A 144,179-nucleotide genomic window follows, 5' to 3' on the forward strand; every position below is an offset into this window, starting at 1 on the left:
ATTTCCTACTGTTACGCTGCCTAACATGGAATCAAAGTAAAGCAGGGATCATTGAATCTGCGTTGAATGCTGAGTGGCAGATACGCCACCATCGATGAAGGTCCGAAGTTTTCCAGCTCCTGGTATGCGATATTGAATCATATTAACGTTGTGTTATTGAATGGTATTAACGCTGTGGGTTTATACATATGCCTGTATTGCTTTATTGAGAAGCAACTCAACCGTCCCGTGGGCTTATACATATGCCCTTCCAAAATCTGTATATGCGTTGAACTATACAGCGCTCTGCGGTTTTTTAAAAATCATTTAAAATCATTTGAATGGTAAGCTTTGGCGGTTTTCAGGCGCTCATTGGTATTCTTTTGATTTGGCTGAGAAGAGTTTTTTGTGAATACAAAAGTGGTGTATGTGTTGAACTGATTTGGTGTATACAGCGCTTTGGTATACAGAGCTTGCATTCACTTGGTATATGCGCTGTTCAAATTTTATATGTCATGTTGAATGTGTTTGAATAATAACATTTGAATGGTATTTGTGTGGGAGAGAGCTCCTGGTATCGACATTTATATGGTTTCCATTTGAATGTGTTATTGAATGGTATTTGAATGCGGTATTGAATGGTATTAACGCTGTTGGTATTTCGGAGAAGTTAAAGTGTTTCATCGATGCTAGCACTTCTATTCGGCAACCGTAGTACTAAAAACACCATGGAAGGAAGTGCCAGTTTAGTTGTGTCCACGGTCGTGTAGAGGCTTTGCAGTCACAGTGGTATTACACCACTGAAACTCCATCCCTCCACATGCGCACCTGGGGTTCAAGCCATATAATTATCATGGTATAGGAAATCGTGAATTGAAGTAATAGGAAATTGCAGAAATCTGTGGGTGTTTTCATGAATTGTCTTGCAGAGTAGAACTGCTCTGGAATGCAGATGGAATGACATTTCCAGCGTTGGTAAGAATAATCGTACTTGACAGAGAGTCTGGAAATGGAGTACATGACATACAATGTTTGTAGGATTGATAAAATATTGTCGGTTGATGTAATAAATCTGAATTCGATAGCGTAGATTGAGAAGTGTTAACCAGCGACACTGAAAGTCGATGTATTTCGGTCATAGGCATCAAATATTTCATCTTTGATGCAAGCAGTGGTATATATTTGTTGGAAAGTCTGTTGAACTTTTGAGGGTTGTATTGATAATGTGTTGTAGTGATTCTCGGTCCCTGGAATGTTGCCTCTGATGTAAAATTTGCAGTGAAAAAGTGGCATATATGCAATAGTATGGTGAATACAGCGTCTTAACAATTTCTCTTGGATTGTGGTACTAGACAGTGTATGCTCTGCGTTTGTTAGAAGACTTCTTGGTATTATATGAAAAATAATATACGTTGCAGGCCGATATATTATTAAAATCAAATGTTTTAAAAGCATCTTCAAATCAAGTTCTATCAGTTTGTGTTCAAGTTGTCCTTTGTGGGCAGATTTTATCACTGTCAAAGAGTCAAATCTCCTTAATAATTGGCTGCATATAAATCTGAAGCAGGGGCGAGTATTCTCTAATCTCCTGGAGGTTTTCTTGAAACTGTGCATAGTTGGAAGGCTTTTGAAAGGTCATGGTAAAATGCTATGGTATATATAACCAGCACTATACAGTTTGCTAAGTATTTGGACATGTAAGGAGGTCTATCACTGCTATTTCAGCATGCTAGAGATTCATTCCAATGCCCATGACATGGTGTTATAATTATTGAAGTTTTGATAGCCATCATTTCTGATTTGAAAGTGAAGGAGTACTTGAAGGATCCAAGCGAGTTTGCAGTTGCTGCTGCCCCAATTGTGGCATTGTATTTAAAACCCATTAGAGTTTTTGTCTACATATATATGCATTGATTCCCTGATTCATTTGCTGCACATTTATACAAGATATTGCTGTGTACTGTGAGTGGATATTACTTTTCTGCATTAAGTAATAATTGTGATCAGTTTTTAAGGTGTAAATCTGACATTGAAGAAAAATGGCCAGAACCAGTGAAGTATTAGAGTTCATGAAAACTCTTATACAATCTACTGTTGATGACACATTACAGATCAGCATAGGGTCTCTCTCAGAAATTCAGACATGTCTACAAAATGCACAGGAAAAGATTGATTTTTTGCAGCTTGAATCTCAGCTACAACAAGAAGAATTACAGCAGTGGAGTCATCATTCTGAATCTGTTTCTGTTCAGAAGATTGAAACAGACTCCCATAAATAGCAAGTCAATATTGTTCAAGTTCATTCAGATCCAGTGCCCAATAAAGCAGCAGTTGTACATGCAGAGGCAGAAACTCAGTCTGCACCTCCCAAGCCCATCATCAGACCTTGGGAACAGCTTGTCCACAACAAACACAGAACTGGTCTTGGATATGACAAGGACTTGTCCTTTCATATTCCAAACTACGCCAAGCCCATTCAGTTTCAGAGCGCTGGATTCATTCATGACAGTTCACCTGCTCCTTATGACAGTTCAGCTTCAGTTGTTCCAGACTCTGCCCCTCTTCCACAGCAACAACAACAACAGATTGTGAAATGCCAACACTGTGACCGAGTTGGCCATTTGAAAGATCATTGTTTTGATCTTCATCCATGTAAGCACTGTCATAAAACCAACCATTCTTCACACAGATGCTTTAGAAACAAACGTCTTGCAAGAACAAAGATTCATCTTGGATGGATCGCTTCTTGGCAATGGGCATCAACAGCCAAGAAGATATTCCAAACACATGTCAGAACTTGTTCCAGAATATTGAACAGTCTTGCAGTTGAGTTTTCTCCATCATATCACCTTGTATCTGACAGGGGGGAAATGATGGTCATCTACAAGCTTCAAAGCCACATCAAGCGAGCCTGAGCCATAACCTACCACACCAGTTTCAAAGTTGTAGCCAGAAACAAAGATGCCTGTAAACATGCCTTCAGTTGGCAATCTGGGACACTTCCTCTAGCAGAAGACTTGAGCTTCTTACCAGCTTTGGAAGAATTCCATGAACAAAATTGGGGACACTTCCTCTAGCAGAAGACTCCAGCTTCTTGCCAGTTTTGGAAGAGTTCCAGGAATTGCATTAAGCATTCCAGAGTTGTTGGTCATCCTTAAACCATCACAGGTTGAGATTTCCCTTTTCAGGTTGAAGTTTTCCCTTTTATGCGGGGTGAGACCTCCCTTTATTGGTTGCAGGTTTCCCTCTTCAAAACAATAGGAGCACTTCCTCTAGCAGAAGACTTCAACTTCTTGCCAGTTTTGGAAGAGTTCCGGGAACTGCACTAAGTGTTCCAGTGTTGGTGGTCATCCTTAAACCACTGCCCTTTATACCAACATTTCATAGAGCACATTCAGCCTAGTGCTGCCATGCATTTTTTGCACATTTTGTATTATAGCTCTCTTCTTAGACTCATACATAACCCTTCGGATTAAGAGGGGGGATGTTGGACACCTAATCCTAAATGGGTTAGTGTGGAAGCTGAATAGACTAAGTAGTCCAAGAGACCTTGGGATGTGGAACCCAAAGGTCACATGTACTATAAATGTATATCTCTTGTTAATAAAAATGGTACTCTCATGTTTGATCTTTCATATTCTTTCTGCCATGTGTGTGTTTAACAAAGACATCAAAGAGGATATCGAATTATCAAGAAGGGATACGTAAAGGCTAAACAATCTAAGGAGCATCAAGAAGGACTACCCATTTCAAGGATCACACCATCTAGAAGCAACAACAACAAGACCTCAAGGACCCCACCTTCGCTCAAAGAAAGAAGGTATACACATTGAAGCATCTTGAAGTCTCTGCATCAAAAAAACAAGCATCAAGGGAATCAATGTATTCTCCCTCTATTTGAATTAAGAACCTCATCGCAAGCATATTCGAAGAAGGAAGTCTCTACATCAAAAAACAAACATCAAAGGAATCAATGTATTCTCCCTCTATTTGAATCAAGAACCTCATCACAGGCATATTCGAAGAAGGACATCTCTAGAAGAAGCATTGTCATATTCAAGAAAACAAACATCATCATCAAAATCAAGAAGGCATCAAGTTGAAGATATCACCATCAAAGGAGAATCTTCACTTGACAAGTAAGTATCCTTATATCTATAACTGAATCTACTATCAAAATGACTTCATTTTGCAAGGAGAGCAATAAGTTGGTTGGGTCATCAAATTTCCTTGCATGGAAGAAGAGGACAAATTTGATCCTCATAGAAAATGAAGTCATTGGACATATTAAGGGTTCAATTGTCGAACCACCAAAAAAAGAAGTTGAAGCTCTAGCAAAGTATATGAAGGGGGAAATAAGGGCTCAAATTCCCTTATGTGGGAAAATTAGAGAAGTCAAACGACAACTATAACAAACTAGTAGAATTATTCTCTGTAAGCACTACAGGAGAAGTGATATCATTGAGAACCGAGCTCTATAAGATGAAGATATCAAAGGAAGAAGGAATAGCCTCATACTTTATGAGGGTGTCACAAATAAGAGACCAACTGCAAGAGTTGGGGGAAATAATGTATGAAAAAGAGATGACCATTGTTGTGCTTAATGCACTACCAAAGGAATGGGGCAACTTTGTATCAAACATCTACGGAAAGAAGGAAGCCACCCCGTTCAGTGAACATTGGTCATTATGTAAGATTGAGAAAACAAGATTGAAGGCAGAGCAAGTTCAAGCATTTGTTCTCATGGCTAGAAGAAAAGGAAGTTTAAAAAGTTTGGTCCTCAAAAAAAGAAGAAGATCGATATGCCAAAGATCCAATGCTATGGTTGTTAGGAATATGGGCATTTCAAAAGAGAGTTTGAAACTCAAGAAGGACAAGAAAAGGAAAGAAAGAATTGAAGCCCATATCACCGAAGAATTAGAAGAACCTAATAAGAAGAAATCCAAGGAGGCAGGAATAGATCTTCACTATTAAGGTCTCTCAGATACATAGCAAGGAAATGTAGAAGGTGAAAAGACCTCTACTATGATTAAGAGATTATTGTCAAGATGAGAAGCATTGTAAGTATGATAGGATGCATCATATTAGGAGATGGCATCATATTAGAAGCATATGATTGAAGAAAGAGCTCATGACATTATTATAGAAGCTTGAAAGGATAGTTGAAGTAAAAATTTACATGGTTGTAGCAATCATAATGATAGTAGCTCATACCGGACTAGTAATATGATTGGAAGAAAGTCTTCAAGCATAGAAAGCAATCATCATACATCATCTATAGTAAGGAGCATTTGCAGGATGACGATAATCAAGATCCTCCATTGAAACCTTCATTGGAATCTTCATTAGAATGTTCACCTCTACTTGGAAGAAGTGTCTCGTTGATGGTCTACATTCCACCTTGTGTGGGATCTTTTGTTTAGAAGGATGATGATATGACGACAAAGGAGTGCAACATGTCAAGTGCTTTCGAGCAAGGAAAGGAAACTACCAAAGGATGTCTAGTGACAAAAAGGGGGAAAGAGGTATGTATGCATGTATTTGATAGATTAAGTCACGTCATATATAGTTGCAGATAGCATGGATAAACGCTCTATCTCATGAGCATGATCGAAAAAGAAGGATCTCTTCCTTTAGAAAGATGCATGAAGGCATATACATTGAACTAGTTCACATGTTGATAAAATGAAATCAACATAATATGTCCTCATATGGAATATGAGGTAGTTGACGATATGAAGGAGCTATGTATGGAAGTTCTTGGGAAACAATATGTGAAGAAAGTTAAGAGAGCTCGTGAAAGATGCAACTATGGTCACATACGATAAGATAAGTGATCAACACCCAATGACTAAAAGAATTGGCTATGATATCTTCATAGAAAGGATATGAAGACTTTGATAAAAAATTGCAAAGAAAATAGACCCTTGACATTGAAAGTCTTGGAGATATAGTTACGAATGTGCAGAATGTTGATGTTGCGAGACGCAGATATCATGATGAAAGGCCATCACAAAAGATAATTTTGATTTGATGTTCATTTTTTGTTTTTGAACATCTAGATGAGTTGATACAAGGCTACCGAAAGAGAGTTGTAGATGTCACCTACAACTAGCACTCGTGACGTTGGATGGAAGATCCTGAAGTAAACATGATTTGGAAGAGGTAGTTATATGAAGAGAAGCCAGATGTGGACTGGAAGATCACTTTCTGATGAAAAGAAGGCTGACATGACTATTGGTTCATCCTATGGTTCATTGAAGGAAAGTGATGGATAGTCGATGCCCTACGAAGAAGAACTAGAAGATGACAACTCCATAATGAAGAAGATGAAGTTCATGAAATCAAAAAGAGGAGCTCTACTAGTAGCTCTGATAGTACCGTGATCTCCACCAAAGAGATGTTGTTTAACAAGTCCCTAGTTAAGATGGAGCTTGGGTATATTCCTTTTATAGGAATGAGTTGGTACTCCTTGGTTAAGATGGAGTGACATATGTGGTTCTCTACTTCATGTGTCATGAACTAAAGAGCTTGGGTATATTCCTTTTATAGGAATGAGTTGGTACTCCTTGGTTAAGAGGGAGTGACATATGTGGTTCTCTACTTCATGTGTCATGAACTAAACCAAAACTAATAGTCGTAAATCTTAGTGAAGGCCATTAGGAGAGATAGACATATCATTCTTGTCTTCATATTGTGAAGAAAGAAAGGGGGTTGGGTAAGCATCTGAGATTCATTCTGATACTCGTAGGATGTGGTAGGGCATCTAAGATGTAAGAGTAGTTGAAAAGGAAATTCCTTGAGGATGTGTTATACCAAGATAGGAATTGTCCTAAAAGGACATACCCTTTGAACACCTGGGTGGGGTATGTGCCTTAAGAGAGTATGGTGATGGTGTGTTGGACTCGCCATCATTATGCTCTAAGCTTGAGCAGAAATAGAGTTGTTAATCAAGGCCTTGCTATGTGACAATGTTGGTTGGTATGATAAGATACTCAGATATAAGCTAATAAGAAAGCTTATGAGATGGCTTACTGAGACTCTTCGTATGAGAATTCTTCAATTTGAGAATGTACAAGTACATTCTATGGATTATGAATACCTCCCTAGTTAAGAGGGAGTGTTGAAATATGTAACTAGGTTCGGTCTTCATAATGACATATGTAAAAATGATTTTATTTAGTTATTGTAAAGAGAAAAATAAATTTATTATTGTCATTCTTGAGGCATGGGTTTGATGCTCGTCAGAAATTTATTTTTAGTTCAAGCACCCATTGAACACTTCTAGGGCTTGTCTTTAAGTTAACAAGTCATAAGAGTCATTGCCAAGTATGAAAGACCCTTTTGGGCATGTTACATATTGTAAAGACAAAATTATTTGAGTCAAATTAGAGTCGAAGACCCTACAAGACCTTGCCATGGTGCCTCAAGCAAGTCAGCCTCAAGGAAGCAATTCGTACCCCTAGAAAGCCTATATATAAGAAGGAACTCGACCTCATTTAGACACACCTCAAGCAAGTTCGATATCCTCAAGAAAGAAGCTGGAAAAGGACAAAAATCAAGGATAAGAAGAAAAAAAGCAAGATCAAAGTTTTTGGATCTCTCTCTCTCTCTCGTGTTAGGGTTTCTAAAGTTGTTGGGCGAAGTCAAGTCGCTAGAAATTTGTTGGGCAACTCGAGTTATTGGAAAGTTGTTGGCCAAGTCGAAGACTAAAAAGTTGTTGGGTAAGTCAAGTTGCTAAGTTGTTGGGCAAATCGAAGTACTAGAAAGTTGTCGAGCAATTTGAATTGCCAAAAAGTTGTTGGGGTCAAAGTTGCAGAAGAAATTGTTGGGGTCGAAGTTGTTGAAGAAACTATTGGAATTGAAATTGCGAAAGAAATTGTTGGGGTCGAAATTGCTAGAAAGAAAGTTCATTAAGGAGAAAGGTTGACTTGGTCTTGGAGGGGATTTTGTCAAGCGTCTGAGGTCTTGGAATTCATCATTTGAAGATTCTATAAGAGAATAATTCTTGTGAGTTTTCCTGCATCTTGTGTCATTTTGTCTCATTGTTCTTTATGATTTGGTAGTTATTTGATGATAAGAACATTAAATATAATCAAGAGAAAGAAAAAGCTAATTAAGTAAAAATACATCACAAACAGTTATCAAAGTAAGAGAAATCACCTAATCTAGTTTCCCTAGATGTCTTAACAATTCCAAGGGATGTGCTTTTCCTTGAATAATAGTTATCAAAGTAAGAACCTAATCTAGTTGCCCTAGATTTCGCAACAATTCCAAGGGATGTGCTTTTCCTTGAATAATAGTTATCAGAGTAAGAGAAATCGCCTAATCTAGTTGCCCTATATTTCTCAACAATTCCAATGGATGTGCTTTTCCTTGAATAATAGTTATGAGTCAACAACATTTGCAAATAGCAACAAGTTATGGTTGTCCTCATTGTAAACTGACAACTGAATTATAAAAGTCTTTTCCACCTTCAAAATAGAAAATTATGCCTAATTCATGGCATTATCATGACAGACATATAGGTATATTCTAATTCATTAATATTATATTTTCTTGATGATAATAGGGGCACATAAATAACGAAACAAGTCATGAAAATGGAAGTCGGGTATTCTTTACCCATGTGTATTCTTTACCCATGTTTTTCTCATTTTCTTTGTATTTTGTATAGTGTGTCCATTTATCCGTAGACAAAGTGCTTTGCCTAATCATCTTTGTGTGCATGTTCATCTACATTAGCATGTAATGGGGGTGATGTTGCTACTAGCATTGATGGAAACAAAATATTTTGGATGAATGAATTATTTGTCATTTGTAACCAAATATGGAGCTCACGAAAGCATTGAGGATTTAGATATGACATAATCACATTTCATACATCGTTTGTTATAGTGATCAACTAGCATAAATACTCCAAAAAAAAAACAATTAAGTAAAGAATGAAAACCATGACCTTCAAATTGTAAAACATCATAATTTTGAGTGGTCGAAGAGATACCACATTTATAGTCGAAAAGAAAAGCATAGTCTCATAGTAGACTTTCTATGGAGTTTTGACATTTACATACTAGAGAAATATGTCATTCTTAATGTCTTTGATGAAATGAGAACCGAAGATGGAAAAGTTACCGAAAGATGGAATGAGGTCATCGACGAATCCTCAACTTCATTTGATGGTTGAAAATAAACAGAATTTTATATAGCTATGTGGTTATGATGGACCTCTTTCAAAGCATTTAGTATTTTAAAAACTACCTCAATGCTAGATTGTATTTATTGTTCAGTCATCTTGTAACGTCCGATCCATGTATTTTGTATTACGTGTCCATTTCTTTCTAGACAATGTGCTTTGCCTGAGCTTCTTCTATGTGCATCTACATTGGCATGCACGGAGTAATGTTGCTACTTGCATTGATGGACAGAAAGATATGGAGGATAAGAAAGAGCAGGGATTTAGCTAAGACATATTCAAATTTCATACATGGCTTCATGGCTTGTTGCTGTGGTCAAGTACTCAACAAAGAAAGGGAGAGAATGAAAACTCCGACACTGAAATTAAAAAATTTATATTTTTGAGTCGTTAAAGAAATACACACAATTTATAGTTGAAAAGAAAAGTATAGTTTCATGATAGGTTTTCTATGGAGTTTTGACATTGATAGAAATAAGCATACTATAGAAATGGTGCCATGCTTAATGCATTTCATGAGATGAGAACGGAAGATGGAAAGGAGTCAATAATGGAAGAATCCTCAACTTCTTTTGATAATTGAAAATAAACAGAATTCTATACACCTATCTGGTTATGATGGAAATTGTTCAATGCATTTAACTATTTTAAAAACTACCTCAACGCTGGAATATACTTACTGTTCAGTCATCTTGTGACCTCTGATCCCAAGTAAAGTTGGCATGGAGACTGGTAATGTTTCTCATTTGATAACACAATCTTATTAGGTTTGTTAGGTATCGGATTTCAAAAATTAAAACAGAACAGTGTCTTAGACCAGGCCCCATTGACAGTGATTTGGATTGGCCAATATTTATACAGCATATTGAAGTTCGAAATCAGAAAATTCAACCAATTACATTAAAAAATTCCTTTACATACAATTATACATTATTGGAAAAAAAAAAAATCAAGGTTGTTAGGAAGCAGGGCGTTTACTAAAGTAGAATGAACAAAGGACACAAGGTATTTTCATTATTTGTCCCCTGTTCATAATCTCCCCATCACCCGACTAAAATAAAATCAATATATAGGCATTAGAAATATATAGGTAAAGGATCTGACGATGACAAGGACGACTCACGTCCACTTTATCAATCAGATGAGTCTTATTGTTTAAGAAACATAGATAGGTGTTGGAGCGACCTTCCTTTGTAGCCTGCAGAATTGTAGCTTGAATTAGGACTCGCCACTTGAAAATGTGCACTTTGCTCTAAGTCTTACTTTGATTGAAACAAGCATCTCGGAAATGTTATCTCACATGCTTATAATTCCATTGCACACGCAAATGATATTAACGTCAGTATAGAGATTTCAAATTCAATTATACAATACATACCAGTTGTCTTTTGACCAAGTGCACCTATCAGTATCAATAACATGAATGCTATAGGCGTGCCTTGATTTGGATGACTCGTTCACAAAACTGAATCAATGGATATACGAAAGGGAACAACACATTAATTAGAAGATTGTTTGTTTCGCATTTTCTCTATGAAATGTGATGGCTATAGAATGGATGTAGTAGTGTGGGACAAGTGGTCACCCAACTTACCTCTGGTGCACAAGGTCACCATGAATCAGCACTAAAGTTCCTGCCTTTACTTCAAGAGGCACAAAATCTTCATAACTGTATGAAGGAGACGGATTATCGAAATGGACTCCATCACCATCCCTTATAAACCTTCTCGCAAGCCCACCTGAAAATAATACAACCCATTCAACCTTAGAATAAGATCTACAAATTATAATGAGACTTAAAACTGCCATTAAAGAAACAAAAGCGTTTCTGTTACCCTTCTGAGATTTTGGAAGAGCCCAAAGGCAGCCATTCTCAATGGTAGCATCTTCTAATGCCAACCACAAGGCCGTGCATGAAGGTGGGTCTGTGTATAGAAAACAATTATCTTGGTGTGGTACGACCTCCCCGCCTATTCCTGGTTGCTGCACAATCATGCATGCAGACAATCAGAATTATGAAAGAGCATCAAGAACCTTTGTTATGTATTATAAAATTTATGTCAGGCAAATTCCAAATAGAAAAATTGACATTTTAGACTTCCATAATACAAATGGTAGGAAAAAAAAAAAAAAAAAATCAAAACTGCAAAATGACACAATTTTCTTGAAGATGTATAGGTGTTCGCGATAGTCAAAAATTACAACACATGACCCCAATCATACAAACATATATGTATTATGCATGAATCATAGACAGGATCATCAAAGGAAAACACGAGGACAGGGACAGAAACAAAGTTATCTTGGGTTTCTTAAGTCTCTAGATCATCAAACGTCTGCAACATGTGAGGAAAATGAGATTTGTTTTTTGGATAATAATTTATAATTTAGGTGTGGGTCATAGCCCATTGACTTTGGAACCATCCTTCTCTACAAGTTCCAAGAAAATAATGATGTAAATTAAACAAAGTTGAGCGTAATTTTTCCTCACTTAGCTACTGATTTCCATCAAATAAGAATATGAAACATTTTAGCTAACTTTCTTCATAGCAAGATAGCTAATGCAGAATCCACTGCCTCACAATATCAACTACTCTGCAAATAAATTATTATGCAATTGGATTCAAAATGTTGGAAATATGATTATGTTGATGGGGAACCCCAGATATACATGGAAACTCTTACGGTAAAAAACCAGAAAACTTATTTATATGAATGTTCTTGTAGGCCTCAACCTACCATTACAATGATTTACTGGCACCAACCACAAGAAGACACCAGTCCCCCCTTAAATAAGTTTAATGGCACCAACCAGAAGGAGACACCAATCCCCCCTTAAATAAGTTTTTTGGCACCAACCAGAGCTGCATATCAGATTCCTTTTTCATACATTTTCAAACTTAGATCTATAGGCTTTTCCAATTATACAGGTTGATTGATTTCTAGTTAAAATTGTCTTTCCTCAAAGTCTCTTCTACTTCTGCATATCACTCCTTGCTTTGTATCTTCAGCTCTGTTTTATCCAAGACCTTATATAATGCTCTTCTATTTTGCACACCATTCTCTGCTCTGTACCTGCATACAGTATCAACTTATCTGTTTAGACTTCATTCTCAGATCTTGATCACACATATTCCATACATTTCATTCTTAGACTTCTTCTCCTGTTTGGTGACACAGAACTTCATTCGACTTTTCAGTCTTTCTTGCTCTTCACGTACCAAAACCACAATTGTCTCCACAAAAACACAGTACAATCTCTTGCTCTACTTTCAAATTTCTCTATCTTATTTATACTACATTAGCACAATGAAATCCTGGCAGGGCCTACATGACATTGAACATAGTCCAAAAAGCCTGGATTATTATTTTGTTACATGACTTGATACCCAGCCCCTATGTCCCAGATAAGACTTATTTCAATGGCTACTTGGCTCTTCGAGGGCTTAACTTTAGTTACATGAAACCATATGATAGGACCAATTCAAACAAGTGTTTCGTAAATCTAGATCTGGGTCCACTTAGAGCTTTAACACACTAGCTCACTCCACACTCTGAAGCCTGGATAGCTAGATGAGCCTTTAAGTTCAAGATTCTTTGGCCCCTGTTGTGAATTCCAATTTGCCCATAGAACTAGGTGATGTGACCCAGCGCAACTCATACAACACTTTATTTCACCGAGCCCTCAGTTTTGGGCCTTTTTCTTCTTTCAAGACCAACTGTTGGGACCACAGCCTTAAAGCTTTGATCCAGATATCCGGGAATTCAGGTCTTTCTTAAGCCGCACACTAGTTTGAGGTCTGGATGAGCCAAAGGCTGGATGTAGTTCAGTTTCTTCTACACAGAACCACAACCATGGAACTTTGACCAGACTTCCTTTTATTGTATCAAGATCTGACATTTGTTGGTGACAATGTTGTGTACATCCTCGGATGTCAAATGCCTAGATAGCTTTGCAGAACCCCAGGACGTCCGATAGTAAGGGTTTTCACTTCACCCATTAATCTTTGAAGCCTCCGGAGTCCGGACACGAAAATGTTTTAACACAGTCAAGCCTTACTAAACCGTCCCCTAGCACGAAACCTGACACCTCTAGGTCTGCCACATCAATCCACAGTGGACCAACCACAAGCCACCACATGTTCCTTTTGCCACCTCATCACTGCCACATGTACATTGTCGCATGATACCAGTCAGATCTTAGCTTTTAGAACTTAGCTTTTAAAATAGCACTACAATCCGATGCCCGGCGGCCCGTTATAGAAAGAAAGAAAGAAATTATTTTAACGTCCACGAGGCTAAAGATAGCCTATGGGACAGATTGCTTCTTCGTCCGCTTGATGTATTCGGCCCTTTTCTGTGAAGCTTCACAATAAATGCTTCCAGCTTCTCGACAAACCCCTCGCTAAATAGATTATCCCAAGAGCTAGCTGCCAGCATATCTACATAAATTTTCCTGTTGTCTTTGAAGGCCTCACATTCTAAAATGAAATGTTTTTCTGTTTCCACTTTTCTGGAAGAACAAAAAAATGCATACCCTTTCCTCCCACACTTCCTTTGGGCTTTTCCAAGGCCCTGTTTCACAACGGAGTTGATGAGAATTAGTCCTTAACTGAGCAATAATAATTTTGGCTCTCCAAGAGATATTGGCCTCTATGTATGCTTTTGGTTGATGATTATGAGTGGGATTAAACACTTCAATATAGTAATTTTTCTTTCTTCCTAGCTTCTTATCCCATGTACATTTGTGGAACTTTTCCATAACAAAAGCTTTTATCTCTTTGTTGTTTATGGGACACGCGTTCAAACAAATACCCCATTTACTAAACCATTTGTTATTTTGCTGCATCCAAGTTTTTTTGCTCTTGCACAATCTATCATTAAAGACAACCTTAGGCCATCTACCCTCTTCCATTTGCTCGATTATTTTTAAATACCTTATGACTCGCACCATAGCAATTGCTTCAATAGGAGCAATCCCTGTTTCACTTAACAAGATATCATAAGGAACTGCACTTTTAATCTTAAATTTGTTTGTAATCAAACGCTTCTGAATTTTCTCAATTTGTCTCCACTGCATGTCGGAGGTACTGCTAGCCCACAGTTCACAACCATAGAGAATCACCAAAATCACTAGAAGCCCAAAAAGAGTTTGAGTGGTCTTCCAGTGCCATAACTCTACCTCTCTACACCTATTTTGAAAAGCATAAAATGCTTTCCAACCCCCCAAAGTTCTTTTCTTTCTACAACCATTCCAGCTTAGATTTTTGTTGAAATCAATTCCGAGGTACTTGTAATCCGCAACTTCTTCCAGAATGTTGTCTTCAAAGTAGAACTTATGTTGGTTATGTTTTCTTTTCTTAGAGAAGACCACTACTTTTGTTTTGCTGATATTGACTTGCATCCCCACACTTCTACAAAAATGCTCAAGGGATAGTAAGTGCTCTTGCAAACCAAGAGCCGATTTAGCAATTAGAATAAGGTCATCTGCATACAAAAGAAACCTTATAACAAACTTGCACAAATAGATACCATCACCCCCTTGCGAATTTAACCACTCCTCAAGCTTGTCTATATATAAACCAAAAAGGGTAGGAGACAGTGGGCAACCTTACTTGACCCCGATATCGCTTCTAAAACTTTCAGAAACGCCTGCTAAAGTTCTAATTTTGACTTTCACCTCTTCATACAGCCTATGCACAGCTGCTCTCAAATGCTTAGGAACCCCAAGTTCCTCCATCCTCTGCCAAAGTTTATCCCTAGGAACCGAGTCAAATGCTTTTCTGAAATCAACAAAGCAACAAAAGACTTCTTCCTTTTTCTCCCAAACTTTTTCAATGATATGCCTTAAAGTTATGTAATGATCAACTATGGTCTAAAACATACTTGCCCTTTAGCACGCTTATCTCTTTCTTCTGCCTACTTGCTAATTTTGTTTTCTAACATGCTTCCAAATAGCTTTGCAAACAAAGGGTTTATCATGATGGTCCTATAATTGGAGGGATTATTGATGTCACCTCTCTTGAAAAGAAGTATTGCCAGACTAGTTGTCCAATCTGTAGGGAGCCCTTGTTGTATGATGTTGTTGAAGATTTTTGTAATGTGAGGTGCAAGAATCTTTGAACCCCACTTTAGATACTCTACTTGGAGTTCAACTAAGTCTTTTGCTTTTCCAACACCCAACTTCTTGATACCCATCTCTACCTCTTGTACCGTGAAGAGTTCAATATCAGTGTTGACCAAGGGGGGAGGGTCAACCTTGGGAACCTGTCTCGCATGCTCAAACCATTTAGAAGCTGTAGTATTATTTCCAATTTCTATCTTTTTCGGTTGGAGCTCCTTCCAAAATAATTTGGGATTATTTTTCCCAAGGAAGATTAGTTCTTCCCTCCTTAAAACCATGAAATCAGTGTTTGTATTGCTTAAAAACTGCTTGTAAGATTTGAACTTTATATTATGATTTATCCTTGTTTGACTCTTTCCACATTCTCCTTGCCTTTTTGCATTCCTCGTCAAACCAAGCACTACCCGGAAAGCAATTTGTTTCAGACTTCTTAATTTTTGTTCTTTTGCACTTTGCAAGTACGCATTGAATTAAATGTGTTAATTCATGACTATGAAGGTTGTGAATTGTAATTTTATCCTTCTCAAAGAGCCTCTCTAGCGTCATTTTGAAGGTATTACAATTTTCTGGGGTCAAAAGAATTTTGCCCTATGGGAGATTTTGTTGGACATGCTGACTTTTTTACTCTAATTGTTTCTTTCCAATCCAAGAGAAACATAAATAAATTGGCTTGTGATCTGATTTCAAATCCCACAACTGATCTCCAACCAAAACTTATTCCATTTTCTCACACAAGCCATGTGAGCAAATTACATAATCTACCACACTTGCTCCATTGTAAGTATTGCAAGTGAAATTACCGGACTTTGCCCATCTATTCAAGCCATTACAAATGACTAAATCAAAGGCCCCACATAGAGCAAGCAATTGTTCACCAAAGAGATTGCAGCCCTTGTCCTCTGAAATTCTTTCCCACTGATGATTACTTTCTTCTGTAAGCCAAATAGGGTCACAATTATCTTTACAACAAAGAATGTTAGTTTGCTCACTTGCAGTCCTAGCATTGAAATCACCCACTATAAGGACTTCACCTAGCTGTGAATATGTTGCAATATCCGCTTTTAAAGCTGCATATGGATCTTTGTGGTCAAGCCCTCTACCTTTGTAGATTTTTGAAACCTGTGGCGCAAAATAGCATGCTGCAATTCTGATGTGGTTTCCATTTTTTGATATTTTAAACCAAATGAATTGCTTATTTGAGTATTTTTTTTCTAACTGAATGAGACGACCTTCTTTCTCCCTTACTAAAACCATGATACCCCCGTGCCCTTTGCCATTCCCTACTGCCTTGTTCCACACTGCCATCTTCCAATATCCTTCAAACAAAGGTGCCTTACACCCTTCATGCTTATGTGTTTCTATGAGGCAAACTATGTCTCTATTTTCCGCAATAGGCCCTAACCTAGGTCCTCGTCTCCATGGGTAATCTCTACATTTCCAACAAACTAATCTTAAGGAAACCTGGGTATGACTTGATTGCTATTTATTTTGATATGCAAAACTCACATTTGAGTCTTTGTCACTGTTTTCCCATACCGACCTTGCTTTCTGATTTTCTATTGAAGAGTTTGTTGCCTCTTCTTTATTACCATCTTGCTGCTCTGTTCTGGAACGAGATCCAAATTGCGCTATTACAGCTTTGCCTTTAGAAATCCATGCTCTCTTTTCTTCATCTCTTGCTGCCCTAACCTTTAAAATTTCCTCCCTTCTTTCCTCCTATTGTTTTACAGTTAAATCTTCTTCTAGTAAAAAACGAGAACCCTTCAAGAGATGTTTCTTGCTTAGAATAATATATTTATCACGCAAGCTAAGCATAATGACTTTTATGGGCCTGGCTCCCACCCTCCATGCTTGGCATATTTGTCCTTGCCATAGCAACTTGTCTTTCAAGAAGTCTCTTGCAAGGTCAAGAGTACATTCGTTTTTCTCATAGTCTTTCACCCCTTTAATAATTATGTTTGCTGCCCTATTTTGTCTTTCCTTGCCTTCACTATCTTGCATGTTGTCAACCTGAATATTTGTTTCTCCTTCCTTATTAGCAGAATTGATAATAACTTGGGCCCAAGTTTTGGAAACTTTGGTAGAATCTCCTTTCATTTCTTCTCTTGCGTTCTCTTCGTGGTTGTTTATTTGGACAATCATTTCCCCTTTATCCTGGGATGATTTCACATTCACCACCTCTGTACTTTCCACTACGGATTTCTTTATGTTTTGCACATCCGCCTTCATGCGTTGTCATTCTATCTTCCCTATCAGGAGAGCTTCCTGTAGCAATGCCACTAGTTCTTTTAAAATTTTATTACTTTCTGCTAACGCCTTGTTCTCAGCAGTTATTATATAAATTTTGGGCCTTGTTCAATGTGCGCACACACACACCACATATGGTAACAGTGTAAAAATAACTTTACTCGACTAATTAGCTGTGTTGAATTTTCTACTTAACCCAAATCTTGATTTCAACCCTCAATAACTTACTTAACACAAATTAATGCAACTAAACTAACTAGCGTTAAAATCTGAAATTAATGAGCAGAAATACATTAAGCTAACAAATCTGAAAATGCACAGCGGAAATGAACAATAGACACACATTTCTCATGTATATTTGACACATGAGATTTTGGGCAAAGCCCCTGGAAAAACCCTAAAGGGAAAACCAATCAAGAAAGATAAATTTTATTAATGAGCTCACAGGAAAAATTATAGGTTTACAGCAGCAATTAAAACTAGCAATAAATGCACAGTATTTTCCTCATTTTTCGTGCCCAGCATTGACTTTCATGCCCAGCACTATGTATGGCCCTATACCTTGTTGTTCCAGCACCTTGAAAAACATACCAAGAATTGTTATATGGTAATGTACAGCATTCAAAGCCGCTGCACTGCCTGTCGAAAAATCATTGTACAATCCGCCATTAATGTTGTCCTCTCCTTGAAATGTGTGCCCCTTTCTTGCCTTGGGAAATGTGCCCTCTTTCTCACTGCCACTCTTCTCCTTCAACTCTCCAAAATCTCTTTATCTCAAAATGTGCCTCTTCACTCTCCAAAATCTCCTTTTATGTCTTCATTAAAATAGTTATAACTAACCCTAAGATCTTCAATGGTCAAGATTAGATCTTGGTCACGAGATCAAGAGACATGATTTAATCTCTCGTTGAGATCACTTAAATCACTTAAGTGACCCAACTTTATAATATAAAGTTACTTTCACTTTATAATCATTATTATAAAAAGCACTTTCTAAAATCACTTTATAAAGTCATTAATATAAAAAACACTTTATAAAATCATTTTATAAAGTCACCATCTAGAGAGTGTCACTTGGACACTTCCACATGCTAGGCACTGCCAATGCAAAAGTACTTGTCCAAGCTACCCCAAAAATATAGCACTCCCTCTTAGCGAGGAAGGTACTTCTAGAACCTCCATTTGGAGTTGTTTACAAACCCAACAAACCATCCGCTGCTATTGTAGATGCTCCCTCGGAATCAAAAAGCATCCCTGCTACTTGCCCTAGAATTTGTGTTGAAGACTTGTTCTGTAAACCCATGCTCCAATGAGTCTCCTCACACTCTTGAGCACATGTCAATGTCATCTCATACCAATTGAATACTTTGACAGTACTGGAAGAAGCCTCACTACCACCTGTCCCTGAAGCTAACACTGAATCCAAGATCCCCTTGGATCCATCCATAGGCTATCCTAGCAACTTATATGATTGCCCTTGTCTAATGCTAAGCACCACTGTTGCATCCAAGGCCATTCCCTCTGAACATAGAAGCACCTATCCATCCTTGAACAAAAATCTATATCCAATATCCTCCAAAGTTGATACTGAGAGCAAGTTTATGATCAGCCTTGGAACAAATGACATCCCCACCACCTCCAGACAACTCTCGACTCTAGCTGGAATCTCACACATCCAACCCCCTTTACCGCATGCATGGTACTAGTCCCACAAGTCACATTGCAATTTGAGTCTGTCTCTGAAACACTGCAGAACATTAACCTCATCCCGTCATGTGATTGGATGCTCCATTGTCCACTAGCAATAACCCATTGTCCTCATACACCGCAGGACCATTGTTTGAAATACAGGTGAAAAGAGAAGACTCTTAAATCTCATAGCAAAGTCATCAATCTTAATTGACATTGCTACTGCTGCACGAGTCTCTTTCTTCTTCTTCTTGTATAGACACTGGCTTGCATAGTGACCAATCTTGTGACATGCAAAGCATTTCACTTTTCTCATGTTCTTCTCAGAAGCAAATCCCCTACTTCCCTTCACCTTACACTTTCCCAATACAATAAAAGCAACATTCTCCTCATCATCTCCATCATGTTGGCCTACATTTTTGGAACCTTTCCTTGTCTCTTCTTGTATGAAATCATCCCACAATCTTTCACAACTGGGAAGATTTTCCCATGCAACAATCCCATCAACAAAGACATCTCATTTCTTAGGAAAACCACTCAAGGCTAATCTCACCAACTATGAACTCTCAATGGTTTCCCCCATTGTTGTCAACTCATCTCTAATATGTGTGCTCTTCGTGAGGTATGATGCAACTATGTCAGTTTCAGACATCTTGGCACTTCTTAGTTTTTCCCGTAATACCATCTTGATGTTTTCATTGGAATTTTGGTATAACTCAGTGAAGGCCCCCATGTTGACCTAGATTGTCATTGATGTCAATATGGCAATATTCTGGATGAGTAAACAATGATGTGAGGCCAAGGAGAAGTAGAGTAGATTCGTGAAGAAACAGGAGCAAGAAGCCATGAGGAGAAACCAAAGGAAAGCCAAGACAGTCAAGCCATTGGAGAGAATATCGTAAGTCATAGGAGCTATCATAGCAGAGCTATCAAAGCAGAGAAGAGGTATTGGAGCAGTATCGGAAGCCACAGGAAAGCCAAGTAAGTGTAAGAGCGGGAGATTGAGGAGGAGCCATATTGGTAGTATCGCATGTAATATATGCCAAAGAAGTTAACAGAGGAGCCAAAAGAGCTGAGGAGTATATAATATCGACAGAAATTAGGAAGATGGATGAAGAGTGAATGCACGTGGTTATATTCCAAAAGGCGAGTTTGTAATAGTGGCAGTGGTTTTCGGGCAGACGCTAGGTGGTAAGTGGTATTTAGAGGAGAGCATCTGATTCCATTAACCGAGCAACACGTAGCACGAGGTTGGAGAGAGAAAACCACTTTTTCGGGTGGTTATTTCCCTTGCAAATTGCTCACCCGAAATTCATGCAGGCCGTTGGATCCAGCGCGGGTTGATCGACGACGAAGGATCAACGGACGGTTTTGGGTTGATCGGGTTAAGTGTTGACCATCAGATCGTGAGCAGATCAACGGTGGAGGATCGCTAAGGAATACCGCTTAATATCATATCATAAGTTATAAAGGGATGGCACATTAAATATGCGATTGCGATATATATATATATGCGATAATACACAGACCTGTTGCAACATTATAATACGACCTATTGAAATATTGCATCCGTTGAATCACAATGTTCAAAAGAATTGACATTGCCAGACTGCCGATTGCGATATATATTATGGACCCGACTGGACCATTGCAATATGATTTAATATATTATCGCATCCATCGCATATCGCAAGCCTCTTGTAAAGCCTTGCCACATTGAAAGCGTCAATTGCGATATATATATATATATATATATATATGGACTCGACGGAGTTATTAAAAACAGATTATAACAATATCGCGTCCGGGTATCGGGGAATTGGCTATGTTATGTGCAAATCCGCTGATTGCGATAAAGTTGTAGAGTTAATATGATATCGCATCCAGAAGGGGAATCGGCCATCGGCTATGTTTTAGGCACGACTTATAAAAGACCTCCAGAACTTGTGATTGCGATTGAGATTGTGACGTGGCATGTGGGACCTCTATATGACTATAATCTCTCTTATATAGTTTCCGTGAACAATTAATGTATATTGTATGAATATTAAAAAGGGCCTCTCTGATATTTTTTAATATGCAACACTATTGTAATTCGGCCCCTCTTCCACATTAACGTGTCCTGTGTGTATTGATGGATTTGAAGAGATAGAGGAAGCCGAAGAGTGAGCGCAGAGGAAACTGAAAGATCAAGCGAGCATTGAGGTAGCCGAAAAGCCAGCGGAGAAAGGAAGCCAAAGGTCAGGGGTATCAGGAATATAAAACAGAGAACAAGGAAAGTTTAAGGTCGACTGGCAAACTGTAAGAAATAAAGGACGTTGAAGCTCTAGCAGAAATGGAAGGAACAAGAGGATAGAAGTAAGTCATAGGCCTAGCAAGGTTGGGAGCAGAGAATTACAACCAAATAGATCCAGACAGTTTACAGTAGATGGTTGGAGCCCTTGAGGTTGGTGCCTCAGAACTGAAAAGATTGGTGTCCTAGGAGTTGGTGCTCCTAAATTCAAGCTTGGTGCCTTGACAAGACAGAGTTGGTGCTCTTGAGGTTGGAGCCTCACAAAGAGTCCAAGTTTGTGCTTGGCAACTGATTGAAATCATATATATATATATATATATATAGATATTGTACTTGATTTATTGCAAAGATCACATTAATAAAAGCATCTATTCCTGTTATCTATTTATGTGTTCCAATTATAAATGTTTTAACTAATAAAAATAATAATTGAAAAGAAATATTGATTCACACCCCCCCCTCAGTATTTCCAACTCCCCACATATCAAAAGCATTAGCCTTAACTGTAACATGAGAAATGGCATGGTCTTTAATGGAATCAAGAAGAATCCTCTTAGCTTTAACATTCTTTTGGACAAAGCCCTTGGAAGAACCCCGAAAGGGAAAACCAATCAAGAGAGAAATTTTATTAATAAGCTCACGAGCAAAATTTTAAGTTTACAATAGCAATTAAAACCAGCAATAAATGCATTGTACTTTCCTCATTTTTGTGCCCAACATTGATTTTTGTTCCTAGCACTGTGTATGGCCTGTACAACCCTATACCTTGTTCTAGCACCTCAAAAAACGTACCCAAAATTATTATATAGTATTGTACGACCTTTAAAACTATTGCACAACCTGTGGAAAACTCATTGTATTGTCTGCCATTAATGTTGCCCTCTCCTTGGAATGTGTGCCCCTTTCTTTCCTTAGGAAATTCACCCTCCCTCTTGTTGCTCCTCTTCTCCTTTAACTCTCCAAAATCTCTCTCTTAAAATGTGCCTCTTCACTCTCCAAAATCTCCTTTTATGTCTCATTAAAACATTTATAACTAACCCTAATATTTTCAATGGTCAAGATGAGATCTTGGTCCAGGACATCAACAGACGCGACTTAACCCCTTGGTGAGATCATTTAAATCACTTAAGTTACCCAACTTTATAATATAAAGTCACTTCACTTTATAGTCATTAATTATAAAAAGCACTTTATAACATCACTTTCTTAAGTGCGTAGAAATTCCACGAAATTCTGATATACTAGTATGAACAATGTTAAAATCACTTTCTTTCATATAAACAAAGAATTTATCTACTCAAATTGCAGCGGAATAGAACAGAAATAAATGCATAATTCACACAATAGAACACAATTTTTCTAGCGAACCCAATTGGGAAAACCCTCTGTTGCTTGAGAATTTTATTGAAGAAATTTGAGCAATAGATCTCTTACAAATACACTTGCTTCAATAGAGAATACAATGATCTCTCAGCCTTAGACTAGGCTTGAAACAATCTGCAAGAATGTTGATCCTCTCCTCCTAAGTCTGTGCGCACTAGAAGCCTGAATTCCTCGTGCAAATTCACCTCCTATTTAATAAGGAACCTCCTATTTCTATGTGCACTTCCTTGGGAAATTACCTTTCTCTCCAATAATTCGCACAAGGTCTCTTGGCACCTTTCTCTCACAAGCTCAAACAAATTATGATGCAAATTGTGCCTTCGTTCCTCCTTTTAATGCAATTCGTATGGCTAAGTTTAGCAAATTTCTAATTAAGGAAAGTTGATTTTGTGATTGATTGAGTTAACTAAGTGAAAACTCACATGCAACTCATCTTGTCTCAAATCTAAGACTTGAAACTCAACCACTTGTCCTTTTCCTCAATCAACTTGCACTAGAAGACAAGTAACTCGTCCTTCCACTTGAGCACATTATTTAACTGCATCATAGCTCGTCCTAATTTTTAGGGAATCTCCTAAATTTTAGGAACTCGAGCATGCACAAGAAGGCAATGTCACATGGTTCGGGTTTTACTTCAGTTTCAACAATGATTAGCTTCAGTTTGAGTTCGAATTTTTTGACGAGGTTTGGATGAGGTTCGCCATTGGGTCCATCTATATATATATAATGAATTATAGGATAAAATAGTAAGAAATCATCAAAAATGCTATTACAGACATGGAAACTGCAAGGATAAATTACAAGCTTGAGTTGTGACATGAAGTTATGAGTTTTGATCTATGGACTTGGTTAATGACTATGAGGTTCGATGAAGTTCGCCGAACCTAAAAAAAAAATTAAGTTTTGCCTAAATTTGAACCTCAAGGTTAAATTTCGACGAACCTTGTGACATAGCAAGAAGGAACTCGAATTTGACTCCTTGAATTAAGGCACGAATCAAGGAACCTATTTCTCGCCACCTTTTCAACACTCCCTCTTAGCAAGGAATGGATTATGTACAACTCCCAACTTATCCCTGTGATGAACAAAACTGCTTCTTGCCAATGCCTTGGTCAAGATGTTTGTTGTATACTCCTCCGTTGGAATGTACAATAGCTTCACTATCCTTTGTTTCACACTATCTCTAAGATGGTGATAGAGGATCTCAATATGCTTCGAGTGATCATGAAACATTGGGTTCTCAGAGAGTTGTATATACAACTCTGATTATCATAGTGAATCATAATAGGCTCCAACCTCTGCCTGAAAAATACCATTGTTGAAATGTGTAACTAGGTTCGTTCTTCATAAATATGAAATGTACTTTTCATTCTTGTATATTGTAAAAGGAAAGAAAAATGTATTATTGTATTTTTGTAGCATGGGTTTCATGCTGAAGGTCTTTTATTTAGAGGTCAAACACCCTTTAAGTGCTTCTAGGGTTTGTCTTAGGATCAAGAAGTTAAAAGAGTCATTACCATATGAAGAAGACCCCATCGGGCACATTGTAACATGTAAAAAGAATTATTTTTGTATTTAAAAGTGTCAAAATACCCTCCAAGACCAAGTCGGCCTCATTAGGGCATGTCATCCTCCTTGGAAGCCTATATATAAGAGGGAAATCGACCTCCTATGTACACTCACTCATATTTTCATCATCTAAGCGAAGGAGAAGCAAAAGAAGGCTAGCGAAGAAACAAGAAGAACAAAGGACAAATGTTTGGGTTATTTCTCCCTTTCTCTCTCACGTGTGAAAGACGGCTAGGGTTTTGACATTGCAAGGTCAAAGTTGAGGAAATTGCAAAAAGAAAGTCGAAGGAAGGTCTATTAGGTCACCTACAAACCCTAAAAAAAGGAGGAACCCAAGCGAAGGTCAAAGGAAGCCTTGGAATCCCTAAAATTGCTGACACGTGTGTAAGCGGTAACTATTGCAGGGGTCGAAAATTTCAAACCTGCGGTGAAGGCCGAAATTTTGTAGTTGGGGGTCGAAATTGTGCAACTAGAAGAGATTTGATTGGATTTGACTTGGACAAAGGAAGCACATCATCAAGGAGGTCAGACTTGGTCTTGGAAGGGTATTGGTCTTGGTCTAAAGGTCTTGGAATTTGTCATTTGAAGAATCTATAAAAAGAGAAGAGATTTATGAGTTTTCCTCTCAAGTGGAGAGGTTTTTGCGATGGCTTGCAGCCTACATCCCATGTTCTTGTGTATTGTTGATCTTCTTGTTTTTGGTAGTTGTTTGATGTTAAGAACAACATAATAATAAGAGAAGAAGCTAATAATCAAGAAAATTAAAAAATACATCACAAGCAGATATCAAGTTGAAGAGAAATCATCTTAGTGTTGAAATTTCTAAGTCTGAAACGTTAGAAATCCCTACTGCATTATCTAGTTTAATTTCTCCTACTTGTTTATTCCATTAACAAGTTATTTATAAATATAAATACTGAAATAAACACAAATGCAGCCTTAACTCATATACAAATCAGCAACTGAAACACTGAGATAAACACGCAAGGGACAGTTATTTTTGGACAATCGTCCCCGGAAAAACCCAATGTGGGAAAACCGGTGTAGCAGTTCTAAGGGTTTTATTATTATGCAAATTCTTGAGTACAACTAAGGGGCTATAAATGGCTCACCCAACAAAGATTGTTACACAACAGTAATACCTCTTCTCGGAGATAGATATTCAGCCTCTCAGCTCTAGTCTGCCCCACGAAAATCCTTTTGGCGCTTCCTCTTGGCCCTGCGTCAGCCCTGCTAGCTTCAGCTCAGCTCTTGAAGCCTTTGCATCGGCCTCCTAGCTCTCTGCGTCAGCTCTCCGGCCCTCTGCGTCACCCAGCAGGCCCATCAGCCTCCGCGTAGCTCTAGCTGCCTCTGCGTCAGCCTCTTCGGTCACTGCGCTAACCCTCTAGCACTATCCCTGCCTCTCTGCTATGTACTCACTACCCCTCGCTGCAATAGATCACTTGTTCGAATTTTCTCAGCAAGCCCCGCTCCAGAAAATTGAACTGACTGATCAACTTGGTGTATCTCCAACTGACCCTCAAGCCTCCTCTTATACTTTTCTTGTTGAGTCTTCAATGGCTAAGATTAGATTTGGCTTGAACCATGTCATTTAGAACATTCTCACCCAGTTTTATATTAATACCCATTAATATTTTAATTTTCCTAAGTTTAGACTTAGGAACCCCATTAAAAATATTAATTATTTTAATATCTCTCTAACTGGGTGGAATTTCCCCAAACCATTTATGGGTCTTGGAGATCTTATGTGCCTTAGCCTCTCCACCAATTTTCATGGCTAGAGCACATTTGATGCTACCACAAATCAACACTCCCTCTTAGCAAGGAATGTGCTCTAATAATGCTCCACCACTGAAACATCACATTGATCCTTCCACACCGGTACCTGTGCTGATGCTTGGCCTGTTGCCTCACATCATCTACACTATTGCTTTTTGTATTGTTGCCCATGACACTGCCACTGCCACTGCTACATCTGTACTGCAGCTCCCTCTCAATATGTTGCCCCTAGCACTGCCATTGCTAATTGTCGCACTGCAACTCAGATACCGAGAAGTAAGTAATTGATCTACCCAAATACTGACATCCCGGTCAGTGCAGTAGCCTCATGAAACTAAAGTTGCCTCTGTTGCTATCTTGTGCTCCCTTTGTTGCCACTACGTTGTTGCATACACCTTTGTGTCTCTCACACTGCTGCAACCTCCACTGCGTTGCCTGATATTTCTGCACCCAAGCATGACCTTGCTGCTCCGCTACACATTGCTCCACTCGATCTCTGTCATCATGCTACTGTCATTAAGGGCTCCCGTAGCCGGATATGATCCAAGAGTTTGGGCACCTCAAGGATCCTGCCCCTAGTATGTAGTCCTCCTGACTACAACTTGATGTCTCCCCACCTCTTCTCTAAAGGTGCATGAGCACTCATGGCACAGTCGTCATCAGTCTCGACTTCTTTCTTCGCCTTAGCCGAAGCTGCCTTGGAGTCGGAAGCCTCTCCCTTGTTCTTCTTCCTAGGACATTGGGATGCATAATGTCCCAGCTCCCCACAATGGAAGCACTTCACCTTGGAGATATCCTTCTTCCTCTTCCCTTGTTGTCCCGCAGATGCTAGAGTCGCATCCTCCTCCTCCTCTTTCTTGATTCGACCTCCTTTGCCACTACTCCCCGCATTGGTCAACCATCTAATCTCTTCTTGGCAAAGAGTTGCCAACATCTCTTCCCATCCTAGAAGAATAACTCTGCCAAAAATGCCTTGGACAAATGTCTCCCACTCCTCAGAGACTGCATTCAGGGTGGTCCTCACCATGAACTCCAGATCTAGTGTAGACCCTATGGAAGTAAGTTGGTCATGAATCTCCTGCAATTTGAGGAGGAATAGATCTATCTACTCCCCCTTTTGCATCTGATATGACCGCAGCTGATTCTCTAATAGCATCTTCCGCTGCACGAAAGTGCCCTGATACAAAGTCATCAAAGTATCCCACATCTCCTTTGTTGTGTTCTTTTCAACAATATGTGGTACAACATGATCTTTGACCCCATCAAGGATTATGCACTTTTCCCTTACCATTGCATCCTCATATTTCTCATTATCAGCGGGGTTGACTGGGATAGCCACGGTTCTCAAGGCAAAGCCCTTGATATGATATTGAACCAGGACTGCCAGGATCATGGCCTTCCAGATGACAAAGTTGGAAGCCCTGTCCAACCTGTCCTGATCCTTCAGTCCATTCACTGCCATTTCCGCTCCTTTTATAGACTCCCTCTGAGTTTCGAATTCCCTCCCAGAAATCTCTCTCTAAGTCCTGATTTCCCTACTGGAAATCCTCCCGCCAAATGTTGAATCGCTCCTCTCCATCCTCCTTGCAACTACAACTCGGATCTGAGTTTCTTGGCTAGAAATCTGTCACAGTAACGACTCCCTCTACCTTGGTTCTATCCTATTAGGTATTGTTATGCTTCGATAGAACCAACACCCCACTAGCTTCCCAACCATAATCTACCCACAGCTCCCTAGTCCCAGCAACTAAAGCAACTAAGCCTTCCAACTTTGCGCAATCCCAGCAAAGGCTGAATCACTCATCTGGCCAACTGTGTCAATCCTACCTGGCTAAGTAGGATGACGTGGCTCTTCGTGAGCCTCTTCTGCCTCTGCGTTGGCCCTCTCCTTGGCTCAAAATGAGATGCAGGCCCTTTGTGTCACTTCTCTGCTGCCTTCTGCTTAGGAGCAGCTCTGTTTCTCGGAACAGCTGCTACTGCTACAAATTTCCGATATCGTTGATGCCTTCAGTCCTCCTATGATCTGCAGCCCTCTAATACCATGTTGAAATTTCTAAGTATGACACGTTAGAAATCCCTACTGCATTATCTGATTTAATTTCTCCTATTTGTTTATTCCATTAACAAGTTATTTATAAATATAAATACTGAAATAAACACAAATGTCGCCTTAATAAATATACAGATCAGCAACTGAAACACTGAGACAAACACACAAGGGACACCGTTATTTTTGGACAATCATCCGCGAAAAAAGCCAATGCGGGAAAACTGGTGCAGCAGTTCTGAGGGTTTTGTTATTATGCAGATTCTTGAGTACACCTAGGGTGCCAGAAATGGTTCACCCAACAGAGATTGTTACACGGCAGTAATACCTCTTCTCGGAGACAGATATTCAACCTCTCAGCTCTAGACTGCCCCATGAAAATCCTTCTAACGCTTCCTCTTGGCCATGCGTCAGCCCTACTAGCTTCAGCTCAACTCCTGAAGCCTCTGCGTCAGCCTCCTGGCTCTCTGCGTCACCTACGCAGGCCCCTCAGCTTCTGCGTATCTCTAGTTGCCTCTACGTTAGCCTCTTCGATCACTGGGCTGACCCTCTAGCACTATCCCTACCTCTCTGCTATGTACTCACTGCCCCTCGCTACAACAGATCACTAGTTCCAATTTTCTCAGCAAGCCCCACTCCTGAAAATCGAACTGACTGATCAACTTGGTGTATCTCCAACTGACCCTCAAACCTCCTCTTATATTTTTCTTGTTGAGTCTTCAACGGCCGAGATTAAGTCTCTTATCAACAGCTAAGATTAGATTTGGCTTGATCCATGTCATTTAGAACATTCTCACCCACTTTTATATTAATACCCATTAATATTTTAATTTTCCTAAGTTTTGACTTAGGAACCCCATTAAAAAAATTAATTATTTTAATATCTCTCTAACTGGATGGAATTTCCCAAACCATTTCTAGGTCTTGGAGATGTTATGTGCCTTAACCTCTCCACCAATTTTCATGGCTAGAGCACATCCGATACTACCACAAATCAACACTTAGTTGTAGCCCTTTAGATTTCTAAGGGCATGATGAAGATCACTACATCCTTGAAATCATTGAAACAATGTTCTATGGTGGCAAGTCATCTCAAGCAAGGTATCAAGGTATTATGGAATCTCCTATTATCCATCAAGAATAGTATGACCAAGACTTCTACAAAGGACAAAGGGTTATTCTCAGCACTTACAGGTGCGTTTGAAGATAAAAATATTTGGGTAATCAACAATAGAGCATCAAGACATATGACAGGTGAGCACAAATAGTGAAAGACCTTATCAAGAGGAAAATCTTCTTACTCTGTTGAACTTGACGATAAGAAGAGCTATCTTGTAAGAGCAATTGGATCAACTTCATTGGAGTTGGAAAATGGAGAAAACATTCATCTCAATAACATTTTGTTTGTGTCAGGTTTGCAAAAGAACTTACATGTCTAGAAGATAAAGGAGATAGAGTCGCTTTTATAGATGGAAAGGTTGTGGGATGGGATAAAAACTCTAGCATCGACAATGCAAAAATCATTGAGATTCATGAAGGAAAACTCTACAGATTGTCGACCCCTCTCTCACAAGCTTTGGTTCACATTGAGGTAAGTCCATGTGAACTTTGGCATAGAAGGTTTGGACACCTCCACTATAAAATCTTACCAACTCTAAATTCAATTGTTAATGGCATCCCTAAACTCGAGGATCATGAAGGAGTGTGCAAGGCATGTGCATTAGGTAAAAATGTTAAGAGACCATTTGGAAGCAGTGCCTCAAGGTCAAAAGAAATTATAGATCTCATTCATTCTGATATTTTTGGTCATATGTCTACGAATTCTCTTGGAGGTCATCTATATTATGTAACATTCATTGATGACCACTCAAGGAAAACTTGGATCTATTCGCTGAAGTCCAAGGATGAAGGACAAATTTCAATAATTCAACGCTGAAGTAGAGAACCTTACAAAAAGGAGGATAAAGGTACTAAGATCTGACAATAGAGGAGAATACACATCAAAGGAACTCATAGTTTTCTGCAAGGAAGCAGGGATTAAGGAGTCGATAGTCCCATATAATCTTGAACAAAATGGAGTTGTTGAATGAAAGAATCAATCGATTGAGGAAAGTGTTAGAGCCATGTTACATGATCAAGACTTGCCTAAATTTCTAAGGGGTGAAGCAACAAAAATTGTCGTGTATGTTCAAAATCTAACTCTTCACAGATCACTAGACAACATGACTCCTGAAGAAGCATTCACTGGGAAGAAACCAAGTGTAGACCATCTCTGAATATTTGGTTGTCATGTCTATATTCACATTCTGAAAGATAAGAGAAAGAAGTTGGATCCTACAAGCATGAAGGGAATATTTGTTGGTTATAGTAACACTTCAAAGGCATATAGGATCTACATAAAGGAAGGGCACTGAATAGAAGTAAGCCAAGATGTGATCTTTGATGAAAGTATTGCATTCAAGAAATCAAAGGACATCCCGATTGACTTTGATGATGAAGAACTTCCAATATTCGAAGAAGAATGCACTAGGGAGGAAGAAAATTCAAATCATGAAGAAGAAGGTCCTAGTGAACCTGTGCAACAAGTGATCATCCCTAAAAGCAGAAAGAGACCTAATTGGTTGAAGTCTACTCTTCTAGATGTAGAAGGACATGGAGCAGCCAAAGGTACGTTCAGGGAAAGCAAGAAGCCCAAAATATATTCAAGTTATGCAGCGTATATGACAAAGTTAATAGAAGCAGAACCATCCACTTTTGAAGAGGTTGTCAAACATCAAGAATGGAAAGATGCCATGAATGAAGAATATCAATCAATAATGAAGAATGGAGTTTGGGAGATCATTCCTAGGCCTGAAGACAAATCTATGGTAACTTCCAAGTGGCTCTACAAGATTAAACATGCAGCAGATGGAAGTATTGATAAATATAAGGCAAGATTTGTGGCTAGGGGTTTCTCCCAACAAGAAGGCATTGATTATGAAGAGACATTTGCACCTACAACAAGGTATACAACTATACATTCATTGGTCTCTTTGGCAGCATCGATGGGATGGAACATCCATCAAATGGATGTCAAGACAACATTCCTGAATGGTACTATCAATGAAGAAGTCTATATAGAACAACCCTTGGGATTTGAAGTAAAAGATAGAGAGACTCATGTTTGCAAGCTAAAGAAGGCACTTTATGGCCTTAAGCAAGCACCAAGGGCTTGGTATGCAAGGATGGACACATACCTACAAAGATTGGGCTTCTCAAAGAGTTTTGTTGATCTGAATCTCTATATCAAGGTTATGAAGGATGAGCCCGTAATCATTCTTCTATATGTGGATGATCTTCTCATGACAAGTGTGGAAGGTTGTATTCAAGTGTGTAAAAAGTAATTGGCAGCAGAATTCTCTTGAGAAATCTAGGGCATAGTAATTATGTGATTTCTCTTCTATTAATAACTGCTTGTGAGTGCTTTTTACTTCTTTAGATTAGGATCTTCTTTTACTTAAGTTATTAGTGTGCTTCTTTCATCAAACAGCTACCATTGCATAAACCATAAAGAGACAAGAGACACAAAATATAGGCTATCAGTCAGGGCCAAAACCTCACTCTTTGAGAGGAAAACCCGAACAAATTCTTCTTCTTATAGAGATTCCAATTGACGAATACCAAGACCAAAACCCTTGACCTATTTTCCACTCCAAGACCAAGCCACAAAGCTCCTTCTTCCTTCAACGAAAGTCAAACTTCATGCTCCTTTATTGTTGCCTTCCAAACCTCAACGTCTTCTTTCTTTCAAATATGCAACTTCTTGGCTTCCTTCAGAAATCCTAACATGTGTGAAGTGTCACCTTTGAGTCCTTGATACCCTTTGCTTTAGGTGGAGATTGCTTGTTTGTCAACTCGGCTTGATGTCACCCTTGTTCTTCACCCAAAATACTTTCCTTATAGTGACTGATATTTCAGCCTTCTTCCTGCAATGGATAGTAGAGATCTCTCGCACGTGTGGAGGTTAGTTGGCCCAAAATTGTCTCCTGAACTTAGGCTGAGCTGCCTATTTATAGTGGTTTGCCTCTGTAATTAGCCGACATGAAAGAGCTTGAGCCGACATGTCTCTTAGAGTAGGTTATTTACTCCATTTTGTAGCCGACATGAAGGAGTTGTTTGTGCTTGGTCTTGGAGGGCTTACATACTGATTTAATGACTCATACACAATGTAACATACCCAAGAAGGGTCCTTCATACATGACATAGACTCAATTTGACTTTTATGACTAGATGAAAAATCCTAAAGGCTCACAATGAGAGCCATCACTAAAATAAAATTCCTTGCTCATAAAATCCATGAGACGAAGCATTATAATAATAATTTTCTTTTTCTTCTTTTCATCAATTATATAAAATCACAATTACATGTCATTATGAAGACCGAAACTAATTACATTTTTCAACAGATTCGATATGAAGGATCTACGGCTACTGCACTATTATTTGGGGTTGTAAGTTTGGCAAGGACCTAATGAGATATTAGGTCAAGGAAAATATGTGATTGAGATGCTAAAAAGGTTTGACATGATGGATTGCAAACCTATGACAACCCTTATGACCACAAATTTAAAGAGGCTAAGAAGTTTCGATTTAAGCCCTGTGGATCCGACAAGGTATAGGCTATTGATTGGCTCACTGATGTATTTGGTAAATACTCGACTAGACATTTGTTTTGCAGTGAATATTCTCAATCAGTTCCAGGTGGAGCCCAAGCATAATCATTGGATAGCAACCAAGCATATGCTGAGATATCTGCAAGGAACAGTCAACTATTTGCCTGAAGTATGATAAAAAGAATGATGTCCACTTGATTGGATATACAGATTTGTTAATTTTGGCATGTTCTATGCTTAAGAGCAATTTACTTCAAATTTCTTATTAGCCCAATATTAATTTCCAGATTAGCAATCACATCAGCATGATAGTAAAATGCAGATAGAACATAAACATAAACAGTAGAAGACAAGCCAAGACAAGAGGACACAAGATGTGGCACTAACCAGGGACAAACCCCAATGTGGAGAAACCCTTGATCAAATCTTCTTATATTTTTCAATAGCTCAACAAAGAGAGAGATAGTGCAAATATACAAAACTGAAATTTTATGACAGCAGTAGTAAAGCCTTGACCAGAGAAGTCAATGCTGGTCAAACTAGATAGAAATCTTCCTCTAAGTGGCTTGGTCAAACCCAGCCAACATCGGCCTTCAATAGTAAGCTCAATGCACCCAAAAACTACACAGTGAGTTCTACTCCTAGGAAGATCCTCCACATGGCAACAACAGGTTGCTGCAATCACGATCCAATCCGATCGACACTTTGACCCAACACTCCACAAAATGTTGTTGTCCTCTACTGTTTGCTTATTGCTCCTGCAATTCTGGTTAAGGCACAATATGCAGCGCTTAACCCTCCATGATGTCAGCAAACTAAGCCTTTCTAGAGTTGCGGTCCACCTAGGAGAGTCTCCCCTTATGCCACGCTGCCTCCTGCAAGCATTGTTCACCTTAATGTTGCCTTGGAACAACCTTAGCTGCTTGCTATGGCTTGCAGCCTAACAAAGCAGCTAGATGTAACTGCAGTCTCCTCCAACAGGCCCAAACAGCGATATGTTGCCCTCTCCTAAACTCGGCCTACTGCCCAGCAAACTCGGCCCTAGAAATAATTAACTTCGGACCTGTTTTGACCACAAAACAGTCCCTCAACCTAATTTGACACATGTCCAGCACTCGGCCTCCAAACAGACCTGTCCACGCTTTCCTAAAGCAGACCTTTTTCCATGTTGTCCCTTCAACTCTCCTTGTTGCGGCAAGGGCTTGCACTTTGTTGCAGATCAGGCCTCACTTTGTTGCAAATTAGGGCTCCTTAGACTGCGGCTAGATCTCCCTTCAATCTGCAGCTAGATCCCTTCTTTAACTGTGGCTAGGGCTCTCCCTTTCACTGCAGCTAGGGCTTCTTAGATGACTGCGGCTAGGGCACCTTTTTGACCTTTCTTTCCACCACGTCCTCTTTGTGAGAGGACAAACCCAAACGACTGGAGAAAGAGATCATGAGTGATGTGTTCCTCAAATGACTTAAGGTCTCCTCTATTTAAACACAACGTTGAGGTTGAGCTAGGGGTAATTTGGTTGTTGGTCAACCTTGACAAATTGTCAATAATACAAATAAATTCATATCTCCATAAATACATGTCGGACTCGGATGATCTTTAGATCAATCCTACACCTCCCGGAGAGAGGAATCCAAGAGAAATATCAGCTGCCATAAATAAGGTGACCCATATGGAGCTTGGCCCTAGTTGCTAATTTTAACACTCCCTCTCAACTAGGGAGAACTCCATCTGCTAATCCATCTATCAGTCGGTACTATCTTTGCCATCAATACACTACTCTACACTATTGAACTATGAAGAAGAAAAAGTGATCGAGAATGTATCATACCATTCTCTACTGACCTGAAGTCAATCCCAGATAAAAGACAGTGTCTCATACCACTCTTACTGACCCGAAGTCAGTTCCAATAAAGAGAGTGTGTCATACCACTCTTACTAACCTGAAGTCAGTTCCAATTTATCCCAGATCAATATCATCCTAGCATAGGGAGCACAGTAGTACACGATGCGTCCATCAGTAGTACTATCGTCCCTATCCTCATTTCCCTACTCATTGGCCAGATGAGAGGTACTTCCCATGAGTCCCAGACTGCATGGGTAGGATGTCTCTGCAAGAGAAGGATGAACCACTCATCCAGCCTACATGTCGCCATGGGGTATCCCAAGGGAAGGTTGAACCACTCACCCTGTATACAACAAATTACTAGGGGAAGGCTGAACCACTCACCCTATTATTGTGTCTCAACAGGAGAAGGAAGAACCATTCATCCTGCCTACATAGCAAACCACTTGGGGAAGGCTGAACCACTCACCCTATGGTTGCTCATCGCTCCAAGAAGTACCCTAAACCCCCCAGAGCTCAATGTTCATATCATACAGGACCCTCATAAGAGGGTCTCTCCACGACTCCTAGTCATTCTCGAAAAGTCAAGAATTTGACCTATCCTAGGGGCTTCGTCAAAATATCAGTGACCTGCTCATCAGTCCCAATGTGATGGAGCCTTATTGCTCCTCGTTGTACCATATCCCGAATAAAGTGGTACCTGATATCTATGTGCTTGGAGTGATCATGAAATACAGGATTTTCTGATAATCGAATCCCACTCTGGTTATCGCAGAGGATAAGGGTGGTATCCAGCACATGTCTGAACAGCTCACTAAAGAGCTTCCTCAAGCAGACAGCTTCACAAGAGACCATACTTTCAGCTATGTATTCAGCCTCATCATTGCTCAAAGCAACTAACTTTTGCTTCCTGCTCATACAGGATATCGAAGCAGAACCCAAAGAGAAACAACACCCAGAAGTGCTCTTGCGATCCACCACACTGCCTGCCCAATCAGAAGAACCATGCAGCCTCACGTCTCCGGCAGTGTATCTTAAACCATGAGTGATTGTGCCCTGAAGATGTCTCAGAAGATTCTTGGCACCAATCCAATGTGAGTGATGAAGCTCAACCATATATTGGTTCAACATGTTAACTGCAAAACATATATCCGAACGATACTCAAAAGCATTTCCCAATTCAGGTCCGGCAGCACTACTGCATAACTTCTTAAAGTTAAGCTCCATCGGGGTAGTCACAGGCTTGCAGTCCACTGTCCCAAATCTTTCCAATATCTTCACAACATATTTTCCTTCAAATAGGAAAATTTCTCCTGGCTTTTGCCAGACCCCCAACCCTAGGAAGTAGTGCATCAGTCCTACATCCTTCATCTCAAATTCGGAAGCCAACTCCCTCTTACGTTTGTGAATGAGAGGGTTTGCTCCTATCAAAAAGAGGTCATCCATATAAAGTACTAGTATGAGAGGTTTATCATTCTCAACCTTAAAGTAAAGGTTTGGATCAGCTTCACTCCTAGTGAATCTCAGCTTCATCAGATAGTTATCAATCCTTTCATACCAAGCCGGGGGTGTTTGCTTTAATCCATAGAGAGCTTTCTTCAACCTGCATACATGAGATTCCCGGTCATGAACCTCAAACCCCTCGGGTTGTTCCACATCTGTGGTCTTGCTATTACCTAAGAGGAGTGGTCCCCTTGTAAGTTTTCCCTTGGTACATCCCGGACATATACCTTCATGCTCTTCTTTGAACTCGGGCATCCTTGTCACCATCTGACTTGTATCGAGTAGGGCCTTGTAATGAAGATGGGCAAACCTCTGGTGCCATAGTTCAGATTGTAGAGATATGTCGCAAGACATGGCCCCTAATGGACTTCTTGCAACTTGATACAAAGTGCCAACCCCGAACCCAAGAGTAAAAGCATCTTTACAATTCCTTTTCCAAACACGTACCTTTCCATTGATGAATGCCACCTTGTAACCTGTGTTTTCCATTGCTAAAATGGACACCAGGTTCTTCTTGAGATCAGGTAAATATAAAACTTCTTGTAAATGAATCATGTTACCCTGATTCAATTGAAGCGTAACATTCCCTACACCCTTTACGGGATAGGTGGCATCATCCCCAAGAATAATCTCCAAGTTTGTTTCCTTCTCTATCGAATTAAAAAGAGCTTCCTTGTATCCGGTGAAGTGCCTTGAAGCACCACTATCAATAAGCCAATTTCCCGAAGTGTCCGAAGGAGAGGTGGTGGAGAGGGTCGATATGAGATAATACTCCTTTTGCTTATTGTTAACAACATTTGATTCGTCATACTTGGAGTTCCTTGCTTTCTTGGAGGGTTGACCATTTCCATGATGTCCCGCATTCCTTTTTCCTTTGCCATTGAACCTGCCATTCCTTTGATTGTTGTCGTTGAAGTTGGCCCTGGATTTATTGTAATCATCATATGATGTGTCCTTTATATTTGGACACTCCCTCGCATAGTGGCCAAACTTATTGCAAACAAAGCATCTTCCCTTCCTTCCACTCTTAGCTCTGGGTTTTCCATTGAAATGACCTTTAGACCCTGCATTATTTCTCCTTTTGGCATGAGTGGAGAAAGCAGTGGGGTTGCCTCTATTAGAAGGCATTTCTTGCTCCACCATTATTGTTTCTTCTTGAATGCATCTTGACATCAATTCTTCAAATCCCGGAATTCGATCATTATTGAGAATAGTGGTTCTTAATATATACCACTTGGATGGGAGTCCTCCAAGGGTGGTGATAGTAAGTTCCCTGTCAAGAATGACTTCTCCAATCGATAGAAGATCATTCTTGATCTCAGTGATCCTTAAGAAGTAGGATTGAATTTCCTCGTCCTTTTCCTTCTTAATAACCTTCAACTTATTTTTGAGGAACAAAATTTGATTTGCATCACTAACCTTGAACAAGCTTACCAATCTATCGTAGATCTCCTTGTAGGTGTTCAAATCGGAGATGTAGGCCACCAGACGCTTGTCAATGGAATCTCTAATAATCTTCTTCGCTTTGGCTTCAGCCTTGTTGTACTTGCTCTTTGTAGCAGCCGGTGCATTTGATGGAGGCTCGGGGATTTTACCCTTCACATAATCCAACACTTCTTGTTCTTCCAATGTCAGATCAAGAGACATCTTCCATCTGTGATAGCCAGTCTTTTCTTGGAGCTTGTCTTCAGCCGGGAAGTGGCATGAGGAACCCATTGAGCCTTTTGTCCTTTCCAACTATCTTCAGTGATTGCTCTTTCACTCTTGCTTTTATTCCATGTTAATTTTGGTATGTTCTATGCTTAAGAGCAATTTACTTCAAATTTCTTATTAGCCCAATATCAATTTCTAGATTAGCAATCACCTCAGCATGATAGTAAAATGCAGATAGAACATAAACATAAATAGTAGAAAAGCCAATACAAGAGGAGGACACAAGATGTGGCACCAGCCAGGGACAAACCCCAATGTGGGGAAACCCTTGATCAATTCTTCTTATATTCTTCAATAGTTCAATAGAGAGAGAGAGAGTGCAAATATACAAAACTAATATTTTATGACAGCAGTAGTAAAGCCTTGACCAGAGAAGTCAATGTTGGTCAAACTAGATAGAAACCTTCCTCTAAGTGGCTTGGTCAAACCCAGCCAACATCGGCCTTCAATAGTAAGCTCAATGCACCCAAAAACCACATGGTTCTACTCTTAGGAAGATCCTCCACATGGCAACAACAAGTTGCTACAATCACGATCCAATCCGATCAACACTTTGACCCAACACTTCTCCACAAGATGTTGTTGTCCTCCACTATTTGATTGTTGCTCCTACAATTCTGGTTAGGGCACAATATGCAGCCCTTAACCCTCCACGATGTCAGCAAACTAAGCCGTTCACGAGTTGTGGTCCACCTAGGAGAGTCTCCCCTTATGCCATGTTGCCTCCTGCAAGCATTGTTCACCTTAACGCCTTGGAACAACCTTAGCTGCTTGCTATGGCTTGCAGCCTAGCAAAGTAGCCAGTTGTAACTACAGTCTCCTCCAACAGGCCCAAACAGTCACCCCAAACAGCAATATCTTGCCCTCTCCTAAACTCGGCCTACTGCCCGCAAACTCTGCCCTAGAAATAATTGACTTCGAACTTGTTTTGACCACAAACCAGTCCCTCAACCTAATCTGACACCTGTCTAGCACTCGGCCTCCAAACAGACCTATCCACGCTTCCTGAAGCAAACCTTTTTCCACATTGTCCCTTCACCTCTCCTTGTTGCAGCAAGGGCTTGCACTTTGCTGTGGATTAGGCCTCACTTTGTTGTGGATTAGGGCTTCTTAGACTGCAGCTAGATCTCCCTTCAATCTACGGCTAGATCTCTTCTTTAACTGCGGCTAGGGATCTCCCTTTCACTGCGGCTAGGGCTTCTTAAATGACTGCAGCTAGGGCACCCTTGCGACCTTTCTTTCCACCACGTCCTCCTTGTGAGAGGACAAACCCAAATGAGTGGAGAGAGAGATCATGAGTGATGTGTTCCTCAAATGACTTGAGGTCTCCTCTATTTAAATGCAACGTTGAGGTTGAGCTGGGGGTAATTTGGTTGCTGGCCGACCTTGACAAATTGTCAATAATACAAATAAATTCATATCTCCATAAATACATGTCGGAATCGGATGATCTTTAGATCAATCCTACACCTCTCGAAAAGAGGAATCAAAGAAAAATATCAGTTGCCATAAATAAGGTGACCCATGTGGAATTTGGCCCTAGTTGCCAATTTTAACAAGATTTTAGCTAGGGAGGCAGTTGTTGGAAAGTTTAACTAGGTTCGATCTTCATAATGACGTGTAATTGTGATTTTATGCAATTGATGCAAAGAAGAAAAATAAAATTATTATTGTACTACTTGTCTCATGGGTTTCATGAGCAAGGAATTTCATTTTAGGTAAGGCTCCCATTGTGAGCCCTTAGGATTGGTCATAAAGTCAAATTGAGTCAATGGCATGTATGGAGGACCCTGCTTAGGCATGTTACATATTTGTATGAGTCATTAAAAGAATGAAAAGGCCCTCCAAAACCAAGCTAAAGCATCTCCTTCAGGTCAGCTTCAAGATGGAGTAATGGATCTACACCAAAAGACAAGTCAACTCACCCACAGTTCAGGTCGGCTTAGTTGATGGGCAAACCACTATAAATAGTGGCAGCTCGGCCTCATTTCAGAGACAGAGTTTTGGTAAAGAAGAAGTATGCAATAAAAGGTGTGAAAAGCAGCCTCATAACTAGCAAAGAGGAGGAAAGGAAGAGCAAAGTCTTTAGCATTGTTTTTGCCTTTGTTTTGGGTTGAATCACTCCACACGTGCGAAGTATATACATTATTTGTTGCAAAAGAAGCCGAAGTATTGCAATCCCATTGGAAGGTCAAGGAGAAGACTGAGTATCTCAAGTCGAGTTGTCAAGGAAGCAACCTCCACCAAGAGCGAGGATAATCAAGGATCAAAGTTGGTCAACCTCATGTGCTAAGGATTTTTGAATTAGGGACGAAGAGGTTGCAAGTCTGAAGCAAAGAAAAAGGAAGCCGAATTATGGAGGAAGAAGCAATGTTGCACTAATCGTTATCGGGATTAATTCGGCGCAGGGAAAAAATCGAAAAAAAATGGTAATAATCGGGAAAAAATCGTTTGGTACAAAAATATTCATTTTTTTCCAATTTTTTTAATATCTAAACCATCTACAACATAAAATAAATACATTGACACATAAATATGATAAAAGAACTAATTTATAAGATGTTTAATATCATTTCTAGTGCTAAAATCACACATAACAGTGAATCATGTCTTGAATAGTAAGTCCTGACTCCTGAGTCCCAACTCAACCTCAAAATATCAACAAAAAATATAATAATGTATCTCATATCATGAGTCATAATGTCATATACAATGAAATGAACCAAATAACTAAAGTCTAATACTATTGATTTCCTTTGCCCCTCTAGATCTAGATGTCGATGGAATTGGCAGTAGACTCTACTGTGCTCTAGAAGCTGAAGAACTAGGAGCTACAGGAGGTAGACCATGTCCTCTACTTGTGACAGGGGTAGCTTGGGTCACCTCCTCCTCATGACAAAAGATTCCCACGATTTTTCCCAAAAAATCGAGATTTTTTCGAAAAAAATCAGCTAAAAAAAAAATTCTGATTTTATCGTTTTTTGGAAAAAAATCGTGATTAAACGATTTTTTCCCGATTAGTGCAACACTGGGAAGAAGCAAAGGTTGGACTATTGTTGACTCAAGCAAGAAGTATCTCATCAAGGAAGTTGTGTCTTGGTCTTAGAGTGGCAAATGGGTCAAGGTTCTTGGTCTTGGTATTCATCAATTGAAGTCTTTGTAAGAAGAAGAATTCGTTTGGGTTTTCCTCTCAAGTGGGAGAGGTTTTGGCCCTGGCTGATAGCCTATATTATGTGTCTCTTGTCTCTTTGTTGTTTATGCATTGGTAGTTGTTTGATGAAGAAGAACACTATAATAATCTAATGAAAGAGAAGATCCTAATCTAAAGAAGTAAAAAGCATTCACAAGCAGTTATCAATATAAGAGAAATCACCTAATTTTGATGCCCTAGATTTCTCAACATGGTAGCAAAGCTAAGGTGACAAATCAAGGAAAGGACATCTCATCAAGGGACACTCAAGTAGTCAAGGAGCAAATCTTGAAGGATATCAAAGTGAAGTCAAGATCTACACAGAAGTATCAAAAACCCTAGATCGAAAAAGAAGTCTACACCAGAACAAGTCTTGGGATCCTCAAAAGATCACAAATACCTTATTCAAGTTGAAGAGACTTATAAATCAAAGTTTCTTGAAGACTATTCATCCTAGAGAAGCAAGATCAAGGATATTGTCATCTTCTTCAAAAGTTCTAAGGCAATTTCCTGTCGATTGAAGCAAGGACCTTTCCATTGAAAAAGATCATCCAAGAAGCATCAAGACACCATCAAGAAGTCATCATTGTTCATCATCAACAAGGACATCATCATCAAAGGATCTAAAGTGATCTCCCTCTTTGTAGGGTCAAGGATCATTCTTGAAGAGAACTATCTTCATCAAGGAGAAGTTCTCTATCATCTATATTATCATCAATTTCAAGGAGGCAACAAGTGGAAGAAGCATCTTCACAAGTAAGTATATTTATGTTTGAATCTGTCAAAATGTCTTTTTGCAAGGAAAGCAACAAATTGGTTGGGGCTTCAAACTATCTTGCATGGAAGAAGAGGACAGATATGAATCTCATTGAAAATGAGGTTATGGATCAAGTCAAAGGATCTATCACCAAACTCGTGAAAGAAGATGCTCAAGCAGTTGCAAAGTTTATGAAAGGGGAAGTGAGGGCTCAAAGGATTCTCATAGAATCCATCAAGGATCCCCTCATTTCATATGTATCTAAACTCGACACCTCAAAAGAAATATATGACAAATTGGTAGAGTTTTTTTATCTAAGCACACTGGGAGAAGTTATCTCTCTAAGGCAAGAACTCTACAAGCTAAGGATATCAAAAGAAGAAGGGATAGCCTCATACTTTATGAGGATATCTAAAATAAGGGATTAACTTCAAGATCTGGGAGAAATAATGTCTGACAAGGAGATGACCAATGTAGTATTAAATGCACTACCAGAGGAATGGGATAACTTTACTTCTAGCATTTATGGGAAGAAAGAAGCTACTCCATTCCAAGATCTATGGCCACTATGCAAGATTGAATAAACTAGGTTGAAGGCTAAAACTGATGTGGGGTCAAGTGAGCAAAATCAAGCATATGTTGCTATGAAAAAGAGAAGAGGAAAGACTGGAAAATGTGGTTCTCAGAAAAGGAAGAAGAACCTGGCTAAGGTTCAATGTTATGGATGTCAAGAATATGGGCATTACAAAAGACATTGTCCTAAGCTCAAGAAGGACAATAACAAAAGAGGTAGAGAAGAAGCCCATATCACCGAAGAAGTGGAGGAAGTTGAAAAGAAGAAGTCCAAGAAAGAGGAAGTAAAAGATTTCTGCTAAGATTGAGATAGTCTTCCTCACCTAGTTCTTTTCAAGTTCCTGTGTTCAAGTTTTCTGTTGCAAGATATGGCTATCATGCGTCACTAAGGAAAATTGATAGGATGCATCATGGCATCATAGAAGCGTCAAAAGCAAGAGCTCATGACATCATCATAGAAAAGCATGAAAGATGGCTGAAATAGAAACCTATAAAAGAATATGGCTCTTGGTAACCTCATTAGTAACATAAGTGGCACTTACAGGAAAAAAAGAAAAAGTCATCCAGGGTAAGGCTCATCATACATAAGTCAAAAGGAAACATTTGTTGGATGGGGATACTCTAGATCATCAAGATTCTTTGATGGAATCCTCATCGAAAGGTTCACCGATCAAGAGGGGAAGCAAGTGCTTCATCAAGAAATCCAACTTGTGGAATTCATGGGTTGATGGTATGATATCAAAAGAGGTGAAGCAGATCATGGGATTGAAGTTCTATCCATAAAGGAAGTTGTTGAAGGAAGTCTAGATGACATAAAGTAAAATGAGGTATGTATGCTTACATTCGATATTCTAGAGTCATGTCATAAGGTTGCAGGCAAACATGGATAAATGCTCTATCTCGAGAGCATGATCAAAAGAAAGGATCTCCTCCTTTGAAAAGATGCAGGAAAGCATTAGTCACACATGGTCTAGATGAAATCAACATAACATGTCTTCATATGAAATATGAGGTGGTTGACCATGATTGGAGGAACTCTGATTAAAAGTTCCTAGGAAGAAAATGTGTGAAGAAAGAAGGAAAGAGATGGTAGAATGTGCAACCATGATGAAGGTAATTAACATTCGAGGACTAAGAGATTTAACTAGGATATCTCCATGAAAGATATGAGAACTTTGATGAAGTCTAAAAAAAGAAAGAGACCCTTGACAGTGTATATCTTTGGGAGATGTGTGTGTCAATGCAAGATGTTGATGCAAACAAGAAGATGTCATGGTGAAAGACCATCACAAAGGTAATTTTTGATTTAATGTTCATTCCTTTATTTTTGAATGATATCTGGATGGGCTTGTGCAGGGTTTCCAAGGGAAGATCTATGGATATCTTCCACCCATGATGTCCATATAGTAGGATGAAAGATCCTTAAGGTAACATGACATGAAGAAGGCAGCATGGCATTAAGTAAGGCCAGATAAGAGATGATGGGTCACTTTCTGATGAAAGGAATAATGACATGACTAACTCATGGATGAAAGTGATGGATGGTATGTGCCCTACGAAGAAGTCCCAAAACATGAAGACTCTTGAATAAAGAAGAGAAGTTCATGACATCGTGAGGAGTTCTTCAAGCAGCTAGTTGTCCCATCATCTCCACCTAAGGAGATGTTGTAGGTCCCTAATTAAGAGGGAGCCTGGAAACAAGTTTCTTACTTGGTAGAAACTTGGAAGCAAAATTCCTAAGCCAAGAGGGAGCTTAGGTACATTCCTTCCGTAGGAATGAGTACATTCCTTCATTGGAATAGGTATGTCCTCCCTAATTAAGAGGGAGAGATAGACACATCATTCTTGTCTTCACTTGGGAAGACAAAATGGAGGATTGGGTAAACATTTGGCATCTGATGCTCTTTGAGGATGAGTTAAGGCATCCAAGATAAGAGTAGTCGTAGAGGACCAATATTCTTTGAGGGTTGGGAATCTAAGATAAGAATAGTCCTGATGGAACACACCCTGAGAAACCGGGTGGGTTATGTTCCAAGAGAGACAATGATGAAGGTGTCTATACATCATTGGTCTCGCCAGCATTGAGCTCAAATCTTGTGGAGAGATAGAGTTGTTAGTCAAGGCCTTGCTATGTGACAATGTTGGTTGATATGATGTTAAACAGATGGGTTACCAATCTGACTCTTCTTATGAGAATTCTTCAGATTGAGAATGACCAAGTACCATTATGAGTACAGTACAGTCAATACAGTCTGGATCCGTACAATACATATTTTCAACTTCAAGTGGGCATGGAAATCGAGGCAAAGTGGGCACAGTTTTCAAGGAGTTTTGGGCTTAAGAGATAAGTTGTATTTTGCTATTTTGTTTTGTCTGCAAATGTATTTTTCCTAAACTTGAAAGATAAATAAAATTGAAGAGCTTTCTATCAGGTTTTCCTCGAAGAAGATTCAAGGGGTTTTCCCTGGGTCTAAGATGACCAAAAATCTGTGTATTTTTATGTGTGTTGCTGGTCTGTTTATGTCCATATTTATTTTCAGCATGTGTTGACAGTCCCATGTGTTTTAATCTGAAAATTTCATTTCCAAAATTCTATATGTTGAATGTATGTTTATGGGAAAGGGCATTTAACTGAATGGGAGTGATAAAGTGAAATTAAAATCGGGTTGGGATTGTGGGAAACTTTTTAGTCGTCAAATTTCAACACTGAACCATAGATACTATTGATAGCACAGAGATCTTTCTCCCTCGTACCAATACTGACATTATGTCACACTTGTGACCTTCCTCTTGAGGTAGCACCAAATACTTCATTGGAATATCACTGACGCAGCATCGAAACTACATGGTATATTACTAAGTTGTCTCCTTTATAGTACCGAATCATAGTCCTATCATTTCAACGAGTTGTGGCTTCTCCATAGTACCAAACTATAGTATATATATGTCTTTGATTAGGCAGTGCTCCTTTGCTAAGGTAACGAGACTTTCCTTCATAAATCCGAACTGATAATTCTGTGTTTGGCCCTAAACAAACCCTCGTTGTCCCTTCATTACACTCTTGTGCTTTGTCTGAACTTGTCTTTTGTTTGTTACCTAAATTTCAGACCTTGACTGTCTCTATTCACCCAAATCCGAACTTCTATCTTTGTAATTGACCTTCGAAAATCTCAGAGATAGCCGAGTGGTGAACTGTCCTTCTGCAAAGATCATAGCCACATATTTATAGTAGTTTGTCCATAAATAAGCCAACCTATATACATGAAGGGATGTGTCTTTTATTTGTGAGCTGACTTGTGTAAGTTGTACCTTCTAGAGGCCGACATGAAGAGGAGAACCGTGCTTGTCTTTTGGAGGGCTATTTTGACAATCCTATAAACTAGAATACTTTTGACATATCTCATATATGATATTAACTCTTTGACAAATCCTAAAGCTCTCAATGGGAGCTATCTAGAAATAAAACTCTTGCTCATGAAACCCATGAAGCAAGGCATTACATAAATAACTTTATTTTATTCCATCATTTACAAAGATCATAATTACATGTCATTGTGAAGACCGAACCTAGTTACATTTTACAATAGGGGAGGCTAATGCCTTGTAGACCCAATGGGCAAATGTGGACCCGATGGGAAAAGTGTGAAAAAGGGTTATGATGAGCGGAGGGAATGAGATATATGGTGTCGGAAAGCGGAACCATGCAACCAAAATTAGGGTTTCCCACGTAGTGCCACTCCTAAATCTAGTAGCCAATAGAGGAGATCCCACGGGACTGGGATACAAGATTCTGATTAACCCCTAGGTTGGGACAAGGGAGCAAGAGTATAGTCCAAGCCCATTCTTTCTGCTGAATCGCCCCATTAATCCATATCCAGATGTGCCCAAGAAAAGCAAGCATAAACACCCAATTACATAATGAAAAGTCATACCTTCAGGTTTTGAAGACCCACCTTCAAACATATGATCATAACAGATGGATGAGGGGCACACAATGGCTAGCTCAAGTGGCAGAGAATAGTGGCACATCGAGCTATCTGGTGGCCGCAAGGGGTAGTTGGTTGTTGGCTGAAGACAAATCTGTGAGAAAATTTCTCCTGTAGGGGTCACCCACTGGTGGTGGTTAACAGAACCCAGAACACCACTCAGTGAAATGCTACTCTCAATCTGTTGTTGTTGTAGTGTGTCTATCTCCTCTCCTCAACCTTAATTTTATAACTTTACATTGAGCTAAATCCCTAACCCTAACCCTAATCTCAAAGTGATTAATGGATGAGATTAGATCTCTCCTCACTTGAGATAAACTAATATGTATTTTTTCTTAAGTTAGATTTAGGCTAAGTTATATTAGCAACTTGCTCACACTAGAGCAAGTGTTCTAAAGAGAATGTGGGCAATTTTTGCATGCATAGACACAAGGCCTATGCAAAAGTACCTACTTGAGCTACAAAAGTCAACACTCCCTCTTAGCAAGGGAGGTACTTCTAAAAGAACCTACTCCACTTGGATTTGTGTCCAATCCAACCACATCATCTGTTGTTGTAGCTACTCGCTCTAAACAAGATATCCATCAATGTTAGCTCACACTAATTGGTTTTGAGATATCTAGAAGAGACCCCCTGCCCATCTTCCAAATTAGAAAACTAAGTCCCCGGTATCAACTCAATCTTAGGAGCCTCCTACCCATTTTGTCACTAACATTGATCTTCGATCCAAGATCCCCTTTGATCTACCTACAGGCTGGCCCTGCAAGTTGTACAACTTACCCTTCTTGACACCAAGCCTTACTGTTGTGTCATGGGTAGCTCCCTCTGAACATATGAATACTTGTCCTTTCTAGAACACAACATCATACCCTTCGTCCTCTAGAGCTGAGACTGAGAGCAAGTTTGTCTTTATCTTTGGGACATAGAACACCTCTGCCACCTCCAAAGATCCTCTTGATTCTAGTTGGAATAACACTTTTCCAACGAGTTCACTACATATATGGTACTCATACCAACTTTCACATGCACTTTGGAAATCGTCTCTAAAACAATAAGGAAGACTTCCCTCATTCTCGTCATATGGCAAGATGCTCCACTATCAACGAACCATGCATCAATATCCACAAACCAAGCACTTCTAGCACTAGTGCCAAAAGACAAGCAGCCACCAATGAGAACTCCTCAATTTTGCCGCAAACTCTTCAACATCTACTAATGCTGCAACCTATGTTTTCCCTTTGTCTTTTTTTCTGTTTGGACACTGGGTCGCATAATGTCTGGGCTTATGACATGCAAAACACTTGACTTTTCTCATGTCCTTCTTCTTCCCATCATGAGAGGATCCTTCCTCTCTCTTGTTCAATTTGGTAGCCCCTTTCCCTTTCTTGCATGACTTGAAAGAGCAACGTTCTCCTCATCCCTTTCACCTTTTACCTGGTTGCCATGTAGAGCCTCCTCACGAGTCTCCTCCTGGGTGAAGTCATCCCACAACCTATCCCAAGTTGGGAGATTCTCCCGTGCCACAACTCCTTTAACAAAGGTACCCCACTGCTCTATAAACCCATTCAAAGCTATCCTAACCAGTTCTAAGTCTGACACATTCTCCCCTATTGCAAGAAGCTCATTTCGTACTTGAGAAATTTGAGTGAGATAAGAAGAAATTGTCTCAGATTTGGACATCTTGTTGCCCCTAAGTTCCTCTCTCGGCACCATTTTCGGTTCTGGTCAATGTTGCACGACGCGGGGACATTTTTTGGAAGCGGATACGCAGAAGTGCCATTTCCCAAAAATCTAGGAAGCAAAGCGTCTATTATATATATTTATATATATATATATATAGAGAGAGAGAGAGAGAGAGATTTGTTTGCATTTATATTCAAAAAAAACATCCAAAATAACAAATTAGTTGTCGAAGATATGAAAACATGCATATTTGTACATAAATCAAGATAGATATGGCATCCATTGTACATCAATGATTAATTATTCGAGCATCAACCATCTAGAATCTAGAATCTAGATTCTCCTCCTCTTGTCTCGCCTTTGCCTCTACCTTGATTGTCTAGGGATATTAGTCAACATTGCCCAATTTTGATCAAACTATCCAACCCAAGCCTTAAAATATGGTGCAAAAAGCTTAACATGCTTGATCAAAGATTTTGACTTGATTGAAAGGTAATTTTTTGCTAAGGCCATGACAAAGGAGTTCAACAATTAACACCACCAACACTAGCGTACATGAGCACATATAGGGCTTGGTGATCTTGATTAAATGCCAACCACATACCCTCATACGTGATATAAGCTAATGAAATGCCACAATCTCATTGATCGCGAATTCCTGAAAATTGTTAAGTCTGTTGAATTTTGAATAAGATATGAAATTATATTTTTTCTATATGAAGTTCGGCGAGGCTAGAACCACTCTCAAACATCCTAAGTCATTTCATGGTAATGATAAAAATTTAAGTAAAAGGATGAAAATGAAAGATAAAGGAGAATGTCACTTTTACTTTAAGAATTTAACATTACCATGAGGGAGCATCTAGGAAGCATCTAAGGAGCATCAAGGGAGCACCTTGGGAGTGTCTAGGAAGCCCCAACCCAACTTAAGTCAAAGAAAAAATAAAAAAAATGAACCCTATGGAACCACCCATCTCCCTCTGGATCCGTTGGCAATCCACGCGGATCTGTGCCCAAACCTCCACGGATCCGCGGTGGACCCTTTTCCAGATTCACGGATCGGAAATCGAGAACCGCAGATCTAATTTTCGGATCTGTGGTTCCACCGGAGGATGGCCCAAGGATTCGTACGGGATGCAATTCTGGACTTGGATCCTTTGGGGGGGGAGGATCGTGCAACATTGGTTCTAATTGTTACTTTGATATAACTTTGTCAACACCTCCCAAATTTCTCTAGAAATTTTCCTCCCAAATATATGAGGAATAATGTGATCCTTCACTCCATCCAGGATAATCCTCCTACCTTTCATGTCCTTCCTTTTATGGGCGTCCAAAAGTGTTGCATCGATAAGATGGATCTAAGTTTGTTCTACAAACTCCTAGATCTCTTCCTCCTCTAAGACCAACAAAATCCTCTACTTCCAAATGTTGTAGTTAGACAACTCATCCAAGCAATCTTCAAACGTAAGACTGGTAGCCATCTTCGTCCAACTAATCAAACCCTACCAAAAATAGTTTTCCTTGATGAAGAAGGAAATTGTACTCTTCCTCACGTTGTCTTCAAATGCTTAAATCCCACAGCAATTTTCCTTGCAAGCAGCACCCTCCAGCAATTCCATGTGACCTATGTGTTATTGCACTAACGCGCTGAGTCTCTACCTAAAGACCCCCAGCACTTTACATCTCATATATTGGCCTAATATTGCATTGATGCATCCACTGTCATTGCTCATTGTTGCGGCCCACTTCACAAGACGCCAAATGACCACTTACCTGCAAACTTCTACCATCACATCCCTGGCCAATGGTTGCTCCTTATAGCTCTAGCGACTACCTCTTGCCCATGGCCAAGTACTTAGATTGTTGCTTGTTTTGTCGCTATCCTGATAGGTTCCTCTGGCTAATCTATTGATTGAATCGTTGCCACTGTCCCAAGCTAACCCAGTGGTTTGTGTAGCAGCCAGTCCACTCGCCAGATCTGCAACCCGTTTCGGTGTCCACCTTAATCTATGACCAATTTTCTCTTCCACTCGCCCTGTCACTAATCGATTGTGTATGACTATTCATAGCGGCCTCTCAGCGTCTTCCCCAACCAAATTTGTTCACCTATCCGTAGGTTGGCTAAGTGTAGTGGTGATGGTTGTGTTGTTGGGCACCAGCCATCACAGCTTCCTTTTTTTGTTTCATTAACAAAACTAATTGTTGTCCACGTTTGGACCCAACACTAGTGCCCTCGCAACTTTGATGGTTGCAACGTGCACAGGCCTATGCTGGCTAGGCATCTCAGCTCTTCAACTACTCATGTCCACTCTCATCTGTCGTCAACCTGTGTCTCTTACCCCGCGCCTGGCCCAATTCACTTCCACACTACCCCGACACCTTGTGCAATGGTATCTGCTCCCTACAATCGGCCTTGACAGCTGAGTGGATCTTACAACCCACTCAAGTTGTCAGCCTTTCTTTTTCTTTTCTTTTTTTAATTTAGCTTTTCTCTGCAACCTGTACAGTACAACCCATGCTTTCAACTCAACCTTAGCATTGTCAAAAACAATTGTGACTTCGTGCGATCATGGCCAAACCTGGCCTCTAGGCGATCTAGTACGAACCTGGAACTTGCAATTCTGAGATCTATTTTCTTCAAAGTTCCAGCTTTGATACCATATTAGTTTTCCTATAAACCTTGCACCCGATATTTAATTCCTAGCACAAAACTCACTGAATAAACACACAGCTAGGTTCCTAACAAATTCAGAGAAAGAAAATATAACGATCTCAATCACAATGATACAAACAGATTTCTACCCAACAAGTTTTTCATTAGCAAATCCAAACTTACATGAGCTCCCATCTTGGGATAATGACCCACCTAAGAAAATACATAATACCTTAATCTGATCCAGCAAATATGCCTTAGCTCAATGCTCGATCTCTCTTGCAGATCTAGATCTCCAACCTATATGCACTCCCTCAAACCTAGCAGACCACTTACTAAGATGTTTCTCTCAATTTTGTGCCATTGTAGCGTGTTTATCTTCTCTCCTCAACCTTGCTTTCATAACTTTACATTTAGCTAAATCATTAACCCTAACCATAATCATAAAGTGATTAATTGTCGAGATTAGATCTCACCTCTTTGAGATCAACGGCCAAGATTAAAACAAAATCACTAAAGTAAATTACTTTACTTTTCCTAAGGTTTTTTTAGCTCAATAAGCCAACATGCTAATTGTTAGAATATTCCGACACATAGGAAATAGTTAAGTATAACTTGGTCTAGTGTAGAGTTAGGTAAAGTGTGTTTCTTTATTATGTACTTTTGTAGCTTACAATCCGACGATCACAATATGTTCTAGACATGAAGTGATCTGATGGTTCATTCTCTCCTCGATATTACCGACACTTGATCCGTGGCTTAACACCCGAATGGTCCATGATCTCTATTTAAAGAGCAGGGAGGGTCATTTGTAGGGTGACCGTTCATGAGAGAAGCTTATGTAAATTTTCCTTTTTTATTAATAAATTGTTTGAAGTGGCCGCGTTGGCTCAAACCGTGGACTGTTTCCCTCTTTGAGGGTTTTAACCACGTCAAAAATACTGGTGTATTGATCTGTGATCTGTTTATAAGCGATGTCCTTTGGTGTTCTATCTGAGGAAATTACCCTGCAAATTCCTACATGGCACCAGAGCTATTTGAGGGCCGCATCCATTGGTGATCCAAATCGGAAGCTGGTACAACTGTATCCGACTGTCTTTTCCTAGATCTACTGTTTCTGATCGCTTTCGGGCCGAGATGACTGCTCTATTCTGTTAGGAGCATCTGTTCCAGTGAGGAAGCCCTTTCGTTTCACGCGAAAAGGTTTCCGGTAGCCCTAGCTACGTCATTTTTAAGATCTTGAGGTATACAGTGTTTATTTGCAGTTTTAGTTATTTCTCTCTATTTATTTCAGTTTATTTATCTCTTTGTTTTATATTACCAGATCTATACCTTTCATTTCTGCGTATGCTCTTTGCTCCACGACTCTGTGGGCAAATCAAAAACAGAAAGAAAGGATTTTCCTCATGCGTATGCCATTTTCCACCGCGCCTTAGTGTGATCTCGGAAAATCAAAAACATTGAGGAAAATATTTAGTTTCCAGCGAAAGCTAACATGAAGCCATAAGGTTTGGTTTTTTGTTTTGTAGGCAAAAAGGGCTTTTTCAAGTAAGCATGCACTGCAAAGCTTCAGTGATTAAAAAAAAAACCTTCATCTTTTCCACAAATTACTAACCTTTTAAACTAGCTCACTTGGTCCAAAGTTACTTTATGAGAATAGAGGTCTTGAGTTCAAGTCTTTCTTTTTGTTGAGTTGCTTTTTCAAAAAGAACACGTAACTTATGTTTTAAAGTTACATTATGTAAAAGTGTTCTCACCCATTATAAAAGGTGAGTCACTTATAACTCTAAAGTCTCTTTATCTTTTATTTAAGTTACAATTTAGTGGGTAGCTCATAAAGTATCATTGTAAAAGTGACTTTCACTTATTTATAAAAGTGGGTCACATAAAATCTTTTTTAAAGTGAGCTAATTAGATTAAGTTTGAAAGGGGGAGGGAGACCTTTTTTTTAAATCTAACATTATCATTCACTTCCGCACATTCACACACTCCTTCGGCATCTTCAACAACTTTTCTTCAAAAAGCCATAACTTCTTCATCTGGAAGCCATTTTTTTTAATCGGCCTAATTTGTCGAGATCTTTCCATTGGAACACTTAGTTTTAGCGTCTACAGCTTCAGTTTCTGTTAAAATGGAAAGCCCATGCCAAGTTATTCTTGACAGCCACCAACTACTTCCAATGGTGGTCCTACATTGTGGATTTACTTAGAAATAAAGGTCTTTACAGAATAGCCTCAGGCCAAGAAACTAAACCTAAAGATGAAGATAAGGCGGCCAAATGGGAAAATAGGCAAGATCAAGCACGTGGGTTGATAGTGATGTCTATTTCTCCAAACCTTATATTTCATACCACAGAAGTATATACCCTAACGAAGCAATGAAACAGCTCACTAAATTTTTTGGAATTAAAAATGAAATTAGAGCCCATCAACTCGAAAATGAGTTGCTTACGTTGGACCCCAATAATTGTTTTTCCATTGAAGATTTTTTGTCCAAAGTCAAGACCCTTAGACTTCTCTTGGAAGGTGTTAAGGTTAAGAAAGAAGATGGTAGCCTTATCTATTCCATTCTTACTAAGTTGGGACCAGCCTACTCTATGTTTGTTTCCACCTTCCATTCTACTAAAGAAGCATTTATTTCTCAAGGACAAGACTACAAGTCCCCCTCTTTTGATGCCTTTTGTGATTCTTTAATAAGAGAACAAGAAAAACTCTTACATCTTGGTCTTCTTAATCTTGGAAACTCTTCTAAGAAAGCCTTAGTCGCCCAGCAGCAACCAAATTCAAAGAATCCTAAGAAGCAGTATCCTAAAAAGAATGGTCCTAAACCAAACAAGGGTCCTAAGCAATTTCAGTCTCAAAATGAAAAATCAATTCAACAAAATGATAAGGCAAATAAAAACAAAGGGAAAAAGACTGATAGACATTGCAACTTTTGTAATCGAGATGGCCACTTAGAATCCAAATGCTTTAAGAAGATGGAAGCCTTGGAAGCATCAATGAAGAAGCATAACATCCATTTGGAGCACTCTTCAATTTCAACTTCATCTTCATGGATTGCACTTTCTACATGTGGTTGTCAAGCATCTCGGTCTGGTTATGCACTAAATGTATCTTCTTCTTCTCATTCTCATGAGTGGCTCATTGATTCTGGAGCTTCTTATCACATGGCCGAAAACAAAGCCATGTTTTCTTCTTTAAATGATTGTAACACCAAAAATATATATGTTGGTGATGATAGATCTCTTAGTGTTGTAGGGACTGGAACTATTCATCTAGACAATGGTCAATTTAATGATGTATTATGTGTTCTAACCTTATCCTACAACCTTCTATTTGTATATCAGATAACTCATTCAGGTGAAGGTAAAATCGTTGAATTCTCACCTCTTGATGTTGTAATTAAGGACCTAATAGATCCTAGACAGATTTTAGCTACTAGCATTGTCGATAATTCTACAAGGTTGTATAAGTTTAACAACTTTGGGTCATCAACTCTTTCCTCGGTATTTGTTGCTCATAATGATGAAGTGAGCGAACTTTGGCATGAGCGATTTGGTCACTTAAACTATCGCTCCCTTCAAAATCTATGTAAAGAAAATATGGTGACAGGCCTTCCTATTCTATCTTGCAGATATGGTGTTTGTTCTGGATGTGTACTTGGAAAACATCATCGGGATAGTTTTGAAAAACGGCCTCTTGGCACGCCTCAACCCCTTTACAGCTTGTGCATAGTGATTTATGTGGTCCACTTCCAGTTGTTTCATTCTCTGGCTACAAGTATTTCTTAACTTTCATTGATGATTTCTCTAGACGCACTTGAGTATACTTCTTAAAACTCAAGAGTGAAGTATTTAACATGTTCTTGGCCTTTAAGGCCCTTGTTGAGAAACGATTTGGACATTAAATTCTTAAGCTAAGATCTGATAATGGCGGAGAATATGTTAACAACAAATTCATCAACTTTTGCACTGAGCATGGAATTTAAATGCCACACACTGTTCCATATACTCCACAACAAAATGGTATAGCTGAAAGGAAGAATCACACCTTAAAGGAAATGGCTAATTGTATGCTTCAACCTAAAGGACTTAGTCTTAATATTTTGGCAAAAGCAATTAACTGTGCAAATTACATAGTAAAGCGCACTCCTATTAAGGTTTTAAAGAATATCACTCCAGAAGAAGCATGGAGCTCAATTAAACCAGATGTAAGTCACTTTCGTGTTTTTGGAAGTGAAGCATGGGCCCATATTCCAGATGAGAAACATAAAGCTTTAGAACCTAAGAGTGAAGAATGTATTTTTGTTGGATATTCTGAAGATGTCAAAGGATATAGACTTATTCCACTTAAGTCCAAAAATGTTATCATTAGAAGAGATGTAAAGTTTGTTGAAAATATATCGGCCTACGAGCCTAGTTCGACGGATGTGCCACCTCTCTCTATCCCTTCTACTTCTGAAAATATTTCTTCTTCAGATGACAATCCTCCCCCACCTTCTCAGGATCCTCCTTCAGCTCCTCAACTTCCAAAATGAGTTTGTGCTACTCGGGATTCAGCAGGTGCTCTTGCAGGTGATCCTAGAGATCATTGACGTACACGTTCTCAGTTCAATAGAGCCTCTTCTTTATTGGCTCAAGCTTCAACGAATTATGATCTTGACACCTTTGCAAAAGCTTCAGGCCATCCAGATTGGGACGCAGCTATGAATGAAGAATATCGTTCATTATTGGAAAATGATACATGGAATCTTGTTCCTCTTCCAAAGGGGCGAAAACTTGTTAGATGCAAATGGGTTTACAGAACCAAGTTTGGACCAGATGGAAAAGTTGATAAACATAAAGCTCATCTTGTTGCTAAGGGTTTTTCACAAGTTGAAGGCATTGACCATACTGAAGCCTTCTCCCCTATTGCCAAAATGAACTCTATTCGCCTTGTTATTTCCCTTGCTACCTCTTTCAAATGGGAAGTCCATTAGATGGATGTTAAATATGCCTTCTTGCATGGGGACTTGCATGAAGAAATCTATATGGAACAACCTCCTGGCTTTATACAAATAGAATCCAGCCTTGTATGTTGGCTTAAGAAATCCCTTTATGGTCTCAAGCAAGCCCCTCGGGCTTGGAATGCCAAAATGGATAGCTTTCTTTTAGATACTGGCTTTTCTAGGTGTCATTCTGACAATATTGTCTACACCAAGAAAGTGGGTAAGTTTCCTATCATTCTTGTTTTTTATGTTGATGATCTTATCCTTAATGGTAGTGATACCAACCTTATAAACCATGTGAAGTCTGGCCTTAAAAAGCAGTTTGAAATGACAGACTTAGGACACTTGCATTATTTTCTTGTCTTCAAGTCTTGTAATCCAAGGAAGGTATTTCCCTTTCCCAGTCCAAGTATGCCTGTGATCTTCTACGCCACTTTCACATGGAAGGCTGTAAGTTAGCCCCTTCTCCCTTTCAGTCTGGAACCAAACTTTCAGTCACATGTACTTCCCCTGAAGTTGATGCTACCTTATATTGTCAACTTGTAGGAAAACTTTTGTGTCTGACCCATACCCGTCCTGACCTTTCCTTTGTTGTTGGCCTTATTGCCCGGTTTATGCAAAACCCACATGAAAGTCATTGGAAAGCAGCTAAAAGAATATTTCATTATGTTTGAGGTACAGTTCAATTTGGGATTCATTACAGTGCAGAAGCATCTCCTCTATTGGTTGGTTTCACTAATTTCGATTGGGCTGGTGACCCTAATGATCGGAAGTCTACTGCAGGTTATGTGTTCACTCTTGGTTCTGGACCTATTACATGGGCTTGCAAGAAACAAAGTGCCATTTCTCTTTCTTCAGTAGAAGCAGAGTATCGTAGCACCGTAGAAACTAGTGAGGAAGCCCTGTGGCTTCGTCAAATCCTGTCAAAGTTTGGCTTTCAGCAGCAGCATTCGACTACACGACGGTGTGATAATCAAAGTGTCATTCAACTATGCAAAGATCCAGTCCAGCATCAGTGCAGAAAACACATTGAACTACACATGCACTTCATCAAAAAGCTCATTCATGACCATGTTCTTGAAGTGCAATATTGTTCAACCGATGATCAAGTTGCAGACATCTTTACAAAGGCTCTCACAAAGGCGAAGTTTACTAGACTTCGATTTATGGTTGGATTTCAGGAAGTTGTCACTAAGGGGGATTGGCCCTAATGCTTCCTTCCTTCTCCTATTGTGTCATATTTGTACATCCTTCAATCCTATCCCAAGTTGTTCTTAAGGGGGGGTGTTAGGATATTCCGACACATTGGAAATAGTTAAGTATAACTTGGTCTAGTGTAGAGTTAGGTAAAGTGTGTTTCTTTACTATGTACTTTTGTAACTTACAATCTGACAGTCACGATATGTTCTAAACATGAAGTGATCCAACGGTTCATTCTCTCCTTGGTATTACCGACAATTGATCCGTGGCTTGACACCCAATTGGTCCATGATCTCTATTTAAAGAGCATGGAGGATTATTTGTAGGGTGACCATTCATGAGAGAAGCTTATGTAAATTTTCTTTCTTTTATTAATAAATTGCCTGAAGTGGCCACGTTGGCTCAGGCCGTGGACTGTTTCCCTCTTTGAGGGATTTAACCACATCAAGATTACTGGTGTATTGATCTGTGATCTGTTTATGAGCGGTGTCCTTTGGTGTTCTATCTGAGGAACTTACCCTGTAAATTCCTACATTAATATGTGTTTTAACTTTTTTCCTAAGTTAGACTTAGGCTAAGTTACATTAGCAACTTTCTCACACTTGAGCAAGTGTTCTAAGGAGGATGTGGGCAACTTTTGCACACCTAACACAAGGCCTGTGCAGAAGTACCAGCCCAAGCTACAAAAATCAACACTTCACTATGGAAGGTCATGTGGAATGTCGCTCCTATGTCAAGCAGCCATGTGTCTCTCCAAGAAGCACATGCAATGTTAAATAAATCCTCATTTACTCCAATACTGCAAAGTGCAACAATGTGATGAACAAGAAAGTGCATTACCTTTCACCAAATCAAAAAATTATACCTTTTTTTTATCTTATTGTTCTTTGATCTTCTCCCATGGAATTTTACAATTCCTTGAATGATGTCCATTGTTGCAATAACAGACACAATGAATATCAAGTCTTTCTCCTTGATTATATATGCAGCTCTTTCTTCCATGTCCTCTTTTCCTACATTCTCCTTTAGAAGAATCATGTGATTGATTCTTCAATGGGATAAGTTGTATTCTTCTAATTTCCAAAGGCTTTCTCACATTCTGCGACTTTCACCACCAAAGAGTCAAAAGTTATGGACTTCATTTGACCACTAGCTTGCAAGGACTTGAGATAATGAAATTATGTCAAGTAAAGGGCCTCGATGAAGGTTGTGCAAGGAAGATCTACCTTCACTCCACTAGCATCAATGTCATGCATGATGGCTTTCATTTCATAAGCTAAAGTGATGATGTCTTTGTTTATCAATTCAACCTTGAAGAACTTTACAATCACTTGTATGAGTGCAAGTGTTGAGTGAGAATCATACAAATCCTTCAACTTCTTTAAAGTACCACAAGTATCATTAATTGAAATAATACGGTGGCTCACCCCCTCAATTACAGTTCCAGTGATGAGGGCATATGCTTTCTTGTTTTTGTTCTTCCATATGACAAGCTCCTTTGGCAAGCATTGGCTTGGCAAGTCTAATATGCTTTCATTGCACCTCAAATTCAATACTTTTATGGCCTCTTCTATGGTTTCTCCTTCTCAAATGCCCTCCCACAGATCATTAAAAATCAGTGTGCTCTTGATCTCTTGAACCATTTAGGGTAATTTTCTTTGTCAGTCAATATCAAACTAATGATGGAGTTAAGGGAATGAATTTTTCTTTTTCCAACACAAATGAAGAGCGTGACAAAAAGAAAATAAGAAGATGGAAGTGGTCAAATACACTAGTTGCAACAAAAAACAATGATTCTCATGACATCTTAAATTGAAAACCACTCTTCGAATGAACTCTAGTTTGAATTTCTCAAGCAAATCTCAAACTATGACTGGAACTAATCCTTTGTTTACACAACTTGTTCCCATAACCAATCTAAGTTTCATTTCAAGCATGCAAGCCTATGCAATGGCACAGAATATAGTTTAGGGTGGCAAGAGAAAGAAGCCTAGAGGGTCCTCCCTCGAGGCACAATTCTATATTAAATTTTCTTCATTCAGCCTACGGTGTTAGGAGAGATAGATCTAGTTCTAGTGGATCACAACATAGTCCCCAACTCCTTTCTACAACTACTTGGAGCCGAGGGTTTTCCATGTTTTACCATATATACCTAATGTTTCTATTTTATTTTTTGTTCTTTATCTAGGAGACCTTTCGGTACTCCTACTTGCATTGACATCATTGTACTTAGTAGTCCCATTGACCTACTTTTGTGGTCATTTGTTGGAGATTAATATAATTATCTTATCTTATATACAACTATAATATATCAATGGAAAATCTCATTTTTTGGCATATTTTCAAAATTATGAATGGTCTGATTCTTGAAATTTGAATTTCCTATGTTTTTGGTTCATGGCCTTTTCTAAATATCTGTGTATGTGTGTGTGACTACCATTGGTATTTACCTAAGCACTATACACAAAATGTAAGGAAGCCCCTGAATGATTTCCCCAAATAATTTTTCAATTGGAAAAAAGAATATATATATATATATATATATATAAGCCCCTTGCAAATGTAGTCCGCTATTTGGCTAGTTTCGTGCCAGGAGGCGCCCAATTCGAATCCCCCTGAGTTAGGTGCAATAACCTACACCAATGAGTTACTAGGGATGTCATCCATTAATGTGGCGAAACATCTCTTGGGTTTCCCTACAAGGTTGGGAAAAAATATAAACACCCCAAGGGTTAGCTCAAGTCGTTTGACTTGCCATGCTAGTCATATTAGCTAGGGAGGTCCTGAGGTCAAATGTGTTGAAGAATGTAACTAGTGTCAGTCTTCATAGTTGTATTTGAGCCATAATGAAATATATTTGTCATATATATATATATATATATATATATATATTATTAAAAAATTGACTTATTAAAGCATGGATTTCATGCTTCGGTTAATTGATTTTAGGTCAAAGCCTCCATTGAAGGCTTTTAGGGTTTATGTCAAGTGTCCTTGTCCATGTCATATTGTAAAAGACCCTTCTTGGTCTCTATTTGTCAAAGAATAAATTTATTTTATTGTAAAATAGGTCAATTAGGCCTCCTCCACCAAGTCGGCCTCAAACTAGACAAGTCGGCCTAAACAGAGGTGCATAAATTCCTATATAAAGGCAGCAACTCGACCTCATTTGATACACACACACAAGTTCGATCTGCAACTTCTGGGGCCAGAAAAAGTGTGAATTTCTAAGGAAGAAGAGGAAAGGGCTAGAAAAGAAGGAGGACCTTATCAAGCAAGAGAAGTCAAGTTTTTCTCTCTCCTATCCCACACGTGTGAAGTTATGGAGTATTACAGGGAGCCAAAATTCTGCAGTGGTTGGGGAGGCCGAAATTCTGAAGCTAGGGTCGAAATTTTGTAGTTGGGAAGTCGAATTTCTGGATTGTTGTTGGTTGAAGTTGTTGGATAAGAAGAGACTACTAAATCATCTTGGAAGGCTGACTTGGTGGAGGAGGAAGGTTTATTGGTATAAGGTCTTGGTCTATCTCATTTTGAATCTACTAAAGGAAGAGTTCTTTGACTGGGTTCTACCCTATATAGGGGTTTTACCCCTAGCTGAGTGCCTACATTTGGTGCCCATGATCTTCATGTTTTTTGTTTTGATAATTGCTTGATGAGAAGAAGATAAAGGAAGAACACAAAGAAGTTAATAAGAACATAATAATATCACAAGTAATTATCAACATAAGAAAATCTTTCTGCCTTTCTGATTTTCTAACATGGTATCAGAGCTAAGGTGAAAGAAGGAAGAAAAAGGCAGCCTGAAGATCTACTGAAAGGAGAATAAGGATTTTCAAAGTTAGGTCACAAGGAGTAGCAGATATCAATATGACAAACTCAATGAAGGCAGAAAACAAACTAGAAGAAGCCTCCAACTACAGGGCATGGAAAAAGAGGATAGATCTTATCCTCAAAAAGCAAAAAGTATTGATTTCAGTCAAGGGAAAATCAAGAAACTAACAAATGAAGCAGAGAAAGAGAAGTTTAGAGAATCCGAATTTGTAACCATGAACCTAATAGTGGATGTAGTAAAGGACAACTTAATCCATACATTTCCAACATAGATTCCGCTCAAGAAATCTATGAGGCTCTTTCCAAATTATTCACCATCAAGAACCTTCATCAAATAGCAAGTCTCGAGAATGAATTAAGAACTATTATGATGACAAAAGAAGATATTCTATCATCCTACTTTATAAGGATATCTAGAATCAGAGATGAACTCCAAGCAATAGATGAAGTTGTCCCAGAAAAAGAGCTTGTAATTACTACTCTTCTAGGACTACCAAAATCTTGGAGTGCCTTTGCATCAGGACTTAACAGTTGGAAGGATACTCCAACATTTGAACAAATGTGGAATGCATGCAGTCAAGAAGAAGCTTGAGTATCGTTAGTAAACAAAAAGGAGGAGGATGAAGAAGAAAACATCTCTAATGCCTATTTTGCTCATCACAAGAAGAAGGGAACCTTCAAGAAGTTCAAAGGACCAAAGAAGAAGGTTGACCTATCCAAGATCGAATGTTACAATTGTCACAAGATGGGTCACTACAAAAATCAATGTCTGGAGAATCCAAGGAATAAGAAGAGAGATAGGGATCAAGCAAATGTTACCGATGAAGCTCCACCTAAGAAGAACAAGACCAAAGAATCAGAAGTCAAGGACTTATACTACTAAGTCCTCTCTCTCTCACATATCCCTCTTAGTCTTCTATTTTAAGTTTTGAATTGTTTTCCTTTATGTTTTGATTTCTAGAGTTTGTAGGTCTAACATGTCTTGTTAGAACATTTTTGAATTTTTGATAAGTTGTAGGTATCCCTCAAAGAATGGATTAAGAGGGAGCCTTCACCATTTTACCAAAAAGATAAGTACCTTGTTTCTTGTTTCCTCTTTTATGTTTGATTTCCCTCTCATATCAAGATTTGTTTGTATTATATACTAATAACATTTTTCTTTATATTTTCCTTGGTTAGGAAAGATTGCAAATTACACAAAGTTTATGGAGGAGACTTGAAGCATGGAAGAAGTTTTGTTGCAGAGTAAGCCTTTCAAGAATCAATGTCCTACAAGGTTTGTTAAGAAACAAATCAAGGTATGTTCTAGACTATAAGTCTTGTCATAAAGTTCTCCTCATGTGAAAGGTACGATCATTCTTTGAAATTTACTTTACATTACTGACATCGTTATGTCTAGGGTTTTGAATCACAAAGATTCTTGTTAAGTTGATTACTCATTAGATTGAATCTTCCCTCATGATATTATTTGACCATTCTTGTGTAACTGTAACCTTTAGGGTTCACTACAAAACCCTAGCCTCTTGTTGCTAATTGTATGTCAATATTGATTATGAAACCCTAGTCTACATAGGGTTGTTGATGAAATATAGAATTCATATTCTTTTGATGTTTAGTGTTTTGACATTATAGAAACCCTAGCCCTTTAAGGTTTGTTGTTAATGTCTAAGTTATGTATTAAAACCCTAGATTTTTAGGGTTTGATGAATTAGGGTGTATGAGCAAAACCCTTGCAATAAGATCCTAGGAATAAAACCCTAGGTGTATATTCATTCGATCGACACCATAGCCTGGAGAAAAATTATTGTTTGTCTGACTTTGATGTATTGGTGTTTGTGTCCTGGGTTTACCTAGTAGGTATGGATATTGATATAAGATGTTAGTGCATGATAATGTGATCCTAGATGTGTATATGCCAGTATGTTGATAATTGATGCTCATGTTTTAGTTTGTGAATTCTAGGGTTTGTAACAAAGCCTTAGTAAAGATTGATATTCTAGGAGACGATGATGTTGTTTTTTATTTTCGATATGATTTAGTTTTGATGATAAAATCTGGATGTACAACTAACCCTAGTAGAAGTTTGACATGTAAAAACATATTCTTGATGTAAAATCTCTATGATTGGATTGTTATTTGTTTGAATTGCTAATATCTAAGGCTTTGTGTCTCGAAGATGAAGTCTAGGATTTGTGACAAAACCCTAGCAAGAAGTTGAAGTCTAGTATGTAAAGAGATGTAACTTTTGTTGATTATGAACCTAACTAGGTTTAGGTGTTTAATGTCTAAAGTCAAAATGCTTCCATATGATTCTGATATAGTTAACTTCATGCTTCTGTATGTTCGTACTTGCTATTAAAAGTTTTGCAGGTACATAATCTTCAAGATGTTGAAGATGTTTGTAAGTAAAGATGACTTGATAATATTGATAAGCATGATGAAGGAAGTTATGTGAATGATGATGATCAAGATAACCTTGATACTGTAAGAAGGAATAGAAGCCATGAAAGGTTCTCTGATGTTATAAAAGAAGGAAGTGGTTGATCTCCCTAAGTTAAGAGGGAGCCTAGATAGAAGAAAGGGTATATCTCCCCCGTTAGGGCATATTATCACAGTGAATGCTTTGAAGTAGGCAAAAGTACTATAGATAAATGTTCATGAAGTTGCAAACAAAAGACTTGAGAAAGATTTGACGACGTATTTGGTGTTGCTGAATAAATGAAAGAAGTAGAAAGCTTCAAACAAATTGTATATAACTTGATGATGAAAGTAGCATTAGAACAATTGAGGACCCCGAAGGTTTGTATTTACTTGTATGTATATTTAAAGGTTTATTATTGATTGAGGTTTCTGTTTGTATAGGTAAATCTCTCCATAAAAAGGTTGAACACTCGGAAAGGATGCTTGGACAAATGGATATATCTCGTTTGATGGGGAGAGTTGAAGCATCTAATGGTGGATGCTTGGGAGGACATCTGGTTGGCCTATGTGTTAATGTCCAGATCCCGAAGAGGGAGGATGGCGTTGGTCATGGAGCTCCAACCTTGGATATGCACCTAGATCCCTGGGTTGATGGTTAGCTAGTAAGCCTAATGGTACCTAGAGTGGCCAAAATCTTGAGTCCATCTTAGTCCCACCTAAATAGAATACCCTTTGGTCAGGAATCTAGTTCGCAGCACTAAGTGTGCTAGAACTCTTCGTAGTTAATTTTGAGATCTTCCATGTAACTCTATATATATGTAATTATGAATACCTCCCTAGTTAAGAGGTAGTATTGAAGAATGTAACTAGTGTTGGTCTTCATAATTGTATTTGAGCCATAATGAAATATATTTGTCAAAAGAAAGAAAAAGAAATTGACTTATTAAAGCATGGGTCTCATGCTTGGGTCAATTGTTTTTAGGTCAAATCCTCCATTGAAGGCTTCTAGGGTTTATGTCAAGTGCCTTGTCCATGTCATATTGTAAAAGACCCTTCTTGGTCTCTATTTGTCAAAGAAAACCCTTCTTGGAAGATTTCTTTGACTGGTTTTTCTCCTATATAGGGGTTTTAGCCCAGGGGTTGTCATTGTCCCAACTTTTGATAAGTTGTTGTCAATCGCTCATGTTGGTTCATTGTTGTCCTTGTCCTATGAGAGGAAAGGGTTGTATATACGTGAGGTTGATGCGGTTATAAGAAAAGAAAGAGCATCAACCAAATGTTAAAATGCAAAAGAATGGCAAGAGATGTAAAGCAAGAAAAGGCCAAATTGTACCTTGAGCTCTACCCCCTTCTTATATAGCCACTCGCCCCCAAGACTATCCATGCATACCACGTCTTCCAAAGTAAAAGGAACTCTCTATTAACATCCCAACCCTAGTAAGGCAATAAATAGCCCATCACAAAAAGGGGTTATATCTTATTCTTACCTGATAATCAACAAAGCTTGTTAAACAAGCCATCTAAAGAAAAGAAAAATGCAAGTATGGGGGCTTGGAAAAACAAATTCGAAGAAGGTAACTCAAGCATTGCTAAGCACTCCCTCTGCAAAGGCACTCATGGACAATGCCTTGATATAACCTAGCATACAACTATGACTCCATTCATGAAGTACACCCCAGTCCATTTCACCCATTAGTTATACCTATGGTCAGCCTAAGAAATCTTCTTCCCCTTTGATTTGGAAGCACCTAAAGAGCCTTGTAATAACCCTTCCATACTTAAGCATGGTAACTTGTATACAAATCATAATCTAGGAAGACATTTGAAGATGATGCTTGTATGAAGTATTTTGATGCCTTTAACATTAAATATGGCCCTCTTTGATACTCTTATGGTTCTTACACCCATGATGTTGATTTCACTTGATTTTGTGAATATGTGTAGATATGTTGCTCCCAGGTGCAGCCACTATCCCTTTAGGGATTGCATGATCCTTCTCCAACACTTCAAATATGATGTCTAGCCCCATTTGATGATGACTAAGTACGCTTTGATAGAGGACGTTGGGCACTTATTGACAAGTGTTAACTTTGGGATGCCTTGACAGAGTTGACACTCTCACCTACCTCCACGACCTTAGATGTTGTCCTCCAGAGCCAGGACATTGCCCTGAGAGTAGATGTACCCCAAAGATGACAGTACACCCCCAAGCTAGCATTGCACCTACTTTATGGACATTGCCCTATTTCTGAGGTTGTTTGATGATGATGATGACATGGGAACCCTCTGGGGGACATGGTACACTGTTCTCCATAATGATGTCATTCCCTAGAATTATGATGCCCCCTTCTTAATGCTTGGATGGATGACATGGGCACCCTTATGGATGACTTTGGATTAAGAAGGCACCTTATGGATGACTTTGGATTAAGAAGGCATTGCTTGGTGATTAGGCATCCATTTGGTGAGGACACATGATTTTTTGGGATGAGAATGCAACACTTGGAGCTATCCATTACGCTTTTTATGGAGAGACATACCTTTTGGAGTATGGCATCATCCTTGGAGAATGTTTTGCTCACATGTGTGGGCTATTTTGAGGCATAATTTGATGTTATAATGCAATTTTGACTATCTTTGAGGTCAGCTTGGTGACTTAGTCACCTGTATCATGGATTACTTGTATTTTAGGGCTTCTTAAACCCAAATTAGAGCAAATCGACCTACCTAGGCTTGTTAAATAGGAGATCAATTCCTCTCAATTCTGATTGTCACACATGGAGATAAATGGCACTAGTTAATTGGTCTATTCTCTCTTATGCACTATGGAGCACTATTGTTGTGTGAATTCTTATGGAGGATTTTTATTGGATGGTTCTCTCTCTTGAATAATTATTGGTGATTCTTTGATGATATGTGCTTAATTCATGTAAGTTTTCTTCCATCTTGCCATTGCTAATTAATTAGGGTTTAATGAATTTTTTACCATGGATTTGTTGATGATTTATGGCTCTAAGATCTCCTTGCACAATATTTTCATCAAATTTTTGTTGAGGTGGCCTAGGTTTAACTCCCTCCTTTTAAATCTCCAAAGAAGATAGAAGGACGCTAGGGTTTTCAGGAAAATAGGTTTGTCTTCCTCAATTTCTTTGAATCATCTTCTCTTCCAAAGATTTTTACTCCTAGACTTCATTAGCCCTAGATTGAGAAAGGCACTAGTCTCATCTCATGTGTCAATCCTTCAAAAACAAACCTAAATATTTTTATTTTATGTTTTCTAGTGTAAATTTGGAGCAAAATCATTTATTTTCAAGATTATTTTCCTTGGATATTATTCTCCTAGGGTTAGGACCTATATGCATTTATTTGGAAAAAGCTATTAGGATAATGCTATTTTAGTGTTTAATGCTCATCTATGATTGTAATTAGCAGTTTCTTGTTAGAAAATTCTTGTTTCTATATTCTTAGAAGAAACTTGTTGTTTCTACTTTCTTAGTAGAAACTTCTTGTTGCTGTAAATACAATGGTATTATTTATTGAGCTTCACTGCTCATTGTAAATTTTCAATACATTCATTGATAATGGTATCAAAGCTCAAGTATTTTTTTCGAAATAATTTTTCATTAGTGTGGAAAATTTTGTGCTTCATTTCGAATTTGCTCTCTAGGTTTTGAATTTGTTGCATCATTGCAGATGCCACTGTTTCATCTGAGTGTGTGCTTTCTCGTTGTTTAAGTTGTTCTTCGGTGGTTTTTTGAGGGTTTCTGGTGTCATCCGAGAGACTTGATACACTCCCCTCGTGCTTCGTGCTGGCCAGGCTCAAACTACTCTCATCCTGCCTCATTGGACTGGACGTTGTTTGACGTTGTTCGGAATTTTTTTTACCATGTGGATTTTTACATTGTTCGTGGTGACTATAGACTTCCGGAGTGACGGATTTGAAATCGATGAAGCCGCTCTCTGCCGCCACGTCCAACCCCAGATCTGTTCCACAAGCGTGGGTTATTGGTGAAAAACACCACAAATATCATCGCCACGAGACTGGCAGTTTTTTCACGACAAAGACCGAGACTGCTTCTTCAGTAAGCAACAACTGCTCAAGATCTCCTCCTCCCAAGGGCGACACCCTTCTCAACTGCATTTTAGCCGGCACTCGCTTCTGCAATCGGCTAAGAGGCCGCTGCTCGGGCTAAGAGACCAAGGCTCGAAACTTGGCCGCATCGTCGCCATGTCTCTCGGTCAATTCAAGTGACCTTTCAACAGTAGCAAACGTCTCTGACCGAGGCTGACAGCCATCAAATGCCGCGGTTAGGGCACATCCTGGAGTTATGCCCGTTGTTGCCACAGTGTAAGCACTTGCACGTCATCTTGTCAATCCTCAGGAGAATTCAAATCGGCCTCGGTGATTCGAACCTGCAACCAATCTTTAACGCAACAGAACAAAGAACATGGAGAATCCAAAACCACGTGGTGTCTCGGCAAGCACCGTGCTCGGCGTCAAGCCAGAAAACAGTCATCCGTCTAACACTACGATGATCTGCAACGCAACGCATTAACAGCAGGGCATTTTGCGGAGGCACAGCAGGTTCCTGACTCGAATTCTGAATCTTCATTGGGGTCCTTTCTGTCATCATTGTCGCCTGCAGAGTTATCATGGCAGCGTTCTCAAAGGGACTGAATCTTGTCAATCGGAAGATTTTGAAACCAGAAGTGATAACACATGGGCCCATCCTGGTGGGTTATGTATTTTTGGGGGACAGTCAACTCTGGTATGTTATATAGTTTTTTTTGCATAAAGAAGTAATTGTGGAAACCACGAATTGCTGGTAACTTGCCCGTATCAATTCCTCAGTATATATATTTTTTGATTCTTCAGAAAATATAGATTTTTTTACACATTAGTTTCTGGGCATACAAATATTATCCAAGTTTCTCCCTGCCTAAGCCTCTTAGAGTGATTTCTAGTTCATTTGCACCAGCACCTATCAGATTTTGTCCGGATCAGCTGGCATCTACATTAAAATCCATGCAGGATTTCTTTTGTGTTTTATGTGTCTTGGGAAGCATGCAAATGGCCTCGTTAACCAATCTGATGTTGGAAGGCAGTCAGTGCTTTAAAGGCACCAATTATAACATCTGGAAACAGAGAATGTTGAACATTTTTTAATATAGGCGTCTTGACCAGCTCGTTTTGGGAAAAGAGCTCCGTCCTAATACATCCAGTACAGATCAAGATAAGTTTGATGATCGAAATCGAGAGGCTGTTATGCTTCTCAAGCTCTCTGTGACTGATGATCAGTTACCACATATTCCTTCCAGCTAGACAGCTGCCAAAATCTGGTAACATTTGAAGGAATTGCATGAAACGTCTGACAAGAGCAAAGCTTTCTTTCTAAGGAATCAGTTGTTCTCCAGCATCATGGACGAACACATGTCTTTACAGGAACATCTTAACAAGATTAAAGACATTCGAGATCAACTCAAAGCCATTGGTCAGACCATGGAGGAAGAAGATATGGTAGTCATCACTCTGAAAAGTCTACCGAAACCTTATGAACACTTCATCGAAACACTCAACATTACCACCACTAATGTTGATCTGAAGTTTCCAGATTTATGCACCAAACTCCTATAGCAAGATCGTTGGAAACCGCAGTTTGGTAGTGGTGCTTCATCCGCCTCCTCAGAAAATGCTTTTGCTGCCAAATATCAGTCCTTTCAATCCTTTCAACAAAAAGGTTCCTCTCAGCCTTCTGATCCCGCTAAGAAGAAAAATGTGCAGTGTAATTACTGTCACAAGTTCGGCCACATGAAGAAAGATTGCCAATAGAGGATTGCTATTGAACAGAAGAAACAAGGAGGATCTCATCAGACAGCGAATGTTGCAGACCATTCCAAGTAGACAGAATCTGCTTTTTATGCCTTTATGGCCAAGAGGTCCTCAGATCATGCCTCGTCTTCTGCCTAGTACATTGACTCTGGTGCATCACGTCATTGCTCTCACAGGCGTGACTAGTTTATTAACTTCTCATCTTTCAATGATTTTGTGGTATTCGTTGGAGGTGAGGAGTACACAGTGGTTGGCAGGGGTACAGTTTAGATCCAGTCTAGTGGACGGACACTCATCTTCCTGAATGTGTATTATGTTCCTGGTATGGAAATTAATCTGCTGTCTATCAACCAGATTATGAGGAACTCTCCTCACCTCGATGTGGTGTTCAGTGCACACAAGTGCTCCATTATTGACAGGGAAACTCATCTTACGGTTGCAGTTGGCCTAGAAGATCATGGCCTATACAGGCTTCTTGACACTAGTGATTCTCCAAAAGTGGCTCTAGCAGCTCGTGTTTCTCCCATCAGCACTTTGTGGCATCAGAGATAGGGGCATCTAAACATTCAGTATCTCTCTCAGCTATCTCGGGGAGGACTTGTGTCAGGGTTACCTGATATTCAGACTCAACAATTGGGAGTGTGTGGCGTCTGTCAAGCTAGCAAGCAACATCGGTCTCCATTCAAGGATGGAGAATCTTGGCGCGCATCTAAGGTACTCCAGTTAATTCATGCTGATATTTGTGGTCCTATGAATACATCTTTTATTACTGGTTGCAAATATTTTTTGCTTATTGTAGATGATTTCAGTAGAAAGATGTGGGTGTACTTTCTAAAACATAAATCTGATGTATTTAGTATCTTTCAGAAGTTTAAGTCCTTAGTAGAAAAAGAGTCTGGCTGTAATATCATAACTCTTAGGACAGATAACCGGGGGGAATTTTGTTCTTCTGCTTTCTCCAACTTCTGTGATACCCATGGCATCAAACGCTAGTTAACTACACCCTACAATCCTCAGCAAAACAGTGTTGTTGAATATCGCAACTGTATGGTTGTTGAAATGGCTTGTTCCATGTTACAACACATGAGTGTTCTAAAAAAAATTTAGGCTGAATCAGTGTTTGTTGTTGTCTATCTTCTTAACCGATCACCTACTCAAGTTGTTAAAGGGAAGACTCCAGAAGAGGTTTGGTCTGGTCGTAAGCCTCGAATCAGTCACCTCAAAGTGTTTGGCTCGGTTGCACATGTTTGGATTCTAGCTGCTAAGCGCTCTAAGTTGGATTCAAAAAGCCAGAAACTCATGATGACAGGGTACAGTGATCACCACAAGGCCTATAGGCTGATAGATATAGACACTGGTCGTCTTAGCTTCAGTCGGGACGTAGTGTTTGATGAAGACAAAGGGTTCTTTCAGTCTCCTCCCTCTGAGGATCATCCTCACAGTGTTCTTCTTCCATTAGGTCCACCTAATGGGAGGGATGATGTAGCATCAGTATTGGATGATGCACTACCTGAGCTTCCTCCGGAAAATAATCCTCCTCTTGCAGACCCTGTTATTCTTGAGCCTCCTCCACCTACTCCTGATATTGGTTCTTCTACTCTCTGGCCTAAATGGTGGGCTAAAACTATTGGTGATCTCCAGGATAATGAGCTCCTTGAAGGTAGAACTTCCCGAAATAAGAGCAAACAACAGCCTACAGTAAATTTTGCTCTTATGGCTAACTTACACAGTGTTTTTGAGCCTCAAACCTATAGAGGCTAAGGTTACACAGGGAAGAAGCCCCTTAGCTGCAAATGGGTGTATAAAGTGAAATACAAAGCTGACGAGACCCTCGACAAGTATAAGGCTTGCCTTGTTGCTTGAGGATTCTCACAGAAGGAAGGCATAGACTATGAGGAGACCTTTGCTCCTACAGCGAAGATGAGTACCATACGGCTTGTCCTTGCCTTAGCAGCTCAGTTCAGTTGGAAAGTCCATCAGATGGATGTAAAGAGTGCTTTTCTGAATGGTGGCTTACAGGAAGAAGTCTACATGACACAGCCTCCAGGATTCAAGGTTGCCGGTCAAGAACAGAAAGTTTGTAGATTAGTCAAATCGCTCTATGGTCTGAAACAAGCCCCTTGGGTTTAGTACATGAAAATTGATCAGTACCTAACAGATCATGGTTTTCAGCGGAGTCCATCTGATGCAACCTATATATCAAACATACTGGCAATGATATTCTATTTGTGGTTGTCTATGTGGATGATCTTATCATTACTGGCAGTTCAGCACATTTGATCCATAGGATCAAACAGGATTTGTGCAGCACTTTTGATATGACAGATTTGGGACTTCTTCATTACTGTTTAGGGGTGGAAGTCTGGAAGGCTGAGAACAACATCTTTCTCTCTTGATCCAAGTATGCTAGAAATCTTGTAGACAGGTTCAGAATGCAAGATTGCAAACCGACCACGACTCCTATGGAACCAGGGCTCAAACTTTTAGCTCAGTCATCCTCACCACTTGTGGATGAAACTTTATTTAGGCAATTAGTGGGCAGCCTCATCTACCTTACAGCCACTCAACCTGATATCAGTTTTGCAGTGAGCTACATTTCACGCTTCATGTCATCTCCTAAGGCTAATCATTGGATAGCAGCAAAGCATGTGCTACGTTATGTAAGAGGCACTCCTGATTATGGCCTTCTGTACACTCAGCGTTCAAATCGTACACTCAGTGGTTACACAAATTTAGACTGGGTTGGGTCGGTTGATGACCGTAAATCTACAGTTGGGTATGTGTTTAGTCTGGGATCTGACATTGTCACATGGGCTAGTAAGAAGCAGCAGGCAATGGCTCTCTCCTCGACAGAAGCAGAGTATCGGGGAGCAGTTAAGGCATCTTGCGAGCCAGTTTGGCTTCGATGTATGCTTGCGGATATGCATGTTTCCCAAGCAAGTCCTACTCCCTTGTTCTGTGATAATCAGGGAGTACTCAAACTCACCAAGAATCCAGTCTTCCATGAACGAACAAAGCATGTGGAAACTCATTGTCACTACATTCGACAGCTTGTCGAAGACGGATCCATTCAGTTGCTATATGTTCCCACAACGGAGCAGCCAGCAGACATCTTCACCAAGCCTCTTGGTCCTAATAAGTTTGTAAAATTCCGAGGATCTATAGGTGTTGTAAATAGATTGAGCATTAAGGGAGGGTATTAGCATATTGCTATTTTAGTGTTTAATGCTCATCTATGATTGTAATTAGCAGTTTCTTGTTAGAAACTTGCTGTTTCTATATTCTTAGAAGAAACTTGCTGTTTCTACTTTCTTAGTGGAAACTTGCTGTTTCTGTAAATACAATTGCATTATTTATTGAGCTTTACTGCTCATTGTAAATTTTCAATACATTCATTGATTAAAAGCTAAGACATCATTTTACATGCATTTTCAGCCATAAATTAGGGATAATGTCTAGGGTTTATTGTGCTGTTATATGTGTATTCTACCATTGAAAATCACTGCAATTATTTCCTTAATTTACTGTTTATTTAGCCCTTATTTTACACTTGTCTATTATAGATTTTAGGGCTTATTTTATCGCTGTTGTAAACTATTTGCATGGTGTAAATTGCTGATTAAAACCCTAGTTTATAACAGTGAAGTGTAATTTCTTGATTGCAAGTGTTTCGTAGCCTATTTTAGAATATATTGGTCAACTTAAGCCTTCTAGATTGAGCCATAAGAACCCTTGAACTCACTCTCTTTGAATTATACCATAAATCACCCAAAACCCTAAACATTATATATTTATCCTAGGGAGGAATTTTGTTGTAGTTATCCTTACTGAAATCTTGTTGTTGAACCCATAGGGAGCATTTAGCCTAAGTCTAATTGGGTTACATGATCCCTAAGATCTACTAGGGAAGCCTCCCTTATGGTCGATTGCATTCAACCACAGAAACGAGATAGTTGCTGAGGTGACAGTGGTAACTCTCCCATTGTTGTTCTCAACCTAAGTTGCTTAGTGAAGCTTTGCACTAAGGTGCTAGCTTTCGCAGTAACAGGTACCACTCACACAATGTGAAGAAGTGCCTAGAGGTTTTCCCCATGGAAATGTTCCTTGGAAAATATATCCTTGTGTTATTTGAAATTTCCACCAGATCCTGACTTTTTAAAAAATCCAGCAGATCTGTATCAATGTTTGGATCGTAATTTTTCAAAATATCCAGCAGATCCATATCACGGTCTGGAGTTGGAAATCATAGAAAGGAAATCAAATTTTGAAAAAACAAAAAAAAAAACAGGTCTACTCACATGATTAAAAACAGTGTGTATAGTCATAGACAAAAATAGTAAGCAAACTCTTAATCAGGTAATAAGCATTAATTTGTAAATATAAAGAAGTTACTATGCCTCTAAATAGGATCCTACCATTTACTTCCATTGATTACCTTGAATATGTACATTGATTGAATAATTGCTGGCTTCTTGTAATTAAGTGAAGCAAGTATCTTTGAAACCTTATCTGAACAAGAGAACTTCACAAATTCTGGGTCCAACTCATGCAAAGCTGGAAAACAGAGCAAAACCAACTGTCAAGCTTCAATTAGCATGACTATTTATAGCATGTTCCACATCATCACAACAATCAGGAGAAAGTGTTAGAAAAAATGCAATGTCTTGACTCTTGAGACACAGAAAATGAGAAATAGCAACAATTCCTAGCTTAGATGCATTTGTGAGGCTTAGCTAAGTATTACTTTAGTCAATAAGGAAATCATATTTATACAAAACAAATTTTACAGTCAACAACATTGCTAGGAGGTGGCATACCATGACCAACTTTGTTAATTGACAACTGCTTTGGCTGCTTCAGTTTGCCATTGTCATCAAATGCCCTCTCTGTCCAGTGTCAACCCATGATAATACAGTCAGTAGAAGAAGACAGCAAAAATTACTGGATGTAATCAATAGACTTATTATACGACCTTATGAAACTATATTATTGCTCATGAGGCCTTGCATTACCAGCAGTGCTAAAAGCTCAATTATAAAGTTGCAACAGTTAGAGACGACTTGCCAAACTCTTCAGAAAGTTTCTGCAAAGGACAGTGTAAATTACCTACATATCTATTAGTTGCTATTTTAATACAACCTCTCTTACATATGAGACAGACCTGCTATTGGCCCTAACCACTGTATCCCAATTACTGTTTATAAAAAATGCCAATAAGAAATCCAATCATAAGTTAATGACTTGTGACATTCATGTAAAGGTGTGCTAGTGTAGAGAGGGGAGGGGGAATGCAATTTATGGGGAAGTGTTAGTAGGGACTCCTTTCTTCTCAAGTTTAACAGGCCTCCCAATTCCAGAACACATGAGACGAACTGTGAGAGATTGGAAGACGGTTACCTGATTGATGGAACAGTCAAAAGACAACAAAAACAAAGGCAAATAAGCTGAAGAAAATAATAGAAAAAACCAGCAAAATTACAACTTGAACAGTTCGTTGATTATTAATTTGAAATCTGCAAGCCAGAAATTTAAAATGCATGTGCATTTATAAACTATCCAATGTTAGTTTTTGTAGCATCAGATGTGTTCTAATCACAAAACTTTGTGGAGAGACTAGAATACATGAGATCTCCATAACCCAGAAATCGTTTCTGGAAATTCTACTTAGATATGGCTTAATTAGATTATTAACCTATTTTTTAATGTTTTATAAGTCTAAACTTAGGAAAACTAGTTAATTAATCACAATTAATTAAGTCAAGGTGAGAATTATCTAAAAATTCACACGGATCGACTCTGATATGATCCTAGCCCTTGATTAAGTTTTAATCTTGGTCGTTGGAGCTCCAACATAGGATTTTAAGAAGAATTTGATGGGCACTTGGAGAATACACTTGAGACACTCAAGCAACTCGATTTCCTTGGCAGATCGATTTCCAGAGAGCAACAGTAGTATCCGGAGAGCCAGAGATCGAAGCGGAGACAGTCAGGGGCAAGGACAATGATCCGAAGGAAGTTTTCCAAATCCGAAGAGGCAGCGGCAAGTGACAAAAGTGATCCACAAAAAAGCAGCGCAAGGGCTGCACAGTAGTTGAAGCAGAGTAATTCAATTTAGTTGGGGAGGAAGTCAATTTAGCTTCCAAAGGCCAGGAAAGTCTTCCAAAGGGCTTGAGAATCACTTCTAACAGTAGAGGCAGGCAAGATGGCTTGCTTGGAGGCTGATCTAAGTCACACGTGTGAGAGGCGGCACAAGGACTGCACAGAGGGCCTCCGCTGGCGTTTGGACAACTAGTTTTTCAGGAGGAGCCAGTGTCGAGATTGCTTGTGGAGTGAGAATTTATTCTCTCTAATTATTTTGGTCAAATACTTGTTGTTTGGATTACAAGTTGGGCATCCATACATTGTCCTCAGATTTCACTGTTGCATAATACTAAAACCCTCGACTGTTGCACCGGTTTTCCCAAGTTGGGTTTTTCCATGGACTTTTGTCCAAAAATAACTGTCATATTTTTATGTGTGTGTGCTAGATTTTCTTATTTTCCAGTGCTATTTTCTTCCGCAATTTATTTAGTGTAAATCACAGTGTGAGTTATTTGATATTTGTCGTAGCGAACAGTAAATAAATTGTTAAATAAATTAACAATTAAAAAAATAATTTCCTGTTGTTGTGATAGATTGAAATTTTCACATCCGAGGGAAGATCAAGAGAAGAGCAAAAGATTTTTAGAAAAATTTTCCATGTTATTCCATAGTTTCCAAAGAATGCCCTATTTATTTCCTCAGGTTGTTTTCCGTCAATTTTTCTTTGTTGTCTAAATCCTTCCAGCCCATCTAATCCTGGTATTGCTTTTGTAGTTTCCTGGTATATGAAAGATTTAGAAATGGTCAAGAAGTCAAAATTGATCAACCTCAAGAAGTTTTTCAGGTTGTTTCTTGTCAACCTTTTTTGTGGTCTAAAATTCTTCTAGCCCATCTAAAAATTGTATTTTTTTTGTAGTTTTCTTGATTGTGAAAGGTTTACATATATTTTGTTGGAATATTTGTGTAATTTGTTCATGTGGCCACATTACATTCATGATTAACATGGCTAAGGCTCACTACTTGGTACTGGCATTGTATCCTCTTCATCGGCATTGTCTGACATCACCTCAATATAGTGGACCTTTCCCTTGCCCAACCATCTGTGACCTGGTTCCCATTGTTCCTTGCATGTGAAACAAAGTTTCCTCCTTCTCAGTTGGCTCTAAGTCTCGTCATCCAACCTGTCCTTCCCAACCCACTCCTTTTGGAATGGCTTCTTATCCCTGTTTTTCTGAGTGATGAGTGGTTTGGATGGAAATTTAGTTTTAGGGTGCTACATCTGCCACGTCACATGTCCTAGTGATGGCATCTTATAAGATGGTGGGTTTGAAGGCATTGACCCACCCACGCAGTGGCTCGGCTAAACCCTCTATGAAGAGCATGATCAGCATTTGTTCAAATATATTTGTCACCATAACAACTACTAGCTAAAATTCTAAAAAGTGTGCATATGGTGTTCTGATCTACTTGAGTTGTGCTATCTCCCTAAAGTGTATCTCTAGATCCTTCTTGTCAAACCGGCCTATCAATCTTTGTGTGAAGTCCACGTACAAAGTAATGCTAGAATGTATCATGGTGACCAATTTGTGGTACCAACATTCATGAGCTTCTCCTTCCAAATGCAAACTGGCAAATTTGATGACCTATGCTTCCAACATTGGGTTAAGTTGGAAGTAGGTGTCTAACTTTTGCACCCAGACCTTGCTAAGTACTTGGATGACCCATCGAAAGAGGGGATGGACAATTTCTTAACCTTGCGCAGTAGGTCATAATTCTACTGTGTGCCCCTATTATTATCCTTGGGCCTATTTTTGTACTTAATGTTACCGAACTCCGTAAAGGTCATAACTACTCAAACATCCTCTCCTAGTGACACATACACATACTCCCATAAATATTCTGAAAGATCTCCATTCTATATTGTAGGTCCTTGGTTTATTGCTCCCTACCCATTTAGAAACTAGAGTAGTAGAGGTCTAGGGTTCCTTCTACTAGTTTCCCCTGTGTTAGTTTGTGCGAAGATGTTAAAGGGACCAAGATTATGGTTGTTGTTTCCTTCTCCAAACTCCATAAGATCCATTGTCAACATTGTTGCCTACATTATTCAGATTTGCCACTATCTAGGTAAAAGATTGAGTCATCTGTCGTTGCCCTTGTGCTATTAGTTGAGCCATCTATTGTTGCCCTTGTGCCATCTGTTGAGTTATTAGTTGTTGCCCCCTTGCTAGCTCCCAGAGATGTCATAGGGGTTAATTTCTGGTGGCTACTCTTCCTTATCTACCATGACTAAATTGTGGGTACCCTTCTTTTTCCTAACTATAACGTTTTCCCTATCCTCAAGGAACATCCACGGATCATATGCTCACAAGCTAGCAAAATGCACAACTCTGATACCACTGTAATATCCCTCTTAGGAAATTAGCCTTGGAATGAGATTCTGGGTGATGGTTTTCAATAAGCACATGTATTTTATAATAGTAATGCAATACTTTTTCAATCTATAAAACAATGATGATCATTGAATGCGCAAATAGTTGATTTCAACTTCAACACTATAAGTAGGGCCAATTCAACAAGCAATTATCAAATTTACAAATTCCACAGTTTTTCCAATAACACGGGTGTAGTTTCTAAACTTACAAATTGTAGTTATCACACCAGCAGACCTTGTTGCTAACCTACATTATTATTCAGCCCCTGATTTCTCCCTCTGCTCCTTGCTATCAGCCAGCTACAACCCCAAATTCCTTAGCAGACCCCCCCTAGGCTACTTGTTGCATTGAATCAGCCTTTAGAAAGATGACTCGTTGCCTCAATAGGACTATTCCCAGCCCTTGTTGACCTTAGAAAGTTGGTTCGTTGTCCCAGAAGGATTAGTCCAACCCTCCTTGCCTCTGCCATTAAGTTCCCAGCTTTCGCTTGCCTCAGAAAATGACTCACTACCTCAAAATTATCAGTCTAGCCCTCACTAACTCAGAAATAAAGATTTCATCCTTGGCTTTGCCTCAGAATGATGATCCTCCAATCATAATTCGGCCCCATAACCAAAAAGCTAGAAGGATTAGCTAGGGTGGAATCTTTCACCACTGGAACCAATGAGAAAATAGGGATTTTAAAACCCTCAAAGTGTTGAAATTGTAACTAGCTTCAGTATTCATAATTATGATCTTGTAAAAAGTTAAAACGAATGCATTTGAGTCAAAAGAAAAGGTTATTTTTATCATGTCACATTTGGACATTCAAAAGAAAGAAAATTGAAATTTTAAGTATGATTTTGTGTCTCCAAATAGACCAAGTCGGCCCTCCAGAAATCAAGTCAGCTCTTCCTTTAGAGGTACTTGTTGATTTTTAATGTACCTTGGACAAGTGGTTTCCCATGGGTTAGTCTCTACCTAAGGAAAAGTATCCAAAATAATTATTTTCCTAAGTGTGACTTTATAAAGTGAAAGTGACTTTATAAGTGGTAAAGTCAATGTTAAAGTATAAAGTGAAAAGTGATTTTAGACATAAAGTACAATGTGGGTACTTTATTTAATGGGTGAGTTAAAAAATAGAAAGTGAGAATTAAATGCACATTTATTCTCATCCCTTGATCTAAATGAATCTAAGCCATTAGATCTTAGGGTTGCCCAAAAGTCATTTAGGGGAACAAAAGGGGGAAAAGAAAAGAGAGACTGCATTCATTCTTCATGAGCAGATTGGAGAAAGGAGGCTAAGAGCTGAGGAAAAGTTCTAAAGGAGAATTTTGTTGGAGCAAGCTAAAGGAGTGATTTCTGGACAAAGCTGGCATGGAAATTAAGGCATAGAAGACAGCAGAAGGTAAAGTATGAACACCATTTAATGTTGTGAGCTACACACCATTCGAGAGAAGTTTTGAAAAAAAAATCATATAGTCCGTACAGCAGTACGGAAATCCATACAGTCCATACAGAATCTGTACAGTACAGTTCGTATAGTCTGTATCTGTACAATACATATTTTCAGCTTCAAGTAAGCATGGAAATCGAGGCAAAGTGGGCACGGTTTCAAGGAGTTTTGGGCTGAAGAGATAAGTTGTATTTTGTTGTTTTGTTTTGTGTGCAAATGTATTTTTCTTGAACTTGAAAGATAAATAAATTTGAAGAGCTCTCTAACAGGTTTTCCTCAGAGAAGATTGAAGGGGTTTTGCCTGGGTCTAAGTTGACCAAAAATCTATGTGTATTTTTATGTGTGTTGCTGGTCTGTTTATGTCCATATTTATTTTCAGCATGTGTTGACAATCCCATGTGTTTTAATCTGAAAATTTCATTTCCAGAATTCTATATGTTGAATGTATGTTTATGGGAAAGGGCATTTAACTGAATGGGAGTGATAAGGTGAAATTAAAACCAGGTTGGGATTGCAGGAAACTTTTTAGTCATCAAATTTCAACATGGTATCAGAGCCACAAGCTGAAAATGCATTTTGAACAGTGAACAGTAGTTTGGGACAGCAAACAGTGGTTTGGACAACAAACTGATATTTTGGGACAGCAAGGTGAAATTTCACACAGACTGAACTTTTGGGACAGCAAGGTGTGTTGGAAAGTTCATTTCTCCATTTTCTTGGTTTTGTAAATTTTGAACAACAGTTATGACCATGTTCTTAAGGATAGAGGACAAACTGGATGGGATATCCAACTATGTCGTTTGGAAGGACAGAATTCAGACAATGTTTGAGTAGGCAGCAATTTGGGACATAGTGCGGCAAGTGGTTGTACCTCCTACTGCTGCAGATGAACTTGCTGAATTCACAAAAAATAATGCAAAGGCAAAAAGGATTTTGATGGATAATCTGAAGGATCATGTGGTTCCTCAAGTGAGAGGAAACATATATGCATATAAGATGTGGACAGCTCTAACCACTCTCTATCAGAGTACCAATGAGAGCAAGAAGATGGTACTCAAAGAACAATTGAAGAACATCAGGATGACAAAGGTTGAAAGTGTAGTTCATTATCTTGGCAAGGTCAAACAAGTACATGATGATTTCACTGTTATTGGTGAGGGAGTTGCACCCACAGAGTTAGTCAGGATAGTTGTAGCGGGACTTCCTAAGTCTTGGGAGGTCTTTGGAGATGTTGTTACCTCTAGGGAAAATCTTCCCAATTAGGACAGATTCTGGGATGATTGTGTGCAGCATGAGATATGGAAGACTGGCAGTGGTGGGGTGAAGATCGCAGCTGAGGAGGATGTAGCCTTGACAATCAAGGGGGAGAATAAAGGGAAGGACAAGAGCAGAGGTGGAGCAGTTTGCTTCACAGTTTGACAAGGACTTTGCATTTATTACTTCTACATCTAGTAGGAGTACATCATCCGAGGTGTGGTACATAGACAGCAGGGCTTCCCTCCATATGACAGGTGCACGGGAGTTCTTTTCAGAGCTTGCAGAGAGGGCACTTGATATTGAGATTGTACTAGGAGATGACCGCACTGTGAGAGTTGTTGGTGTGGGGATTGTGACCTTTGAGAGGAAGTTTTTGCCTCCTTTGAAGGTCATGGATGTTTTGCATGTTACGGGGATGAAGAAGAACTTGATTTCAGTGTTTGTTATGGAGGAGAAGGGGTTTGATGTCACTTTCTCAGGAGGGCAGTTATTGATGCATCCCAAGGGAGCTTCCATCACTTCGGCCAAAGTGATTGGAGGATGCTCTGGGAAACTATAAAAGTTCAGTTTTTAGTCGGCAGATAAGAGCATTGGTGAGTAGCACATCTGGTAGCACTCACACCAGCACCACCAGCAGTAGAGACTTGTGCGAGTTATGGCACCGGAGGATGGCACATATACATCATGGAGCTTTGGGAGTACTGAGGGAGATCACTACTGGAGTTCCTGATTTAAGTGTCGAGCATTATGAGGTCTGCAGAGGGTGTGCTTTGGGCAAGTACACCAAGTTACCATTCCCAGCAAGCGACAACAGACCTATAGGTATATTAGACTTGATTCATACTGATATTAGTGGTCGTATGTCTCATGTGTCTTTGGGTGGTTATGAGTATTATGCTATATTCATTGATGACTACTCTAGGAGGATTTGGATATATTTCCTGAAGACCAAGGGTGAGGTCTTCAATCGCTTTAAAGAGTTCAAAGCTCTTGTGGAAACGCAAATAGGTAGGAAGATTTGGGTCTTGAGGTCAGACAATGGTGTTGAGTACACCGATGGTGGTTTTTCTAACTTCTGTGCACAGGAGGGCATTAGGAGAGAGTTCACAGTTCCTTACAACCCCCAGCAGAATGGGGTGTTTGAAAGGAAGAACAGAGCTATTGTTGGAGTTGTTAGAGCGATGATTCATGTTCAAGCATTGCCTTTTTTTTGTGGGTTGAGGCCTACAATACTGTTGTTTATCTTCAAAACAAGAGTCCTCACAGAGTATTGGGGAATATGACTCCAAAGGAGACTTTCACTGGAGAGAAGCTTCATGTGGGACATCTTTGTATCTTTGGATGTCTCACATATTCTTATATCCCCAAGGAGCAAAGGACGAAGCTGGAACCCATGGCAGAGAAGGGTATCTTTATGGGTTACAGCAAGATTTCGAAGGCCTATCAGTTCTTCATTCCTTCTAAACGAAGAGTGGTGATTAGGAGGGATGTGAAGTTCGAGGAGAGGGCCTATCAGAGATCATGAGAGTATGATGAGAGAGAGTCACAGACTTCTCCTCAGCAGGGAGGTCACGTTCAGGGAGCAGGACCTCAACGTTTTGGATCGACTAGTACAGGAGGTACTTCAGTGTCAGTGACATCTGGGGCACCAATGGCGAGTTCACCAAGCACTTCTTTAGGGAGTCCACTGGTACAGAGTTCACATGGCACTTCAGCTGACACAGGCACAGGTGTCGGTACAAGTTCTTTGAGGACAGGTGCTGGTAAAGGCACACCAGGGTCAGTTGGCAAACCTTCAGGTTCACCAGACTGGGGAACAGAGGATGAGGTTCCCTATGGGGAAGCTTCTTCAGGGAAGAGGAGGCCCAAGTTGCTTCAATACACCTTGAAGGACGCAGAGTTCGTTGGTCCTCCGAAGAGGGTGAACAGGGAGAGTGTGCCACCGGAGCGGTTTTGCAGTTATGTAGCCAAGGCTACCAGCATTGTTGACTTTGAGCCTACTAGCTATGAGGAGGCTGCCAGCTAAGAGGTATGGAGAGAGGCTATGGTGCAGGAGTATACCTCTATCATTAAGAACAATGTCTGGGAAGTGCTGCTTGGGCCTGAGGGCAAGTCAGTTGTGACTTCTAGGTAGCTCTACAAGGTCAAGCATGTTGCAGATGGCAGCATTGAGAAGTTCAAGGGGAGGTTTGTGGCTAGAGGGTTCTCACAAATAGAGCTTGTTGAATATGATGAGACCTTCACTCCCGTAGCTCGGTACACTTCTATCTGGTCCCTTATTTCTATTGCTGCAAAAATGGGTTGGCAAATCCATTAGATGGATGTGAAGACCGCATTTCTGAACGGAGTTATAGAGGAGGAGGTGTGTGTTGATTAGCAACATGGCTTTGAGGTACTTGGGCAGGAGACCCATGTATGCCGGTTGAGGCGAGCACTCTACGGACTTAAGTAAGCTCCGAGATCTTGGTATTCGAGGGTTCATACTTACTTGCAGCATATGGGTTTCACGAAGAGTAATGCAGATCCGAACCTATACTACATTGTTGTATGGGATGATCTGCTCATTCTTGTGTTGTATGTTGATGACTTGTTCATTACTGGGGCAGAGAGACTGATTAGTGGTTGCAAGAAGGATTGTGATATGGAGTGCGAGATGAAGGACATTGGGCTGATGCATTACTTTTTGGGGCTTAAGGTGTGGCAGGAGGAGGGTATCTTTCTGGGGCAGGGGCAGTATGTTGTGGATGTGTTGAGTAGATTTCACATGGCAGACGATAGACCCATATCTACACCTATGGTCACCAACTGGAAGGAGCTTCATGCTTCAGATTCTAGTTTGGTGGATCCCACATTGTATAGACAGCTTATTGGGTCCTTGATGTATCTAGTCAACACTAGGCCAAATATATGCTTTGCAGTGAACACACTTAGCCAGTTCATGGTTGAGCCCAAGAGGGTGCATTGGGTAGCTGCAAAGCACATTCTTCACTACGTGCAGGGGGTTGTTGATTATGGTCTGGACTATAGGCAGGGAGATGGAGTGAGGTTCTTAGGTTACACATTATCAGATTGGGCAGGGTGTGCTTCTAATAGGAAAAGCACTTCAGGGTGTTGCTTCGGATTGGGTTCGGCAGTTGTGTCGTGGTTCAGTCGGAAGCAAAACACAGTTGCTTTGAGCTCTTCTGAGGCTGAGTATATGGTTGCTAGCAAGGCTAGTTTTGAGGCCATTTGGCTTCGCAAGTTGTTGTATGGCCTATTTGATCAGGAGTTGAGACCGACGGTTATTCACTGTGATAAATAGAGTTGCATTAAACTCACAGAGAATCCAGTGTTTCATGACAAGTCAAAACACATTGACATCAGATATCATTTCATCATGGACTATGTTCAAAAGGGGGTAGTGATGCTAGAGAATATATTGACAAATGAGCATGTGGTCAATGTTCTCATGAAGTCCTTGCCAAGAGGCAAGCATGTCCATTTCAGGGACAAGATGGGTGTGGTGAGAAACACTTTCCTCAGTAAGAGGGAGTGTTGATTTTTAAGGTACCTTGGACAAGTGGTTTCCCGTGGGTTAGTCTCTACCTAGGGAAAAGCATTTAAAATAATTCTTTTCCCAAGGGTGACTTTATAAAGTGAAAGTGACTTTATAAGTAAGTCAATGTTAAATTATAAAGTGAAAAGTGACTTTAGACATAAAGTCCAATGTGGGTACTTTATTTAATGGGTGAGTTAAAAAATAAAAAGTGAGAATTAAATGCGCATTATTCTCATCCCTTAATCTAAATGAATCTAAGCCATCAGATCTTAAGGTTGCTCAAAAGTCATTTAGGGAAACAAAAGGGGGGGAAAGAGAGACTGCATTCATTCTTCCTGAGCAGATTAGAGAAAGGAGGCTGAGAGTTGAAGAAAAGTTATAAAGGAGAATTTTGTTGCAACACATTGAATGAGTGATTTCTGGGCAAAGCTAGGCACGGAAATCAAGGCATAGAAGACAGCAGAAGGTACAGTACGTACTACGAATAGCATTTAACGCTGAGTTGCATGCCATTCAAGAGAAGTTTTTGAAAAAAAATTGAAAAATCTATACAGTTTGTATAGCGGTACAGAAATCCGTACAGTCCATACGGAATTTGTACAGTCCGTACGGAATCTGTACAGTACAGTTTGTATAGTCTATATTCATACAATACATATATTTAGCTTCAAGTGGCCATGGAAATCGAGACAAAGTGGGCACGATTTTCAAGGAGTTTTGTGCTGAAGAGATAAGTTGTATTTTGTTGTTTCGTTTTGTCTACAAATGTATTTTTCCTGAACTTGAAAGATAAATAAATTTGAAGAGCTCTCTAACAGGTTTTCCCCGAAGAAGATTGAAGGGGTTTTGCCTGGGTTTAATTTGACCAAATATATGTGTGTATTTTTATGTGTGTTGTTGGTCTGTTTATGTCCATATTTATTTTCAGCATGTGTTAAGAGTCCCACGTGTTTTAATCTAAAAATTTCATTTCCAGAATTTTATATGTTGAATTTATGTTTATAAGAAAGGGAATTTAACTGAATGGGAGTGATAAGGTGAAATTAAACCGGGTTGGAATTGCAGGAAATATTTTAGTCATTAAATTTCAATAATACCATTTTGGACATGGAAACAACTATATATTGGCATTTATTCTCCACCATTTGGCAAGCAATTTGGTGCTCTTCTATGGACAAGAAATTTGGATCTCTTCTTCTCTATGGTTCGGCTAGTTCTAAAGCACGTACACGAAGATCTGAGGCAACAAGTTAAAAGACTTTGAGGCAACAACGTCACAAATCCTGAGGCAGTGAAGTTACAAACCCTGAGGTACAAAGTTACCAACTCAAAGGCAACAAGTTTAAGGTCTATGAGGCAGTGAATTAAAGGTCTCTGAAGCAGCGAGATTATGGACATTTTGAGGCACCTTATGTGACATCTTGTGGACAGAACTATGGATGGTTGACTTGGAACTTGGGTTATTGATTAGTCTGACTTGGATTTCGCTTGTTGACTAAGACTCTATAAGGAAAGGGTTGTTGGGTTTTCCCCTTGTGGGTTTTTCCCTGACCTCTGGCCTATTTTTTGGTGTCTTGTCTTTTTGTGCATTATACTTGTATAATTGCTTGATGACCCAATAAATGAAGTAAATGCTAAATGAAAAACATATAAGAACAGTCACAAGTAATTATCATGTTTAGAAATTCTAGATTGCACTTGAATTTCAACATGGTACTAGAGCTAAGGTCTAAGAGCAATCTTGAAGAAGTGTTTGTGACCTAGTTTATGAGAAATCGAAGTTATGGACCTCAGTCAATATGGATCAAATGGCTTAGAATCTCAAGAGACCAAAGTTATCCAAATTTTGTTTCAGAAGTCCATAGTTAGTTGTCTCAATTGATCTTCATTTTTGTTGTGGTTACAATCTATTAGACCTTAACGAAGTTTAGATCTTGAAGAAGTCAAAGCAATCCTGTCAAGTTGTCTATGGAACCAAGCTTCTCGTTATCACATCTATGAAATCCTTGTCCAAAATTCTTAGTGTTGAGAAATCCAAAGTGTGGCAGTTAAATGATTTCTCTTATTATGACATTATCTTGTGATGTTTTTCATTATTATTATTTGTTCTTTCGAATTATCTTTTCTTATCATCAAGACTAATGCCAAGCAACAAATAGAAGAGAACACAAGATGTAGGCACACAGCCAGGGAAAAACCCCACTCTAGGGGAAAACCCGGTCAAAATTCTTCCTTCAGTAGATTCAAGATGAGACGACCAAGACCCTTACAATCTAGACCCAAGACATCCTCCATCAAGTCATCCTTGAATATTGTTCATTGTTTCGACATTCAGTCAGTCCCTTTCGCATATATCGATGCCATGCTTCAGTCTTGCAACAAAATCATGTTTTGGTACTTGATGTCATGGTGGCATATAGTCAACAACATAGTTTGGTTCCTTTACAAGTTCTGAGGCAGCGTTACTACAATAGTACCGAGCTCCCTTATTGTGATAGTACTAAACCATTTCTACTGCAAGAGCACCGAGCTCTCTTACTGTGATATCACCAAACATATACCTGTGGTGTCCGAACTCATCTCATCAAGGTGTACCGAAAAACGTTATTGTAATATTCCACCAAACTGTAGTAGCATATGACTTTTGTGGTAGCACCGAACTACAATCTGCATCATCATTCTAAAACTAACTATAATTGCACCGAAATCTGAAATCATCCAAACTGTCTCCTCTGCAATAGCACAGAAAACATCTCTTTGAAATCCACAATTGTCTCTGAGATCCACGATTTCATCTCTGCAATTTTGGTCGAAGGTTGCACTCTTAATTATAGTAGTGGACCTATTGTAATGAGCCAACATGAGTCCTTGAAGGGATGTGTCTTGTAGGCTGACTTGATGACGAATTATTTTGAGACCAACTTGAAGGAGACTTGATGGAGGAGTCTGACTAAACAGAAATTGATTTTGACTTGAATAAACAATCTTGAAGCCTACAATGGAGGCTTGACCTAAGGCAATTGACCCAAGCATGAAACCCATGCTTTAACAAGTCAATTCAATTAATCAATAAAATTCTCTTTGCTTTCTTTTGACAAATATATGACATTTTGACTCAAGTACAATTTATGAAGACCAAACCTAGTTACATTCTTCACCACTCCTTCTTAACTAGGGAGGTATTCATATTTAGAAATAACCATAAAGGTACATGGACGATCTCAAAACACATCATCTACGAAGAAGTTTAGGCACTGCAATGCCATGGACTAGATTCCTGATCAGGGCAATCTATCCAAGGTCTCTCAACAATTCATGCACCGCAATGCCATGGACCCATGGACTAGATTCCTGACCAGGGCAATCTATCCGAGTGGGACTAAGATGGACTCAAGCTTTCAGCCTCTCTAGGTACCATCAAGCTTACTTGCTAACCATCAACCCAGGGATCTAGATGTGTATCCGAGGTCAGAGCTCTATGATCAACACCACCCTCCCAACTTTGGGACCTAGAAATCAACACAAAGTGTTGGCCAGATGTCCTCCCAAACAATGCTTCACTCACAAAGCCTTAACACTCCTTGATCCAGCAGATCAAGGACAACAAATCTCTCCCGATCACACTGATCGGTAACCAGCATGTTATCAAAACATCGAGAGATTTACTAGTACAAACACAACCCCAATCATTAATATACTTTCACATGTACATAATTAAGTACAAACGTTTGGGGTCTTTCAAACAACTAGACGTTGCTTCTCAGCTTTTCACAGTAGGACTAACAACCGAATCTTTGACAGAAGACTCCTCAATCATACACTTTCCTTTCCTACTTCTCATGCAGCAACATATCCTTCAAAATGCATTCTCCAATTAAAACTATGTTATGCCCTCCCTCTCAACCAAGGAGATTTCCTCTATCCATGCTCCCTCTCAACCAGGGACATCTTTTCTATCATCCAGGCACTGTGGTGTCTTATTGAATGCCTCTCAGCAGTGTGCTCTGTTCTAGTGGAGAGATAGAGTTTACTTGTGAAGGCCTTGGTAATTTGACAATGCTGGTTATGATGATATTATCATCAATGATGCTTATAAATCTGGATCCTTTCTTATAGAAGAAGTCTTCAACTTGAATATCCCAATGAATCATTATAAATACCTCCCTAGTTAAGAGGGAGTGTTGAAATTGTAACTAGGTTCGGTTTTCATAATTATGATCTTGTAATAAGTTAAAAAGGCTATATTTGAGTCAAAAGAAAAAGTCATTTTCATCATGTCCCATTTGGACATTCAAAAGAAAGAAAATTGAATCTTTAAGTATGATTTTGTGTCTCCAAATTGACCAAGTCGGCTTTGCCTTTAGAGGCACCTTTTCAGACATGGAAACAACTATATATTTGCATCTATTATCCACCATTTGGCAAGAAATTTGGTGCACTTTTCTGGACAAGAAATTCAAATCTCTTATTCTCTATGGTTCAGCTAATTTTGAGGCGTATACACAAAGATCTAAGGCAGCAAGTTAAAAGATTCTGAGGCAGGAAAGTTACAGATAGAGGCAACAAAGTTACAAACCTTGAGGCATCGAAGTTAAAAAGACTCTGAGGTAACAAAGTTATAGACCCTGAGGCAACAAAGTTACAGACCCTGAGCTAGTGAAGTTATAGACCCTGAGGCAGCAAAGTTACGGACTCTAAGGCAACAAGTTTAAGGTCTCTCAGGCAGTGAATTAAAGGTCTCTGAAGCAGCAGGATTATGGACAGTTTGATGCACCTTATGTGACATCTTGTGGACAGAACTATGGAGGTTTGACATGGCACTTGGGTTACTTGTTAGTTTGACTTGGATTTCTCTTGTTAACTAAGACTCTACAAGGAAAGGATTGTTGGGTTTTCCCCTTGTGGGTTTTGCCATGGCATCTGGCCTATTTTCTGGTGTCTCTTGTCTTTTTGTGCATTATACTTGTATAATTGCTTAATGCCCTGATAAATGAAGTAAATGTTAAATGAAAAACTTATATGAACAATCACAAGTAATTATCATGTTTAGAAATTCTAGATTACAGTCGAATTTCAACACTAAGAACCTCAACCCAAAATCAAAAAGAATGACAATCCATGACGATCATAATGAATCTCCTCTCTCTTTTTTATAGATTCTCTTTGGAGTTTTTCCCTCCTAATTTCAATTTTGTGTGATTAACAAGTTTCTCTCCATTTGCCCCCAATTTGGACTTTTATTAAAAGTTTCCCTCAATTTGCCCCAAATTAACTATTATTATCTAATGTTATCTAAGTAACATTAAATAATGATTTCCCCCTTTCCAAACAGCTATAGCCTACGAGGCTAAATAGGCTACTATGTCCTCCCTTTGGCAATAAATCTGAAGAGGAAATTACAAAAGACACACAAGACATTGTGAGAAAGACATCTCAATGATTGGCTGGAGGACTTTTATTCAAGTGTGTTGGGTGAGGAAGGTGCAAAGAGCACCGAGGGAGATCCAAATCAGCCAAGACAGATCAAAGTACAGATCTACAGCTAGATTAGCGAGATTAGATCTAGGTTTTGTTCACCATGCATATGTCAACAATTCCATGAAGCAGTGTACACAGCAGTGGATAAAAAACTTTAAGACATCATCATCATTATAATCCCAAATTTTGCAAAATTATTGTAAAAGTGATTCTGATATGACTATGAAGCCATGTAAAAACACCTAGGTAAGCCTTTGATTCTTAACAAAGGATTTCACTCTAGGGAGTTTTTTAACCTCCCTAATTATTTGCCTTTTTAAACACGAATAATTAGCAGAGTTTTTCTGCCAAGCATCCCCCAAAGCTAGAGTGTAATCCTCTAGTAAGGTCTTTGGTGAGTCCTACTATTATAGAGTCTATGTATTTTTATCATACTAAATCATGTGTCTTGTGTCACAAAATTTGGTTGAGTCTAAAGAGGTCATGTCTATTGTAAATTTCCCCTTCTATGGGTGATTATTTTAATATCTTGATGTAAAAGTGTTGTCTAGGAATATTTTTGGTGAATGGTTACTCATAGTTAGACACCATTGCCAAAATAAAATTTAGACCCACTTAGAGGGTGGAAAATATGTTTAATCCCCTCTTAAGTCTCTTTATTTATTTTCTAGCAAAAATAAAAGAAAATTAATTAGCCATAAATTAATCAAAAAATAATAATTAAAATGAGAGAAAAATAATTTCTCTCCAAGTGGAAAAATAAAATTTTGGAGAAAAGTGACCTTCAAGGGAAGAATAAATTTGAAGGACTCAATTCCAAGGAGAAAAATCCCTCAAAAATTCATGGGTCTAGAAGAAATTAATTTTCTAAGGTCCTCCATCAAAGGAAAAATCAATTTTAAGAAAAATCAAACCTTTGGACCATGGTGCTTAAGTAAAGGATCAATTTTAAAGGAAAAAAGGTTGGAAAAAATATTTTTTGGACTAGGATCAAATTTTCAAAACCTTCATCAACAAATTCGAATTTGTCTTCCAGATCAAGGGACAAGATTTAATTTTGGCATGGATCAAGTAGCAACTAGCCGTTATTCTTTGGGATCAAGTCAAACTAGCCGTTTTTTCCATTTGGAGGGTTCTCACACTCTCATTTTTCTATCTAAGGGAGCTATCATGGATCATCATGTACTAATCAGAAAATCTTAAGCAAGTTGTGAGTCAAGTTGTTGGATATAATTTTTATTTTGCAATAATAATATTAAAGTCTTTGGGAGTTTATTCGTGATGGTGTTCCGTTTATGCTTCTTGAGGTAATGTTATTTTGAATCATGCTCTTAATGCTCTACTAAATATAATTGTCAAGTTATTGTTTCATTAGCCAAAAGTTGGATTATCTATTTGCACAGGTATCTTGCATTAGGTATTGGATTTGGAAAAGCATTCTAGCTCACTCGATCTAGCAAGTGTCACTATATCTTGAGGGTTTTAATGTGTACCTAGCCCCTTTTGATTTAATAGCTTCATTTCAAGTGTGTAGAGATTATATGGTATTCAGCTCTTGGGCGGAGAAGTCTTCGGCTAGACCAGTCAACTCCCAAGACAAGAAGCTTAAAAGTCCATTGTGTTAAATTCTCCAAGGCTTATCTAACGATTTGTATGCGGTGATTTGCACATGGCTCTAAATTATTAAAACAAATATATATATATATATATATATTTAATAATAAAAAAAAAATCTTACTCTACTCAATCATTTCGAATTTAATTGTGCAATAAAGTTAGATCTGCTTATTAGATCTAAAATAAATTGTGAATATTGTAAACAATTTTGTAATAATATTTCTACTAACTCTTTACATTCCTTTTTTGTTTCTTGTATACATATTTACAGTTTTCTAACCTGGATTCTGGAGATCCGAAGTGGAGAGATAAGGGTTTCATTATTAATACTTTTCTGCAGGTGCCTTGGCCCATAAATTCTGAAAGAAAACTGATTTTAGAGGGCCAGTTCCTCCCCTAGCCTAGCGCCTAGGGTTTGAAGGTTAAATTCCATGCACCAAGGCAGCCACTAGCCATCCTTGTAGAAATTTCCCATTTCCCACCCTGGTTTTCAGTTTCTCCTTATTTCTCCCATATAGTTAAATGCCCTTTCCCATAACCATACATTTAACAAGCTGGAAAAAATAAATTCGCTGAAAACACAAATTCTGGAAATTTTACAGAATGCTGGAAATTGCAGAAATAAAAATCAGCAGTAATAAACAGCCATTAAAACACATTTAAACACTGAGATTTTTGGTCAATGTGACCCTGGAAAAACCCCCTACAACTCTTGGGGAAAACCTGTTCGAGAGCTCTTCTTTATTTCTGAAAATGCCTTTTTCACAGTGAGAAATATTCAGCAAGCAAATTTACAGCTTAACTCTTTTCCCATGCCTCACAGCAAACTGGAAATTACAGCAAACAGGACAGCAATAAATATTGTACGGCCTCCTCGATTTTCGTGCCCACTTTCAACATTAAATGCAGTTGTACGGACATCATTACATGCATTGTACGGCCTGCAATAAATGCGTTGTACAACTCTCGTTTTGCGTGCAGAAAAATCAGCAAACTGCTCCTCGATTTTTGTGCAAACCACTCCTCAAAAATCGTGCCAAAATCTGCCTTTCACTGTGTGCTAAACCAACTGTACAAATCTGCTCAACTGTTGCCTTGGAATGTGTGCCAAGCTGTTGTCTCCTTCTCCTCCCTGTTCAGAAATCTCTCTTGCTCTCTTGCTCTCCTTCTCCCAATCTGTTCATGAAAGAATGAATGACATTTTCCTCCTTTAATCTACCCCAAGTGACTTTTGGGTGATCCAAGTGACTTTTGGGTGATCCCTAAATCCAATGGCTGAAATAGATTGAGATCTAAAGCTGAGATTAAATGCTCATTTAAATCTCACTTTTTTATTTTTTTAATTCACCCCACTTTAATAAAGACCCACTTAGTCATTTATTTCCAAAGTCACTTTTCCTTTCTAATTTTTCATTGACTTTATAAAAGTCACTTTAAAATTAGACTTAGTAACTTTATCACTTAAAGTCACTTTTAAATTAGATTTAACTTTATAAAAAAAATTACAAAGTCACTTTAGGAGAAAAATTAAATTCTTTTGGACACTTTTCCATAGGCCAAAGATCAAAGCCTAAGGGAACCACCTGTCCTTCGGTACCAAATTTCAACACTCCTTCTTACCGAGGAAGGTGTTCCTCACCACACCCATCTTGTCTCTGAAGTAGACATGCTTGCCCCGTGGTAAGGCTTTGGTAAGAATATCTGCAACCTGCTCATCAGTGGAAATATATTCAAGCTTCACAGCTCCCTTCTGAACATAGTCTCTGATGAAATGATATCTGATCCCGATATGCTTTGACCTGTCATGAAATATTGGATTCTCCGTGAGTTTAATGCAACTCTGATTATCACAGTAAATCACTGAAGGTCTCAACGGCTGACCAAATAAGCCAAACAACATCTTGCAAAGCCAGATAGCCTCACAACTAGCTAGACTCGCTGCCATATACTCTGCTTCCGCTGAACTCAATGCTACTGACTGCTGCTTCCGGCTGAACCATGACACTACTGCTGAACCCAACCCAAAACAACACCCTGAAGTGCTCTTCCAATCAGAAGCACAACCTGCCCAATCAGAATCAGTGTATCCTGCCAATCTCACTCCATCTCCCTGCCTGTAGTCCAGACCATAATCCACTGTCCCCTGCAAGTATGTATCTATCCTGGAGTACCAAGCTCTGGGAGTTTGCTTCAGGCCATAAAGGGCCTTCTTCAGTCTGCACACATGGGACTCCTTCCCATGCACCTCAAAGCCCTGTGGCTGCTCAATGTACACCTCCTCCTGTATGAAGCCATTGAGAAATGCGGTCTTCACATCCATCTGGTGGATCTTCCAACCCATCTCTGCTGCTATCGATATAATGGAGCGGATCAAAGTATATCGAGCCATGGGAGCGAAGGTCTCCTCATAATCAACTCCCTCTACCTGGGAGAACCCTCTAGCCACAAACCTTGCTTTGAATTTCTCAATGCTGCCATCTGCAGCATGCTTTACCTTGTAAATCCATCTGGAAGTAACCACGGATTTGCCCTCAGGCCTCGGCACCACCTCCCAAACATCATTCTTCATGATAGAAGAATACTCCTCCTGCATGGCCTCTCTCCAGACCTGCTGGCTAGCTGCCTCCTCATAGCTAGAAGGCTCAGAGTCAAGGATGCTGATAACCATCGCCATATAGCTACAAAACCTCTCAGGTGGTCTACTCTCTCTGACCGGCCTCTTCGGCTCAGCAACAGATGAGGCATCTCTCAAGGTGTCCTGAAGCCACTTGGGCTTCCTCTTCCCTGAGCGCACTTCTCCCATCGGAGAATGAAACTCCTCCTCCTCATCATCATCAAGAGCCTGAACTCCTGACTGTCTGTCTGTTGTCCTCCTACCTGCACCTGAACCTGTAGAAGCTGAGGTACCGTGTGAACTGTCCATCAGTGGACACCCTAGTGAACTGCTCTGCATGCTGCCCGGAGCACCACCCCTCTGGCTCGGCGAGCCACTGCTCACTGACGGACCTGACATCCTCATAGATGTACCTCCGGATCCTCCTGATCCCTGCCCACTGGATCCCTGCGCCTGAATCAACTGCTGCTGAGAGTCTGGGTGATCCAGATACTCTAACTCTCGTGACCTCCTAAAGGCCCTGTCCTCCTCGAACTTCACATCCCGTCTGACAACAACTCTCCTCTGTGCAGGAATATAAATCCGAAAGGCCTTTGAGGTCTCACTGTAGCCCCCAAAGATACCCTTCTCTGCGGTGGGCTCTAGTTTGGTCCTCTTCTCCTTGGGTATATAGGAGTATGTAATGCATCCAAAGATATGAAGATGACCAATATCAGGCTTCTTCCCAGAGAAAGCCTCCTCCGGAGTCATGTGCCCCAAGGCACGATGCGAACTCTTGTTCTGCAAGTAAACAACTGTGTTGCAGGCCTCTGCCCACAAGAACAATGGCAACCCCTGATCATGTAACATGGCTTTGGCAGCCCCTATGATGGATCTGTTCTTCCTCTCTGCAACCCCGTTCTGCTGGGGGTTGTAAGGAACAGTGAACTCCCTCCTAATGCCTGCCTCCGCATAATAGTCAACAAACTCTCCAAGGGTGTACTCTCCTCCATTGTCCGACCTCAGGGACTTGATCTTTCAACCTGTCTGTGTCTCCACAAGAGCTCTGAACTCCTGAAACCGCTTGAAGACCTCACTCTTGGTCTTCAAAAAATAAATCCAGATCCTCCTGGAGTGATCATCAATGAATAAAACATAGTACTCATATCCACTCAAGGAAACATGAGACATCCGACCGCTCACATCAGAATGAATCAAATCAAGTATCCCAGTCGCTCTGCTGTCACTGCTGGGAAAAGGGGATTTGGCAAACTTGCCCATCGCACAACCTCTGCAAGTATCAAAGTGGTCAGTACTGAAATCTGGCACACCTGTAGTGATCTCCCGCAATGTCCTCAAGGCTCCATGATACATATGTCCCATCCTGCGATGCCAAATCTCACACAGCTCAGAACTGCTAGCTCTGCTGTCGGTACTACTGCTCAATGCCAAAAGGGGTTGGAATGCAAACTTGTACACCTTTGCATGGCATACACCTATCACTCTAGCTGAATCAGCTAGAGTGCCCCTAGGATACATCAACACATGTCCTCCCCTGAACAGTACCTCATATCCTTTGTCCTCCAACGCTGAGACGGATATGAGGTTCTTCCTCATCCCTGGCACATAAAGAACATCTGACACTTTCAAGGGAGGTTTGGACTCCCTCTGAAATGTCAATGTCCCCACCCCGACTGCTCTAACAACTCTGTCATCACCGAGTACTACCTCTATATCAGTGCCACTCTCTGAAAGCTCTGAGAAGTACTCACGGACTCCTGTCATGTGACGTGAAGCCCCACTGTCCACATACCAGATACCTGAAGATGCTCTGCTAATCGAGGGAAAAGCATGCTCCCTCTGAACCTGTGTGGCAGGTGATCCTGCACTAGAGGACTCACACGTAGTGAACGCAAACTCCCGGTCAAAATGACCTGCAAAGTCCTCAATCTCTGCTGAAGCTGCCACGTCCTGGTTCTTCCCCTTCTTCTTCTTCTTCTCCGGACACACAACTGCATAGTGTCTCATCTTTTGACAATTCCAACACTTCACCTTGGAATAGTCCTTTTGTGTGTTCCCCTATTTATCTTTACCTTTGCCTTTGCCCCCACCACTGTTTGTGGAAGCCTGCTTCTTCCCTTTTCCTTTCTTGCCTCCTGCCACCAGTGCTACATCCTCATCCTGCTCAACTGGCTTGGCTGCCCCAAGCTGACCTTTCCTGATCTCTGTCTGAATGCAATCATCCCAAAACCTCTCCCATGTGGGAAGGGTCTCACGTGCACAAACCCCATCAGCAAAGTTCAACCATGAACGGGGGAGGCCATTCACTGCAATCCGCACCAACTCAGTGGGTGGAATGGCCTCTCCAATCGCTGCCAACTCATCTCTCACATTAGTAATCTTTGTGAGATATCCAGCTGCACTATCATTACCCATCTTAATGTTCTTCAGCTTCTCCTTCAGGACCATCTTCCGGTTCTCATTGGTACTCTAGTAGAGATTGGACAATGCTATCCACATCTCATGGGCATTGCTCTTTCCTCTCACATGAGGAATGCAATGGTCTTTGATTCCGTCTAGAATCAGCCTCTTACCCTTATTGTTCTTCTTATTATACTCAGCCAACTGAGTAGCATCAGTAGGCACAACAACAGGGTTCTGTGTGGTATGCACCATGATATCCCAGACTTCTGCCTCCTCAAAGATACTCTGCATTCGCTCCTTCCAAATGTTGTAATTTGTATGCCCATTCAGCCTATCCTCCACCCTCAATCCCAATGACATCCTGCTGTCCTAAAACTGAAAAATAGCACTGCTGTAGTAAAGATAAAACTGTTGTTTATGAAAAATCAGCTTGCTGGAATTTTCTGAGTGAAAAATCAGCAGCTGTAATTTTTCTTTTTGCTGTCCCAAACTGTCCTTCAGCACTCAAGCTTTGATACCATGTAGAAATTTCTCATTTCCCACCCCGGTTTTCAGTTTCTCCTTATTTCTCCCATATAGTTAAATGCCCTTTCCCATAACCATACATTTAACAAGCTGGAAAAAATAAATTCGCCGAAAACACAAATTCTGGAAATTTTACAGAATGCTGGAAATTGCAGAAATAAAAATCAGCAGTAATAAACAGCCATTAAAACACATTTAAACACTGAGACTTTTGATCAATGTGACCCTAGAAAAACCCCCTACAACTCTTGGGGAAAACCAGTTCCATAGCTCTTCTTTATTTCGTATAAATGCATTTTTCACAGTGAGAAATATTCAGCAAAAAAATCAGCAAGCAAATTTACAACTTATCTCTTTTCCCATGCCTCACAGCAAACTGGAAATTACAGCAAACAGGACAGCAATAAATGTTGTACGGCCTCCTCGATTTTCGTGCCCACTTTCAGCATTAAATGTAGCTGTACGGACAGCATTAAATGCGTTGTACGGCCTGCAATAAATGCGTTGTACGGCCCTCATTTTGCGTGCAGAAAAATCAGCAAACTGCTCCTCGATTTTTGTGCAAACCACTCCTCGAAAATCGTGCCAAAATCTGTCTTTCACTGTGTGCTGAATCAGCTGTACAAATCTGCTCAACTGCTGCCTTGGAATGTGTGCCAAACTGTTGTCTCATTCTCCTCCCTGCTCAGAAATCTCTCTTGCTCTCTTGCTCTCCTTCTCCCAATCTGCTCATGAAAGAATGAATGACCTTTTCCTCCTTTTCCTCCTTTAATCTATCCCCAAGTGACTTTTGGGTGATCCCTAAATCTAATGGCTAAAATAGATTGAGATCTAAGGCTGAGATTAAATGCTCATTTAAATATCACTTTTTATTTTTTTAATTCACCCCACTTTAATAAAGACCCACTTAGTCATTTATTTCCAAAGTCACTTTTCCTTTCTAATTTTTCATTTTATAAAAGTCACTTTAAAATTAGACTTAGTAACTTTATCACTTAAAGTCACTTTTAAATTAGATTTAACTTTATAAAAAAAATTACAAAGTCACTTTAGGAGAAAAATTAAATTCTTTTGGACACTTTTCCCTAGGCCAAAGATCAAAGCCTAAGGGAACCACCTGTCCTCCAGTACCAAATTTCAACAATCCTCTGCTTTCCTCTCAAGGCCGCAAGGGCTAGAAGCAGTTATTAGGCTTCTTGAGCCCTAGATCTCCTCACTTGTTCCCTTCAAGCTTGAGTGATCTCCCTACTTGAGGCAGCCACGGGCTTATAGACAAAATCTTTGGGCCAGGGTTTGATTTCAAGATCTATTTGGCTGGCCGTAAGCATTATTGATCATTTTTGGGAGGATGCAGGCCCTAAAAGGGCTAATCGCATTCTAAATCAGGGTTATTAAGGGTTTTAGACCATAAAAAAATTTGCAAAAGTTTGTTTCATCATTTTTTGGCATCAAATCTAACTTCAGTTTGTATTGCAGGCTCGTTGAAGAATTTCTGAATGCCAAAAGTCTGATTACTAGCCTCTTTGGGTAGCCGCAAGGGTCATTGAGCCTTTTTGGGCTTGCTCGTAGGCCTTCGAGGGCAAATAGAATTCGTTGCATTTGATCTCACGCTAATCTAAACTTGTTGCAGGCCTAAATAAAAATTTTCGAGGGTTTGACAGTTTGACTTGAAAAAATGCCTCATCAAATTTGTTTATAGACTAACCTTGGCTAATTGCAGGCCTGCAGGCCTCACATCCACATTGGCAATAGTCTTTTGGCATCTTTGGGGTTTGGAAGATTGTAACTGAAAGTCTGATCCATCAATCCTCATTCTAGCCCTAGTCTCAAGCATCTCAAGATCTGTTTCTTGTCACATATAATCTAGGGCTAACGAATTCTTTGATTGCAGGGGCAGTGTTGCATTTTTCAAGGGTTATACTAATAATCTGGGGCTTGGACTTGCTCATTTGTGATTTGCCATTGATATACCAGTCATTGGAAGGAGGCCGCAGGGCCTAGCAGCCTTGCTCCCTCTAGCTGTGAGCCATTTGGAGACCTTAACATCAAGTAGGTCTGAGGCATAATATCTGGAGGTTTGTCACATAACAAAACTGGTAATAAGAGGCTTGAAACAACCAATATTGGTCACACATTAAAACACAGACATTTAATTGTTGTTTTTCTAGCCTTCATCTCATTGTCTAGTGACTGATCTAGCTAAGTTGTGAAGTACTGCATGACTGTCAAAAATATCAGATCCGAAACAATTGTTTGCAGACCCCAATCGCATAATAATCATAACAAAGTTAACAAGTGTTTAGTTTTTGTTCTTATGTCTTTGGAGACTGATTTGATATGACTGTCTCATAGTTTGACTGATCTTGAGCTACAGCAGACCGATCTCTTCCTAACAGTGGCTACAGCAGTGTAATTTCTTGTTGACAGTGGTATATTTGAGGTTTGGTGCATCCTTTCTATCTCTGAAGACTGATCATTCTGCATTTGAATAGCTTGGAGAAGTGGTTGTGCTACTGGTTAATTTGTTTTGTCATCTCTTCAAGGTCTTGGGAATATCCTTGTCTCTAGTTAGTTCATCTTGCTCAAATACTAACCTTCTCTTGTTCTCATTGATCAGACAGGGCTGCATTTGTTAGATCTAGTTTCTTTGAGTTGTTCTATCTCTTTCATAAAATCACTGTTAGCGATCTCATTTAGTTACTTGTGTTGATATCATTTGAAATTCACTTGTTTCTAATTGCTACATCATATAAGTGAGGTGCATCCTGATAAACACCACAAGTAAAGACATTGGATGTTGTTCTTTCATTGAGAAATTTTAAACTTGCTTCGCTACTAGAATCTCGCAGCCTTGTGTTCTAAAGTGATATTTCATAAATCTTGGATACAAGTTCACATCGAAGTATCTTAGCATAATTGTGTCTCATTGAAGCAAATCTGATTTTGTTAACATCAGCATCACACCTAGTTTGGTCTGTCGAACTTTGTCCTCTTCTTGCAGCATTGTTATTATTGTGACTTGAGACATCCATTAGAAAGTTTCTTATTGAGCATTGTTAAAGGTACTGGTCTATTACACTTACATCTTGTATCTACCTCACTAATCTTCATTAAATCCATCTTATCATATATTGCTCATATATTCACACTTGCTTCAATTAATAATCAAGTTGCATTTATAGCAGTTGCCTTGCCCTTACACCTCCTAGACTTGTTGCTTCAACAAGTTCCCTTCATTAATCATTCTTAGGGACTACCCCACTCGACTTAGCTAGGAGTGGGTCTAAACGGAGTGAGTAGGGATCAGAGTGACAACCCCTACTCTGAGTGTTGCACCACAAGGTTTACACCTTGTTGGGTTGGAAACTTTTCCTGCACTTAGGTATACAACTTGGGCAACAACATTTTCCGGCGCCGTTGTCGGGGATAAGTTTCCTATTCTCGGCGTTTCGACATCTCATCCAGAACTATCTCTAGTTCTTGGCTTTCATTTGACTAACATTTTGGTTTTTTGCATTTTGGATTTTAGAGTTAGATTCATGTTCAAGTGGCGACTCCCCTTCTTTCATTTTCTACAAGAATTTTTGCTAAAATCCCTCTTCTCGTAGGCTTCTTACTTATTTTGAACAAGGACCTCTCTCTGATATCCATTTTCTCTCAAGCAAGTCATCATGAATGACTTTTTTGTTCCTTGTAGTTTTACTAACATTCAAGGTTATCTTCATGATATTCCGAAGAAATTTATTGATAGCTTGCCTTATTTTCAAGGCAATAGTGCAATTAATGTTAATGATCATCTCAAGAAATTTAATCTTTGCGTGGCTAGGTGGTGCACCACTGCTAACTATAATCATGAAGACATTAAGATCTGGCTCTTTGTCCTTTCTCTGGAAGGTGATGCTATGGACTGGTTTCATGATTTTCCTAATAATTCTTTTGACTCTCTGCAAGCTATCATCGATGCCTTCAATAATCAATATGGAGATAAAAATAACGAAAAGGATTTGCTTTATGCCATTAACCATGTGAAGAGGAATGAAAATGAAATTGTTAAAGAGTTTAATAAGAGGTAAAATGATATTGTGAGGGATTTACCTCAGGTTTATAGACAAGTCACTGTTACTCCATTAGATTGATGCATTTGACACTGATACTTCTTATGAGCTAATGTGTGCTAAGCCTGCTAATGTAAGAGTTGCTCAAACTTTAGTTGAAGAATGGGAAAGTTGCAGGAAAACATCCGAGAAGTCTAAGATTCGAGAATTTAAAGGGAAAGAAGAAATTGAAAATGATCCTGTTAACTAATTGACTCAACTCGTTACGAATATGCAAATTGATAATATGAATCAAGTCACGGTTCTTCAAGATTGTTTAGTTAACATGGAGAAGTCTCAAAAACTATTGGATCCGCTTGACTCATAGAGTGGAATGGATTAGTTTGTTGGATGTCACTTTCTAATTCAACATTAAGAAGGCAACTTGATCCTAGGGTGAAGCTCATCTTCTCCCTTTTATCTGGAATCTCTCTGTATCTCCCATCCCTCTAGCCGACCACGCACTGCTTTCACTTTCCCTTCAGTTTGATCCCCCCGACCAACCCACCCCCCACCCCGATCCCCAGGTAGAACCATCTTCCGTTTTGATGAGGGCGACCCCGACATTTTCTCCTCCTCACTCAGACAAATCCTCCCCGACTCGGATGACTTCTCCCGTCTCGAGACTGTCTCAGATAAGTACCACTGTCTCTCCTCAGCAATCTGGGAGTCGGCGCTTAAATCCTTTCCACACTCAATTCGGACCCCCTCAACCTCCCGTAAGACAGGAACTTCCCCTATGAACAAATGGTACGATACAGATTGTAAATTCCTCCACCAGGATCTCCGCCAAGCCTTCCGCCAGTCCCTTCCCTCATACTCTGCCATCCAAAAGAATTATCGTCGCCTCCTCCGTCACAAAAAACGACAGTTCATCTCCCAACAAAGACGGGAGCTTTCCGCCCTCCTTACCCATTCCCCCAAGCAATTCTGGGGCAAGATCCTCCCCCGTCACTCTCCTCCTCCCTCCGATCTCGACCCGGTCTCCATGTTCTCACACACCTCCCGCCTTTACGACATTCCCGGACAGTCCCAGATCCAGGTCACATCTCCTCCCCTCTCCTACCACCTGTTCACTGATAAAGATGTCAAGGAAGCCATCTGGGCGATGAATAGCAGCAAAGCAGCGGACGAGGAAGGATTCCAAGCCGAATTCTTCAAACAAGGCATCCGACCCTTAGTCGGATACCTGGCAGATCTCTTCAACCATGTGGTCCGAGAAGGGTTCCCCCCCATATGGTCCCACCATATTATATATCCCATCCATAAGTCAGGGGATACCTCGGACCCCAACAACTACAGGACAATTATGGTGGCCATACATTTTCAAAACTCTATGCCACTATCCTCCATAGAAAGCTTTCCGGCGATTTTGAAGAAAGAGATCTCAGGGCCAGAGGCCAAGCTGGTTTCAGGCCAGATCATCAGACCATTGACCACATCTTTACACTCCGTGCTGTTATCGAGGAAGCACGCCACCGGTCCTCGAAGGTGTACTGCTGCTTTGTGGACTTCCGGAAGGCTTTTGATTCAGTCCCGAGAGAGGATCTTCTACAGCGACTCAAAGACACCAATACCCCAGACTCCCGGCTGATTGCTGTTATGCGTCTATACGAGTCTGTCCTGGGCCGTCTTCGCACAGTAGGGGGACTATCTGAGTTCATCCAGAGCACGATTGGAGTTAAGCAGGGGTGCCCACTCTCCCCCACCTTATTTGGGATATATATTGATGAGCTCGAAGCCTTTCTGCGGGAACACATACAGGAGTCTGACGGTTGCTATCTTCATCAGGTTTTGATCTATATCTTACTCTTTGCAGATGACATTTCACTCTTATCCTCATCACTAGAAGGTCTCCAGAGACAGCTGGATGCGTTAGCCCTATTCTGTGATCTCCGGAAATTGTCAGTGAACCTGAGTAAGACAAAGGTAATAGTCTTCAACGGGACGAAGAAGTCTCAGGATCTCCGATTTCTCTTCAAGGGAGAGAGAGTGGAGATTACCAATAGCTACACATACTTGGGAGTACAGTTTTCGGGCCCCCGGTTCAGTATGCGGCCAGCTCTGCAACCTCGGATCAATAAGGGGTATGGCTCTCTAGCCATTTTAGAGAGACAATGTTTCCGCCACCACTTCCAGGACATCTCGTCCAAATTGAGCCTTATGGACGCCCTGATCCGACCCACGGTCCTGTACGGATCGGAAATTTGGGGCCCCTCCTTGCTTGAGTCTGATTGGGCAGCAGTTGAGAGAGTCCAAACCCTTCTCCTCCGACGTATTATCCGTTGCAAGCATACTATCCCACACCAAATCATGCTGGCCGAGTTTGGTGTGCAACCCTTCCGCCTTGAGACAGCCTTCAGACTGGTCTCTTTTCTTCACCGAGTCCGGAGCTTCGCAGATACATTGAAAGGACACGAAAGGTACCCTTATCTAGCCTACTGCTCTTCTGAAGCCATCGACCGCACCCAACCAGGAAAAGCCAAGTGTTGGTACACAGGGGTCTCAAAGTTCCTCGAGGCAGTGGGACTCCATATAGATCATCTCCCCCCCTTTCGGTATTCCCTGAATGCCCCCAGAGGACTCCCCCCCAAGCAGGAACTAAACAAGATCATCAAGGAAGACATCTACAGGCAGTTTATCCAGGTCACATGGATTAACCCCCCGGGGGGCTTGCGCCCAAAGATGGCGTTCTATGCAGAGCACTTCTTGAGTATCAGAGACGGGCTTATAGTTCGCCCCCAGTACACGCTTCGACATTGGATGCATGCTCTTCGGATCCCCCTCGGGCAGTTCAGAGTTGGATCACATATGCTTCGGGTAGAGACAGACCACCAGATAGAGAGAGTTGACAGGACTTGCCGACTATGCCATACACAGGAGGTGGAAACCGAATGGCACTTCATCTTCGGTTGTCCGATATATTATGAGATCAGAGGTCGCTACCACTGTCTGTTCAGAGGACCGCGGAACCTATCCAGCTTCTTCAACTACACGGACCAGAGATGTGTCGCACTTTATATCCAAGAGACTCTAAAGCATCGGGAGCATATCCTCCAGCCTCCCGTCCAACCCAACACTACTCGTCATATCACCTCTTTCTTCAACATACTCCCATCAGCCCGAGGAGTCAAGAGATCAACCAGTCCGAGTACCGATCAGTCCGGCTCACGCAGATCGACAGACCCTCGTTCCGTTAAGAGGAGAGGCCCCTTACTTGTGAGGGCCCAGCAGCAGAACCGTTCCAGGCATCTCCCCGAGAGGCGGCCCAGGATCACTAGATCACAGAGACAACACAATGGGAGGCAACCAGCGCCCACCGCTTCAAATCAGCAAACCTTGCTGAACTACCCACAGCTCTTTTCTCTCGGCCTCGGATGTTAGGAGTAGCAGACCCCCACATCCGAGTCCCCAGGGTCTTCTTCACCAGTGAGACTACGACGCAGTTTAGAGATCAACAGGCGTGGCCGGGATCAGAGCTCCATTCGCTCTTCCCAACCCGCCTCGTTTTTAGTTTTTAGTTTCTATCTTCCTTTCAGCCTTTGTCTTTCTGAGGAGACCGTTTGGTTCTCCTACTGGGCACGGCCCCCTTATGTAACCGACAGTCCCTTTGACCTACTTTGTGGTCATTCGTTGGACATTAATAAAATTATCTTATCTTATCTTATCTTATCTAATCCATATATTTGCCCAATCATTATTGTTTTCTCTCTCCATGTTTGTAACATGATCCTACAAGTTATAACAATATATTCCCTCTCCAATTTAGAGTTGTCATCATTTAAGTGGCATATAATAAGCGTGTCCTTGCTCATGATTTATGCAAGATAAAATGCTTCATTAAGACGTGCAAAATACATATTATTATTATAATAGTTAATTATCAATATATTAGAATGTTCTCCTCACCCTTCATTTATGCAACATGTATGTCATTTAAATAATGTTTGTTTTAATAGTTACTAACCCAATAACATATTAACAACCCACTAAATTAATTAATTATGTGTAGAGATGCATTCTAGAACAAAGTATGAGGGAAATGTGTAACATATGTTCCTAACACTAATGTGATACATGACATACGGAAACTTGATATATCATTGAAAAAATATAAATGGATTCAAGAGCTTAAGGCAATTATATTATTTGTTTTTAGTACAATCAAAACCCACTACATTGTATTCAACACAAAGGCAAGGGTAAAATGCTTTGACATCAATCTATGTCACCTGCTACTTTTGGTCACCATCATCATCGACAATTTGTATCACCCTTTCCTTTTTCATCCATTAGAAAAATAAACTTTAGAAGGTCCACCAATTCATTGTGTCATTTTTTTAAATAAGAACAAGTATAGTTTGCATTATAAAGTTGTTGTGACCACATTGGTGAACATAATAATACAAAACAGAAAGGTTGTTTAATTTCATGAAATTGTCCAAAAATTGGATCTTACTATCCAAAGAAAAAGCACTTCTTGATGCAACATTTTGAAGAGATACTACTACTATAACCCTATCAAAACACCTAAATTTCGGAAAATTGCAAAATGATGAATAGTTGTATTCGATAAAGGCATAATGATTGTAAGCTTCCTCCCAATTCTTTATGTTGGCTTGAAAGCTATACTCTACAACCAACATTTCCATGCCTTCTTGTTGTTTCTAAACAATCTCATCTTCCTTAACCTCCTCCATTGCAAAATAGTATTTGATGCAACTAAATTCAAATTCTTCATTAAGCTCACAATCATTTGTCAAAGAAAAACACGCTAAACTTGAAGGACCTCTATTTTCCCCTTTGACCATGCAAGGTTTCTAAGATGAAGACGTCTTCATTATTTCTACTTTCTTCTTGAGAATGCATCCCACCAATGATAGAGAAAATCAAATCTATGTTATCAATTGGTAAAATCTCATTATCTCCTTGAAGCTTTGAGAATATCATTAGTTTCAAATAGTGGGAATCTCCCATAATGCTTTTGTCACAAGTTTTGCTTTGTTCTTCCCAATACTTTCATTTGCTGCCAGAACCTTGGCATCCTTTACGATGTACCTGCAACTTTCACTAGGAGGTCATGGAAGAATGATTATAACCCAGCAAAAGAAGCAAAGACAAGAAGCTAACTAATAATAAAGCAATAATAATCAAGAAAGAAAGAGATGTAGATTACTTATCTTTTGTTCCGAGGATTGGAGGGTTTTGACAACTCTCAGAAAGCATTGCCTCCTTTGCAAAAATCATTGAAACCCATCTACAAACTCATCATCATCATCCTCGTCATCAGCCACTAATGCATGTAGCTTTCCTTTTCTTTCTTGCATAAAATGTATGAGCTAGGGTTTCTTTATCCTCGAGTCATCCAGCCACACCAAGAGCTCAACAACATCAACACCAGATCTTGGAACTCCAATTTGTATTCAACACTCCATATTTTGTTATAGGGTTTACAAACCTTAAAACTTCTAGTTCTTGTATTGAGCTACATATTTTGATTCTCTTTGAATTAAAAAAAACCCATAGCTAAATCTGACTAGGATTTTATGTCATACTTCAATCTTGACCACTTACAGCCCTGGCACAAGGAAACAACTTCAAGAATATAACTTGGTCAAGTGAATATGAAAGTTATAATTCCAAAAGACAAGACTTTTGGCCACTGATTCTGCCTTAAAAGAAGGTAATTTTGATGGCCCCGCATACATCTGCCCTGCAACTAAGTCAATGGGTATTGTTTTAGAGTTACACAAACCCTTGCAAGTTGTAATTTCCAATTTCTCTTCTAGGTCTACCATCTTTATAAAAGCTTCATGCTTTAAGCCTTTCTCCTCAGCTCCCTCTGACCATGGAGAGCCCTCCTAGGTGGATCAGTCAGAGATGTATCCCTTGGTCAAATTTCAAATAATTAGAATGACCATATCTCAAAAAAAAATCTACCTTATACCAATCGGACCTGGCAGGAATCAAGTAGTGGTAGTAGGTACCATCTCTCAGCATATACAAGGCACCTTCAACTTAACAAATCGAATATGCCTTTCAGGCTGATAAGACCTTGACTCTGTCTTAAAACTCAGTCTGCCTCAGGAAACTTTGGAATCCAAATTGCCTCAAACTTCTTAGAATTTTGGATCAGCTTCACAAGAGCCTTAAAATCAGGCCTCAACTAAACTCGAATTGGGTCTCAAGAAAGGCCTTAAGGTAGGTCAAATTTTGTCTCAAAAGAAGGGGCCTCAGAGTAGGCCAAGGATGCTCCAGTTCTGCCCTAATACAGGGCCGAATTTTTACCTCAAAGATAGGGCCGAATTAGGTTCATATTTCCATAGAAAAGGGTTGAATCTCATTACAGGTCCATTCTTTATTCAGTCATTACAGGTATAAGACTTATGCTTAAGATGGACCTTAATTCTGCCATGAATCAACCTTTTTGGAATAAATAATGGATGTCTCCGAATTCTGTCAAGAAAAGGTCACAGAACAGACCTCACTTTTGCCTCAGATCAAAACTTGATGCCTCAAGATGCGGCCTCCATCAGGCTACTGTGGCCCTAACACAAGTTCAAATTCGACTCAGATAAGGTCAAGAAAGTTTGTGTCTCAAATATTAACCCTGATCCTTGCTCTTCATACAACGATCCATACAAAGTTCATCTCGACAAAATCAAAACCATCCTTGACTTGACTAGGGCTACACTTTTAATGGTTGCTCTTTGACCTTGCTCTGATACCATGTTGATTTTTCATAACCTTCTCATCTGATAATTACTTTCCAATGATATCTTAATTTATTCATCTTATGTTACATTCATCATAAAGCAATTATGCATAGAAAATCTCAACTACAATGCAATAATCACAGTAGGATCATGAAGAGACAGCCAAACACAAGAGACCCAAAACTTTATTCTAGAAAAACCCTAACAAGGGAAAACCCAACAATCTTTTCTTAGGAGAAATTATTCAATTCAACAAAGCTTCAATCTGAGTTTCATAAGACAACTTAGGAATTCCCAGGGCTTGACAAGCCCTTCTCCCATGAACAGACTTCTAGGGCTTGACCAGCCCTTCTTCCATGAATAGCATTCTTCTTTCAAGGTCTCGGTCTTGAGGTTACAAGTCTTCTTCTAGGGCTTCGACCCTCTTTCTTTAATACAGAACAAAAATCCAAAACTTCAGTGGCATATTATGAACTTCAGCCTCCTTGAGACAACAGATACATTGACCTTCCTCAAACACAGATCTTACCTGCTTTGACTCTCCATAGAATAAATTCTCAGTCCCTCTAGGGCTTCTGCCCTACCACAGAAGATAAAACAAGGTCTCGGTTTCCGCCTAGAAGTCTTCTTCCTCACATATGTGAACAGACCTAACAAATTCTCCTCTTTGCATGTGAATAAACCCAGAATTCTCCTCTTCGCATAAGTGAACAGAGAAGTAGATATGATCTGAATTGATTGATCAAATGGGGAGGCTGAGGTGTATTTATAGTTGACTTGAGGTGATCAAAGGGGCATGACTCCTGGGCCGGCCGACTTGGAATGGAGGAGCCGATTTGAGCAATATTTGAATTTTTTATTTTCCCTCCTTTTATTTCTTCCATGGGCCAACTTAAATACCAACTGTAGCTACCAAAATTCAACATCATTGTTGTGTATGTAATTTCCTCAATGTGCCATTATCCCAAGAAGGGAGCACTTGTAAGTTCTGAAGTTATTTTTAATGAAGAACTGTTTGATCGGGCAGAATTTGTTTGGGTAATGTGTGATTGAGATTGGTTGTTTTTCCACTGATTATTTTTGTTTATGTTAAGATTCCAATCATGTTTTTATTCAGTAGATCAGTGATAACTCTGCTAGTAATTAAATTGCTAGTTTACTAAGTTCAGAAATTTAAGAGGTAATGTCCTTTCAGTGCAGAAAATAAATCATTTAATTACTAAGACAAAGGAACTGAAGCTGTTTGACCAGACACATGAAGAAGACTGGGCTGAAAATGATATTCAGCGATGGGTAGAACGACCCTGGAACAGCTTCTATCAATGTGTATTCATCGATGAACGTGATTTCAAGATTCCATGGTTTACTTTCAGTACAACAATGATGAAGAACCCTGAATACAGACACTCAAATTAATGTATCTTTGTTCTGCTTGGTAGCCAAACACAGAGGAAAGGAGCAGTGCATAAGTGAAATGAGGAAGTGGTTGCATTGGCTTTCTGATTTTACTTACTATTTTCTTCTTATATGATGAGATTCTGGGGTTCTCGTGCGCTACCATGAGGAGCACACGTCCCCAAGATAACACCAGATGTTACCACTGAAGTCTGCTCATATCAACCTAGGAGAGATTATTCCAAACATGACAAGAGATAATTCACATTTTGAGGTTCAGAAAGAACAGTAGTTTGGAGCTTGATAAAATAAGCCATATCTTGATCTCCAATTGTTAAAATTGGAAACTAGGGCCAAACTCCGCGTAGGTCTTCTTATTTATGGCCGCTGATATTTTTCTTAAATTCCTCTCATCGAGAGGTGTAGGATTGATCTAAAGGTCATCTGATTCCAACATGTATTCATGGAGATATGAATTTATTTGTGTTACTTGACAATTTGTCAAAGTCGGCCAGCAACCAAATTACCCCCCCACTCAACCTCAATGTTGCACCATAAATAGAGGTGGCCTTCAAGTCATTTGGTCACTCATCTCTTGTGATCCCTCTCTCCACTCGTTTGGGTTTTAGTGGAAAGAGAGGCCTAGAAGAGAAGGCATATACACTGTCCTTGGGAGAAGGCCTACACACTGCCCTAGAGGAGATGCCCTAGCCCTTATCACAGTCATGGAGCAGAGCCCTTAACACAGTCATGGAGGAGAGAACTTAACGCTGTCCTGAAGGAGTCATATAGCTGCAGAGGAAGAAGACACCTAGCCACAGTCAAGGAGGGTTTATCTACGCAGCAAGGAGAGGCCTTCTATATGTTGTCTAAGGAAGACTCCTATGCTGTCCAAAGTTGAAGTGAAGGAGGATTCTATATGCAGCTACAGGAGTCTCCTAGCCACAGCATCTAAGGGTGCCCTAGGCCGCAGTTAATGAGGGTTTTTATGCAGCAAGAGGAGGATCCTTATATGCTGTATAGAGGAGGCCTTAACAAGCCCTAGCCGCAGTCCAAACAAGTGTCATAAGCTGGTGTTCTAACGTGCCCTAGACGCAGTCAAGGAGGAGGCCTAATACAAGCCCTAAACGCTGACAAAGAAGGACTCCAACACGCAGTCAGTGTATGCTCTAATATGCACTTAAGGAGAGCCCTTATCTGCTGATGTATGAGGCCCTAAATCTGCAGACTTAACGTGCCCTAGCCACAGTCCTAAAGAAGGTTCCAGCCACATTCTAGAGTGGCTCTTATCCGCAGCAAATGAAGGTCACAGCAGCTATCATGTAGAGCCCTAAGCTACAGCAAGCGTAGCCCTTTATCTACAGTCAAGAAGAACCCTTTGACGCGGTCAAGAAGAGATCCTTAACCGCAGCAAGAATGGGTCTTATCTCAGCATGAATAAGCCTGGAAAGACAGCGTGTTTGCTGTAGGTATCAACGTGATGAAAGAGGCTGTTTTATGCATGGTTTTAAGACTGTTTGCTAGATAATGAAGCCGCTGTCATAAGGTCTGACCTTCAGGCTTAGAAAAGATCAGCTTATGGCTGAATAGCATATATGGATTAGGTGCTAACATTGAGCTGAGTTCTTATAGTCCCATATTGCTGCATTGATAATGTCTGTATAGCTGTTTTGAGAACATATGCTACAGAAGTTGCCATGTGCTAGGCCAAAGGCCATAGCATCATAGCAAAGGCTATTTAGGGCTGCTATTTGTGCTGTCATCAGATTTGCCAGTGCTGCAAGCTATCAGTAGAATGTTGCAGCTGTAAGGAGGATTACTAGATTGATGATCTGCTACAGTACTATCTTTGGTTGAAGACTGTCATGGGAATTCAGGATTGCATCTCAGAACTGTCATCATTAGTGGAAATGATGATCTTGCTACTGCTGTCATAAAATCTCATATTTATGTATTTGTAATTTTGTACTATCTCTCTCTGCTGAACTATTGAAAAATATAAGAAGAATTGATCAAGGGTTTCCCCACATTGAGGTTTGTCCCTGGCTGGTGCCACATCTTCTGCTGTTTATGTTTATGTTCTATCTGCACTTTACTATCATGCTGATGTGATTGCTAATCTGAATATTGTCATTGGGCTAAAATGAAAAATTGAAGTAAATTGCTCTAAGCATAGAACATACCTAAAATTTAACACTGATTATTTTAACCTAAGATTGGTTGTTTTTCCACTGATTATTTTTGTTTATGTTAAGATTCCAATCGTGCTTTTATTCAGTAGATCAGTGATAAATCTGCTAGTAATTAAATTGCTAGTTTACTAAGTTCAGAAATTTAAGAGGTAATGTCTTTCCAGTGCAGAAAATAAATCATTTAATTACTAAGACAAAGGGAAACTGAAGCTGTTTGACCAGACACATGAAGAAGACTGGGCTGAAAATGATATTCAGCGATGGGTAGAACGACCCTGGAACAGCTTCTATCAATGTGTATTCATCGATGAACGTGATTTCAAGATTCCATGGTTTACTTTCAGTACAACAATGATGAAGAACCCTGAATACAGACACTCAAATTAATGTATATTTGTTCTGCTTGGTAGCCAAACACAGAGGAAAGGAGCAGTGCATAAGTGAAATGAGGAAGTGGTTGCATTGGCCCTCTGATTTTACTTACTATTTTCTTCTTATATGATGAGATTCTGGGGTTCTCGTGCGCTACCATGAGGAGCACACGTCCCCAAGATAACACCAGATGTTACCACTGAAGTCTGCTCATATCAACCTAGGAGAGATTATTCCAAACATGACAAGAGATAATTCACATTTTGAGGTTCGGAGAGAACAGTAGTTTGGAGCTTGAATATTGCCATTTTCAGCTAAACTGTAGTACTTTCTTACATACAAGAGCAAATATCTATGCTAATAGGACCCATATTGAATATTGAAGTGCAGATTTCATAAACAAAAGAAGCGTAATGCTCAACTTATGAGTCCTCATCATTTTGATCTTGGAGTTGCAGCTCTTATCCTAACTCAAAGCATCGGCTATCTGCTTAAATATATTACTCCCCAGTCTTCCATCTGGGCATCTTGTTTGCAATTTTGGTGTGATGATCTCTGTGATAAAAGCCCAGAGGCAAAGGAAGTACCAAAGACTCTTTATTGAGCTAAATGACCAACCATATGTGGCTTGATATTCAGTCCAAAATGGCAAAAGAATCCTAAGTTTGAAGGTGTGCTCCTCAAGGCAGAAACAACCCAATGGAGTGTAATCTGCAATCCTTCGGATATATTTTAGCATCATTTGGCAGCAATGCTCAGTCCTGAATTCTGTGATATTTTCAGCGGATGTGAAGGTATGTTTCCAGATCTGTGAAGCCAAAACCCTTACTGGAAAAGGGAATCGAGGAGATAGGTATGAGAGCATAAAACCACCATTCTGAGAACATTGCAGACTTCTTCTTAGACAGCTTAAAGCCCGAGCAATGAAGTTTGATGCAAATATTGTTTCTCTTGCAAGACAATGAAAGGGAAGACTTTTTGTCCGAGGAAAATGGTGCTTCTATTTCAAACAGTATTCAACGTGAATAATACTAGCTGAGTCACTTTGACAAAATAAATACCCTCAGTTGCAGCTTCTCAGCCAGAGGTAGTGTGCTTGTACAGAATATTTTGTGATGAATTTTCTGCCCTCTCCAAGGCATCTAGGTTATTTTTTCATCTCTGGTATGGTGTCATCACAGCCCCAGTTTGCTAAAACAACACCCCTCCCACAAACAAAAACAAAAGGAAAGAAAATCAGTAGCATATAACTAGTGAATATGTTCTCTGTGTTACAACATCTCAACTCGGGATAAATAATCCCCCAGTTCAAATTGGTAAATATGTTGAATAGTGAGTAGGGGAAAGAGATGGTTTTACAATTAGGATTAATATTAAGTGCATACTGCTTCCAGGTGTTTTTATTTCCCTTATTTAGCATTACAAATCAGCAGGCTCTAAATATTCTAAGTTTGGCTTTTTTCACCAGATTCGAGCAGTAAAATTCTTGGTGGGATCACAACTTAGAGGACCGAGGTGCACAACAGCACGAGTGGGGATGGAGGTATCCAATAACACTTCGTTCGCGTGTGTGTATTGAGCCAGACAGCGCGTTACATAGGGAGACTCACAGATTCATCTAAATCCGGTTTGATATGCAGTTCAAGGGAGCGAAACTCCAGTTTGTATATCTCGAATTCACACAAATGACCGACATATTAAAAACGGTATCCAATATATGCAAACTCGAGCTTCGGATCCGCGAGGTCAATAACAGACCTGGGTTAGATGAGTATGTGTTAGTTTTAGGAATAAACGGATGTAAGCGTGAGATTACCTTCAAAGAAAAACGAGATTTTCTCTGCACTCTCATAGAAATGATTGGCCGTCAACTCTGGCTGGTTTCTGGTCGAGAAAACTGAAGAATCTGAAGGATCGAAATCTTCTAACAACTCCTCCATACGCTGCATCAATCCTTTGCACTCCTTGGGGTTTGCAAACCCTTCAAGCACCAAATATCCTGAAAGACCCTTGTTCAAATTAATTGGATAAATTCATCTGTTAAATTAATTGAACGGCAAAAACAGATTGAATCGAAATGATTATAACCTTCGGAATTGAAGAATTGGAGTTGGTCTGAAGTGAGACTTCCTTGCAGCACCATCTTTGTTGTTCAAGATAACAACACTTTGATCAATCTGTAGACACCCAACAAAGAATCCAAACCACCTGTTATGTGGAATAGGTAAGATAGAAATGTACGAAACCCAATTCAACAAAACCGATTATGAGAATGAAATCTGTGGTCTATCAACTGGCTATTTTCTAGGATAGGTGGGATAGGAATGCTCGACACGGAAGTCAACAAAATCAATTATAAGAACGAAGCCTGCGGAGTTTTGATGGAGCTTCCCCAACGTTGTTCAAGATAACAACACTTTGATCAATCTGTAGACACCCAACAAAGAATCCAAACCACCTGTTATGTGGAATAGGTAAGATAGAAATGTACGAAACCCAATTCAACAAAACCGATTATGAGAATGAAATCTGTGGTCTATCAACTGGCTATTTTCTAGGATAGGTGGGATAGGAATGCTCGACACGGAAGTCAACAAAATCAATTATAAGAACGAAGCCTGCGGAGTTTTGATGGAGCTTCCCCAACAGATAAATATCATCGAAGTCGGGTTTAGATGGTCTGCGTATATGTTTAGAGCTACTCCTAATAACCATGATCATTAGTGACGAATTCCGTGAACTTATTTGGAGGTGCAGATGTTATGACAGAGGTGTGTTTAAAGAGTACATGCCAGAGGAGGTGTGAATGGAGTTTTCCTTTAATATGAAATGTACATGCCAGAGGAGATGTGAATGGAGTTTTCCTTTAATATGAAATGTTCTATAACTACTACAAAGGAAAAATGAGAGTGATAGTGGTTAGGGTGGGATTTTAGCAAATCATAGAAATTGGCAAGATTTTGATTAAATTTCAAGATTGGGGAGTTTTTAGTTTTCAACCGTATGAAATTTTTTTGCCTGGATTTTAATATTTGTAAATTTTTTTGCCTGGATTTTAATATTTGTAACTTTTCTAGCGATTCCTCTACCTTGGTATCCTTCTTTTAGCGATTTACATACCTATTAATTATTATTAATTTATAATTTAAAATTGATTAATGTTGATTATTATGATGATGATGATGATGGTTAACGTCCGCTGAGACCAAACAATGGTCTATCGGACCTAAAGAAACAAATTATTTATAGACCTAAAGAAACAAATTATTTATTTTGATTTAAGATTTTATTCCTATGCTCAAAAAGCTTGGAGAGAAGCCTCCGGAGCTCACTATAATTTTGACATTGTAAAAGGCTAGGAAGGTCAGTGTTGTAACAAAGATTGTGAAACTGAGATCTAATGTGGTTGTACGCGGGGCACTCTAAGAGGAAGTGGTTTTCATCCTCGATGTTCCTATTCTCACATATATGGCAGATCCTTTCCATCCATGGCGTTTTAGGAACTGCCCAACGACCTATTTCACTATGGAGCTCATGAGAATTCGTTCTAATCTTTGCTATATTAATTTTCTTCTTTGAGCTAGTTAAAATAGAGAGATACTTTTGATCTTCTAGGGTGGGGTTGATGACCTTCTTATAATAACTTAATTTTCTTTTAGCCGCTAAATATTTCTCACACCATATTTTTTCTTTGAACTTAGAAGTAACGATATCTTTAATGTTATTTATGTTTTGCAATGCATCATTTTCGTTGATCTCCCAATAGTTTAACCAGGCCCTTGTGTCTTTATGCCACCCTCGATTGAGCCTTAGGTGGTTTTGGCTAGAATTTAAAGCTAGCTCAGGAAGTCTATGATCGTCTATGTTATTGAGTTTGTGCTTGTACAACAGAAACCTAAGCATAGCTAGGCTCTCAATAGGGGAAAGACCTGCTTCTATAAGGAGAATAGGATAGGGTGTATTACTTTTAATTTTCAAGTTATAAGTTATAAAATGCTTATGGATTTGCTCAATCTTTCTCCATGATTCTCTGGAGATGCTGCAACCCCAAACCTCACATCCATATAAGATAACAGGAGTGACTAAAGTTTCAAAGAGGAACTTCCTTTTATCCCACATTACGAGGTTTGCTATTTTACAATTATTTTCAAGACCAAAATAAGCTTTCCACCCCCCATTAATCCTTTTCTCAATGCTATGGTTCCACTTGAGCTTGTGATGAATATCAATTCCTAGGTACTTGTAAGAATACACTTCCTCCAAGTTATTATTGTCATACATAAAATTAGCGTAAGTGTCCTTCTTGGATTTGATAATCATAACTTTTGTTTTGTCAGTGTTAACAGTCATACCCATGGTAGAGCAGAAATCCTTAATGTCGATTATTATAAGGATTGATTAATAATAATAAGTATTTATTTATTTTTCAAGATTATTAAAAATATATTTTTCAAACATTTCATTGAATCATAATTTGAAATTTTTATTGTATTATTTGCACAATATAATGTTACATAGAGAATTGAATTCCCTCACATATTTTATATGGGAATTTATGGATATTATTGTAATATTTCTTATGATATTTAGATATTTGTATAATGATTTTTTTTATTTTAGTGTTTTGATTATTTAGGTTTGACCCAAATATTTTTATTTAAGTTTGAGCATTTATTATTTTTATTTATTTTTAAATTTTTAGAATTAATTGTGTTGATTATTTAAATTTGATCTAAATATTATTTTTATTTTATTATATTATTATATTAATTTTATTAATTGTTTTATTGTTTTGATTTTTAGGTTTGACTTAAGTATTATTTTTATTTTATTGTTAGATATTCATCTTATTAAAAAAAACTCTTCTAATTAATTATTTTCCTTAATTTAATATTAACAATTATTTCTTTATATTAAAATATTATTTATTTAGTCAAATCTAAGCGTTTTCTTTATATGAAAATATTATTTATTAATAATAATATTTATTTAGTCAAATCTAACTATTATATTATAACCGCTCAAAAAGAATTATCTTAGTCTATTTAACTTGATGCCAAGATCTTATTCTATTTGCAAAGTTATTTGGAAGCATGCTAGAAATCAAAATTAGCAAATGGGCAGAAGAAAGAGATAAGCGTGCTAAAGGGCAAGCAGGTTTTAGACCTAAACATTCAAAAGTTGATCATTGTATAACTTTAAGGCACATCATTGAAAAAGTTTGGGAGAAAAAGGAAGAAGTCTTTTGTTGCTTTGGTGATTTCAGAAAAGCATTTGACTTGGTTCCTAGGGATAAGCTTTGGCACAGAATGGAGGAACTTGGGGTTCCTAAACATTTGCGAGCAGTTGTGCATAGGCTATATGAAGAGGCGAAAGTCAAAATTAGAACTTCAGCAGGCATTTCTAAAAGTTTTAGAAGCGATATTGGGGTCAAGCAAGGTTGCCCACTATCTCCTACACTTTTTGGTTTATATATCGACAAGCTTGAGGAGTGGTTAAATTCGCAAGGGAGTGATGGTATCTATTTGGGCAAGTTTGTTATAAGACTTCTTTTGCATGCAGATGACCTTATTCTGATTGCTAAATTGGCTCTTGGTTTACAAGAGCACTTACTATCCCTTGAGCATTTTTGTAGAAGTGTGGGGATGCAAGTCAATATCAGCAAAACGAAAGTAGTGGTCTTCTCTAAGAAAAGAAAACATAACCAGCATAAGTTCTACTTTGAAGGCAACATTCTGGAAGAAGTTGCGGATTACAAATACCTCAGAATTGACTTCAACAAAAATCTAAGTTGGAATGGTTGTAAAAAGAAAAGAACTTTGGGGGGTTGGAAAGCATTTTATGCTTTTCAAAATAGGTGTAGAGAGGCAGAGTTATGGGACTGGAAAACCACTCAAACTCTTTTTGGGCTTCTAGTGATTCTGGTGATTCTCTATGGTTGTGAACTATGGGCTAGCAGTACATTCGACATGCAATGGAGACAAATTGAGAAAATTCAGAAGCGTTTGATTACAAACAAATTTAAGATTAAAAGTGCAGTTCCTTATGATATCTTGTTAAGTGAAACAATGACTGCTCCTATTGAAGCAATTGCTATGGTGCGAGTCCTAAGGTATTTAAAAAAAATGAGCAAATGGAAGAGGGTAGATGGCCTAAGGTTGTCTTTAATGATAGATTGTGCAAGAGCCAAAAAACTTGAATGCAACAAAATAACAAATGGTTTATTAAATGGGGTATTTGCTTGAATGTGTGTCCCATAAACAACAAAGAGATAAAAGCTTTTGTTATGGAAAAGTTCCACAAGTGCACTTGGAATAAGGAGCTAGGAAGAAAGAAAAATTACTATATTGAAGTGTTTAATCTCACTCATAGTCATCAACCAAAAGCATACATAGAGGCCAATATCTCTTGGAGAGACAAAATTCTTATTGCTCAGTTAAGGACTAATTCTTATCAACTCCGTTGTGAAACAAGGCGCTGGAAAAGGCCAAAGGAAGCGTGGGAGGAAAGAATATGCACTTTTTGTTCTCCCGGAAAAGTGGAAACAGAAAAAACATTTCATTTTAGAATGTGAGGCTTTCAAAGACAACATGGAAAGTTATGCAGATATGTTGGCAGCTAGCTCTTGGGATAATCTATTTAGCGAGGGTTTTGTCGCGAAGCTAGGAGCATTTATTTTGAAGCTTCACAGAAAAAGGGTCGAATACATCAAGCAGATGAAGAAGCAATCTATCCCATAGACTATCTTTAGCCTCGTGGACGTTAAAATATTTTCTTCTTCTTCTTCTTCTTCATCGTCATCATGTCTTGATGAGTCACACTCGATGGTTCAAAATGCAAATCCTTGAAAATCATTTAGGTAAATAACCAGAGTTACTTTCGACATAATTCAAGCAAGACTTTGCATAAAAATAGATAGAAATAAGAATTAAATAAATATACTTACGTTGTGTTATTTCCCACAATTATTTATGTTTTTTTCAACTCTTGTGTATAAAATTGTAAATGTGTAGAGTAAAATTGTAAATGTGTAGACCTACTAGTGGTTACCACCCACCAAATTTTATGCAAGACCTTGACTCACTATAGGATTGGATTTGCGTATTAACCACTATTAATTTAGCATTGACCAATGTAGATTGTAATTTTTTATGCAATTTTTCTCACATCATAATTTGTAATTTGAATGGCAGGGACTAAGCTTCCCTACAACACTTGTTTAAAAAAAATGATAGTCTCGATAATTATAATAAAAATGTAAAATTTTAAATAGTTAATTGATTATCCGGTGATTAAATTTGTTTGTTTATGTGGTATGTCAACATGTGCATGAATGATAGTAGGAATAATAAGAATTAGATATGTCTTCTTGTGTCATTTTGAAATAGATTCTATCATTATACCAATATAAAATATCTTTTTCTTTCTTCTTTGGTGATGTATTAAAATAGGAAAAGGACAAACACAAATAAAATGCACTAAGAATTACCTTTATCAAGATCTAATTTTAAGTAGAAAAATCACTAAAGCCAAGCAAAGAAGTCCATTACAAAAATTAAATTGTACATCAAATGACACCTAAATAAGAATTATAGCATTATAAAGTTAAGGGGTTGTCCCATTTGTGGGATCTATATTATCATATCTCAGTGTGGGTCAATCTATCATATGGAGAAGTTAATTAACAATTAGAATTATCCATCCATCATTTTTATCCTCAGGTGGTGTAGCCACATTGGATAACACTAATGGAACACACATGACCTTGAATCTAATAAGAAGCATATAGTTATATAATAAAAAAATGGATAAATTTATCTCCACTCTTGAACTTGCCTCCATGTACATTGGTGGGTCTAGTGTTAGCATGAGCCATGATGAGACATTTGAGGGGATGTTCACAACCAAGATATCAACCACCTGGGAAAGACATAATTCATAATAATTTTAATAGTCAATGAAGATGCATCACATCTCAAGAGTATTTCTCAACTTAGGCTTGAATTTATAAAGGTGAACTTACAATCACAACAACCCTCTTAGACCAAGAAAAGGAAATGACATATTTATCATTCTTATATTTTATTTTGTTCCAGTATATCTAGGGAGATAATATATACTCTAAAGGCATGTCTAATTATAGCAATATGAAAAACCTAGACTTGTTTATCATTGAGCAACACAACTTTTAAGTTAATTAGAACTAAGTGAAATGTTTGCATAAGATATCCACCCAATCCCAAACAATTTAGGCCATTTCAGTAGTACCAATAATACAACTCACAATTTCAATTTGATTGCTCAAAGTAAGTACAACCTAGATAATTCTTAATTGATTTTGGCGTTGACCAACAACCAAACCACCATGCACCAAGGATGACATGAATATTTCCGTTATACCCAACATTAAAACTTGATACAGTGAACTTTGATTATAACTTTTAAATCTTATTGCGTCAAGAAGTCCATTTTAAAACCCAAACTAAGAGAGATGTGTAACACCTATGCATAACATTAATGTGACATGTGGCATATGGCAACTCATATCATTGAAAAAATATAAATAGATTTGGGAGAATAAGACCATTTTGTAATTAAGTTTAAAACCCCCCCGGGTGTAGATCACTTGGTAATAGGGTGCATTGTTAAGGTATTATTTGGAAGGTTACTAAGTGTAACCATCAACTAGTCTTCTATGTTGCTTGAGGCATTGTGTTGGTATAGAGGATATAAAGGTAGTGGTTGGAATTGACTTTGTGTTGCACAAGTAAAAGCCTTCCCAGTTATTAATTCAGACAGATAAAAACAAAAAAAGAAGAAGATAAAGTTCATGTACTTTAGAAACTCATAATATTGTATTTGATATAAAGGCGATGGGAAAATGAGTCAACGTCTTTGAAAATAAAAATGAGATCTTTTCCTAGAACTGATTAATGTCACATGTTATCACTCATCATAATTGTCATCAATAATTTGAATTCCTCCTCATATGTTAGAAAAAAACACTTTCAACAAATCCACCTTTTTATTACACTAAAATCTCTTAAATAATGTGTGTTAATGTCATTCTCGCTGTAACACTATAATTGTTCTCATAATATGTTTTTTAATAAAATCTTTCAAAGAAATTAAATTTCTCTATTTCCATGAAAAGTAGTCATTGTTGCCTTTTTTATTTCATTGAGAATGCCCAGTTATTCCAGTAATAAGTCATGCTAAATATTTAGAAGATTTGCCACCTCTCAAACATAATCATATAACCTACATCAACATCGTGAAGGGATTGAATAAGGGGAGATTCATCATCATTGAAAGAATTATCATGTCCAATTTTTTTTTTAGGATTCTAAAGAGAAAAAACAAGAGATAAACTAAGTACACAGAACGTCCAAGTGCCATGATATAACACTTTAGTTACTTACCTAAGTGATGCACTTTCAACTATGGAATTAGTTCCCAACGCATGCAAATTTGCAATATTACGAACGCTATATATTTAAATGTCTCTTCAAATAATTATTATTATGTTGCAAAGTTAAAAATGTAATGAATGCCACAAATGCCTCTTCAAATCTAAGGGGTGTTTATAATGGTGCAATGTTAAATATATTTTGACTGAACCAAGGTTAAATATATAATGTTTATAATTCTGCAAATTTGTACGTGACGAGTGTTAAAATGCCTCTTCAAATCTAAGGGGTGTTTATAATGGTGCAATGTTAAATATATTTTGACTGAACCAAGGTTAAATATATAATGTTTATAATTCTGCAATTTTGTACGTGACGAGTGTTAAATCTGCAAGTGAAAGTATGTCACCCCAAAGGGGTTTGTGATTTTTGTTTTGATATTTATGATATAGTTTTAGATAGAATTGGAAATGTGCATAACTAATCAAATGCGGGTGAATTCAAGCAATAACATTTCTATGAATAATATTAGTCGAGGAATAACATTTTATTAATAATATTTATATCAATGTGATTAATAATATTTATATTATTAATATATTTTTAGTTTTTAGTTTGTTAATTTTTTTAAATGTTTAAATGTTAATAATATTTTAATATTTAAATAAGTGTTATATAAGTTTAAATATAGATAAATTAAAATATATGTTATTGTTAAATATGTTATTTTTATTATTAATTTGTAAAAGTATATGGTGTTTTTTAGCGATTTAATAAGGATTTAAATAAAGTTAATAAGATATTTATGGTGATCATTTTGATATGATGTGGATGTGGTTCACTATGTTAACAAGATTCAATTTTAGCATATAATTATTTGTATATTAATGTGTGTTGAGCATGGTTCCACCACAAATTATCTACATGAGACCTTAGAGCTATAAACACTTTTAAAAAAATTATGTGCTTGTTTCATGTTACATTACAATTATTAATATTTATACTCAAGTAAAAAAAAATTAGTATTTGTAAAGTGTGTTAACCATAGTTCCACTGCAAATTATTTACAAGGGACCTTAGAGCTATAAGCATGTGTTAAATACCCAATGTCTTTTATGAGTGATCTCATAAACCAGTTAAAGAGAGCATATATTTTAACATGTGTTAAAAGTGTATATATATTGGTCTTAATGGAGGTTAATCCTTTTGTTTTTTTTTTTTTTTCTCCCAAATATTAAAGAAATATTGAATTGAGTGTTTTCATTTCCTCAAAAAATTTAGAGATGGTGTATGGAGATTATTGAAAAATTTAGGAACAAAGATGTACATAACGATTGTTCATGCCAATGAAAGTTTTTTTTATTAGTATAAGTGTAGTTATGAAATTAAATTTGTTTTGATTTTTTTTTAATTATATTTTCTAAATTAAAATTTAAAAATGAAGTTAAAATATTGTAATTTAAATTATTAAAAATTATATATATAAAAGAAAACATTATGATAAATCAATACATTCTAGTTAAAATTAAAAAGCTAAAAAACCTCATTCATTTTTGCATTATCAATATCAAGTTGATCTACGATGAGTCCAAAAAAAATATGCTACCAATATTAAATTGTTGGTTTGGTTGCTTATGTATGTTTTTTGCTATTAAAGATTTTTCAAGTTTATCAATAGTTAAATTAAAATGTTGTTGGGTTGCTTATCAATGTTTGTTGTTATTAATTATTTTTCAAGTTTACTTGTGGACTGCAACCATACCCTCCTATCAGGACAGTACCACCAACCTATGATGTTACTATTGTATCCTCGGCTCGTCAATCAATACAATGAGCAATAACATGTTCATTCTAATAATCAATTGGATTGAAGATAAATAAATTAAAATATTGTGAAAAATACAAAATTTCAATGTGGAAAGTTAAACTATAGAAATTTTGCAATTTTTTCGTCACACCTAAATTAATCTAGGTTTAACCAAGGTAACTTTAATGAGATAAATTAATTCGTTTAATTTTTAAAATTGTTTTATAAGTTTCATTCAAAATAAAATTTTTAAAATTAAGTCAAATTTCTTGCTATGTTAAGGAGTTTCAAAAGGTAAAAGAAGCTAGGAAGGAAGGAAAATGGACAATAATCAGAAATAGAAAAGCCTTTATTCGAGATAGAAACCAAAAAGATAGTAATAAATAGCAATTCAACATGCTCCGGATTCTTTCTTGGAACTGCTAGGGTTTTCCATGGAACAAAGGCCCCAAGCTAAGTTGGATCTCAAATGATGTTGATATTATTTTGTTTGTTGAAACTTGGGAGCATGAAGAATCTAAGGTCCCTAACATAGATGGCTTTACGCTATGGTCTACCTGGAACAAGCGATCCTCCCGTAGAGGCATTGGGGGAATAGCTTGTTACATTAAGAAGAACATCTCCCCCCATGCTAGGATTTATAAAAACGACCCTTACAACCAATATAGTTGGATAGAGATCACTGACATTAATAATAAAAAGACCTACATAGCAATATGTTATTCCCCCCCATCAATTCTAACTTCTATAAGAAGAAGAATCTAGATAAAAATAGTCCTTACAATGGTTTAGAGAATGATATTTCTAGCGTAAGGAATGAAGGTAATATCCTTTTAATAAGTGACTTTAATGCTCGAACTTCAAGCAACCAAGCTATTATTCTAAGCAATCTTTCCAACCCTAATCCTCTTTGGTTAGACGAAGACCCTACTCTGGCTAGTAGGTACAAAAGGAGCTCTGAAGACCTTGGGGAGAATCCGTTTGGGTCGGAGCTAGTCAAGCTCTGTAGTGCTCAGGATCTCATAATTTGCAACGGTCTAAAGAAGTGGCCCAATTCTAGCTAGATGACCTGCATCCATGGGCTTGGTAGCAGCGTGGTAGATTATGTTATTTATGATCCCCCTTTATACAACGAAATAATAAATTTTGACATCTTAAACGACCACAAGCCTCACTCTAATCATAGGCCTTTACTTATAACTCTCAATTTTTTCATGCATAGAGATCCCATAGAAAATAATCCTTATAGGCAAAAGAACTTAATATTTGATAAAAAATAAAAACGATCTCTTTCTAAATGAATTAAAAACTAATCTTCTTCCTTTATCTAGTATAGACAACATAGAAGACCTCTATCACAATTTTACTACAACCCTCTCATATTCTATTAACAAGTTCTCAATTGAAGTTTCAAATAATAAAAGAAATGGCAAAACCAACCCATGGTATGACAAATATTGTAAAAGTGCGAGGAGAGAAATTAAGGAAGTTGTTGATGAATCTCTTAAAATGGACAAGATAAAAATATACAAATCCCTAACTAAAAGGAAAAAGAGGAAGTACATTCATAAAAGACAAGAGAATCTCTTACACCTCTCTAAGGTAGCTCCTAAGAAATTTTGGAGGCAGATTCTAACTAGGAAAACTAAAGATAATAATAAAATTGCTTTACACGATTGGAATTCCTATCTTAAAAAGCTTTATGAATCTCCAAATGTCATGGATAACTTTAAAACCCTGCTCGCTACGAAAGAAGTTTTCTCATTAGAAGACATTGATTTTGGGGTTAAACACCTAGCAAATGGGAAAGCTAAGGACATTGAAGGTTACTAGGCAGAAATCTTAAAATTTGGAGGTCTTGTCCCCATCCACCACATCCACAAGCTTTTCAATCAAGCAGTCAAGCAAGGGTTCCCTAAACCATGGAATGAGAGCCTCATTATCCCCATTTTTAAAAGTGGGGATACAAATAACCCCTCTAATTATCGGACAATTATGATCAGCACTCTCTTAGCCAACTAAAATGGTAGTATTTTGGAAAAGAAGTTGAGCATATGGCTTGAAAGTGGAGGTAAGCAGGCTAAAGGCCAAGCGGGTTTTAGAAGGCATCATTCAACAACAGACCACCTCGTTACGCTTAGGATCATTGTGGAGGAGTGTCGTAATGATAAATCCAATCTCTTTTGTTGCTTTGTGGACTTTAGAAAGGCTTTCGATACGGTTCCTAGAAATAACCTTTGGAATAGATTAGAAGAGCTAAAGGTTCCTTTCAAGTTTAGAGCTATCGCTATAAGGTTATATGAGAATGTAATTGCCAAGCTAAAAAGCAATGAGGGGTGGTCGAAAGATATTAAATGTAATATCGAAGTTAAACAAGGTTGCCCCCTCTCCCCTACCCTATTTGGCATTTACATCGACAAGCTTGAAGGTTATTTAGAGGAAGCAGGATGTGCTGGCACGATCTTAGCTGGGATAGTCATCATCCTTCTTCTCCATGCGGATGATATTGTTCTTCTCACATGGTGCCCACCTGATCTTGATAAGCAACTTAGGCTTCTTAAGGATTTATGCTCTACCATGGTATGATTATTAACACTGATAAAACAAAAGTTATGATTATCAAATCCAAGAAGGACAGTTACACTAATTTTATGTATGACAATAATAACTTGGAGGAAGTGTATTCTTACAAGTACCTAGGAATTGATATTCATCACAAGCTCAACTGGAACTATAGCATTGAGAAAAGGATTAACGGGGGGTGGAAAGCTTAGTTTGGTCTTGAAACAATTGTAAAATAGCAAACCTCGTAATGTGGGATAAAAAGAAGTTCCTCTTTGAAACTTTAGTCACTCCTGTTATCTTATATGGATGTGAGGTCTGGGGTTGCAGCATCTGTAGAGAATCCTGGAGAAATATTGAGCAAATCCAGAAGCGTTTTATAACATATAACTTGAAAATTAAAAGCAATACACCCTATCCTATTCTCCTTATAGAAGTAGGTCTTTCCCCTATCGAGAGCCTAGCTATGACTAGGCTTCTATTGTACAAGCACAAACTCAATAACATAGGATATCATAGACTTCCTAAGCTAGCTTTAAATTCCAGCCAAAACCACCTAAGGCTCAAGCGAGGGTGGTATAAAGACACGAGGGCCTGGTTAAACCATTGGGAGATCAACGAGAATGATGCATTGCAAAACATTAGTAACATTAAAAATATTGTTACTTCTAAGTTCAAAGAAAAAATGTGGTGTGAGAAAGATTTAGCAACTAAAAGAAAATTAAGTTATTATAAGAAGGTCATCAACCCCACCCTAGAAGATCAAAAGTATCTTTCTGTTTTAACTAGCTCAAAGAAGAAAATTAATATAGCGAAGATTAAAACGAACTCTCATGAGCTCCATAGTGAAACAGATCGTTGGGCAGTTCCTACAACACCATGGATGGAAAGGATCTGCCATATTTGTGAGAATAGGGGCATCGAGGATGAAAACCACTTCCTCTTACAGTGCCCCACGTACAACAACATTAGATCTCAGTTTCATAATCTTTGTCGCAATACTAACCTTCCTAGCCTTTTACAATGTCAAAATTATAGTGAGCTCGGGAGGCTTCTCTTCAAGCTTTTTGAGCATCGGAATAAAATCTTAAATCAAACTAAATAATTTGTTTCTTTAGGTCCGATAGACCAAAGTTTGGACTCAGTGGACGTTAACCACCATCATCATCATCATCAATATTTTAAAATTATTCAAAGACTTAGTCTTTAGTAAATATGGTGCAAAGTGACCTTAATGAGATGAAGTAAGTTGGTGCAAAGTGACCTTAATAAGATGAAGTAAGTTGTTAACTTTTAAAAAAAAATTATAAGTTTATTTGAAAATGAAAAAATATAAATGAAATTTCTTGTTAGGTTAAGTACATAATATTTTAAAATGATTCAAAGAGACGTAATCTTTAATAGATACAGTCCAAACCCTGTGTAATATATGGCATATAACATGTAAAAGGTATCCATGATTGTATTAAATTATTCTGGCTATTTTTTTGTGGCCACATTCCTTGATAGTCCCATCATTTATAACAATATTGACGAATAACTCCTCATGAATAAACTTCCACAACTTATTCCTAAAATTCGAGTGAAATTTTTACAATCTGAGTATTTTTTTTTGTGTCGACACATTCCTTGATAGTCCCATCATTTATAACGCTATCGACGGATAACTCCTTATGAATAGACTTCCGCAACTTATAACTCCTTATGAATAGACTTCCGCAACTTATTCCTAAAATTTGAATAGAATTTTTCAAATGTCATTGAATAAAACAACATAACATGGGTCGTATGGAGAGAAATATATATGTATAAATATTTAATTTAAGAATTAAAGGTCTATTCTCCTAATCTATGAAGTCTCCACATTTTAATTCTAATCGACAATGATTTCAATTTCCAAAATGATAGGTTTAATTCAATATGCAATAAAGATTCTCTTTAGATATAAATTTTTCATTATTTTACTTTGATTAATGTGTATTGGTCATCCTTTTTAATTATAAATGGGCACTTCCAACCGACTGGGATGTTGAGAGCACATAATAAAAATGCATAGTACTATCAGTGATTTGACCTAAGTGAATTGACACATGTACTATAATAATTGTATGTGTGAGCTATTTTAATGAGTAAGCTGGCCAAATTTGTATATATTAATTTTGATAGTACATTAAATTAGATATTTAATATTCGAGATTAATTTTAGTATGTTTTTATGTTTTTGTTGATATTAAATTTTGTATTTTTTTAATGACCACCAACTCAATTCATGATGTGATATATGTATTTTTGGTTTGTTAATTGAGCACATAGCAATAACATGTTAAACTGGATAGCTAATCAAGTTGGAGAAAAATAAATTAAAATATTGTCAAAAAATACTTAATTTCAATGTGCAATGTAAAACTATGGAATTTTGCAATTTTTTTTGTCAAGCTCAAACTAATATGGGTTTGACCAAAAACTCAATGCAATATCATATGCATGCAATGAGGATAATAAGTAAAAATTAAATATTTAAATCAAATTTCAATTAGAGGAATAAGTTGACTCCAAAATATAAATTAAATATTTAAATCAAATTTCAATTATAATTATTTCAATTCAATGATAGATTGGTTGAAAAAGAGGTTGAGATATTTAAAGAAATATTGGAATAAAAAAAAATGAAAATATTATGGAACTATCATCATTTTGGCTTCAAACATATTGATACATGGAATAAGATTTTGTTCATGTCCATAAATATTGTTCAAATATATACTTTTCATCAAACGTTCATAGACTAATTCAAATATACACTTTGGATTAATTTTAATCCAAGTAAATTTCTAAATTAATATGTATTGCACCAAACATATGAATTTAATTCAAATACATTTGTCCTTCTCAACTCATAACCCTTATATTTTATAAAATGCCAAAGCATGGTGATCACTTGATGAGGATATAAGCATGTTTAAAATAAATTTTATATTCACAACCAATACAACGTTATGAGTGGAATGGATTAGTTTGTTGGATGTCACTTTCTAATTCAACATTGAGAAGGCAACTTGCTTCTAGGGTGAAGCTGATGAGTGTGTTTCATATCAATTTTAGATCCAACAATGTAAGAGGATTAGATGCCTCTATAATTATATTGTCTAACCTTCTAAAACCTACGAAATCTTTCCTCTAACCCATATATTTGCCCAATCATTATTGTTCTCTCTTCATGTTTGTAACATGTTCCTGCGACTTACAACAATATATTTCCTCTCCAATTTAGAGTTGTCATCATTTATGTGGCATATAATAAGTGTGTCCCCGCTCATGATTTATGCAAGATAAAATGCTTCCTTAAGAAGTGAAAAATACATATTATTATTATAATAGTTAATTATCAATACTATAGAATGACCCTTCATTTATGCAACATGTATGCCATTTAAATAATGTTTGTTTTATAGTTACTAATCCAATAACAACCCACTAAACTAATTAATTATGTGTAGAGATGCATTCTACAACAGAGTATGATGGAAATGTGTAATGTATGTTCCTAACACTAATGTGGTACATGATATAAGGAAACTTGATATATCATTGAGAAAATATAAATGGATTCAAGAGCATAATGCAATTATATTATTTATTTTTAGTACAATCAAAACCCACTACATTGTATTCAACACAAAGGCAAGGGTAAAATGGCTTGATATCAATCTGTGTCACTTGTTACTTTTGGACATCATCGTCATCGACAATTTGTATCACTCTTTTCTTTTTCATCCATTAGAAAAATAAACTTTAGAAGATCCACCAATTCATTGTGTCATTTTTTTTAAGTAAGAACAAATATAGTTTGCATTATAAAGTTGTTGTGACCACATTGGTGAACATAATAATACAAAATAGAAAGGTTGTTTAATATCATGAAATTGTCCAAATATTGGATCTTACTATCCAAAGAAATAACAATCCTTGATGTAATATTTTGAAGAGATACTACTACTATAACCCTATCAAAACACATAAATTTAGGAAATTGGCAAATGATGAATAGTTGTATTGGATAAAGGCATAATGATTGTAAGCTTCCTCCTGATTCTCTATGTTGGCTTGAAAGCTATACTCTACAACCAACATTTCCATGTCTTCTTGTTGTTTCCAAACAATCTCACTTTCCTTAACCTCCTCCATTGCAAACCCAATAGATAACATAGTATTTGATGCAACTAAATTCAAATTTTTCATCAAACTCACAATCGTTTGTCAAAGAAAAACACACTAAACTTGAAGGGCCTCTATTTCCCCCTTTTACCATGCAAGGTTTCTAAGATGAAGGCATCTTCATTATTTCTAGTTTCTTCTTGAGAATGCATACTACCAATGGTAGAGAAAATCAAATTTATGGTATCAATTGATAAAATCTTATTATCTCCTTGAAGCTTTAAGAATATCATTAGTTTCAAACAGTGGGAATCTCCCATAATTCTTTTGGTCCATTGTGAAGGCATTACAATAATATGTGCAAAATTCCCCTTTTGATCCCCATTGCGAACAAACTATCGTAACCATTATCCTGCCAGTAGTAAAACTTAAATTTGAGTGCAATTGATGAACTTATTCCCACATTAAATGTTGAGTGACTAAGTATGTCGTGAAGATTATGCACTCTATAATTTGTGCTCTATGGTTAAGTTTCCCATGCAATTTAATTTGACATTTGTCTCTCATGGGAATCAAATACATAACTATGGTTTTCTACTTAAGGGATGGGAGAGGTTAAAACCCAACACTTTTTTTCTTAAGGCACATGTTGACCTTTTTTCCCATCAAGAAAAAATTCAACCTCTTAGGGCCTAGATATAGATCCCCCTACATTTTTAAAGAGGTGGTACTCCTCTTGCAGTGCTGTTACAGGGAAAAGTGTCTACACATAACTGCTTATCCCACTAAGGTGTGATAGCTACCTTAGAAACAAACAAAGCAAAGCTACTTTCGTTTTTCCCTTATGAAGTATAGATGAGAGAAGAACAAAGAAGACCAACCTCTGTCTTGCGCTAATCTCCTGGTTCGATTCCTCTCTCTCTTGATAGTCTTTCGCTACTTGTTCCCTTGCACGCCCAGCTTCACAGAGTACCTATAAGATCACAGTAGCATAGCACTATACAAGAACATGGATCTATAATCATAAACAATCTAGGATCAGATGTAAATTGACCATACAAATGCAGCAAACATAAATGACAAAAGAGTATGGAGGAAAACTTGAATAGATTTTATTGATAAACAAGAAAGAGCCAAGGGGAGTTACAACCAGTTGTTCTGACCCAACATCATCCTCTCAGCAAGGAAGCCCCTCTTCACCTCATACAAAGCTTATATCACCCAACAATCTGATGTTGTCTCAAGAAACCAACAGCAAATCCTTACAATATGCAAAATTCGAGCCTCTGGATCTCTGGGATGAGGGATCCATATATAGATATCTGTAAGGGAGATGAGTCAGCTTGTGGTTTGATTAGTGTCTTCCCTCTGATAGTTCTTGCTTCCACTTGGAGATTGATGATCTCTTACTCATCCTTGGTCGAATTCAGAGAGGCAGGTGTCACAGGAGAAGTTTCTGGAAGTTTCCATGCCTCTCCACCTCGCGGAATGACACTGCCATTTGTCACTTCTCGCCCATCACACCCCATAGAAGGGATTTTTGAAATGCAACGCACCCACACAGTGTGTTTAGGTGAGATGCAACGCACTTTGCCTATGGAGCAGCTGAAATGATCCTGTTTTGACCAATTCTGAGCAGTTTTTCATGGAGAACTTTTGGGAGAAACTGTAATCAGTTGACCTTGTTCCTTTAGGGGTTAGAACAACACTTTTAGGGACTTAGGAGCCCTTGGTTTATGGACATTTCATGCTTGGGGTTGTAGTGCCCAAAAATGTCTATAATAGTTTCCCCCTAAAGCATGAGGTCGTTAATCTTTTGATGTCGGGTGAAATGCTTTGCTATGAGAATCCGAAGTTCTTTCAAGCTGGGAGGAGACCTGTAATAAGATACAATACAATACATTATCTTCATAATATTTTCATGATCTAGCTGAGGCGGGCATTCCCATGCTCAGCTTTATAAATTCATTTTCATGTACATAGGACAGACAATCGTCTGAGTGTAGACTGATGATTCAGGTAGAGCCATCATCCCTTTGATTGGATGATTATCTGTGCAGCAATGATGTACATTTGATGTCTTTATTTCCCTAAATATATATCGCAGCCCAGATGGATGAAACTAGATCCAGGGTCTTCAATCTCGTTCGATCTTCACTCGAAGTACAAGTCTATCCATGTGAGAGATGTTCTGGAGTCGAACATGGAAAGACATCGCCTGATTACCAGCCAATGATGTAAGTTGTTAACAGGCGCGAGAGGAATCACCGATAATGATAACGACCCTCAAGGTACTGCAGTACAATTCACGTGGTGTGAATAAAGGACTTGGCGTCGAACACCACGCAAAATCTTTCGGTCAAAGGTCATTGATGTAAACCTGTCGCTGGAAGTGAGAAACTTGCCATTGAGGCATGCAAGCTTCAAAGTACTGAATGGGGTGTTCCTAGATCGACTTCTTGGATAATGAGCTGATGTCGACAAGAAGCGATCTGTCATAGGAGGGCCTTAATGAATCCAACATCAATAACACGGAACGAAGCAAATGATTTTAATGGAGGTGAAAACGATTTGGTGATATAAGGTTCAGGGTGGCGGTCATGAAAGAATGGAGCGTAAATGTATTGTAGCGGGTGAGACACAGGTGAATTCTCTGAATGACTTCTCTTGAACATATCGGCGACACTGACATGATGGATTGGTAGCATTAACCCAAATGTGGATGGTGTGATGGGACCATGGTGATGTGACCGGTGAATGAAACAACCCAACCCGACTTGGATGCGGAGTGAAAGTGTCATGTTCAAGAGCGACTTGCTACCAACAAAGTTTCTTCAAGTTTTCTTCCCAATTTTTCCCCAGTCATTGCTGACCAGTACCTCTTTATTTTTGTCAAGCTTGAGGAGGATAACATATGCTTGTTCTATAATTTTCCCTTCGGGCAAACCCATCGCTATGTTTTAACGAGCCTAGCGATAGTGAAACTCGTTCTCGTCTATAGACAAGTTTGTTGCTATTAAGTTTTAACGAGTTTAACAACAAAGATAACTCGGTCCTTTTCAATTTTAGAGAGTCTGAAAAGGAACGTAAAGGAGACTCCAAAATTCCTTTTTCGTCATCTAATCCCTTAAGTCCGAAAAAGTATAAAACAATATAGAAGGGATGAATTTTCGATCCTTTTAACGAGCCGAACAAAACAAGCGCTCGATCTTTTTGTGTAATAATCCCTCAGGTCCAAAAATATTAAAATTTAGAGGAGGGATAGCACTTCCGGTCCCTTTAACGAGCTAGAACTTTGGAGGCCGTTTTCCAAAATTCGTAATGGTTAAGGAGATACGAAGGGGGCTTTGGAGGAAGTTTGTTAAAAATACCAACTTTTCCAAAATTCTAGAAAATGCCCAGATTTGGGAAATTCATGGTAAATCTCCATTATTTCAGTATGGAAATGGTTGTACTGATATTCTATTAATGATAATTAGTTGGGATTCAATCCCCATGATGTTTGCAAAGGATTGGCTTGTTTTATGCCAAGTTTGGAATGTAAAAAGATTATAAAAGAAGAGTTATGGCTCCAAGCCTAGCTAATTTAATTAGTCAATCAATTAAGTAGAGGGCAAAAGTACGCACAGGCAAACACAACACAGAAAGGAGGAGAAGTTGTTCCAATGTAGAAACACGTGGATTTCAGTGTGGAATGCTTCTCCTACTTGTTGGGATTAGCTGATGTCTGCATTATGTAAAAGACTGTTTCTTTAGTAATTAATTGAAGCATGTTCTGTTCATTTATCTGTCTATTTATTTTCTGCATTTAATGATCTATATTCCTGTGTAAATCAACACACTTAAAGAGGGTGCGAGCTGGTTGGGTTGGCTGCCAGACCTGCTCGACACCACTCTACATCTTTTAGCTAGAAAGAATTTAATTTATTCCTTTACCGTGTGAAATTTATTTAATTTATTTCAATCTCTTTCCTTATTTAAGTTGATGATTTAATCTGTTACAACGTTTTATTTACAGTTTTAAAATTAATTTCCTTTTTGCTGCAAATTATTCTTGTACTTAATTTTTATTTTTATTTTCTTGCATGAAAGATATTTCTTTATAAACATTGCATCCTCCAGATTGACTAACTGGCTTATGCTAAGAATCCTATGCTCTGGTCAGTAATTCATGGGTCTATGTTTTGATTGGGTTCACCTTATGCATTTAATAATTATGAAATGGTGAAATCATCTAATCATTAACTCATGCATCATTAAAGCAACAATCACATATAAGTTTATCTAAAAGTTGTGATTCTTATAACGCAAAGCCAACATGTATAAAAGGGAAATTGCACTATGATAAATGCTTAATTAATATTATGGTTTCCTTTAACTTTTGGATTGTTCTTACACATAATTAGTGCAAGCAGATTGTTACACAGAATTAGTGCAAGAAAAATGTTACACAGAATTAGTGCAAGCAAAATTAGTACATGCAGAATTAGTGCAAGCAGAATAGTTTGAATTGCTTTTGAATTTATTCCAGCATTACAATCTTTTCGTTATTGTGCCGACACCGCTTGATTTCTAGTTCTGATTTCCCTTCTGTCTACTTGCAATTATAATTTCCTTTCACATTGATTTCTTTTACTTTCCTGCATGCTTTTAATTGTTTGGATTGGTGTTTTTGGTGTTTCTCGAACTAGTGCATGATTACATTTATTTTCGAGATTAATCGCAAGATAGACTAGAATTTGTTTTGCAAGTTACTAGGGACTCTCTCTGGCATTTCTAGTGTTGTGTCTCGAAGCTCACGAACTCTCTGGATTGATAAATTAAATGTTGGTGCATTTATAGACCTTGTACTGCACCAAACATATATGTATTGTAACATTGAAAGGAATATAATGAAAAATCAATTTGGTAGTCCCAGTTTTGGGATCCAGGGGAAAATATTTGTGTATATCTGTTTTATGTTTTATGCTCTTGTCATTTTTTATTTTCTATTTTTTAGAATTCGTATGCAGGTAATTTATGTACGGTGTTAAAACCTACATATGCTACATTTCTTTCAATAATTCCTCCTGCTCTTACTAAACTTGGTCGGGGTTGCTCCTACCTTAGTTTTCCATTTCACAGCCTCGACTTTCGTAGTGTCTCTGCTCGACACCCATTGTGTAGGTAATGGTAACCCCTCTCGTCTTTTCTCCTTAATTATGTTATCCACAGTTAAACTTTTTTTATTACTAACACCATCTTCCTTGTGGTGGGATTTTGGCACAGGTACTTCATGGTCTCTCTGTTCCAACTCCAGATTATCGCTCCTCTTGTTTTGGTGAAACCTAACTTGGCACCCTTCTCATTCTAGGTTGGTTATTCAACATTCGCCTTCCTATACAGTCGCCCTATTTCCCCTGTTACATGCACCCCTGTTTTGTTGTTATTTGTGTCCATTGGATTGCTATCTAGAATAGACTGTGTGCCCTCACCTACGGTTACATTTTTTTTATTTTTTTATTATTTATTATTTATAATTTATTATTTATTTATAATTTATTTTATTTTATTTATTTATTATTTATTTAATTTTTATTTTTATTTTTATTTTTTATTTATTTTTCTCATATTATTCCTAGACTGGGTAAATAGTTCAAAAATGCCTTTTTACCACAAGGCTATAAATTTAATGTACCTATTATCTGATTTGCTACTTATTAATACTTTTGTAGAATCTCATTTATCAAAATTCAGGGTTACTGTTCTGCATTTTGTTACCAAAGCGTATTTGGCCAATGTATGTGTTGTTTTTATAAGACATCTCTTTTGTTAACAACAATTGTTTTAGGCATGGATTACTATGTGTTGTTTGCTCGCTTACTTCTATTCGTATAATGTTTTCTTTAACCGCTATGAAACTTCATTTGGCATCCTATCATGTACTCAATTATGAGTTGGATGTAACATAATTGTGCGAATAATCTGTTTGGAATTGATAGTTTATAATTTTCTTGCTGGAGAGTTTGTCACAACCGTCTTTCCATATAGGGCTTTGCATGAGCAATTTTGCGTAATGGTTAGCTTATGACGAATATATCTCTGCACAAAAATTTATATGAATAATTTGGGTGATGGCTAGTTTATAATTTACTATCAAGAAGTTGTGTGATTAACTATCCAACATATAGTTCGACTGGTTAACAATAATCTTTCCATAGGTGAATAATTTGGTTTGTAAACATAAATCATTCCCTAGGAATAGAGGACTGTCATAGTTTGGTAATAGTTTTTCTCTAAACATTTCAGTCAGATACTCTTACGGTTCTGAGTAGTGAAAATAACACAGCTCGATCTAACTCACCTGAACATTTCACTAGTTCAGATTGTTCTTATTGAATTTGTTAGGAAAGGTTTCATTGGTCGACTTATAATTATGATAATTTGGATTTGTCTCGCCTCCACCTCTCCTTAACCAACGTGGAATTTCCCTCTTCCTTTTAGCTGATCTGGAATTGAATCTTCTCTCGATTCGACTCCCTGGCTGAGTTAAGGTTGCAACTCTCGCTTAGAAATGAGTCAAGTCCCTTTTGCAGAAATCTTCTATGCAGGCATACTCCTACTGTGCGTCTTAGCGTCTGATTCTTAACCCATTACTCATCTACCACAACCTTGTCTAGCATCATCTATTTCGAGTCACAATTCCACAATAGTTTTATGTCCATTTTTCTTTTTTCTTTTTTCTTAATACTAGCTTTCTATGTCTATATTTTTACACCATCTCCAATATCTTTTCTTCCGTAGCCCAAAATTGATTTTCTGTTAATTCCTAATTTAAATTCCAACTAGCCTACTTTTGCGGCGTGAGATGATCACCTTAGCAAAGTGTTGCGTTGGGATAATTCGACGTTTTATAGCTAGGTGAGGTGGGAATCTTATTAGTATAATTCTGCAGCCTACTTATAACAAGGTAACTACCCTCGACACCTTAGCAGTATAGGGTATTTTCATTACTTCTCTATTCCAACCCCTCTAACCTACCACATGCACTTATGCATGCATACACCTCTCCTATCATTCTCGATTCTGTGATTAATATAGTCATGCATATGTAAGCTCTACAATTTTTCTAATTTAACAATAACTACCGTATCATGAGCAAACTTTACCCCAGTTTGCAAGTTAAAACCTTGGTAACTTAGTGGTGAAAATTTAGAATGGTTTGACATAATTCATTCATGAAAATCTCACTAATCCCATTTCCACACAGTAAGCTAACTAATCATGCGATTACAGAATAAATACCATGTATTAAATTCTTTACATGCTACATGCAACTTATTTATTCCTCTACATAACAAATACAATTGATTTGGATTAAGGAAGCGAAAAATAATAATATAACCAAAAAACAAAATCATAAAATAATCAGAGAGCAAAATATAAATATAATCAAACAACAGAGTAATAATATAATATGATAATAGAATATAAATATAATCAGATAGCAGAGTAACAATATAATCTGATAGCAGAATATTAAAATTTCTAACCAACAACTGATTTGGAAATTGTGTTCTTGACCACACTGATCCACCCAACCATGGACCACCTCTGATCCCCCTCGAGCTAAGATGACTTTTCCAAACTTAGTAACCTTGCCGATTCCTCATAAAGCCACTTTACTATTATTCTTCTCACAGATTTTTCTTGGGAAGCGTCCTGCCTTTCCAGGGATTTGTCACCCTTTAGCCTAGGATTTTCTTTAGATTTTTTCCTAAAAAGCCTACTTTTATCCCCTGTAGTGCTTTTCTCGGTATTATCTCCCATCGAGTATAAAAATATATTTATATATATTCTTTTTGTTTTAGGAGTTTTAATTCAAATATGCTTTAGTTCAGATTTGGGCAAGCATCTTTACTCCAGTGCTTCTATCTCCATAATTTCCAACTATATTCCAGCTAGTTTATTTATTTAATTACATCACTGTTCTTGATGATCAACTCGTCACAGGTCATTTCTTCAACATGCTAAAAAAAAAAAAAAAACTAATTTTACAATAACGGTGGTGTTACATCTCATGTTGTCTATCTCAAATATAAGTCATCTGTATTATTATTTTCAGACTAATGATCATATGACTGGTTGTAGTTGATTCATCCTCTTTTTTTTTGACAAATATGACTCACCATTTCGTAATTTCGACTTCAAGTAAATCTATTAAGTAATCAAATTTAAAACCCATCGATATCTTGATAACCTCTAACTCTTCTTTTAATATATCTTTGGGAATCAACATCGAGTGTCTACTCATTCATGGGCCTTGGAGGTCCTCGATAAATTTAATAGCCTTAAGAAAAGCACATCGATACTCGAACAATCAGCAATAGCCTCTTCCAACATTTTAATCATGGCATACCAACTAGCTTTAATCTGCTTAATTCTCTTAGGCCTTGGGAGAATTTGTTGCATTCTCTAAAATTCACAGAGTGAGTTGGCTTTACATACAAAATTTGATAATTCATTATCGACAAATTGTCGATCATTTGAAATATCTCCTTTAAGATGCTCAACGAATGAGTGTATTCTTTGTGATAAATTTCTCAAGTGTAAGGTGAATTTTCACATTCTTCAATAATTTCCATTCTTTTGTTAATATTACTTACAATATAAGACCGAATTCCAATTAAAATGTGTGCCTTTTTCGTATTTGACGGGGTGTTCCAAGTGAATAGATTGTGCGAAGGTTCATGCAATGTGGGAGATGAGTATGTTCAAGAGTATGATATGTTGAGGCGGGTATGCAAAAGGAAAGCATGTAGAGAGAAGGTTTGCAGAAGGAAAGTATATGGATAATGGATGTGTGGAGATAAATGTATGCAATTTCTTTGTATATTGGCAAAGCAACTAAGTGCTAGACATGGAGAAAGGAGTGCGGAGGAATATTATATAGAAATATTTTAGATGAAGTTTTTCTACATATGAGCCTACATAATTTTTTAGGTCAACAACGCCACAATCCAACTGAGAGGCCATGTTGACCAAATGATTTGCCTTTTATTGAGCTCTATTAGTATGTGATAATATTTGATACTTCCAAACCTACCAACTTCCTTTTGTATTTTCTCAACAACCCTTATGGGTTTGCCATCACTTGGAGAGGAAGACATGTGCATGAATTGATAATTAATGTTGACTCCCCAATAATAATTAGGTTTCTAATATAACTTGCATCAAGAAGACTTGGTCCCTAGAATATAACCAATACATTTTCTTGATTGTTTAATGCTCTACTCAAACTCCATTCAAAGGTGTTTTATTGACTTCCTCCATGATCAAGAATAACACTACCCTCCCCATCCCCACCACCCACACCTACCACCCTTCACTCTATTATAAACTATTACGAAATGCATGTCATCATTGTTCTTTATTGACTTCCTCCATGATCAAGAATAACACTACCCTCCCCATCCCCACCACCCACACCTACCACCCTTCACTCTATTATAAAATATTACAAAATGCATGTCATAATTGTTCTTCTTGGAATATTGTGGTTGTTTTGAATTCAATCTTTCAAACAAACTAAATGTTATTATTCAAGTTTCAATATTCAAACTAAATGTTATTATTCAAGTTTCAATATTCAAGTTTCAAGTCCTTTTTGCATTTGCTACTCCATTTATAAGAATGCCAAGTTCAACGAATAATAATTTGGGTTGAAGATTTAAAAGTTTTATCACCTCTTAAACATAACCATTGTTTTGACAATAAACCACATCAATATTATGCATGCATTGGGGAAGGGGAGAGTCCTTGTTATCCAAAACAATTTCTAAATCAAATAAAACTTTTAGGATTTTAAAGAGAACATGCAAGATATGAACTAAAGTATAAAAAGCAAATATATGTTATGGTGCAACACTTAAGTTCCCTACCGAAGAAAAAAAAGGATCATCATGGAACACATAAAGAATTACACCTGTTCCTAGTGATATCATTTACCAAGATTTTCTTAGTCGTACACTTTCAAAAATGGAATTAGTACTTTTGGCATGCAAATTTGTACCTTTACACGCTAATATATTTAAATTCTCTTTAATATAAAGGGTTTGTAATGTTGTAAATTTGCATGAGATGGGTACTATTTCGTGGGTAAAAGTATATGGGTCAAAGTATATCACTAGAAAGGACGTGAAATTATTATCATGGTGGCAAAGCGATGGATATTGCAATGGGTTTTTGGTCAAACCCATATTAATTTAATTTGGGGTTGACAATTTTTTTTTGCAAAAAGTTTTATAATATAACATTGCACATTGAAATATAAGATTTTTGTAAAAATAATTTAATTTATTTATGTTTAATTTGATTGGTTATCAAATTGAACATGTTGTTGCCCTTTGCCTCTATTAATGTGTCTATTACCTCTATTAATCAACCAAAGTACATAGATCACATCAAAGTGTAGGACGGACATTTATGATACAATTTGTTTTGGGAAAGTGATAAAATTATTGCTAATGAGTATAATCATTTTATATTCCTATTTATAAAAATGGTTAATGGTTAATGATTAATATAATCTAATAAAAAATATATCATTTAAAATTACATATATAATATAAAATGATTATTTAAAATCACATGTAATTTAAAAAGATTTGTTAATGGTATGTGAGAGATATATTTTTATTTTTACATTATATTTTTAAGGGGTAGAGGTCACTTAGGTTTTTGTGCGAACTTAACCACATATAATATATTTTACACTATTAATGAATGAATGATATTCAAAATAATAAGATGTTTGTAATAAGAATAAATATAAAATTTCCCATATTCACAAACAAAGGTATAATAGAAATTTATGATAGAACCTCTATACTTCGGTCTAATAATAAGATTTTCATAAGACCATATTCACAAACTATAAAAATCTAAATGTAAACTATTAATAGTTATTTCTATGTTGCACTACAAATAATGTTAATTTACAAAATTTAATAATGCATTTAATTACAATTTAAAATTAATCTAATTATAACATTTTAAAATTTTAAAGCTTTATATTTTAATTGTTTTCTACTTTAATTTAGCTATATATAAACTAAGCGGCAGGGACTAGCTACTATGTAGCCCATGTTTACATTTATGTTGTAGTTGCATGTAAGTAATTAAATATTAACGAAATCATGTAATAAAGCTTTGATTGTTTTTTTTTTTTGACATTAACGGTTATGGTTTTTATTTATGGCGGCAAACAGCCTGCCGCTAGCGATTACAATTCAGATGGGAGAGTTCATAGCTTCACATATCTGTTCATGACTGAAGGAGAAAGTTCCTCGCTGTTCTGTCAAGCTCACACCCAGAACAGTGTTTTGCACCACAGGCGGTTCATTACAGAAGCATTAGATGATTTGGTTATAGAAGAATCCGCTTGAATGAAGGATTTGCCCGGCTGTGACCGCTGAAACGATTGAGATCAGCTGTTTTCTTTAGACCATCCCTGTACCAGTATGCAATGGAAATCGAGCTTAAGAGGGTCCTCGGTTTCTTTGGAGGATATACAGGTGTCTTGAGTATCATCAGAGCACAGAAATGCGATTTTTGAAACTACAGAGCAAGTGCCTCCATCCGGGATTGAAGAGCATTAAGGATGAACAGAATTGAGCGGAAATCCATATGCGGATGCTGATTAGGTTCGGTCTGGATCTGAGAAGACTTAAGCGGAGAAAGCTTACTGGACTGCTTCCAAATGTCATCGGAAACCTCCACAGCAAGCGCACTCTGAGGAAGAATATTCAACTGCTTCGTCGCTTTGGTGAAAACATCCTCAGCAAATCATTCCGAAGGAGCTTAGTGGATTGCTTGTCCTTGACTGTAAGCACCGGCAAAGGGTCCAATGCCCAGGTCCTTATTCCATCATAATCAAAGCACAGAAAGGCACCATTGTCATTGAAATGCAGACAGAGAAAGAGAACACTCTTGCCTGACTCTCCTTTTGTCAATAGAGTGGATGAGATGGACCCAGATTATTTTCCTCATTGCCAAATTCAAACATAGCAAACACTACATCTCATGCAAGATGAGAAGGATATCTGAGCTGAAATCAAGGCTTCTTACAGCTTTGAAGCTAACCTGAGGGAAGGACCAGGGATGCAGAGGAGGACAGAGCATCGAAAACCGATGGATCCGAAACAGCAGATCGAACAGCTAGAACCTTAAGGAATAGGACAGAAGGATTCCCTCGAATTAACCACCAGAGCTCTTCGATTGCAGCGGGAGCCAAGATTGGCCTCCAAGTCTGCTTGAGAGTTGAGCCCCCTTAAAATGTGAAAGAAAGAGATTTTCCTGAACTTGGGCAACAGAAGTTGAATTTTTTTGATAACAGTGGCTAAATGGATCTGGTGAGGAGAATTATGAGAGGACATTGCCTGGATGATGAGCCTAGAGTCTCCAAATACACAGAGAGAGAGGATGTTTTGATTGATTGCCAGGTTCAGCCCTTGCCACAGTGCTAGGGCCTCTGCTCTATTATTGGTTTCGATGCCCAGGCCCCAATGGAATCTCAATTCTATTGCCCCTCCAGGATTCAAGAGAACCCCACCACTACCTGCCTCCCCAGGGTTTCCTTTAGAAGCCCCATCAAAGAACAAACAATATTCATCTAAGGTTGATCTCCACTTTATAAACTCCTGTTCCTCCAATCTGATCTCCCAGATGGCATGGATAGGAGCAGATGGAGCGGATCTTTCGTTCAGGTTCGGTACTAGTTCTTGGAGCCATTGCTCCTCTTCTTTGACCAACTTCAGCTCATTCCTGGGAATGGTATTGGCCTCCAAAGCCTCGCCTAGCAGAGCTTTGATTTTAGAAATTACCCGTGTAGGATTGCAGCTTTCTCCTCTGAAAGTCCTGTTATTTCTTTCCAACCACAGCTTCCAACATATAAACTTAGGGATCCACATCCAGCTTTTTTTGAGAAAACTTTTCCTTTTAAGGCAAAAGGGAGATTGACTGACCCAGGTTCGGAATAGATTAGATATACTTTCTGGAAGAACAAAGTTGACATGGTTTAACCTCAGAACTCCCCTCCATACTACCTGAGCAAAAGGGCAGAGCAACAACAGATGATTGACATTTTCTTCAGCAGCCAAACAAAGGGGGCATCTGGAGGGACCTTCCATCCCTCTTCTTCTCAAATTGTCTCTGGTGAGGATGCTATTGTGCGCAACAGTCCAACAGAAAAAGTCAATTTTGGGGAGAGAGGGGAAATCCCATATAAATTTCCAAATAGCTGGATTAGGAGGTGCATAAGGGACAGCCAGAATTCTTTTGTAACCTTCGGCAGCTGTGTAAGAGCCTGAGAGGGAGCCCCAGCCTCTTTTGTCTTTAGAGTTGGCCTTTGAGGGGGATTTGCCTTGAAGCATATCCAACAGAAGTGAAGCTTCCCCCTGCAACATTTGAGGAATCTCTCCCAGATTCCAACAATCCCAGAGCCTATCAGGATCGTTCTTCCAGGAGGAAATGTCCCATAAGGTATGCAAGTTGGAGGACTGGAGCCAAGCTCTGATATTTGCAAGCCCCTCGACTTGAATCAAAGGCTGGTCTCCCAGAATTGAATCTTCCCATATATTAATTTTTCTGCCATTACCTGGGATCCAGTAAAGCTGCTGGCTGAAATGCTCCGTAGCTTGTCTGCAGAGGTTGAAGATTGGAGATCCTTTTAAGGTTCTTGGAGGCTTATCCAGGCATCTCAGACGTTGCCCTTGGTAGTATTTCTTCCAGATGACTCTTTTGCTCCAACTAGATTTACCGGAGACTAGATTCCACAAGATCTTGGTTCCCAAAGCGAGGTTTTGAGCAGCCAAGTTACGAAGATGGAGGCCGCCTTCCAGAAGAGGTTTCTTGATGGTCTCCCAATTCACTAAATGGATCCTTCTGTCATTGTTGTTCCCACCTTCCCATAGGAATCTTCTCAACAAACTGTCCATTTTGCTGAGAAAGGATTTGGGGGCGAGAAGAACTGTGTTTTGGTAAAGCGGCATACTTATAAGGACTGACTTCATCAATATGACTTTCCCTGCATTATTCAGCCATGAGGCACCCCAAGCTTGGATTCTGTTCTTTAACTTATCGAGCAGCGGCATCCAATGGGCCAGTTTGGGCTTGGTTTTGAAGATTGGGATCCCGAGATATTTAAAAGACTCCCAATTACGATTTCCATCCATTTCTAAAAGCCTTGCAATGTCAGACAGTTCCTTTGTCGTGCAGTTCCAGCCATAGATTGAACATTTCCGATAGTTAATTTTGCTTCCTGAGATCGATTTGTAAATGTCCAGCTCCTTCTTGAAGGATCTGGCAGAGATTAGGCTGGCTCCTCCAAGCAGCAAAGTGTCATCTGCAAACTGTGCATGGTTGATATCCTTCACCCTCTGAGTCGTTCTAAGGCCTGGAAGTATTTGAGTTTGCTGATTGTGATCAAGCTGGAAACTGAGGACCGATGCCTGAATAGCATAAAGGAGAGGGGACAAGGGACAGCCTTGTCTGAGGCCTCTAGAGGCTTGGAAGAAGTCAGTTGAGCGGCCATTGACCAGGGGAGCGATCCATGGTGAGGTAATACAGGCTTTCACCCAGTTTATGAAGACGGCTGAGAAACCTAGATTCTTCATTACATTGAACAAAAAATCATGTCTAACCCTATCGAAAGCATTAGCCAGGTCGAGCTTTATAACCATACCTTTCTCTTTTCTTTGACAACTTGAATGGACAGCTTCTTGTACCAGCACAATGTTATCCAATATCTTTCTTCCTTTTATGAATCCACCTTGATTTTCAGGGATGATGGCTGGCAAAATATTCTTTAACCTGTTGGCTATTATTTTGGAGACCAGTTTGTAGCTAGAGTTGCATAATGATATGGGCCTAAATCTGCTAAAGTCGGCAGCGCCTTTCTCCTTTGGAATCAAAGCTAGAAATGCCGAATTGA

General features: G+C 38.4%; 1 protein-coding gene across 2 annotated transcripts; it reads right to left on the minus strand.

Annotated features, from left to right (window-relative positions):
- Positions 1-9,911: 9,911 nt before the first annotated feature.
- On the minus strand, positions 9,912-114,075 carry PAHX (phytanoyl-CoA dioxygenase (PhyH) family protein). Of its 2 annotated transcripts, XM_089371661.1 has the most exons (9): positions 113,483-114,075; positions 113,363-113,451; positions 113,091-113,273; positions 73,943-74,011; positions 73,561-73,679; positions 11,011-11,158; positions 10,770-10,914; positions 10,554-10,640; positions 9,912-10,373 (listed from the first exon to the last, which is right to left on the minus strand). In XM_089371661.1, the coding sequence occupies exons 2-9, from the start codon at positions 113,415-113,417 to the stop codon at positions 10,331-10,333; spliced, it is 849 nt and encodes a 282-aa protein (XP_089227787.1). In that variant the 5' UTR covers positions 113,418-113,451; positions 113,483-114,075; the 3' UTR covers positions 9,912-10,330. The 2 variants fall into 2 exon arrangements, with proteins under 2 accessions (XP_089227787.1, XP_089227786.1); XM_089371660.1 differs by having other exon boundaries at positions 113,363-114,074.
- Positions 114,076-144,179: the final 30,104 nt, after the last annotated feature.

The sequence above is a fragment of the Pinus tabuliformis genome, chromosome 8 (genome assembly GCF_031772625.1).
Source record: "Pinus tabuliformis cultivar Carrire ecotype Pingquan chromosome 8, CPIR1, whole genome shotgun sequence".
NCBI lineage: Eukaryota > Viridiplantae > Streptophyta > Pinopsida > Pinales > Pinaceae > Pinus > Pinus tabuliformis.

What these genes read in the sequence shown, in the direction of transcription:
- PAHX (XM_089371661.1), bottom strand. Translation starts at nt 113,417, where the DNA reads ATGGTGCTGCAAGGAAGTCTCACTTCAGACCAACTCCAATTCTTCAAT. An exon ending in CCAATTCTTCAATTCCGAAG is followed by an intron (nt 113,274 to 113,362) that starts GTTATAATCATT and finishes AGGGTCTTTCAG; the next exon opens with GATATTTGGTGCTTGAAGGG. An exon ending in AATCTCGTTTTTCTTTGAAG is followed by an intron (nt 74,012 to 113,090) that starts GTAATCTCACGC and finishes GACACTGGACAG; the next exon opens with AGAGGGCATTTGATGACAAT.